A 140,819-nucleotide genomic window follows, 5' to 3' on the forward strand; every position below is an offset into this window, starting at 1 on the left:
GGGGTGTATATTGCACGGAGGGCGGGTGCATTGCTGGAGGGGTGGGTGCCTTGCACCGGCAGGGGGTGCCCGGTGGGGGGCTGCCTTGCACTGGCCCGGGCAGTGCGATGCGGAGCAGCCGCTCGGTGCGGCGCTGGCGGGGGAAGCGCTGCGCTCAGCCCCTCGCAGCTCGCCCGGGAGGAGGGAGGAGACAGGCAGGCGCTGCGCTCCGCTCAGCCCCGCTCCCAGCGCCGGCGGGCTCGGCTGCCTCTCGCCTGCCGCTGCCGGGCGCGGAGCTCCCAGGGGAGCGGAGCCGGGCGCCCCCGCAGCGCACGAGGGAAGGAGCCGGGAGCCCGCAGCTGGAGCGCGGCAGCCGCTGGCCCAGCCGGCAGCAGGTGAGTGCGCGCCGCGGAGGCAGCGTCCGCCGGGCGGGAGCGGGGCTGAGCCGGGCCGGGCGGGAGCAGGCGGGGAAGGGGATGGCGCTCGGCGGCGGTGGGCTCAGTGCTTCCCGCGGGGAGACAGCTCCGCCTGCCTGGACCTCCCAGCCCCGCGGCTCAGCAACTTCGGGGATCCACCCCCGCCTTGGGGCCCGGGCACAGGTGGGGGCCCCTCTGTGCCAGCGCCGCCTGCCACCCCTAGCCCTGCCCACAGCCCCACAACGTTGTTGTTGTTGTTGTTGCTCTCTATCGCAGTAGCAGCCTCAGAGGGCAGGTAGGATCTGGGCCCCAGCTGCACTGGGTGCTCTGCACACTCACTCACACTCACGCCCGCGTGCAGAGTGGTAGGTGCCCTACAGACCGGTTGTGCAAATTTAGGTGCCTCTTCTGAAGGCTCCACAGAGCATTATTTTCACTTCTGATCATGTTAGCGGAAACACCTAATCCAGTTTTCTTAGTGGTCATTGGTAGGTTTCAGAGTCAACCCCCAGTATATGACTATGGGTGGTTCTCACCTCTCGGTGCTCATGGGTCAACTTCAGTCCTGATGCAACTAGGGTGCAACTTCCATTGACTTCAGAGGGTGCTGCACCCCCTTGGGCCAACACTGAATTTGGTCCATATTTGCTGACTGACTGCAGACAGCGGCTGTATCAGGTCACATTGGGAAGGTGCTTTAGAACCCTGAGGGGAGGGAATTTTCTTCTCTCAAATAAAAGCTTAAATTCTGTGGAATTTGTACAGAGCAGTTTACGAAAATGCCAGTATGGCTGAGGCTGGCTAGGACAGACCCCCGAGAGGCAGAGTTCAACATACTAATGATTATAGTAGCTGCAAATGCTAATCAGTTGCCCATGTGCTGGTAAGCAGTTGTCCTGCAGAGGGATCTGTATTTTCAGAGCTGGATGAAGTGGTCCCTGTCTATCTATCATGCACCTCGCAGCGTGCTGTATGGCAAAATTAATTCGTGTTTAAAAAGCACTTTACGATTTTTGACTGGAAGAGGTTATAGAATGGTAAAATAATTATTTGTATTAATTAAATGCTGCAGGCGAGTTAGTTCTTCTGCAAAAGGGCTTTTGGTCCCATGGGCCTACTTTGCGCTTTCTCACAAAGCCTTCTGAATGGAAGAGAAACCCTGCCAGGGCGAGGATCAGGGCTATCGCTGTGCTTTTTGGGGAGTGGAACAGAAGCACGTTTAGAAATTAAGGGGCCTGATCCTGCAGTTCCACCATAGGCAAAATTCTCATTGAATTCAGTGAGAGTTGAGCTTGCACGAGGACTACAGTGGAGGAACATCAGGGATGCTGTCCTGGATCAGCCCAACGGTCCATCTAGTCCAGTATCTCGTCTTCGACAGTGGCCAGTACCAGCTGCTTCAGCGGAAGGACGCTAGGTGTTTTAAAGGCCGCAAAGAAGGAGCAGATACCAGGAGAAAAAATGTGTGTGTGACTCAGTGTGAGGTTTTACATTCATGCTCTCTCTCTTAACGGGATGCCTTTAAAAAAACAAAACAAAACACAATTCCTATAACTCTTAACTAAAATATTTTGCTGTTAATGTTGATACGATCACATGTATCATGTCAATGCACGTTTTAGCACCGAAGGAAAAAGGAGGTTTCAGCCCAGTTTATTTCTTTGCGGAAAGTTTCCTCTTCCCGGCTTGTTTGTGCTGGGCTGCTCACCACAGACATGACTCACAGACATCATTCTACCACAGAGGAAATCAGGGACAAGTGCCCAGTTGATTGTGGTACAAGTGACTGCACAACAACTACCCCAAATTAGTAGGGCAGGAAATTCCAAAATAGGTTTGTGAGTATTCACCCAAGGCTGAAATTTACTTTGTCAAATTCAGCATTTCCGATGTGCAGAAGATACAAGAACAAGAAGTTGGGGAAAGCAGACACTAAGCGTAAGGGATGGAAGGAACGGAGAAGACTTTGCCTCTTTATTGCACTTGTTTAATATCTGTATTATGGTAATGTGCAAAGGCCTCAATCAGGACAGGGCCCCATTGTTCTGGGTACTGAACAGACCCATGGGATGTCATGGCCCCTGCCCAAAGAGCTTGCAATCTAAGTTCAGACTAGATGCAACAAGCCAGCGTAACAAACTGTAGGAGTGAATGGGGGAAGGGGAGTCTGATGGTGCTAATACCAAGTGATTGCATAAGGTCACTGTTGCACAGCTTGATTGTGTTATCCTCCCCTCAGGTATGTAACTTGCTCCTCTCCCCCCCTCCCCCACTGTTACCTCATCTCCACCTGGTGTGTTGCTCTTTTTCCCCACCTCTTTGGTGTGATTCAAGCCTGGTTGTGTCTCCCCCTCATCCCTCCCAGAAGTGTCACCCCTCTCACACCCATGTGGGGTGTGATAACTTGGGTGCGTTATTCCCTCTCCCCCCCACATTCTTCCCCGCTCCCAAGACAGTTATTTTCCAACAGGCTTGTTACCTCATCTCCTCCCTGGGAACCCCCTTTCTGACCTCTCTCCACCTGGAGGTGTTGCCTCCTCTCCTGCTTCCATCTCCCTGTCCCTCCATTACCCCCGGATAATAGAGGTACTCTGGAAATATAGGGCTGGAAAGTTCTGTTAAAGGGACAGTGGCAAGTGGCAACTTCATAGGCATCCAGTTTAAATCAATGAGTTGAAAGTTGTTTTGGTTCCTACACCTGCCCTTAAGTCTGCGGCTCCAGCCTGTTTTTGTGGTTTGACAGCTACGCTTTCAGGTTTGTAAATGCGTTTTTTCTCCCCAGCTACTATATGAAAGACTCCTACCAACACCAGGAGAAAGTGACTGTACAAGAGAAGTGGGGAATGCAAAGTGCTGACCATGGGATGGAGGAAATACACTGAAAAGGGCAAATCTTGAATGAGAAAAGAGACTAGGAATACTGTACCAGCCAATAGCAGGGTGGCCTTAAAAGGGGCTGAACTGAAGCCAGTGTTGACACTCAGCAGCATCAGACACTTTTTAAAGACCGAGTTAAAGATTGGAAATAGAAATCCGTTGGTTTAAGCCAATTTTATCAGAACATTTCCCCCAAATCCTTTAAAGTCAGGAGATTCAGAGCTGAGATTAAAAAGGATCACGTGGCTTAAAAGGCAAAATATTAGATCGTGGTCGTTCAAAAAACCTCAGTGTTAGAAAGATTTGGATGTCGTCAGGTCTGAATCCAACAAGATTCTGAAATACATGACTGTTGTGAAGCACCTAGTTCGCTGACTTCAGTGGGATTGCTGACATGCAGAACATTAGGCACGTGTTTAAGAACCTGGCTGTATTGGGCCTCATTCTATCCCCCATGGAGTCAGGGGGGCTGAGATCAGGGACCTGTCGGCACCACCACCTTCGTCTTTCCATCAAACCTTACACTGACCCACTCAGTTGAGAGCTGGCTCTTGCACATAACATCAGTGCTGTCATCAGTCAGAGCATTGTGTATTGATGGCCAGATGCAGCTGCATGTGCAATATTACCCATGCTGTTGTCACACAACCAACACCCTGCCTGTCTGGATGAATCCCACATTTCAGCACTAAAAAATAAAAATCAGGAGCAATAAACTCTGTAATAATAAGGCTTGATCTTTCTCTAGTTCCTGCCTTTACAGAGGGTCCAAAAGCACCTTACAAATGTATGGACTGAAACCTAATGTCCTAAAGCAGGCAAAACTCCCTTGAAAGCCAATCAGCAAGGCCTTCCAGATTTGGTTCTGTGTTTACGTAGCACTACTTAAATGCACCCATGTCTGGGGTGTAGGGGGACAGTCATATGGAGAGCACACTGAACAACAGGATACGGAAGAGGGGACGTTTTGCCTGCAAAGGAAATTCATGTGTTTGTGCTCTTTTCCCCGCCTTTGTGATATAGATAGAAGGCTGCTTGGTTTTTACCTTCAGAATGTCAGGTGAGGTCTTCCTTGTTTCTTGCCGAAGGTCGTCTTAGAGGACTCCGGGAGGTTTGTCAGCCGTTATTTGAAGGAGCAGAGTTGTTGGATCTTTAAAGAGGTCGTTTCAGGGTCTCTCCTACCTGATGCTAACTAAGACATCAAAGTCAGCATAATCTCTTTTTCCTCTTCCCTTCAATATTCATATTTGCAAGGGAAATGTTATGTAAAGTAGCTTGGCTTGGTTCACGTTAATACAGTCTGGTTTATGTGACTAGAGTCCATGCCTAGGCACTGAATACTGATGGCAAATGCTTTGACTCCTGTTTCTCAAGTCTTGAACGTGAGCTTTTGGGGCTAGAGGCTTAACTCTCTCTCCCGTGAATCCTGAGTGTCACTGCCATACAATGCGTGTTTGAATTTGTCCTTTTCCATTTGATCAGTGTCGGTATCAGTGACACCAATATTTCTAACAGGTCTGGTTGCAATAGGACAGCTGACAGGTGCTGCGTTTAAAAACAAAACAAAACTCTATGGGTCACATTCATCCCTGTGTAACTTCATCAAAACCAGTTATGCCAGGGATGAATAGGGTCCTATATGTTTGTGATATATAGATAATTAATGAGCTCTAACATAATTACACTGAGGCTATGGCTACTGGGGTAAGAATTGTATATCCTTATTCCTAAGTGACTTAGCCATAAGTAAGTAGTGAAAATATCCTTCTCAATAATCCTTCACTATTCCACTCTGAAAAGTGGCTTTATAAACACAGCATTGTGGGGCTCTGAGTTCATTTCCTCTCAGTAACTCCAGATCAAGTCTGCTTGGTTTATAGTTAGGAAGGCTGCTTGCCCGTCAATCACCTCCTGCGATCTGAGAGCCAAGCTGGGTACTTTCTGGCTCATGTGCACTCAGAACTCAGTGTTGATGATGCATAAGCCAGAATTGATCCGGCTCACTCTCCCAGAGCTGCATTGGCTCTCAGGGACTAACTGAAATAGGACATAGTAAAAATGTAGGGCCAGATTCTTGGGTGCACTAAGGTCATTCTGCTGGTGTAAATATGGTTTGTATCTTGACTGAGCCCCTGGTATAACGTGTGCTGGTCTGATTCTGTGCCTACATAGATCACCGGCAGTGCAGCAGGCAGCACAGCTGAGAAAAGGGGTAGGGCCAGATGGAAAGAGGGCATGGTGTAGGCTTTCCTCCACGTGCAGCGTCTGGGTATTTTCCTTGGTGATCCACCCATCAATCATATGGAAAACTCTAATGTAAATTAAAGCATCTGAAAGGTTGCTCCACATGGCTGAGGTTCTGGGGACACCTGTGCTGTATGGAGGGAGCAACTCTGTTCACCACCGCCACTCCCGAGTGCTAATCGTCTCTTACACTGACGCACTATATGTCCTTGGGTTAGTTGCCTAGCCTCTCTTTTGTTCAGCTTTAGTTTTCCAAGCTGTAAAATGAGGATAAAAATACCTGCCTGCTTCACAGGGGGAAATGTGGTTATTGATGACTTATTGTCTGTACAGCACTTTAATTATGTTAAGCGCTAAGTATCCTTATTCTGTATTACCACGAGGTGTCAGCCCATTTCTCTCACATTGCCTAGGGCTGTTACGATCTGCTGTGTGCCTCCTGCCGGTTGTGTGCTGGTTGAGATGGACACTCATTGAAGGCAACATTAGCAAGAGGTGGTTACTGTGACGTTGCATGTAAGGTTCCTGGAAACAACCTAGTTGCCTTGAGAAACTGTATAACACAAGTTCCTGTGCAAATATTGTCTGTTTGTATTGTGCTGCATGTGGAAATGCATTTAATCCAGCAAGGACAGCCTGTCTTTCAGGGAAAGCGTATCGCAGAGATGGATAGGTCACTGACAAGCCATGGGAAAGTTTTAATGCCTCACAGCTGTGTCTACGCTACGGAGCCTATACTGGCATAGCAATGTCATATATACCATAACCCTGTACCGTAGCAACCTGCGCCAATGGACGGGCTTTTTCCATCGATGTAGCTATGTTGACCTACTTTGTAAGTGTAGACCAGGCCTAAGAACTCAGCAGGCAGGTGCGAAAAGGCAGGACGCAGTGAGGAGGAAACTCTCAGCAGTAGAGAAAGAGAGATCAGTAAGATATGAGCTGATCCTTAATCAATGTGCTGTATCAAGTGACTCCCTTACTAAGTCGGTTCTCATTTCTTGGGCTCGGCTCATCCCTGGTGTGACTCCACTGACGTCAGGCACCAAAGAGAGAATGTCTGGATTCAGGCCTGGTAGAAGCAGGTGGTATTCAGGGGAGTTGGACATACTTACATGGGGCCTGGATTTGACCCCGAACATCTGTTCGAGTAGCCTGCTTTGTGGATATCTGCTGATAAAAGCAAGGAACTGGCTTTCCTGACTGATGATGATTTTGTTGTTCACTCAGTAAGGAAGAGCTCAAGATATCGATCTCCGTGTCTGAATGGCTCTGTACAGGGGTACAACTATACCAGGGGTTCTCAAACTGGGGGTCGGGACCCCTCAGGGAGTCGCGAGGTCATTACATGGCAGGGCCGCGCGCGAGCTGTCAACATCCACCCCAAACCCCGCTTGCCTCCAGCATTTATAATGGTGTTAAATATATAAAAAAGTGGGTTTAATTTATTAGGGGAGTCGCACTCAGAGGCTTGCGATGTGAAAGGGGTCGCCAGTAAAAAGGTTTGAGACCCACTGAACTATACCATATTCCCCAGGCACCCTGCTACATGGCTAATTAGAAACATCAAGGATGGCCCTGCTCTGAAAAATAATTACCGGTATGTGAAACTGGCACCTTCTTACTTTGCAGATTGTTCCTTGCATGTGTCCCCTCGCACCTGTTCACCCCCAGCCAAAGGATCAAGGGATACAGTCACTAAATACCTCAGTGATGGCGAGGAGGGGCAGGGATAGCCCGAGACGTGCCTGCATCAGCCAACAGAACTAAGTCAGCAGAGATGGCAGCGAGGGGGAATGCAAGAGTAGGCTGGTGAGTAAGGCACTGGACTAGCCCTTGAGAGATGTAGGTTCAATTCCCGACTCCACCATGCACTCTTGGTGTGAGTTTGGGCAAGTCCCTTGACAGGAGGATTGTAGAAGCACAAGAACCATAGTAAACCTATGGGATTTGTGCTCCAGTTCCTTAATCTCGCCATGCCCCAGTTCCACAGCTGTGGACCAGGGCAAACAATGTTTTCCTTTCTCCAACCTTGTGTATTTATATTGGAAACTCTTCGGGGCAGGGGCTGTCTCCTACTGTGCGTCTGCACAACACCTAGAACAATGGGGCCCTGATCTCAGCAGGGGCCTCTAAAGGTACATTTCCACTGCATTGTAAACTCGAGTTTGTGGGACCCGGGCTTGTGGATTTGTGTTCCTGCTGCATTGTAAATCTGGGCTTACAGTCGCTCGACACGGGTCTCACAGCCATGCTAATGCGTCCACACTGCACTGTGCAGACCACCTGACTCGGGTCTGTGGCTTCCCCTGCAGCCACACTGGAAAATGACAGGGCTTGGACCCGAGTCACAGTGGGATTCAAGATCTGGCACATCCCCCAGCAGAGTTCTAGGGCCCAGATCCTGAGTAGAGTCAGTCTGATTTGTGTGTGTGGACAGGAGTGGGGCTTTGGCTCAAACCTGTGTCACAGCCTGGGCTGAGAGTGTGGTGTAGACATACCCTAAGTGCCCCAGTAATACACACAATACTAGTAACGAGGGAATGCATCCTGCACCCTCTCGATAGCTATCGTATAGCCCCAGTTACCCCAGGGCAGAGATACTCAGCAGACCTCAGTGGTTCAGGAGTCAAGTTAGTGATCAACATTACCCAAAAGAGCCACAGGAGTGCGAATTCAGTGTTGCATTTATTGTAGTTCTCTCTCTCTAAATATACATATAGTATTCGCACAGCAAATAAGTTAATCACTTAATTAGTTAATAACATAGTAAAAGCATCCCCATTGGGTTAATTATTAAACCACCCAGTGCAAAGAGACGCATTAAAGAGCCACTTGTGGCTCGCGAGCCTCAGTCTGAGTATCGCTGCCCTGGTGTCTGATCACCTCAGTCTTTACCGTATTTATCCTCACAACACCCCTGTGAGGCAGGGCTGTGCAGTTATCCCCAGTGTATAGATGGGGAACTGAGGCACAGAGAGACTAAAAGTGACTTGCCCAAGGTCACCCAGGGTGCCTGTGGCAGAGCAGAGAGTTGACTCCACCTCTCCCACGCTAACCACTGCACCCTCTCTCAGCCGTTCATGTGCCTATGGACATTGCTTTTGTGAGCAGCTGCAAAAGGGCAAAGCGTCTCTCACCCAGCGTGGGCTTAAAGCCATCATCATGTGTTAAAGTGCGGTACTAATAACTTCATTTCTCTCTCATTGAGTGGCCCCACCACCACTTAGCTGCTTTTTAGAGTGGCACAAAGTCACATTTTGTTTTTTGAAGGAGAGTAAATCTGTTGCATAAAAAAGCCAAAACACATTCTTAGAGTCCAGAAACTGGACTAAGGCTGAGATCTGGTGTTGGGATTCTCTCCGAGACCTTTTCCACTTGGCTGATCTGGATCCCCTCGTCCGGTTCTGGGAGACACTTTATCCTGTTCTCTGGAATCCAGACTCATCACTGAGGTTTCTTTATTGTCCCTTCATAAAGCGACACCTGAGGTTCTGGTGTAGGAGGTTGGGCTAGGGTGCACCACAACTGCAAAAGCACATAATAATCAATCCGATTACATGCAAAGACTAATGCCCAGTCATTGCGTTTTTACATTGCATCACACTTCATAATTGGTTTACTAATTTTTATAACCAGTCCCTGTATAGATCCTAAACTGTCTACAAATTACAAAATATACTAGTAAGCAAAGCTGTAGCTGCAAACTTATCCCACTTACTCTTCTTACTATTTCTTTATTCACTAACTACATGTTATTTTCAAGGCCACTTGTGAATTCATGCTCTGTCCATTAATTAACCTCTGGTTCCTTACTTCTGTTTTCTTTCATTGTTCATGCAAGGCCTACACCTGGAGTCTTGGACTCTCTCCTTTATTAGAATCCATATATTTGGAGTTGCGTTGCTGACCCAGCTCTGTTGTCAGAGAAACAAGCATAGGATGGATGTGCACTTGGCAATCGTGTCAGAGAATAACTAGGAGTGTTTGTATGATGGATTCCTAAAGATAGGTGCTAGCTGTACTAAACACTCCTTAATCATCTTGAATTCAATAGGATTCATTAAGTTCCAACCCCGTCATTTATATTGCAAGAGCAGGCATTTTGCTTGTGAGGATGAGTTGTATAATTCAATAAAAGGGGCTTTGAAAATGTGTCTTCTAGGATTGAAAAACGTCCAAAACACAACAGCCTCTGGGAGATCTATTAGAACAATTTTGCACTGTAGCTTTTTGCAGGGGAAATGCTAAGTTGCGGCGTGCTTTCCTTCTCTCACCCCTACATAGTAGCAGAGAAATGGGCCTAAAAAACCAAATCCTTTGTCCTTATTGAATTTGTGCCTTTGAGCAGCATCTAAACTGAAATCATTTACTACCCAGGAGCCATAGTTTCAACTTGGGAAGTGAGAATTATTGTGACCATTTTCCAGGTGTCTTTATAAATATTTGAAGTGCTCTAGGTGGCGATTAACTTCCTTTGCTTAGAGTTTATCACCGTTCCACCGGGGTTGCAAAAGGAACCGCACATGCCTTGATAAATGGCCTGGCAAATCGTAGCGTTCCAGCAGGTAAACTTCCTCCCTGGTATAAGCCATCTGAAGCCAACAGGGTTACAGTGAGAATGGCTTACGCCCTTAAACCCCCCTGCGCCCTTAGCAGAATGCTGGTTTGTGGCAGTGATGCTCCTGAACAGAGATCCGTTTACAGCAGGATTTTTTTCTGGGGAACTATTTTTCCTCTTTTCTCAGTGACGGAAGAATACCCTGTCACAAAGGTGTGCTACATATTGCAACATCTCAATCCAAATGGGGGCTCCTGGGAAGCCATTTGATTGGGCCTCTTCATTACAAGGCCCAAGGTTCAGGGTGGAACCTCACCCCTGCACCAAACTGCCATGGGTTGCGTGGGGTGCATTGTTTAATTTGTGCCAGGGCTTGCTAGCGCTGAGCCCCACACCTCTGGGCTTCCCGCGTCAGTTATGAAAGTAAAAAAATTGCTTGAGCCCCAGCACCTAATTGCTTGAGCTCCGGCTTCTCTTTCATTACAGATTAAGTAGTGGTGGGGTGGGGACGCAGAAGAGAGCACCTGTTTGTAGAGAGGCTTACGGGCTCAGGGGTGAAGGTTTCCTTCTAAACAGAGGACGGAGCTGGCAGCGTGTCCCCAGAAACGTGGAAAGGAGATTCCCCAGGTGGTTTCAAGGCATCATCATCACAGGGCTCCGTCAGCACAAAGCCTCATGAACTGGTTCAGAATGATAAGCGGTAAAGATCCCGGTACCATTTCAGCCGTCCCGGGAGGAGGGGCCTCTCTGCAGCTGCAGGTTGGGTAGTGTGGTGTGAACGGTCCATGGCTCTGTTAGGCTAGAAACATGGTCCCTCTCCGCTCTGACTCCTGTCGGCCCAGCGCTTCGTGTCGGAGTCCAGGGATAACCGTACACAGCCCCATGGAGCCGGATGGGATCTGCAAGAAGCAGCAGAGAAAGCGCCCGAGTCAGATTGCGAAACCGCCCCCACAGATGGCACTAACCAGGCCCCTTGTTGGCAGCCTCAGCAGAGAGGCCAAGTGCTGAATGGGCCATTGACCAAACTCCCTTTGTGCCCTCAGAGCCGTCTGTGCAGGCCGGGGTGAGGTACAGCAGCAGGGCGGTGGGAGGGAAGCCAGCTGCCCAGGCTGTGCCAGTTCTGTGAATGCACAGAACTGGTTTCCCTGGGGCTGTTGACCCAGCGCCATTCACCACCACAAAATCCATTTCGGTCTGTTGAGGTTTTTCCTTCTCTCGGGCATGTTTCACTTGCTGTGGCCCTGACCTGCGTCTCTCCTTGCTGTTGGCTGCAGGACTGCGGCTCCGCTGCCAGCGTGCCGTGAGGGGTCTCGCTTAGGGGGAAGCATTCGCTTGTCCAGGAACCAGCCCAGCCTGGTCTGATTCTGACTTGGTCGATTTAGACAGGGCGTGGCTCCGTTCTGGGACTGAGGGCACAGAGCAGCCACCTGTAGCACCCTTCCCTTGGCACGGCTCTGAGCCTGGAGACAGTGAGAGAGATATTGGACTCCTCTCTGCCCACCTTCTGCAGGCTTTTCTCTCCCCTCTTTCTGGCTCTGTGCTTCCTTTGCGGCCGCTGGTGCCTTCCCATGCAGATCTAAAGTTCCCTGTAGTTTGAGAGGGTCCAGTTTGACTTGTCTGCTTATTAATAAATGACTCATCCTCTGCTCTTTCCACTGCCCCTGTTCAGGCCGTACGTAGGCATAACTTCCATTGACTTCAGTGGGGACTGACGCTCAGTATTGGGCTCCTGGAATATAGGGGTCAATGGAGATACCGGTGATGTGATCCACACCCCAGCTTTCCACTGCTGGAGTTAGGGTTCAGATCCTAATTTGTACCACGGGAGAGAATCTGCATTGTGGTCTCACCGTCATCTGCATTTGTGCCTGTCACAGATCCACAGCGTCTCGTGGAGCGTCTGCTCCGCCGAGACCTGGGATTGGAACGGCAGAGGATGTGGGGCACAGCGGAGGTGCATTGGCAGCGTGGCATGGGGGGTGCAGGAAAGGAATATTTGGGTGGGGGGGGCTGTGAGTTGGGATTGAGATGCACCAGCTGAGCTGTCTGGAGAATCCAGGGGTGGAATAGCAGGAGAAGTTGCAGGATTGAGGTGCCCAGGACTGGAATAGCAGTGAGGCGGCAGGACCAGACTGAGGTTCATTGGCACAGATCTATGCGGGAAGTGATCTCGGCTCTTCCCTACGCTGTTCCTTTATCAGAACAGCACAATTAGTGCTTCGTTTTCGTGAGAACTAAATTCACGTCCGGGTCTGAAAATGGCTTTAAGAATAACAGATATTGCCTTGACAGACGCGTTTGCATTTTGATGAGTTGCCGTTTAGTGTGAGCCAGGTTCTCGGGGGTGGGAGGGTGAGGAATGGATCTTAGATACTTGGAGCTGGCAGTGTGACTCAAGCACGGAGAGTGTCACTTTGGCGCTTGCCCGGCACCAGTGGGCAGATTTGCCAGACTGCCATGCAGAGCTCTGTCCTGTGGGCTGTATCTCTGGGCGCGGCGTTGGTGATGAGCCAGGGATGGGGCACGAAAGTCTGAAGTGTCTGTGTTGGCAACTGGGCTTGTTATGGATGAAATGGCAGGAGAGAGGACCCTGCAGTAAACGGGGCGTGAGTGCTGGCAGCTAAGGTGCGGGGGTGGGGTCAGGCTGGCAGCGGCAGGGTCAGCAGGCGGGACACTACCCATGCTTGAAGAGGCGTGAGTGGAGTTGGTGTGTGCAGTGCTAGAGGGCACTGCCGATGAGTGCTGGGGTCGGGCCATTGCTGACGGTGGTGGCGGCAGAGGATGGGGCACTGACTGCTGCTGATGCCAGTGGCAATGGCTGGAGCAAGCTAATGTTAGTAGTGGCAAAGTGTGGGGCACCTGTGGGAGTGGCCTAGCATGGTGGTACTTTGGATGCTGGCTTGTCCTCCCCCAGACTCCCCACATCGCTGCTCTCACCTCTGGGTATTGTTATGACAGCGTTAGGGTGGCGAGGCTGTAGAGAGGGTTGAAATTAGAGCTGGAAAGACGTGCTAGGCTTACTGAGCGTAACGCACCATGTAGACATGGCCCTGGTGGCTTGTCCGAGGTCACAGACGGAGTCTGGGGCAGGACAGGGAATTGAACCCAGTCTCCCATGTTAGTGTCCGAACCACCTGACCGTTTTCCTCTCTCGGTTTGGTTTGAGGGCGGCTTATTTTGAGTTATTGTAAGCTGATTAGAAACAGGTTTAAGCAAACTGAAACAAGCTACTCAGACTGAAATACGAGTGTCCACGCAGGGGCTTGAACTACATTGGCTTAAAAACCTTAAAAAAGTTAAAGTACTGCAACTTTCTTGTGTGGACAAGGCTGTAATGCAGCGGAGAAAGTGTTCGGAAGTTTGGGTAAAATCCATCCAGCCATTGCTGAGTTATGCAGGTTTTAAATTTCATTCAGTCAGCTACCCTGCCGCATGCGAGGGGGACGAGCACTGCGCTGTGCTGCTCCACGCAGTTCTTTATCTTTATGCAGAAGGGAGAGTAGATTTTGTAGGTTCTGTGTGGAGCCCTTCTACATACAAATGTTTCGCTGTTAAAGGAGACATGGGAAGGGGGGAAGAATTTGGGCTTGTGCCATTGTAGCCTGGAGGACAGTATAATGGCCGGAAACTTGTGAAACTACGAAACCATAAGAAACAAACGAATGAAGCCTTAGCAACTGAGTAGAGAACACTCTTTGTAACTCTGTATTAACACCTTTCTAACTCAATGTCTAATCAACAATTGAGAAAAGGGCTTCTTTGTTAAGGAGTCATACCCCCCTCCTCCCCATTAAAGTGTGAGAGGTCACCATAGCAGAACCAGGGAAGGCCAGACTTGATATTCCTAATCTTTTTTTTCCAATTAAAAAACAACCAAATTGTGTTACTCTTTTCAACTCTTCATCATAAAGAAGAGAAAAAGGCCACAAGACCAGTTAGGAACAATCCTTTGAGCCAACTGGGGGAATTATTTCAAAGATGATCTGCAAAGGACACTCGGATGATTGCTACGTCCCTCTTTTCAAAATGGCTGTAGTGGCTAGTGGTTAGTGCAAAAGACTAAGGGTGTGTCTACCCTGCACTCAGGAAGAGTGATTGCAGCATGTGTAGGTGTACCTAAACTAATTTGCCCAAAAATTACAGGGAAGCCATTGGAGCACAGGCTAATTTCCCATTACAAGCCCATCCCAGGCCCAGGGCATGTAGTGGGTGGTTAATCCATGCTGCCTTGCCTTTGCTGCTATCTTTAGAGCTAACTCAGTCAAAGCTAACTTGGGTATGTGTGTACATGTGCTGCAATCACCCCTCATGACTGCAGTGTAGACAGAGCTTCAGGATTCGGTTGACTGTGTGACTCTTAGCAAGACACTTCACCACTGCATACTTCAGTTTCCTTTCTGTCAAAGGGGGATCGTAAAGCACTTTGAGATCATCAGATAGCAAGGTACAAAGTACCGGCGCTGATTTCCATTCCCATGTGACGCTTGCCATTTTGCACTTAGGTATGGACAAACCTTGTGCTTCTGCCTGGATTGCTGATTTTTCTTGTAAGCAGCCCATAACACCTATGCCCTTCAGTACTGGACTAGAATCAATGTTTTGTCTGCCTGGATCCATACTTGTGTGCTGATCCATGCACATTGATCTCCCTCTCCCGTATCAGGCCCATGGTCTCATCACGTCTGTTCTTTGTTGCCCAGGGGGTGGCTGTGTAGGTGACACCATTCTCACTTTCTGGTTAGGCGTGGAACTGTGCTACAGAGAATGTCCGGACACCAGCTAAGGTGTGCAGATAAGAGAGACAGAACAACGAAATTAACACTCCTATCAAGCAGGGTATTTAAAAAAATCCTTTTCCCTTTATGTTTTTTGGTGTGAGTGGGAATGATCAGGGTCTAGTGAATTATTCTAGCGCATTATAGCCCTCTTGTGCTCTCCTTAATCGTTTTAAAGCTCATCGTGGTGTAATGCGCTGGGTCCCAAATGGATTGTAGTTTAATTCTAAACGCAGCACAATTGCTCTCTGCTTTGGAGTAGCTGGTGCAATTGTTCCTTATGTGCTCATTTGGAGAGTGAACCCTGCACTCGGCATTTTAGATGCTCGCAAATTAAATGCTGTGGGAGTGGTTGGAGAGAGCCCATTTGATTCCAATTTATATCCCACTAAAAAGAGAGGGAACAATAGCAGCATGTTAAGCTGTTTCTTGATACATCAGGGAGCTCGAGCAAGAGTAGAAAGTGCCTGTTCCCTGGTCATCTTGTGAACGCTGGTGGCAGCAGTGGGTGGAGATACCACAGCGGGGCTTGCCCAGATTCCATTGGCTTTTCTCATCCCATCACCCCAAACATGGAGTCACTGCCATTCGAGAAACCCGGATCCAGCACTGCCTGAACTGTTGGGGTGTGTGGATCTGGCGCCTTGTGACGCAACTGGCTTGTGTGTCTGTAATGGGCTGACCCAACCCCTCTGCAGCCTTTGGGGTGGTTTGAACCTAGATCCCAGCCTTGCAGCTCAAATTCAAGCCAAAGTAGCAGAAAGTGCTTGTCACGTCAGCTCAACAGGTGCTTGATTCTCTCTCCCCTAAAGAGGTCAAGCTGCAGAGAAGCCAGTCAGTGTGGTTCATGCTGTGAAGCCATCTCTGATCTGTCCTTGATATGTCCTCTTCCCGCCTGCTCGCTGTGTCCTGGGGTGGATGGAGCAGTTGGGTCAGAAGAGGAGGTGGGGTAAAGGCCTGTGACGTGGAGCCTTGCTTTTCCAGAGCAAAGGAGAAGCCGGCTGCTTGTTTCCCCTCTGAGTACAACTGACCCAGCGATAACTGGGTCTCCGCTCTGCAGCAGCATCTGCTGACACACACACGAGTGCGACATCCCAGGCTCTCGGCACACCGCATCAGCTCCAAGAAATGGAAGAGTGTGGTTTTTTCCCCTTTGTAAGCCAAAGTCAGCAAATACGTCGCTCAGCAAAAACCATCCTGCAAGGCTGCTCTTTCCAATCCCTCCCTCCCTCCCTCCCTCCCAGCAAGCCGCGTGCAGGCCTGTCTTGCTGATGTGTTGGGTTGATCCAACGCCAGCCTCCCTGTCTGCTGCGTAAGGGGCTGTCAGGGTTCCTTCCCCACTCTGAACTCTAGGGTACAGATGTGGGGGCCCACATGAAAGCCCCCTAAGCTTATTTCTACCAGCTTAGGTTCAAACCTGGTATGCTGCCACCACCAAGTGATTTAACAAGAAACAGGGAAAGGACCACTTGGAGTTCCTCTTCCCCCAAAATATTCCCCCAAGCCCCTACACCCCCTTTCCTGGGGAGGCTTGAGAATAATATCCTCACCAATTGGTTACAAAGTGATCAAAGACCCAAACCCCTGGGTCTTTGGACAATGGAAAAATCAGTCAGGTTCTTAAAAGAAGGATTTTATAAAAAAGAAAATGTAAAAATCATCTCTGTAAAATCAGGATGGAAAATAACTTTACAGGGTAATCAGATTCAAAGAGCCCAGAGGAACCCCCTCTAGCCTTAGTTTCAAAGTTACCACAAAACAGGGATAAACTTCCCTCTAGCAAAGGGAACATTCACAAGTTGAGAAAACAAAGATAAACTAATACGCCTTGCCTGGCTGTTACTTACAAGTTTGAAATATGAGAGACTTGTTCAGAAAGATTTGGAGAACATGGATTGATGTCTGGTCCCTCTTAGTCCCAAGAGCGACCACCACCAAAACAAAGAGCACAAACAAAAGCTCCCCTCCCCCAAAAGATTTGAAAATATCTTGTCCCCTTATTGGTCCTTTGGGTCAGGTGTCAGCCAGGTTACCTGAGCTTCTTAACCCTTTACAGGTAAAAGGATTTTGGTGCCTCTGGCCAGGAGGGATTTTATAGTATTGTACACAGGAGGGTTGTTACCCTTCCCTTTATAGTTATGACAGGGGCTCATTTCCTACATTGTGCCATCTCGAGGAAAGAGACTTTTCATCAAGCACTGTGGATGGTTTATTATCTCAAGCTCTGGATGTCTTTCGCTTGCCACTGATCGGGCATGGGGTGAAGCTTGGAAGGGCTCAGACCAATTGAATGTGTGGGATAGAGGCTGCACACCAAAGTTTGCTCAGAGAACATAACGTCCAGAATGGGTCAGACCAAAGGTCCATCTAGCTCAGTATTGAGAGGATAAGGAATGCAGAGGAATTAACCATTAACTTGCTCCAAAGTTAAAGCCCCTTTTAGGTTTTGGACTTACTGATATCTGCGCTAGCACAACGTTGTTATTGTTATCAACTCTTTGGGTGCAGTAGCACCTAGAGGTCCCAGCCAAGATCAAGACCCTATTGTGCTAGACACATGCATAATAAGAATTTATAGTCTAAAGAGTTCAGGCAAAGGAAACAGAGACCCAGCAGGTCAGAATCGAACCCAGGTGTCCTGACTTCCAGGCCAGTGCCTTATCCGCAGGGCCATGCTGCCTCTTCTCTAGTGGTCTCCCATGGCCGGAGAGAGAACACAAGTAATCCCAGGGGTAGACTAATCCCAGCCATACAGTTTGCACTGCTCTGCTGTCTTCCTTCTGAAGATCTCAATGGATTTTATCCACATTAGTTCATGGAGCCTCCCAGCCTCCTGTGAGCAGGTCTGTATCATTTTAGGAGGTGGCAGAGTGGATGAGACCACTGGTGGTCCATCTAGTCCAGTGTCCTGTCTCTGAAGTAGCCAGCTGCATAAAATGATGGGACAAGAGGCTCTGCAGCAAGCAGTGATGGGAAAGTTTTTTTTCCTGTTCTTCGTATCCCCACTTTACAGAGATGAATCAATAGGAGACAGATTCTGTCAACTTTATTCTCCTTCCCCTTCCCCTGCCCACTGCTGTGTGATTGTGGAGAAAGAGCTGGAGTGGGGCCCTGGCGCTCAGGACTCCTGGGGTCTCTCCCTATCTGCCTCTGATGTTTTGAGTGACCTTAGACAAATCACCTACGTTTTCTACTTGTAAAATGAGGTGAATAGCACTTATCTCCCAGAGCAGTTTGTGGAGCTTCGTTAACTATAAAGCAGTTTGAGAGTGTCACAGAAGAGGTGGGCACTTCATGTTGAGAGTGGGGCTTGGGTGAAATCTCATGGAAGCCGGTGGGCATAACTACTGCATGGATAAAGGATAAAGAAACAATCAAGCTCCTTTATGGACCAGGCAGCTGAAACAATAGAAACCACCACCCAAAACACAGGCACGTGGCGAAGATTGAATAGAAGCTGAACCATGTGTCCCAAGGGGCTTTCGTGGGACTGACTGCAAACACAGGGGCTGGGGCATTGGTTGGTGGATGCACAAAGTCCTGTTTCCCTGAACACAGAAGGAATCAATCAGCTAGATGAGTGGTTTTCAAACGGGGGTACGCGAGCTCTCTTCAGGGGGTACATGAGAAAAATCCTGTCATGGCGGACAAAGCACTGTATTAAGACTTGGCAATCTAATTAGGGTTGCCACCCATCTGGTTTTTACCCAGACAGTCTGGGTTTTGGCTTCTGTGTCCGGGTGCCATTTACGGTTGCCAGGTGCCTGGTTTTCGGGGACCTGGCAACACTAAATGATACCTCAACCAAAAGTCTGGTTACGGCAGGAGAGGGTGTGGTGTGGCGTCATTAACCCATGCCAGCCCCTGCTCAGCCGGGGCCACATCCTACCTGCAGGCAGACTCCTTGAGACAATCCAGTGAGCAATGGAGGGAGGGGGTGAGTGGAGCAAGTGATGGGTCTGGGCCCTGGGGGAAGAGGCGGAGCAGGGGGTGGGGCCTGGTGGAAGAGGCGGAGCAGGGGGTGGGGCCTTGGGGGTCTGGTTACCAGCAATTAGAAAGGTGGCAACCCTAAGTCTAATCATAGGTATATTATGACCCTATCTCAGAGGGGGGTATCTGGTAGACTAAATTATTTGGAAGTGATACACAGCCTAAAGTTTGAAAACCACTGTGTTAGACCCCTGAAAATTGGCTAACTACTTGGATCAAAAAGGGGCAACATTATTATTTCCATCCCATGTCTCATCACTTGGTGTTTAACATTCTAGTTACTCATTAACAGAAGCTGGCAGAAGCCCACTGGTTCCAGATGGTTTGGAGATGAAATAAACCCAGTTTGAGATGGAAATTAATGTTTAAGAAAAGTTACAGTGCGTGTCTATAGAATTCAAAGGGATCTCATCCCGTTCTTTCATAAACAGCCAGTAAGTGAAACGCGTTACTTTCGTATGGCTCATTGAAACGGTAAAGCACTCGATTAGTGCTGCTTCCTGTTGAGCCACCCACTTACCCTGCAGCGCAACCACACGTGGCTGTTTCTAATCAGATCAGTTCTCAAGGACAACTAGTAAAATGCCTGAAGAAATCAATGACACATGCTGGAGTTAACCAGCAAATAGAATTCAAATTAGGAAACAACAATGCCAGTCCTGACAAGAAATAGAAACAATGGCATCAATATTTAGCACTTTTCATGCATGGATTTCAGAGCCCTTTAGTAAAGGGCGTTGTTATACCCATTTGATGGGTGGGGGAACAGAGGACGGAGAAGGGAAGCAACTCATCCCGCAGCAGAGCTGGGATTGGGACCTAGGTCTCTTGATTTTGAGTCTAGTGCTGTAGCCCCTGGACCAGGCTATTTCGCAAGCTGGGCTGACAACACTGACCATAGGCGCCGACTTCTAGTTTTTCCTGGGGGTGCTCTGCCCCCAAGGTTCCCCCCCACTCTGCCCCTTCCTTCAAGGCTCTGCCCGCATTCTGTCTCTTCCCGCTCCCTCTCTGCACCCTCCCCCGAGGCCCCGCCCTTGCTCCACCCCCTCCTGGCCCCGCTCCACCCCCTCCTGGCCCCACTCCACCCCCTTCTTGAGGCCTCCGCCCTCCCACCGCTTGCTGCTCTCCGCCCTCCTCCAAACCTCTCCCCGAGCCACCAAACAGCTGTGGCTGGTGGGCTGAGCACCCAGCGCCTATGACACGGACTGTGTTAAAATGGCATCTGTTGGCTTCTAGGAAACTTATTGAGTGAGTGTTGTCTACACAATGTCCAGAGATGTGGGGCCAGGTTTTCAAATGCTCAGCCCCTGGAATCGGGGTTGGAATTTCAGAAGAGCTCAGCACCCAATGCCCTCACAAAGCACTGAGGTCATTTGACAATCTGGCCCCAATTGTGGGTGCTGAGGCCTTTTGAAAATTCTGGGCCTAATCCCTGCCCATAATGATAGGCAAGTTACTGTAACCACACCCTGTGCTGCATTCTCCACAGTGGTTGGAAACACATGCCACTCCAACATTTTAGTATTAAGGTGACAATGCATTTTTCATAATAGTTGATGTTTCTGGATTGAGGGGGTGGGGTACAGATATTCTTGCTATCTCCAATCCTTGATAATTCCCACCCTTTTAGCCTCTTACTCCTTGCTAACACCCACTTGGCTTTGCTTCTGCATTTGTGTAGCATATTTAATATAGGAGCAAAACAGTTTTATATATACTAGTGAAATAACTGCCTTATGACATCAATTAAAAGCCTTGTACAGAGAGAGTCTAATAGTTCCAAAAGCTCCTGTGAGGGGAACAAAGAGTACTGGACAGAGAGAGTGAAGATAGACAAGTAATTGTGTGACAAGGAGTGTGGAAGCGGCTTGTTGGGGGGTTCTGGGTGCAATTGTAATGAGACTCAGCAGAGGGGTCCAGGTGAAGGTGGTTGGGGCTCAGCGGGGGGGGGGGGTGTCTGTGTTTGGGGGGATAGAGCTTGGCAGGGGGATCTGGGTGTGGTGGACTCAATATGGGGTCCTGATGCTGGGGAGTGGGGCTCAGTGGGGTGGGGATACAGGTGCAACTGATTGGGGCTTGGTGGGATGGGGATCTGGGTACGGGTGGCTCATCAGGGTGGTCCAGGTGCAGGGGGAGTGGGGGGTTCTGAGTGCGAGGCGGTGAGGCTTGGCGGGCGGGTGTGGGTATGAGGGGGTCTGGATGCATGGGGGCTGGGTGGATGGGGGATCAGCTCCCTGTACCGGGATCCTTCCCCCTGCAGCTGAGGAGCGATGGGTGCGGAGAGGGAAGGGGGAGTTTGCAGAGCTTCCTGCAGCCGGGGGAGAAATCTGGGGGTGGGTCTGACCTGGCCTCAGATGCCATGCAGGGGAAAAGGAAGTCCCGTCCTCCCCATCCCAGCCAGGACTAGCAGCTGAGCCCGGCACCGGGTAGAAGCCACCAGCCAGGTCTTCCCCATTTCTGCCTCCTGCCTCACAGTGATTTACCTCTGTTGGTTGCCCTGGGCACCCGAAACATATTGTTGAGGAGGATCTCATGACTGCTCATAGACTCATAGACTTTAAGGTCAGAAGGGACCATTATGATCTTCTAGTCTGACCTCCTGCACAACGCAGGCCACAGAATCTCACCCACTCACTCCTGTAACAAACCCCTTACCTATGTCTGAGCTATTGAAGTCCTCAGCTTGTGGTTTAAAGACTTCAAGGTGCAGAGAATCCTCCAGCAAGAGAATGGGGTTTCCAGACTGCACCCGGGCCATTGAAGGGACTTCTGTGCCCATACTTTGTCTTCCTCAAGGATGACATAAGTACATAAACAGCAGGTCGCTAGTCCATTGCTCTTGTGGCTTCCCTTTGCTTCCCCATCAGAAAGTCATTTTTCTGCAGGGAAGCAAAGAAATCTGTGTGGGACATAAATTCTGTGCATACGCAGTGGCGCAGAATTCCCCCAGGAGTAATCAGATTTATTGACTACAGAAAGATAGATTTTAAGTGATTATAAATGGTAGGCATCAAGGTCAGAAATAGTTACCTTAAGAAATAAAAATAGAAAAATGCATTTTAAATCCTAAACTTTTAGTCTAAGCAAGAGTTGAATCATACAGCTTTTCTCACCCTGACAGATGATACATGCAGGTTATAGTTCCTCGATATATAGGCTGGAGCTACCTTCCAGCCTGGGTCCAGTCTTTCCCAGTTCAAAGTCTTTGCCTTCCAGATGTTCTTCCAGGTGTTGAGTTGGGGGGAATGAAGGAGAGAGAGAGGCCAAGAAATGATGTTACTGTCCCTCTTTTATATTTTTTCGCAGCTTGCTGAAAAGATCTTTGCTGTGAGATGGGTTAGTCCAACTCCTTTTTGTACGTGCCTCCTCCGAGAAGTGTCTATGATAGTGGAGTGTGAGTTGATGAATGTTGATGGGTCATTAACGCTGTCCTGCTATGGATGGTTGCTCCTTTGTTGTAACTGGAAAGGTTGGTTGTGGGTGTTCCCAATCTCACAACATATATCAGTAACAAATATAATACTTCATAACTTCACATAGAGTACAACATGATAGTAATATTCAACAGATCAAGACTTTAACATGATATCTCACGAAGTATACTTTGTACAAAACATATCATAATCATATCACCATGGTGAATATGGGGGTTCCAGGGTGCTGCTTTGAGGTGCAGAGTGCCACACCTTCCCAGCAAGCATTCACGTGTCTGTTTTCCCCCAAAAATACTTTTATTACATTTCCCCAAAATATAGTTGCCACCCATGACCCACAAATTGTAGCAACATCCAGGCACACATTCCAAAACTTCTTTTGTCTTAAGTGGGGGCTTGTGATTAACTCATCCTTAGTTATATTAATTGAAGGGTGAGTTTACACCCATCATTCTCAATAAGGCCTGTGATTCAACCAGTCACTAGCCCCTCTCAGCATAACAGTACAAAGCAGCAGAAGGAAACTGGGGGGGAGCTGTAACTTGGGAACCCCTTGATCAAATCACCCCAAATTTGGATCACTAACCTTTACCTGTGCCCTCGTGAGTCTAACTTTAAAGCATGTACAATGGCAGGAATGGAAACTTTCCAGCTGATTTTCTGGGTTGGCTTGTGCACACTAAAAACTGTCCATGCCATGCACTACCTTGGGTAAAACTCGACAGATTGAGTTTATTTTGAGCCGTATCACATCAATAGTTTGATCTCTAGCTCTGCGCGCGCGCACACACACACACACATGCAAATAAAACTCCACTAGAAACGTTTTTTTTGGGGGGGGATGGCGTATCTCTCCAGAACCCCTAGCAGAAATGTCCCCAAATTTATGTCCCCAACCCTATCCTGCACCCTCCCGAGGCACAGCAACTGTCAGAGGAATCTGACTGAGCGTGTCGATTTTAGAGGGCTTAGAAAGGTCAACCTTTAAACAGAAGTCATGACACAACCCTCGCTGTAGTGGCTCTGCCGCACCACTATAATGTGGCCCTAAGTGTCTTAATCGCTTTTGAAAATGGAGCTTACAATGCCAAGTCATTGAGACGCTGGGAAATTTTACCCTTTAACACCAGAAGGGACCGTTATTTAGGTTCTTGTCTGAATTTCTGCCGAGCACAGGCCATGGAATGTCACCCAGTGATTCCTGTATGAAGCCGATAACCTCTGGTTGAACTAGAGCCTCTCTCTCAGAAAGGCATCTCCTCTTGACTTCAAATGATGGCGAATGCACCATATTCCCTGGGAAATTGATCTAGTGGTTAATTACCCTGATTTAAAAATTACCCCAATTAAAATTAGTTAATTACCCTGACTGTTAAAAATGTTCAGCTGATTTTATTTAAATTTATCTAGTTTCAATTTCCAGCCTTTGGTTCTTTGTTATACCTTTATCTGTTAGATTGAAGGACCTGTACTGTAAGAAACGTACTCCCTGTGAGCAGATTATCTTGTAACCTTCCTTCGATAAGGTAAATAAATTGAGCATCTTAAGTCTCTCGTCGTAAGGCAAATTTTCCAGACCTCAAATCATTCTTCGGGCTCTTTTCTGATTGTGTCTAAAGATGGTCCTAAATCAGAACCCGTAGATCTTAACCTTCGCAGACACTGGAAGGGTTTGGATCTGGATCACAGTCCAAGGTGAAATTTGGGCTCCATTGAAGTCAACAGTTTTGCAATTGACTTCACGGGAGCCAAGATTTCACCCCTGGCTCTATGGGTACGTCTTCACTACCCGCCGTATTGATTTATCCGGGATCGATATATCGTCTTGTTAAGACGCGATATATCGATCCCCGAACACGCTCACCGTCGACTCCGGAACTCCACCAGAGCGAGCGGCGGTAGTGGTCGACGGGGGAGCCGCGGCCGTCGATCCCGCGCCGTGTGGACCCCAGGTAATTCGATCCAAGATACTGTTTGCGTAGCTGAAGTTGCGTATCTTAGATCGATTTCTCCTCCCCCTCTTCCCCCCCAGTGTAGACCAGGCTCAGAGTTAAGTCTGTTTAGGACATGGTGGTAAACACATGAGCAGAGTGGGTTGATCAGGTGGTTCAGCCTTATTTAACATTTTTCCTGTTTGTGTTTTATACATTTGAAGACTATTTGCTTCACTTTAACAATGAAAAATATATTTGTATTAAAATCAGATGCAAAATAGCTCTGTGTGCTCTAGCATAACCTGATTTTAATTTATCTTTCTGTGTGCATAAGGCCTGATGTTGGTTGTTAGAGGTTGGGAACTTTTTTTTTAAAGTGACTGAAGAAATCGATCCTGCATAACAAAGTTAGCTTGGAAAAAATACAGGCTCAGAATAAAAATGTTAGTGTGATTTCAAGACGTTTAAGAAAAGCGAATTGTCCACTGGTGTAATTGCAAGATCTGTGGAAACTCAGCCAATCATCATGTGTATATTTGCATACTGTAATCCTATTGGTTCAAGTGCTGTAGGGATTGTTTGGGGATTTTCTCACACTTGGTTAAAAGCCTGGTTTCATGAAGTATAACTTTATCCAAGGGAGAGTGTTATTTTCACTGCACTGTACATGGAGTTCTGGTATACCTGTATCCTTTTTTAGAGCCTTTTGCTTACCTGTTTGGGGCCGATATATACATATTTTGACAGGAGAGCAAAATAAGATATGTATTTTTAATAGTCAGCAATATAGTATGGGTGAGCAAGTACAATTTGTGCCTGGTCTGGTAAATTTCTATTATGATTTTACAAGGCTCACTGGCATCTTTGTATCCAAAAGCCAGCATGGGCCAAAATCTGCTCCCCTTTACAAATGGAGTGTAATTCAAGAGTAACTGCTGAAGCCTCTGTATCCATCCATACCACACTCATCACCATGGTATCTGAGCATCCTCTGCATTTACACAGGTGGAACTCAGCAACACCTTTGTCCCAACATCTGTCAGTCTATTTTTCTGTGTCCTTCCCCCCCCAACTGACTAATCATTTTAACCAATACGATTGCAGTATGCAAATTAATTCTTGATGATCTCAAGGGAGGAAGTGGAGGAGTAGAAAAGTGGTGGAAGGTTGGAGTGATTTACTACTCACGTCACAATTAGCCACTGGAGAATATATTGTTCATAGGGTAGCAGTAGATTGAGACAGGGAAGAAGAGAGGCATAGGATTGCAGGGGCTTGGGGACAGGCAGTCTGGTTAGCGATTAGAGCATGGAACTGGGATTAGGAATCCAGGGTTCTGCATCTAATCCCAACTCTGCTACTGGCCTTGGGTGAGATCTGTAGCCTGTATTATGCAGGAGGTCAGACTATATCAGTGGCTCTCAACCAGGGGTCCGAGGCCTCCTGGGGGGCCAGGAGCAGGTTTCAGGAGGGCCACCAAGCAGGGCCAGCATTACACTTGCTGGGGATGAGGGCAGAAAGCTGAAACTCTGCTGCATGGATTTGAAACCCAGGCCTAGAGTCCCGCCCGCCGGGACTGAAGCCGAAGTCTGAGCAATGTAGTTTCGTGGGGGCCCCTGGGGCCCCAGGCAATTGCCCTGCTGGCTACCCCCTAACACTGGCCCTGGCTTTTATATGCAGAAAACCAGTTTTTGTAGCACAGGGGGGCCATGGGCAGGACCGTCTCTAGGCACCAGCAAACCAAGCACGTGCTTGGGGCAGCACAATTCCCGGGGCGGTATTCTGGGAGGTTTTTTTTTTTTTTTTGCTTCGGCAGTTGTGCTCTTGGAGGAGGTTGCTTGGAGCGGCAAAAAACTTAGAGCTGGTTTTTATAGCATGTTGTGGGGGCCTCAGAAAGAAAAAGGTTGAGCACCCCTGGACTAGATGATCATAGTGGTCTCTTCCCACTTTAAAATCTGTGACTCTATGAGAGGAGGAAAAAGAAGAGGCAGGAGAGATGAGGAAGGGAGATCAGATGAATATCAGAGTGAATCCATCGATCAAACCCTGCTTATACATGAGTACTCCCTTGTTTTCCTTGCTGCTATATACTGCTTCAACTTGGCACTGTTGCAAATGCGAAATGCCTAGAAACACACAATTGGTTTCCAAAGGCTAATGGGTCTGTGGCTTCTGGCCTCGCCCCGGATTTCTGCTTCCATTGCCAGGGTTGGGCGGCTGATTATAGGTTACGAAAACAACCACACGTGCTAAGAGCTGTGGCCTCGCAGCTGGGCTGGGTTTAATTAAATAGGGCCAGGGCTGATGGAATCTGTTCCCTGCAGATGGGGCACTGTGTGAAAGGTGGGATCCCGTGCTCCATCCATCTAGGAACGTGGCTAGGTGAGGAGAAGGAAGTGTTTATACCTTGTGGCTGGCACATGCAATTAAAACCTTCCTCTCCTGGGGCTCTTTAGGAGAGGCCTGGAGGGGATGCAGAGTGAAGCTGGAGACGCAGATGGTGACTGGGTTAGGCTGAGGCATGACCTGCTGGAGTCGTCCCCTCCTCCCCCCGCTGGGAGGCTGTGTAGAGCAATGAGGAGGAGCGTTGACTGCACTGACTGTACTTGCCTCCCCCTCTCCTGCCAGAGCACTGCTCCTAGGATCCCCAAATGCCGCCCGGGTCATCAGTAAGCACTGCCTCCAGACAGGCGTCGGGATTGTGGTAAAGGGAGAAGCAGATGGGCTGCCGGGGGGGGGAGTAGGACAGGCTGAGGGAGGTGTCTCTCCTCTCCCTGGCGCTGATGTAAAAGTAGTGCCATTGAACTCAGTGGGTCCACCCTGCTGTCAGAGAGCAGAGAATCAGGTCTGAAATGATAGGGATGGGGAAGAACTAAATCAAAGTAGTAAGAGATGGGAAAGACCATGTGGTCCATCTCCCAAGAGGGAGGTGTAAGGACAACAGACCTAGAAAGCATCCTGTTTACAAACATGACTTTTAGCCCCCAGAAGTAGTGAAGGAAGAGTTCTATGTCTGGCAGGAAAGGTGCCACCCTGAAGTCCTCTCTCTAGCTGCAGAACCAGCACATGTTGTCCTGCCATGGTCCCTCGGCATGTCAGCTAGTACTAATCACCTTGGTGGATTTTGCAATGGGGACACGTGATCACTAGGAAATGCACTGGCACCAACAGCTCCTGTCTGTAAATAGGATTCAGATGGTGATGATCTTTGCTCACTACTGACCTGAGCTAGGCTTGAACCATCAACTGGAGGCTTTATAGCCCATGAGCAAATCCCTGAGCCATCCATTCCCCCCCACCTATGGCCTCTTTTCATAACTACTCAAATATCCTATTAATCCACCTCCCCGTAAGTGGCAAAAGAGCCTTGGCTGTGAAGAAGCTCACAACTAGTTAAGTCCTGTCCGAATGCAGTGAAAATCCTGGTAGCAGTGATATGGGGGGTGGGCAGCAGCTTTTCCCATTCCAATCTGCTGATAGCTTTGACAGCTTTGAGTTTTTAATGTGCTAAGGATGTTCACTTCTAGTGTCAGAAGAGGAGGGTCACAGATCAGTGGTGCTTGATTCTCCCTTGAGGCCAAGAGCATATGCACTGTGAAGAGCAGGATGAACCAGTGGAGAGGAGACGGAGGGATGCAGGTGAGAGATGATTGCTCTGGAGACATGAAAACCTGGTTACTACATTTAGGGAATAAACCACAGCTGGTACCTCTTGGGAAACGGAAGTAATTGAATAGGTGGCAATAACAGAGAGAGCAAAAAGCAGGGAGCAAGATGTGGCTTGTCATATCCATCTAGTTTTTTGTAGATGGATATGACATTGTCAGGCCTGGTTTTGATTCCCAGAGCTGACGAGTGTCTGGATTGTGGCTGTTTCAGGGGCTGGGTGGGTGATGGCTGCACAGGTCCGTATTACGCAAAGGGGCTTCCTGAGCACCTCCGCTCTCACTCCAGAGGTGAGCTCCCCGTTCCTGTCGTCTCTCTTTTGACCAGGAAACTGCTTCCCCAACTCTTCTCACAGCCTTCTGTAAGAGCTTAAGCTATGTGAAAAGGCATTTGGAGTCTCTCTCCCTTGACATCAGTGCTGGGGTGATCTTTTCCCTCTGGTTTACTACCCTACTTCCCTTTCTTTACTGACACCTTTGGCGGTAAGATTTCCTGTCAGAACTGCTAATAAACATGAGAGTCTTTCTTTCACAAGACTGTGTGGGAGCTGCTGGCCAGGCCTGGCTCTTGGCTGGGCCGCCACAGAGCTTGTACTTCCTCTGGAAAGCTCCCCGTAGTGGGAGCTGTTAGAAACTCCAGATTCGTAGGGCTTGTCTACATGGGGAAGTAGCCGGGAATCGCTGTCTCAATTGCTACCTTTCTGTGGGAAGTAGATTAAGCTAAACCACCCAAAGACACTCTCTAGTGCAGAATAAGAGTGTCCACATGGGGAATTAGTGTGGAATAGTTATTGTGCTTTAAAGTCACACCCTCGCCTGTTTTGCAATCGCCTCCCCACATAGACAAGCCCACAGAGAGTGAACACTGAAAACGGGAACAATTTGGAAGTAGGAGGAAGCGGTCTGAATGTTGCATTCTGGGATATGTCTGGGGGAGGAGGGGGTAGTGCTTGGCTGTGAGGGGGTTTGCTGAGAAATGTATGGGGTGGGGGGGAACATATTTTAACATGCTGTAACAAATACAAAATATCCAGCTTTGCAGACAAGGCTGTTGTTCTCTGCCTGGCAGGGCGGGTTCTGCCAACGTGGGCCTCGTTTTGTTAAGTCACTTGCAATGTTTGATATAATTGCTGGGAATTATTGTGCATATGCATTTGGGTGCAAGAGGAATATACGTGACCCCTGTTTGGGTAGCAAGAGGTTTTCTGTGGGAAGTCTGAGTGCCTGACAGGCCCGGGCACTTCCGGAGAAGACATTTGCGGTGATCTCGGAGCATCTCAGACATTTACATATTACATGCATTGCTGCTGTAAAACAGAAGTTGACCGTTCAGAGCAAAGGGTATTGTTCATCTCAGCCACACCCCAGGAGCAGATGCAGTGCCAGGCCCTTGTTTCAGAAGCTGGCCCGTTACAGGAAAAGCCTTTCAGTCAAGTGTCTCGGATTAGGAGCATTCTGCTTATTATGGCTGAAAATGCATCACAGTGTCAGAGAGGGCTAACCGTGTCATGGGATGTTCAGAAAGAATATGGGGAAGAAAGAGATTGAATACCAGTTGCTGGTCTAACGTATGGTTGTTTGTGTTGTGGTAGTGCCTACAGACCCGCCATGATCAAGAACCCATTGTGCTGCGTGATGCACTGACACATAAATGGGAGACTAGGAGTTTACAATCTCAGTAGACTTGGTCATGCAAAGGGGAGGGAATAGGGATAGAATAGACAAGCAGAGTGAGGGTCAGCAAATGGCAAGGTAGTGCCACCATTTAAAAAAATTCTTTGCATGATCCTTGATGAGAAGGGTTGGTGTGGTGGACAAATGTGGAATTTCCCTGGGGAAGTTGCTTCAAAGAGAAACAGCAGAACTAAAATTCATTAGCAAATTTAACACCATTAATCTGGGCTTGAATAGGGACTGGGAGTGGCTGGCTCATTACAGAAACAGCTTTTCCTCTCCTGGAATTGACACCTCCTCATCTATTATTGGGAGTGGACTACATCCACCCTGATTGAATTGGCCCTGTCAACACTGGTTCTCCACTTGCGAAGTAACTCCCTGCTCTCCATGTGTCAGTATATAACGCCTGCATCTGTAACTTTCACTCTATGCATCCGAAGAAGTGAGGTTTTTACCCACGAAAGCTTATGCCCAAATAAATCTGTTAGTCTTTAACGTGCCACCAGACTCCTTGTTGTTTCTGTAGATACAGACTAACACGGCTACCCCCTGATACTATTCCTAACCTCTGTCACTTAGTGGCTGCTTTATGTCCTGAAGCATGAGTGTTTTTGTAGTCCTTCTTTAAAAAAAAAAAATGGTGTGACCCCACTAATGCAACTGTGGGTGTCCCTTATCCATTTTGTAATCCTGCTAAGGTCTTGGCTCCAGTGATCTCTTGTGGCAATGAGTGCCATGTGTGAATAACGCACTGTGTTAAAAACAGAATTTCCTTCTATCAGCTTTAAATGCTCTGCCTTTCTGTTTCCCTGAATGTCACCTTGTTCTTGTAGTATGAGAGAGTAAAGAGTGGCCATCTACTGTGTCTGTCCCATTCCTTTTTTCTCATGCCTCTGTCATGCCCAGCTCAGCTCCAACTGCCAGTGATGGTGTCAAGGTCAGAAGGGACCCAACTGGTGGAGCAAGTGTGACACGACAACGACGTCTTCTAAGTTATTATTTTAAGTTCCTAAAGGGGGCGAGATCCTCAGCTGGTGCAAATCGGCATGACTCCCTGGAGCTCACTGGCATGGTGGTGAATTACGCCCACTGAGAATCTGGCCCCAAATCAACTTGTTTTCCTGCTCATGTGTCTGGCCCTGTTGCTCCTGGGACAGAAATGAATTCCAGATGGAATGAATTGTACGTGCTGGGAGCACCAAGGGTACAGCGGAAGGCACAGAGCCCTTGAATCTACTCACACAATAGCACAACTTTGTTTGCTACAAACTTTTATCGGGATGCAATGATGTGTTCTCCCCCTTCCCCTCGGCCTCGGGCTTTGCTCCATCGCCCGATCTTCCTGCAAGCACTCCCAGGTTCCTAGGAGGCCTTCAAATCAATCTTGGCATTTTAAAAGGCCATTTCCCTCCACCCTACATGTCGGCAGTAATCCGAGGACAAACGGCCCCATTTATATCAAAAGGAAAAAAATCCGCTCCAGTCTGCAGAATAATGCGAAGGGCCCTTTCCAGCCCCCTGAGGATGCGGCTGGAATCCTCCTGCATACAAAGGGGTGATTGATGAACTAAGCCCAGGGGGGAGATGTTACGTGGGAAAAAGCTGAGCGGAGAGGCTCTGAAAGGGAAGTCTTTTCCCGTAAAAGAGCCACCTCCCGGGAGGTCGGTTGTCCCTTAAGCTATTGTGCCCAGTGCACCCAAAGAGCTGACTAGGCCGGGAGGGGAAAAGGGGAATCCCCTGCTGGATTGTTTGCATAGCAACACGTGACCCCAAAGGTCACAGTAGCACCGAGAAGGCATTGAAAGCCCACCGGGTGCGAGAGTTTTTGGGTGGCCGGCTGGCTAGAGCAGCAGTTTGGGAGTCGGAACTCCTGGGTTACATACCCAGCTCTACCGCTCACTTACTGTGTGATTCTGGGTCAGTCAGTTCATTGCTCGGGGGCCATTTCCCCGAGGCTGCCGTGCTTTGCACAGAGCTGGACAGTCCTGGAGAGTGTGGTTCATGCAGGGCAGGACACATGAGCCTGATCCACCAGCAGTTAGTCCACTGGGCTTACCCCTCCTGCATCGCCTGGAGGTTTTGGTTGTACAGACCCTTCTGTCCAGGGCACTCCCCGCTCCCAGGCACTAATCATCTTTTGGAGAGTGCTTGGAGATGCCCAGCTCCAAGGTGCTACAGTAGAGCAGATGGTTACTATTCCGTCAGGCAGGCTGTTCCCCTTCCCCCTCGCCTGAGCCGGCTCGGCTCCTGCCTGCTGCTTGGATCTGTATATTGCAGGAGAGGGAAGAGCCTTGTAATTTCCCAGGCTGGGTGGGGAATGGTCATGGAGTCCCAGTGTGGGGAGACTTCAGGCTTTGCACTTTGTGTGTCGGCATGATGCCGACTTGCTGAGCTCTCCCCAGGCTGCTCCCAGCGGCAATCCTCCTGCCACCTGCCGTCCAAGTGCCGGAGCAATTAGCCTTCCTCCAGGAAAAGCCAGCGCCAGGAACTGATGAGACTTTAATAACAACAACAGGAAGTCCCCTCCCCCCCCCCCACCTCAAGTGCAAAGACTTGAGAGGAGAAAAGCCATTTCAGGAGAGAGCCTAAAAGGATGTGATGCTTGAATCCATCGCAGCTTCTCGTCTTACCTGTACTAGCCACAGCTGTTGTCCCCTTAGCTCGAGGCCAGAAGGGACCATTGTGACCATCTTAGTCTGGCCACCTGCATGACGCAGGCCACAGAACATCCCTAAAATCATGCCCAGGGCAGATCTTTTAGAAAACCATCCAATCTTGATTTAAAAATTGTCAGCGATTAAAGAATCCACCAGGCCCCATGGTAAATTGTTCCGGTGGTCCATTACTCTCACTGTTAGAAATTGACACTTTATTTGCAGTCTGAATTTGTCTCGCTCCAGCTTCCATGGTGCAATGTGATTTGTTTTAGCAGCTGTCCCCATGATGTGCGACACGGGACTGATCTCCCCGGAGCCCTCCAGCCCGATGCAGTACTACGGAGAGTCTTCCGACACCTACTACCATGTTGACCGCTGGCAGAAACTCCGGACGGCCGTCAGGAAGCTGGAGTTCTGGGAAAACTTCAATGCTGAGCTGATAGGCAGCGGCTTCTTCTCCAAGGTGTACAAGGTAAAGCAACAGGGGTGGCCTGACATAACATGAGAGGAGCTGCCCTGGGACGTGGAGCAGCTCTCAGCATGCAGGGTGTGAGATGAATGTGTCCATGCGGAGAACTCCTCCTCCTAGCGTCTTTCTTGGCAGGCCTCTGCTCCGCCATCTTACTTGCCAGACTTTCTTCCTCCGACCTCACCCTGTGAGATTGCTTGAAGTTGGGGAGGAGAGGAACCTTCCCCCACATTGACCCCATTTTCCCCCTTCATAGAAGCTCTGAGGGGGTCGCTTTGGTTTATGATGAGGGGGAAGACGGTCTTGTGCCTGAAGCATGGAACTGGAGGCCAGGAGTTCTGTCCCTGACTGTACCCCAGACTGTCTCTCTCCAACTGGCCCCAACTCAGGCCCTGAGTTTTCTTTTTTCCCCAGGAGTGCTCCGCCCCCTCCCTTGCCCTGCCCAATCTGCCCCTCCCTGGGGTCTCGCCCCACCTCTTCCCAGCCTGTTCGAATCCCTCCCGCGAGGCCCCGCCTGCTGCTCTCCACCCTCCCCCACGCCGAACAGCTGGGCTGGTGGGTGCTGAGCACCTACTGTTTTTTTTCCATGGGTGCTCCAGCCCCAGAGCACCCACAGAGTCAGCGCCCGTGTCACTGAGTGACCGTGGGCGACTTGTTGCCTCTTTCTCAGATTCCCCTTGGAGGAGCCTAGTTTGTCAGTGGTTGCCAGGTGCTCTGAGATCCTCCGATAAAAGGGGAGCCATAGAGGAGATAAGGATTGTGACCCTGTCCTGGCCGGTACAAGGCTTGAAGATATTTTCACGGTGAACAGCTTTGGTGTTGAAAAACAAAACCGAAGTGCACAGGGAAAAAGAATCTAAAATTAAATCCCACACACTTCCCAAAGTAGCAGCCTCCCACTTCCTCTGGAAGCTCCAGCCCACGCGCTTGTCTCCTGAGGCATCGTCACAGTGCGTTAGACTAGCTGGCCTGGTGTTATGGGCCGGTGGGTCGTACGGAGCAGTCAGATTGGGATGGGCAGGAATCCCATAGATCACGGCAGGCTGGTCTTTGATGCCTCGTGAGGTACAAGCGGGTGACACCTGGCAACGTACCAGCGGATGACGCGTAGCATCGTACCAGCGGGTTACCGCTGTGTTCTGCATGTAGGAGCTTCTGATTCACTTGCTGCATCAGGCACAGCTGAAGTGGGAGGCTGTTGAAACCCCTCTCTGTGCAAATTCCTGGGTGCTGCTCTCCATATATCACCTGTCCACCTTCTCCCATGACAAAGTGCTTGGAGCATCTCGTGCAGGGGGTGTGGCATGCACGTGACAGTGGATCATATGTAAATAATGCTTAGTTTGGGGGTGGAAGACCCACGCCCCCTTGCCTACTTGGGCTCCATATCCACTGCCTTGTGGCACCCGTGCGAACAGCCCGGGGGGGGGGGTAGTTTCTTTAGGGGAATGGGGCTCAGACCTTCAACTCCAGGAGAGGGTGGCGTTTCCTTTCCTCTGCTTCTTTCGCAGTGCCACCTTCCAGCCAAATTTGCTCTCTACTACTTTATTTTGCAGTAGCCTTCCAGAACGCTGCAGCTCACAGTAGTCTTGTTAATGGGGATGTGACATGTACATTGGATGGAAACAAATCGCTCATGGGTCCAGCAGTTTGGTCAGAGCCATTTTGGTGGGACTCTGTTCCTTGGGATGCTATAGAATGGCTAGCCCTGGGAACAAGACCGTAACCTCTGGTCTTCTCCATGCAAGCGCAAGATGCTACCACCAGATCAGTGGGTTGACCTATATAGACACTTTGGACCAGATCCTCAGCTGGTGTACGTCCGTGTTGCTTTGGTGAAGCGAACGGTGGCATGCTGGTCTACACCAGCGGGGGATCTGCCCCTCAAAGTGTAGAAAATTTAGCAGTTAATTGGAAGTATAACTGTGTGTTGACTTTTCAAGGTACTAACGTATCTTACATCCATCACTGTGGTATCTGGGCACCGTGTCTGTATAAAGTTTTGGTGGATTTCTGGTTGAGAGAGAGAGGGAGGGAGGAGAGAGAGACTTGTTCTAAAGGGTATCTCCAGCCCGAATGGTAGAGTAGCTCTTTTCAAGCCTGTGCAATGCCCCTCCCCACTTCTCACAAGAGCCTTGGTTGAGTAATCACTCATCCCCACCTCCACTGAGTGCCTACTGCCTCTTCTCTTCTGCCTTTCTTTAGCAAATTGCCGTAGTAACAGTTGCTGTTTCTATTGTGCGTGACATTTCCAGTCTGCCCCGCTGCTGAATGGGATTCCAGCAGTAGGCAGGTTGGAGAGACACAGTTTGAATGAAGATAAAATAACTTTTGTTAAGCAAATATATAAGAAAATAAAGGTTGAATGAGATGCTTGGTTCAGAGAAGTGGAATGCAGAGAAGGATGGGGCTTGGCTATTGTCCTACACTGGGACTTGACATTTGATTGGAGACTCGAGCGTTACGGTTACTAAGCATGCAGATCGTTTGCATTCCCAATTCCCCATCTTCCTTGTAGGTCTGGTAGTCTCCTTTGGACCCTGTATCCTGTAACTGTGGCGTGTTTGCTGCTCCTGGTTTTAAGTACCGTTGAAGATGACGCTTTGAAGTTCTTTACCGGTAGTTGCTCTCCTCCAGAGAGCTTTACACACATTAATGCAACCTCTCAACAGAAAATCCCCCACATTTCTGATCTGGGCACTGAAATGTTGCCTGTAGTGTCTGTGCTGCTGTCATTTATCTCTCATCTCACACAAGCAGGCAACTGTGTAAGTCCTCATGTACAGACAGCCCCCCAACCTGAAGCAAATACTCACCAGCAACTATACACCACACAACACAAACACTAACCCAGGAACCAAACCGTGCTGCAAAGCCCGTTGCCAACTCTGTCCACATATCTAGTTAGGGGACACCAAGATAGAACCTAACCACATCAGCCACACCATCAGGGGCTCTTTCACATGCACATCTACCAATGTGATATATGTCATCATGTGCTAGCAATGCCCCTCTGCCATGTACATTGGCCAAACCGGACAGTCTCTACACAAAAGAATAAATGGACACAAATCAGAGGTCAAGAATTATAACATTCAAAAACCAGTTGGAGAACACTTCAATCTCCCTGGACACTCACTAACAGACTTAAAAGTGGCAGTTCTTCAACAAAAAAAACTTCAAAAACAAACTCCAAGGAGAAACTGCAGAACTGGAATTAATTTGCAAACTGGACACCATCAAATTAGGCCTGAATAAAGACTGGGAGTGGATGGGTCGTTACAAAAACTAATTTCCCCCTACTGTTACTCACACCTTCTTGTCAACTGTTTGAAAGGGGCCACCCTGTTTACATTGGCCTCATTACCAGTACAAAAGTGATTTTTCCTCCCTTGGTATTCTACTGTTGAGAATAGCCCACTTCAACCTTAATTGAATTGGCTCGTTAGCACTGACCCCCCACTTGGTAAGGCAACTCCCATCTTTTCATATACTGTGTATATATACCTGCCTACTGTTTTTTTCCACTCTATGCATCCGATGAAGTGGGTTTTAGCCCACAAAAGTTTATGCCCAAATAAATGTGTTAGTCTCTAAGGTGCCACAAGGACTCCTCGTTGTTTTTGCTGATACACAGTAACACGGCTACCATGCAAGGTGGCTAGAGAGGAAGACTCTACTTGGATTTCAGCACTCGAGAGATCTGGGTTCAGTGCCTGGCTCTGCCCTTGACTTGCTCTGTGACCATGGAACAGATCCCTTTCCCTCTGAGTGCCTCAGTTTCACCATTTGTAACATGGTATTCAGGCTCAGGGTGTTCATGAGCCTTGATTCTTGAATAGTTATCTGGTATTTTAAAATTCCATGATGATGACGCTAGTTAAAGGCAAAGCCATGGATGGATTTTTGCTGGTCCAGGTTTTAGATACAATTGGAGATAAGACTTTGAACTTCTACAGCTCCTTTTGTTGACGGACTTTAATTTAAGTAAGTCTCACAACTCCCTGTCATGCCCCTCCCTTTTGATGAGCAGCGTTTAAACTTCATCTCTGTCCCCTGATTTAGGCCCAGCACAAGCCCCTTTATCGTTTTTCAGCTCGTGTTCAGTGGTGGGAAAGCCCTGGAGATACCTTTCCGTCCCTCTGATCCTCAGGCTGTCCCAGGGCAGAACTGGACCCCAGCTTAAATTAACAGCCAAAGGGCTGCTCTAAGATATGCTGGCTAGGGACTGCTCTGCTGGCAGGGATTGGGGCGCGCCGTGTGCTCCAGCCACGCCCTCAAGCCACCTAGGAATGTCCCCTCCGCCAGGTGGTGGAGAGCAGATGGCACAGATCTGCCTGTGCTGACTGTACACCACTTGGGGATCCCCCTTATATCAGGGGAATCCCTGGAAGCTGGTTAGGGCAACTCCCCATGTCCTTTGGGATCTGGCCCATAGAAAGGCAAAGGATTATTGATGTCCCAGTCTTCTCAGTCATCTGGGTTCAAATTCAGGGCTAGGCCTCCATCTAAAGCAGGTCTGGTGGTCTCATGCTAGTCGTTATCTCCTGTATTTCCACCTCAATAGCTCCTACTCTTCAGCATAAATAGGGTTACCATACGTCCGGATTTTCCCGGACATGTCCGGCTTTTTGGGCCTCAAATCCCCGTCCGGGGGGAAATCCCAAAAAGCCAAACATGTCCGGGAAAATAGGGACATGCGGGGCCGGGGGTGCTGGGCCGGGCTGGGCCTGGCTGTGTGGGGCCGGCGGTACTGGGCTGGGGCCGGGGCCGGCGGTGCTGGGCCGGGGCCGGGGCCGGGGCTGGCGGTGCTGGGCCGGGCCGCGGGTGCTCAGCCGGGGGCTGGCCCGGGGCCTGCACCCCAGGGCCCGAGCTGAGCCAGTCTGGAGACACCGGGGCCAGGGCCGGAGGGAGCCGCTTGGTTGGGGGGGCCAGACTGGGCCCCCTTCTCCCCTCTCTCCCCCCCTACCCCCCCGCTTACCTGCTGCCTGCTTCAGGCTTCCCGCGAATCAAATGTTTGCGGGAAGCAGGGGAGGGGGCGGAGTTGGGGCGGGGACTTTGGGGAAGGGGTGGAGTTGGGGCGTGGGCGGGGCTGGGGCCGGGGCCCCGTGGAGTGTCCTCTTTTTGGACACTCAAAATATGGTAACCCTAGCATAAACTAATAACGTGTGTAACAGGCTAAGCAGACAGAAGGAAAGGGGACGAGGGGTCATGTTATTGAGCAATAAAGCAGCCTGGTAAAGAGCCAGCTGTGACCGAAGTGAGGTGGGCAGTGCCAAGCTCTCCTTTACCTTCGTTATGTTGCCAGCACCGACCCAGCTTTGGAGAAGGAGAGAGGGGGAGGGGGAAAGGAATTAAATGAATGACAGTGGAAATGGTACCAGCTTATTAAGCACTACGTTGCAGCCCTGACAGCAAAACCTTTCTAGATAATAAAGGATGTTAGCGAGAAACCCAATCCCCGGTGACTCACTCTGTGCCAGCACTTTTGAAAGGCTGCTCTGCAATTCTGCATCCGATTGAAGTGGTGTAATGCGTGTCCAGGGGACTTCAACAGCTTGGCCACCACAACGTGTCTATTTAGGACAGAGGTGGGTCGGGAGGAGGATGGGGCTGCTCAGAAGCCCGGGTGAGGTGTTCCCGTGGCATGTCTCCAGAAGTGCTGCACAGGCATGGAAGATAATTGGCACCGTTGTCGGTTTTGCACAGAAAATAAGAGTGGAATTTGCATAATGGGTCCGCACGTTTCTGTTCAGCTGCCGTTTCTCTGCACTCTAATGAGCTAATAAACCTCCCCAGAACGATATGGTAGCTCTTCTTAAAGCTTTTTAGAACTTGCAGCTTGTGAGTCTAAGACCCCTCAGTGCCAGCTGGCAACGGGTTCGCTGTGCTGTCAGCAACTCCAGTCAGACCTGACAAACTAATTACACCCAACACTCCCCTTTCATAGTGTTTATCCAGAAAGTGTCTTGTGAGGTATCAAGTGAAAGCCAGTAATGCCCTGGTCCTTAATATCATCATAAAATACATGTGTTAACCCTATATGAGGAATTATCTATATCTACTGATATTCTGTTTTGAAGTCAACAAGACCGAGTGGACAAACAGGTCTTCTGCCAGACAGAAGCATGTCTGTGCGGCTATACCCGTCTCCATGTAAATGAAGCCTTGTGTACCAAATACAATGGGAGTTACATTTGGAAACAAAACGGGAAAAACAAACTAACATGGTGATGTGAAGGCAGCCTGGTGCCAGCACACCAGAGAGCCAGCAACCCGGAGAGAAGAGTCCTGCCTGGGGGGTAGGGTGACCAGATGTCCCAATTTTCTAGGGACAGTCCCAATTTTTGGGTCTTTTTCTTATATAGGCTCCTATTACCCCCCACCCTCTGTCCCGATTTTTCACATTTGCTGTCTGGTCACCCTACTGGGGGTACACTTCAAAAGGATTCATTTCAAAGGTTTACTGGACTATAAGAAGAAGGAAAAAGAACCCCCTTTGTTATCGATTTAGCGACCTTGAAGGGCGTAGGGGACTCATGAAAATCTGGATCCCGGTGTGACTGTAACCCAGCAAGCTCTGCAGAAAAGGTTTTAGTTGAGAAATGGCTTTAGCTTGCTAGAATGACGTTCTAGGCTTGGGGAAGTGGGTTATCTTTGTGTTTTACGTGTAACCGTTGCCTTTTCCGTTATTCTTATTCCACACTCACTGGAATCAGTGGATCTCTGTTCTTTGTTAACAAACTTATATTTGTTTTCACGGTAAATAGCTCACAGCCCTGCATTGTTATAAAGGATCTGATCCTGACTTGCAGCCTTCCTCCTGTTGTACAATGTCTCTTTGGGGATAGCTTATCCTGTGGGTGTCCCGTGACAGGGGCTGGACACTGCAGGGGGATGTGACTGGGATGCACCTGCAAAGCAAACGAGGGCTGGCAGAGTCCTGAGGAGAGGGCTGGACTCCTGAAAGGCGGAGGTTGTCCAGGAGCCGACGCCCAGCTGCCACAAGATGGACTCTCTCACTTGGGTGGCAAGGGCGTAACAAGGTCACCCGCACTCCTGGGTGCCCCGAGAAGGTGGCACACAGCTGTGGACATCTTAAATGCTCTCTCTGCCTTTTGCACAGCCACAGATTTCAGGAAGCCCACAGCCTGTGGAGTAAAATGTCATTCACTCGGAGTACGTCAGGGCGGTCTGTGTGCACTGGTCAGTTACCAAGTGCAGTAAGGAGATGAGTAGCGGGGTCGGGGCCAAGCTGGGTTAGGATACCAGGAAGTCAGGGTCAGGTACCAGGTAAGGTTACAGACAATTAGCAGAGACGGGGTCAAGCTGGGGTCAGGAGCCAGAGTTTAGGGTCTGCGGCAAAGTATGATCAGGAGTGGAAGCAAGCAGATGGTCTGCGTCATTGCTCAGACAGCTCCCCAAGATGGCTCCTGGTTTCTATACCAGCATGAGCCACTCAGTGGGCTGTGAGGGCCCTGCTGTGCGGTATTTCCTGCAGTGCTTAGTTTCACGGTGTCCTCTAGCAGAAATCCAGCCTAAACTTCCAGTGGTGATGTGGAAGTGTTGGCTGCCCAGAACCCTCATGGTCCTAGGTTCTTACACCGCATCTCTATCCATCTCCGGTAATGACGGTGCATGTAATAATAATGCACATTGTAAAGTTTGGTTATAGATTAGTAAATCCCATGGTTGGATAATGCTCGATCCAAAACGTCTTTGCAATCCGTTTAAACACAGGCCGGGTTATTCCTGTCATGGGTATTTGATTGCTTTATTCCCGGCAGGGAGCAGGACCTGAGTTAACATTGCCCCAAGGCTTATTGTATCTTGCAGCCCTAGTTATAATTAGCATTTCTCTCGCTCGCTCTCAATCTAAACTGGAGTGACGTGAGTCTCTTTGTTCAGCCCACCTGCTGTGTGGGGTGGTAACCTTATCTGTAAGGTAGCTCGTGCAGGTAACCGCATCACACATGACGTTTTGGGGCATTGAGTGGTGTCATGGTGCCAGCTCATTCTGTGTTTAAACGGTTTTGTCCTTTGAACAAATGACAAAAAGGGCAGAAAGTTAAACAGCGTGCCTGGGTTCACCCTGATAGCCCCAGCCGTAATGTCAAGAGACTGATCAAGGCTGTACCAGCTGTTTTCCTCCACCTAACAATTACTTTGGTTAAAAATAAAACATTAAAGGGACAGTTGGCCAGAGGTGGAGTTGGACAAGAAATAGTTTTCCCATCCTGCAAATATTTGAGAGTTCTAAATTGTTCTTGTCTTGAATCCTGATGAAAGGTTCCAAGCTTGAAAATATTTGCAAACTGAAACACTGGTTTATTTGGGGTTTTTTTGTTTGTTTGTTTTCGTTCACCTGAAACATTTTGTTTCAACACTTTTTAGAAATATTTTGTTTCAATTTTGACCTTTTTTCTTTTTTAAACCTTTTAAAAAAATATCAAAACGAGCTTAGATGTTGAAATGAAAAGTCATTTTGAACTGGAAAATCAGGGTCTTGTGTTTAAAAAATGTCAAAACTAAACATTTGGACGATTTTGAAACTTTTTTCCTGCACATTTTTTCCAGTTGGGAAATGTGTGGAATCCGGCCCCATTGACTGAACGGTTTCAGTTTTGACAGATCAGCATTTAATCAGTTTGTCAGCAGTTCGTTCTGTGACTTGTGGGGCCGGCCCAGGATTCAGGCAGACCCCTTGTAGTGACACTAGGCAGCACAGTCTCTGTTATCAACCTGGGACCTACAGAGCCGCAGAGAACCACAGGTCTGTCAGTGTCCAGCCCCCTCAATGAACTCTGTGTTCATCGCAGTCAATCCCTGTTTCTACCACCGGGGGAAGTAGAGGTCCCTGCTAAAAATGCCTTCTTTAGTCTGTTACGTTTTTAAGGGGAAGTTAATGTTCTATTTTTGTGTCTGAATTTGAGAAATGGCTGCTGGCGGGAAGCCCGGGAAACCAATTTCTCTAGCTATTTACTGAGGAGGTGCATGGGAGAGTAGCCATGCCTTGAACCACCTGCTAACGTGTATCTGAGAGTGGCGAGGAGAGGGAAGCCCAGATTCCATGGTTCGTTCAGTGACTCGGTGGTGCATTGTGACGTAGGCCCTGACCAAGCAAAGCTCGTGAGCACACGCTTAACTTCACGTGCAGGAGTAGTCCTGTTTGGGTCTGCTGGGCCTGGGTGGTCTGGAGCTTGGGCCTGATACTTGACGGCCCTGCGCCTTGTGTGGTAATTTACACCTGTGCAAAGCAGATATGAATCTGTGTGGTAGCATTTTAGCCTTCATGTTGCACAAGGTATAAGGCAAGCGGGGCACCAGGCCTTGTGTGATCTTGGGAAGGATTTCCTTTCCTTCTGGGGGCTGGCGTACGTTACTGGGATAAAACGCATCTCACTATCGTTTTTCACGTTGCTCCAGGTGACTCAGAGCGCGACCTGCAAAGTGATGGTGGTGAAAATCTACAAGAACGACGTGGACCAGGAGGTGATAGTGCGCGAGATTAGCTTGCTGCAGAAGCTCTCCCACCCGAACATTGTCAGGTGGGTGGCGCCACAGGAGAGGCAGTGGCTAGGGAAGAGGGCGCTGGTAGATGTGCCAGGCCTGGGTTTTTAAGTCAAGAGTCAGAGTTTGAATCTTTGGTTGCATCTTTCCAGTAGTTTTTGTGCTATGGGAAGAAACCTAAACCGGAGTTTTTGTCCTGCCTTGTAGGTACCTGGGGATCTGTGTGAAGGATGAGAAGCTGTACCCGATTCTGGAGGTAAAGGCTTGTTGCTGGGACACTTATTGCTTTAAATTGTGAGGGCAGTGAGGGTCATAGGGGATGAACTCTTGCAGTCTCGCTTTCCAGAGGAGACGTGTAAAGCACAGGTAACCCACACTATCGCTCTTCCTCTCTCTAGTGGCTGGATCACAGGTAGATGTTCACGAGTCTCCTATTGCCACTGGGCTAACAGAGCTGGTCTTTAGTTCTGGCAGGTGGAACTCACGCTATCAGATCCACAGACCCTGGGTTCTGCCCTGGCACATGGGTGGTGTTGCTCACAGATTGCGTAAGGCACTTCCACTGCAGGGAAGGAGACAGAGCGGAATTGCACTATAAATGCAGACAGTACGTTTTCCATAACACAGTTATAGGGCCCAATCCTGCCCGGCGTTCTCGGGCAGACTTCACATTTACAGCAATGGGTGTCTTGTCTGACTAAAGAGGGCAGGATCAGGCCTCTACTCTGAACAGTGTCTTCCAGAGAAAACAGCGTCTCAGACTAGACTCTCACAAATGACACTGAAAGGGGGTAGGCTGGGGAAACCAGAGCTGTTTGGAGTGGGCTGAAGAGTGAGTTGCGAGTGAGCAGAGAGATTCAGGGAGGAGCTGCAGAGAAAAAGCCTCTTGTACCAACACTGTCAAGATAATATTGAGGGGCAGAGAGGAGGCCGTTGCTAGATGAGCAAGTACCTGAAAGCGGTAGAAACGCTACAGCCTTTGACAGCACTGACCTCCGACGCTATGGACAGGCTATTTGGGAAAGGCCCACGGGTGCTGTAGCACGTGATCCAGCTGCATCAGCAGAGGTTGGAGGGGGAATATTGCATGGCCGCACCCACGCACCAGCTGGACTTTCGTCAGAGTGCCGAGCCCCACGCTGAAACTCACTCACTCAGGTTTAAATTACAAAGGCAAAAGGGCTCCTGCCCAGCACGTGTGTACCCATGTGTATCCTTGCTGTTCCCCATGGCACTGCAAACCGAGAGGCCCTTGAGTGGGTGTGGAGTGCTGGGGCTCCCGGGGTTAATCCGGTGCTGCACGCTAGTACTACGGTGTGCTGTTGCAATCTTGTGCTGCACAGTAATGATTTGCTTAAACTGCAATAGTCCTGGTGGTGGAAAACTCTCGGATACCGCCGCAATCAATTATTCTCTTTTAATGGGAGTGTTTGTACAGTACCTAGCACATTGCTGCCCTGATCTTGCTTCGGGCCATTGGGCGCTGCTGCAGTACTCACCAGCATCACGAGAGAGGGGCTGATGAGATCAAGCAATTCCCAAACAGAGATGAACCGGAGCGGTTGCAGAGGCGTATTTGCAGAACCTCCATTCCAGCAGAGCGTGGCCTCCATTGGCTCCCTGTTTTGTCTCGTTTTTGCAGTATGTTAATGGTGGGTGCCTGGAAGAGCTCCTGGCCAGCAAGGAGATCACCCTCAGCTGGAAGGAGAAAGTGGACTTGGCTTCAGACATCACAAGGGGGATGATCTACTTGCACTCCAAGAACATCTACCACCGGGATCTCAACTCCAAGGTAGGCTGTGCTCAGAGGTTGACATTCACCATCCCCGGGCAAAGGGCTAGGCCTGTGTACCACTTACACGGCCAAGGCACCACATAAGTCCCACTTGAGCCCACAGGGACTTATATGCTGTCTTGGCCAGGTGCTGATCCTCTCCACCAAGGGTGAGTTGTGAAAGCTTCCTTGACATAGCCTGTCATTATGGCACATTAGTTATGTACCAGGCAGGAGACACTGGAAGAGCTAAAAATAGACTCCTCAAAGCACGGTTACGGTCAGAAAAGCAACTCGGGTAAAAATGGACGTGCTGGGATTCCACATTTCTTCTCCCGCCGTGGCTGCGAGATGTCCCCTGTCCAACTTGCGAATCAAACCCAGGGTTCTGTCTCTAACCATGAGCTCCGTAAGGGAAAAGAGCAGCGAGCCATCGATAACAGGAAGGGACAAGGTGCATTGAGTTATTTTGCCCTGCCACCTGAACTCTTTCTGCTTTATATGTGTAGCTGTAACGGTTCCCACGTGGGGAGCATGGCCTAGTGGTCACGGCTGTAACTCCTGGCTGCCAAGGGGGTTGTGGGGATGGGAGCCTAGTGCCTCCCACTCCACCGGACTCCGACCCAGGGCCCTTTGGGCTACCAGTAGTCTGGCAACCAGGGCTGCTTAAGACTGTCGTCCCTGGGCCTCTTCTTCCTGTCCACCCCCCACCCCTTGGGGTCAGCTTAGTCCAAGGTTTTCCCCTAGTGGGGAAACCCAAACCACACTAGGTTAAGAGGGGGTTACCACTGTCCAAGGTCCACAGGGTACTTCCCTCTCTAGTTGTCTCTGGGGTGGGTCCCCCCTTCCCTCTGAGAGGTCCCCTTTAGGCAGCTGTATCCGAGTCTTACGCTTCCCTCTGCTCTACTGGAGCTATGGGCTGCCCGTCTGCTCACCTCTGGCTCTGCCACCCAAATGAGCTAATTCCCCGCCTTTTAATTCCTCCAGCAGATGGAGCATTTGCTGCAGGTGTGGCGGGGTGGGGCTGAGACCAATATAATCCCTCACTCCCTTGTTGCCTAGTGTGGGGTTTGTACATCCCATCCCAGTGACCCACCTGTACACGGCCTGATGATCTCCCCCCCTCTAGTGACTGACAACATAGAGGTTGAGGAGCCTGCTACAGCCTTGGCTAATGGAGCGAGCTCATAGCTCAGGCAGTACAGCAGAGGTCCCCAAACTGTGGGGCTCACCCCCTGGGGGGGTGCAGAGGAGCATTCCAGGGGGCGCCGTGGGGCGCGGGACACCACCCACAGGGGGTGGGGGGCAGTGCCACCCACCCTCCGCTCCCGGCCTGTCCCTGTCCCTAGCTTCGGCCATGGCTCCGTACCGGCCAGCCTCCACCGCGGCCTGCTTCCGGCACCACTCCTGATCCCAGCCTTGGCCAGAGGCAGAAACTCCATTCCCGGCCTGGGGCCGAGGCCAGATCCAGGAGTGGAGTCGCACCCAGCCATGGGTCTGGCTGCTGGCCCCCATCGCGGCCCGGCTGCAGCTCCACTCCTACCCCCAGCCTTGGCCCCTGGCCATGGCTCCGCTCCCGGCTCTGGCCTTGGTCCCAGCCCCACACCCAGCTGCAACCTCCTTACCTCTGTCTGCATCCCTGCCCCGGGTGCCATGTCCCCAGCTGGGGAAGGGTGCGGACGGGGGTAAAGGGGGGCACAACCCTGGAAAGTTTGGGGACCACTGCAGTAGACGCTCATGCTTTCAGTTCCAGCGGTCCCAGGTTTGATTTTCGCCCTATGCTGATGACCTCCACAGGGGCATCGCATTACAGCCGTCACCACACTAAATAACCGAGACTCTGGTGTCGGGAACTGGTGGAACAGAATATCTCAGCGTTGTGCTGGCCCTGCGGTACTGAGAGTGGAGAGCAGTTCTGGGCTGTGCCGTCCTTCGTTGTTTTTCTGCTCATCACCCACACTTCTCATTAGAAATGCTTTCTGCCTGTGGATCCGTGAGGTGATTGTGATGCTCGAGGAGCCTGTTTCTCCATTGCATTATATGGGCTCTAACCCTGGCAGATTGATCTGTGGGAAGATTCCCTCAGCTAGGGCCAAATCCACCCTGGGATAAATCCATTGACATCAGTGGAGCTTTGCTTAGGATGACTTTGGCTCTAATGGTCCCCTCGTTGGGAGGCTGAGCAGAGACTGAGAGACCTAGAGGCTGAATTCCCTGCTGGGTCCTAGAGATGGCCCTTGTGGGTCAGGGTTAAGCACAGCAGTGGGATTCAGCAGACCTGGGGTCTGTTCCCCACTCCGCAGCTCTGGATGAGTCACTTCTCCTCGGTTCCTTTCCTCGTCTCTAGAATGGGAATCGTGATGCTCAGTGGATTCAGGGGCAGGAGGGTCTCTGGCTGCATTGGCTAATGGGTGCAAAGTGCTTTGAGATCCCCCGGCAGAAGGCTTGAGAGAAGGCGTCAGCTCCCAGCGTTCTCAGACGCTTTGGCAAGTGCTGGGTGCTGCCTGTGCGTCAGTAATAATAATATCTAGTGCTTTTCACCCACAGATCTCCAAGTGCTTTACAAAAGAGGGTCAGTGTCATCCCCATTTTACAGGTGGGGAAACTGAGGCATGGGGCGATGACATGATTGGCCCAAGGACGACACCCAGCTGGCCAATGGCAGAGCCAGGAATAGAATCCAGGTGTACCGAGTTCCAGTCCAGGGCTGTAGTCACTGGATCGCAATGTCTCTCATAGAGGGCTCCATTCTCCAGGGCTGTCAAGCCGACCTCTCTCACCTCTGCAGGTGCACTTACAAAATTGTGAGCCTGGGGATGAGCCGTCTCTGGTATCAAACTCGTCCGCTCTGCCTGTCAGCCCAAGTTCCCTTAGAGCAGCAGTTCTCAACCAGGGGTCCAAGGCCCCCTGGGGGTGGTGAGCAGGTTTCAGGGGTCCGTCAAACAGGGCTGGCGTTAGACTCACAGGGGCTCAGGGCAAAAAGCCAAAGCCCAGCCGCCCCGAGCCCTGTCTCACAGGCCTGAAGGTGAAGCCTGAGCAGCGTAGCTTTGTGGGGTCCTCTGTGGCGTGGGGGCCCGGGCAGTTGCCCTGCTGGCTACCCCCTAACACCGGCCCTGGCTTTTATATGCAGAAAAACAGCTGTTGTGGCACAGGTGGGCCGTGGAGTTTTTATAGCATATTGGGGGGGGGCTCAGAAAGAAGAAGGTTGCGGACCCCTGCCTTAGAGGAGGGGAGGGAGGATGGCAGCTTTATAGAAACACACAGGGCCGGTGCTACCATTTAGGCAAACTAGGCGGTTGCCTAGGGCGCCAAGATTTGGGGGCACCAAAAAGCGGTGCCCCCAATTTTCTTTTATAGCATTCCTGGGCTGGGCTGCTGCGCGGTCACCACTCCACTTCTCCCGCCTCCCAGGCTTGCAGCGCCAATCAGCTGTTTGGCGCTGCAAGCCAGGGAGGGGAGGAGAATTAGAGCGGGGGCGGCGTGCTCGGGGAGGAGGCGGAGCAGAGATGAGCTGGGGTGGGGAGCTGCCGCATGGCTCCCGGGGGGGGAGGGGAGTTGCCGAGGGGGGGAAACTGCCGTGGAGGGGGGGACGCCTCAGGGCAGGGGGGGAGCTGCCGCGGGGGGGGGTGCATTGGAGGGGGGGCGGGGAGCGAAGTTTCACCTAGGGCGCGAAACTTCCTTGCACTGGCCCTGGAAACACAGCAGTGCCACCAAGGCCGTGATCAGATCTCCCATTGATTTACAGTAGGGGGAAACACAGATTTACTCCAGCTTTGTGTCTGACCTCAAACCCAGATCTGACCAGAGTCCACTGAGCTTTTACTGCAGCAATTCCCATGATCCTTTGCAATTGAAGCTAGGCACGTAGTGATCTGTTTGCTGCTACTGTGTCGTGACTCCTCCATTGATGTTCCCTGAGCGTCTCGGCGGAGCCTTGAAATATTGATGGAGTTTGGCTGTGATGAAGCCAGGCACGCATTACAAGCCCGAGGAATATCAATACAGGATGCTAGCTTGGCTTCATTGTCCCCACAGCTGTTTGCCCAGCTTAATCACCAGCCATCAGAACACAAACTCCAGTGGGGAGCAGCGTGGCAAACAGGTTCAATCTGCCTGTGGCTTTTCCTTGCTGATGTCCTGTAAAATTCATTGAAATGTATTTTCCCATAAATGTATCTGCATGTTGCATTAACTCACTACAAAATCAGAGCCACTCTGGTCCTGCTCAGAAAGTCAATGCACATTTCAGAATGTCACTGCACATCATCTGGGTCTCCCTGCAGTTGTTTGGCTCTGATATGAATTTATCTATTCCCTGCAATGCTGACAGCCTAGATATGGGAGGGTGGGGAGGAGAGGCAGGCATGAAATCCACTTGTTAGTGACATCCAGCCATCTGAAGCAGCTGTTTGCTTTTTCCAAACCTGCCTTACTCTGACCAGACCCGTAGGGCAAAGTCCTATGGAATTTGACAGAGATGAAGCCAATAGGTTTCCATTGAAATTGAATAGGATTCTGTAGGAATTACTCTCCAAAGTCTACTGGCGTAGGGTTTAGTAGAAAATGATCTGCTTTTTAGAGGTTGCATGAACCATTCTGTAGGAGGGGTTTATTTCTCTGTTCAATTGTGCAGCATGGTCCCAAAAATCCTATAGAAATGTTCTTGTTTTCTGTCCAATTCTATAGGACTTTGCCATCAGACGAGGGGTGTGTGTGTGTACGTATGTGTACATGCACTGTGCAGTTTGAAAAACCCAAACTAGGTCCTATTATATCAAACCCCTCACAAAGTTTAGTTGTGGGGGGAGCTGATTTTGGACCATCTCCTCTATTTACGAATACTGAACCAGGCTTCGATTTTAGATGCCTAATTCTCATAAAAATTTAAGGGATTTGTGCCTGCATCTCCCTTAGGTGGCCTTGAAAATCTCAGCCCAAACCTCTCACGTTTCCAGGGTCACTGCTAAAAATGAGCCCTTCCGCTTCTTGTAGAAGCAGCAAATTCTAGGCACCGGTTTCCTGAGAGATTGATGTGCGCCCCTCGGACTGGTGAGCTATAATTAAGGCGCTTCGTTTCCAAGTTTTATTTTGTTTAAAATTTCCCAGGAATTTGCCGATGTTTGTTACAAACATTAAAAAATGGGGGCATATTGGTGGAAAAAATTAACTTCACAGTTTTCTGGGTAACTATCAGGATTAACACTGGGGGCTGGAAGGACAGGAAAAAAAGCCACAAGTCGAGAAAAGTCAGAGTGCTGAAATGAACGAGGTTTAATGCGGTGGTTTCCTTCTGTTTATTTTCTTTTAAAACCAGAGGTGGGACCCGGGGGCTGGGATCCAGGAGATGGCAGGTGAAAGGGCTTGTGGTAATTGCATGAGAACCTGCTGGAGAGGAATAAAGGCGATGCCTTTCAATCACTCGCCTATTGGAAACAGACAAATGTAAATACCTTTTCCACTCCTCCCGAAACAGATGGAGGAAAGAATGTTTTGTAAACTTGGAAACATCCTCTGTGTCCTAAGACGGCGCTGAAGGGTGGGGGCCCAGAGGGGAGTGAAAGGCTGCACCCCTTGAATTCTGGCCTCCCTGCTGGACAGAGCCCCCTGCTGACCCCAGCCTTTCAGCACTGCCTCTGCACAGGGGACAGTGCTGCAGCTGGGCCACGCTGAAGGGCTGGGATCAGCAGGGGGCTCAGACAGGATCTAGCAGCTCTGTCACTACAGTATCTGCCCATCCTCTCTTGAAACGCCACTGTCCGGTCTGCCTGTCTATCTGAAGGCATTGCTACCCACACACTGAACTTCGTCAGTGAACCCGAGCCTCTTCTGGCTAGTCCCTGTGGTGCACACGGGGGGCAGGAGCACACAAGGGTTCTTCAGTGGGGCCAGAATGGTGCGTAGAGACTTTGCCCTCAGCACATAGTTCACTGCAGGAACGGGGCCTTCCCTCTGATGGGACTGGATTCGGGCGTCTGGATGGAGCAGGGAAAGGTGGCCCACATCACTGCCGTTGTTTGCGGGTTTGCAGAGGATTTGCACTTGCAGTATCGGGGTCATGACCCATGGGCTGACAGGGTCCTGTGGCTTCCACAGGCGCTTCCTGCAGGAGGTTCTTTCCCTGTGTGGGGTGGGAGGAGAGATTTGGAGAAAGTGCTTCTTTCCACTGAATAAATTCTCCTCCGTCCCTTTCATCTACCTCCTCCTCTACTCGTCTTTTCCATCCCACAGCATCATCTGTGCTTTGAAAAGGCTCCATGTTAGGGGGGTGGGGAAGGATGGAAGTGCAAGGAAGGTTCTTACAACTTTGGAAACCATGCCGGTTTCCCCTCACCCCTGGGCGGACAGACAGTGTCAGTCAGTCAGTCAGTCTCTTTCTCTCACTCATACACACACACACACCCACCCCTCTACCTCTTTGAAGTAGACCGGCCAAGCAGCTCTGGATGGCGCTCGGCTCATGGGTGTGAGACAAATGGGCCTTGAGAACATGCCCCCATGTGTGTTGTTCTCTTGCAGCAGGAAACGTTCTGCAGAAGGCTCCTTTCCTGCTGGGTTAAGCTAAAGAGAAACATGAAAGCCGTGTGCAAAGAGGGGTGGCAGAGCAGGACCTGAGCCTGGCCTACTGGCCATGGTATTGCTGTCTCTGCAGCCCCTTGCCAAGGAACTCAGAACTGGTTTTAGGAAGGTACCCTGCTGTGAGGGATCCGAGCCTCTTTGGGAGGGGTAAGCACTGAACAAAGAGCATTCTGACATGAGAGGCAGCCTGGGCTAGTGGTTTGAACAGGAAGCGGGAGGCAGGAGCTCCTGCGATCTATTCCTCGCTCTGCCCTCGACGCGCTGTCACTTCAACGCTCTTGCTGCAGTTTTTCATTGGGCGAGCACGGCCCCCCTGGGGGTGGTGAGGGTCAGTTCAGGTCTGTCCAGGGCGGTGTACGTGCTCTGCAAGCTGTGGCTGGGACTGGTCATTCGAAAGTCTCCATCCCGCATGAGCATCCCGAAAACATTCTGTCCCCTCCGCTCCTGTTGATGGCATCTGTACCTCCCCAGCTCAGCTGGAAGCCGGTCAAGTGCGTGAGGTGGATGCGTTGCAAGAGGGGTGGGGTGGGGGTGGGGGGCTGGAAGGGGAGAAAAGGGCTCAGCTGCTCTATGCGTGGGACTCTCAGACTAGCAGCCCTGGGGACTCGTTTCAGAACTGCCTCATTCGCGTGACCCAGCGGGGCCGGGAAGCCTTGGTGACGGATTTCGGTCTGGCCAGAGAGGTGGTGGAGCTGCCCGTGAAGAACCCGGAGAGGAAGCTGTCCCTGGTGGGCTCCGCCTTCTGGATGGCCCCTGAGATGCTGCGGGGGGAGCCGTACGACAGGAAGGTACAGTTCTGCCTCCCTGCCCCTCGTGTGTCCACAAGGCCCAGGTCAGGTCCCCCTTTCGCTCTCCAGAGCCTCCTGCACGATCGGTAGTGTTAGCTTCTCTTCCAGATGGGGTCCGAGGCCTGGCTGAGTGTCACCCGGCATGGTGAGGTTTCTGGCCAGACCCTTCAGCGGTAGGGCACGGGAGCTGTGCTGGAGAATCTGTCTCCCGGGATAGGGGGGAGAGGAAAGGAAAGTTCCACTTCCCATAATGGGCATTGCTCTCCCTTCTTTCATCCCAACTCTGCTCTCTCCAGCTCTCCAATGAGTTAGGGAGCCGTGCATGCTTGCCTAGTAAAGTTCCTTTGGAGACCAGAGGTTCTGATGCTTGACTGGCCCGGTCATGTTATGGCTGCTTGCGGGACGTGTTCTCCCTGCTTTGGAGAAAGAGATGGTGAAGCCTCTGTTAAAGAAAACACTTGAGCAGGTTGTTTGGTAACTAGACGTCTATGTAACTATTGTGATCACTCTGCCCTCCACTGAAATACAGCCAGCTCTGGGGTGGTAATGCAGCAGCCGCTATAAAGGTGCCAGCAACATGGAACGAAGCTTTAGGGACAGGAAGGGAAGAAGAATATCATATGCAGTTATCCACTTTTGAATTAGCTGAGGACACTGGGGTTAACACCCCTCCCTCTTGCAGTGTTTTGGGTGTTTTTCTTAAAGATCTGCTCTAGGAATTATTTTGGGGCAGTTCTATGGCCTGGCTATGCAGGGGGTCAGACTAGATGATCACAAGAATCCCTTAGGCCTTGGAATCTATGGAAGAGGTGTCACTGGGTGTCTGGCCATTTGCGTGAGTCCCTCTGTTTAATGTCTCAGCCGAAAGACAGCACCTCCTGCAGTTCCCTGCACTATATGTTGAAAGGAAGAGAGCAGCTTGGTGAATGCAGGCAGAGAATGAAAGGCAAGGGATTGTTCTCTTGTTACACGTTTCCCTGCCCATACGTCTGACACGCCCTTGCTTTTGGGTGACCTCAAAGCAGGGTCGCTCTGTCTGCCCTCCTCTTTCTGACCCTTCGCTTCTGTACGCACCAGAGCCCCCCCCTCACTCTGTGTTTCTGCCCCTCTTGCAGGTGGATGTGTTCTCATTTGGCATAGTCCTGTGTGAAATACTGGGCAGAATCCCCGCTGACCCGGAAGTGCTTCCCAGGACGCAGGTAGTTATTACTCCAGCTCAGGTCTGACCGGTGGGTTCTGCATGCTCTGAAGTTAACAGATCGGATGCCTGTGGATTCTTGGCTCTACAGAGCCTTGGCTTGCATCCCAAAACACACAGACACACACACACCGACCTGGTTAAAAGTTTGCAAATAAGCAGTTTGTTGTGGTGGGTTTTTTTTTTACATGTCGTTGAGTTGCCACCTACATTTTCGGTGGGAAAATCATCAGCTTTGATCAAATGTAATCAGTTTTTCTGAAGCGCCATTTTGGTCCCCTATGTTTTCACCTCAAACCTCTCTTCCAGACATTCCGTTTTGAACTGACGTTTGAGCTCTTAAGTCGAACGGTCAATTCAAAGCACAAATAGTGATTCCATATCGATGTTCTGAACTGGAACGTTGTGACGTTTTGTGTGGAAAGGGCGAAATATTGTTTTGATTTTAAAACAGCAGCGTCTTTGGTTCGTTTCAACGTTGCTGAGTCAAAAATGCTCACCCGTTCCACAAAGTTCTTTTCTGTTTCAATGGCTTTGTCCAAACCAATGCGGCGATGCTGGAACTTCCCCTGGAGTGGAAATGCCCTTTCCCAAGCCGGTCTGCTTAGAAATGAAAGAAGGAAGGAAAGAATTCAAAATAACCTGAGACTGGGGAGAGACTAACTCTCCATCTGTGTGCACAAGAGGAAGGGAGTTCTATGTCAGAGGCTCCAGAAAGTGGGGCTTCAAAGGATGAAGCTACAGACACAGAAACATTGAGATGCTGCGAAGCGCTGAGCTCCTGCTGAAAGCCTGAATCTCACGTTGACCGCGAATGCTCATCACCTCCCAGAATGGAGCCCACTGACTGGCTGCTACTTACTCATCTCCAGCTCAGGTGCTGATATGGTGGTCCCCATCACCATGGTACCTAAGCATCTCATAATCTTGAATGTATTTGTGCTCACCCCTGTACCCTGTGCCATAGGGCAGTGCTGTCATCCCCATTTACAGGTAGGGAGCTAAGGCACCCAGAGATTAAGGGCCAGATTTTAAAGGTATGTAGGCGTCTAAAGATGCAGATAGGCCCCTAGTGGAATTTTCAAAGTGCCTGCTTAGGAATTAGGCACCTAAAAGAGCATTTAAAACCCCCACTAGGAGCCTATCCAGCTAGGGAAGTGAAAATCTGGCTCCAAGTGATACAGGAAGTTTGGAGCAGAGCAGGGGTTTGAACCTGGGTCACCAGAGTCTTCATCTAGTGTCCTAACCACTGGACCATGTTTCCTTGTAATTGCTGAAATCATTTCAAATCATTTATGCTAGAGGAACAGCGTTGCCTAAGGGTGAGCGCACACGGCTAGCAACTGGGAGTCTGAGTCTTTTCCTGGCTCCGCTGCTTATCAATCAATCGATCGTTTTTCTAAAGTGCCTGTTACTTTGGTATGTCTGTGTGCTTAACTTAGTGTAATGGCTATGATTGAGGGGTTGTGAATCGTAATCCATGGATCAGTGCTTTGAGATCCCCTCCTGAGAGGCGTGAAGGAAGGGCCTAGGGGTTGGTTTGTGACCCGACTCTTCCATACCATGTCTCCTGCTTCTCATTGAGGTCCACATGTCCACTGATGGGGTCGAGCTTCAGGGACTGGGAAGTGCCTTTAGAGGGAGGGTGAAACATCCGTCAGGTTCCGTCTCCCTGGCCAGCCACCTGGAAAGCGCCATATCCTGAGCCCTGCAATTGTTCTGAGGTGTCACAATCCCGTTCCTCGGTGCAAAGCGCTTTCCCACAGCCCACGCCCCACCCAGTCAGACCATCCCCTCTCCCTCGCCTGCCATTGACCCAGAATCTCATTGTCTGTCTGCTCCACCAGGATTACGGCCTGGACGTTGCAGCTTTCCAAGGAATGATCAGCGAATGTCCCAAGCAGGTTTTGGACCTCGCCGCTAGTTGCTGTCGGGTAGGTTTCTCTCTCGGTTTCCTTTCTCTCACTCCCACTTTTCCCATTTCACTGCTGAGTGTGAGAACTCGAACTGCACTTCAACCCCAGTGGGAACAGCCCTACACTTTCCTCACAGCCCTCTGCCACTTGCGTGACTCAGGGACCTGGCAGCAGGGGGAGAACACTTTGCCTGTGTGTGACAACGGCAGAGTAATGAGAAAACTGGAGGGAAGCTGGCAACACAGGGGCCGATTTTGTATCATTGCCAATCTAACCCGCTGCACCACAAAGGGTTCCAGGAGTTGCACTGGCAGTAATGGAGGAAAGGGGGCGGATTTTCCCATGAGTCTCTCCAAAAATCCCCTCCCCTTCTCTGTGCCGTGAATTGATCCCACAGCAAAAAAGGTTAGATGGCCGCTGGCATACACAGATGTCTGATATACGAATGGCAGGGATGCAGATGGAGAGACAGGACCTAGAGCATGCAGGACAGGACCTAGAGCAGGGGCAGGCAACCTATGGCACACATGCCGAAGGCGGCATGCGAGCTGATTTTCAGTGGCACTCACGCTGCCCGGGTCCTGGTCACCGGTCCGGGGGGGGGGGGTCTGCATTTTAATTTAATTTTAAATGAAGCTTTTTCAACATTTTAAAAACCTTATTTACTTTACATACAACAATGGTTTAGTTCTATATTATAGACTTAGACAAAGAGACCTTCTAAAAACGTTAAAATGTATGACTGGCACGCAAAACCTTAAATCAGAGTGAATAAATGACGACTCGGCACACCACTTCTGAAAGGTTGCCGACCCCTGGCCTAGAGCCTGCCCTCTGCCTGCGTTGCTGCCTTTAAAGGTTTGTTCTCCGGGACCCACCGGTCACACCACAGCATCTTTTGCTTTTTCATTTGCTTTTAACTTCCGTTTTTTAAAATAAAATGTCACAGACATAGCAAAAATGCCTCTCTATGCTGGCTGGAGCAGCTCTGTTGCAAGGCCTTACTGGGCAGGCGGGAAATGAGGCAAAAACTCACCACGTTACTCACAAAAAGGAAGAAACAAAGGCACTTTCTCACCCAGGCAGACAGCAGAGAGGTTCTGTGACTATATTCCAGCGAATTACTTTGGAACTCAAAGGCAGCAAATTAAAAGAAGCTGCAGCAACTCGTGATCAAGTATCAGGGGGTAGCCGTGTTAGTCTGTATCTGATGTGTCATTAGTTTATTCCAGAATCAAAATGGTGAATCAGAGTGGGTAGCTGGCTTCAATTCACGTGTCTGCAGCTCCTGCGGCTCTAAGGCTGACACGAGGAGACGTGGATGGTGATGATTCAGGTGGCTTGCAGAGAGCTAGGCTGTGTCATACAAGGTGGAGGACCTTCCCGCAGGCCTCGCGCTGCACAGCACTTCAAAGGGACCGTCTCCTTGACGATGCAAAACGCCTGCCGTGGCCAGGCCTGCTCAGGATAAGATGTGGCAGGAGGGATTCAGGGGGAGCTTATCAAAGGCACAAAGGGTGGCTAGACGCTCGACTCCCACTGGAAGGCAGTGGGAACGGGGCACTTGCCTGCTTTGTGGCTTTGAAAACCTCCTCCCAAAATCCCCTGGCCCTGCATATTTTGGGCTGGATTCTGATCCAGATCCTCAAAGGTACTAGGCACCTAACTCCCATCCTTTTCAATGAGAATTAGGTGCCTAAATATCTGTGAGGATCTGGGCTTCTGTGCACGAATAGTTTCATGGCCCAGTCCTAGAAACACGACTGGCTGATTCTTCTTCATGCAGAGGAGAGGCAGCTTGCATGGCCCCTGCTCAGGTGCCTCTAGGGCCCGGTTCAGCCGCTCAGCCCCAGTGAGTGCAGTGCCGTGGGCAGCTTCTGCTGCCATGGCAGGGGCACGGCATTACCAGCATGCAGGATCTCTCCTGACCTCGGACTGGGAACATCCCCCGTCCCAGGGCTCTGCCAGCTCTGTAGCTCCGATGCCTGATGGTCCCTTTGCAGCTCCTTTGCACTGGGTTAGTGGTGCAAAGGGCTGCACTGTGGGGTTGAGTTTCCCTGAGAGAGCCAGTCTCCCCTCACGCTGGAGTAACACTAGGTGCAGGAGAGAGGAGAACCAGGAGAGTCTTAAGCCTCAATGTCCTTGACGTTGTTAGACCCCTGTGCAAATGCCGTGCCAAGGTCAGCTGTAACCAGGGGCTTGATCCTCCATAGAGCAGGTGCGACACATCGTGCAAACAAGTTCAAGGCAAAATGGATGAGCAGGTGGGCTTGGTCCTGTGTTAACATGATACAGCTGCTAAGAAGTTACTCCTGACTAGGGGCAAAGAGGGGACAGCACAGCTGGGAGGGAGGGTCGTGGTGATGTCCACATCTCAGACACCCTCATGCCTTACTCCTTTTGGACCCTGCTGCCTTGCGAATAAGGGAGCAGAGGGTCTCGGGACTTCCCAGCACTCAGCGTCCAGGGCTGGGCCTAGCGCCTAGCCTTACTTGTGCCCACAAGTTGCTTCCACACAACCTCGCCCTGGAGCACAGCACCACTGTGCTCTGCTGCGTGCACCATGGGAGGACTTGCAGGGTCGAGACCCCAGTCAGGTCTGCAGCTTTGATGTCCCACTAGCCTAGCTTGCAGCCCCTGCGGGAGTCGCAGCCCCTGGGGGAGAGTCAGCTCTATTTTCCCCATGACCCCTCCCAGCAGGAAATTCCCTTCAGCCTCTCGTTCTTCCTCCCCCCTTCAGGTGGAAGCATTCAAGAGGCCCTCTTTCTCCGAGCTGCTGGATGAACTGGAAGACGTAGCAGAGAGTTTGGAGGCTCCAAAGGACAATCAGCTGTCCGGATGATTGCCCAGGCTCTTCTGAGCCCTGATGGAGTCCGACTCAAACTGTAAATTACTCGTACATCAGAAAAGGCGAGAGGAGAAAGAGAGCGAGGGTGAAAGAGCAAAGTAATGCCCTGGTATTTATTTAATCGTATTCGCATTCTCACAGAGAAAGTGTGGCTTGAAAAATACAAAGGGGGAATTTTCAAGGGATTTTTTCTAGCTGAGGTTTTTAACAGAAATAATTCCGACACTGAGCAGTCTTTGCTTGGTTGGTTTTTTGTTTGTTTGTTTTTTTAAAAGAGGAAGATACTAATTTCTGATGTAAATACAGACGGTGAGAGATTCTGGAGGGGACGCTGGATAATTGACTCTCAGATGGGGATGCTCTCTGAAGCCCAGGATAGAAGTGTGGCTTTCCCCCTCCACTTCCCCATAGTCCTACCTGTGTCTCAGCCCTCCAGCCTTCATCGGAGCCATCTCTGGAGGCGGTGGATTTGGCGTTGTGTAAAGGGGAAGGGGCGGCATGGCAGATTGTGAGCCAGTAAAGTCGCCTTAGAATACATAGCCTTAAAACCGTCCTCCAGTAGCCTTGGGAGGAGACTGCGTTCTGTAATGTCTCTGGTCATGTGACCTTCCTAGAAACCGGCCAGCGTCCAAGCACCCACTTTGTGCTCAGAGCATTTGGGGGTTTCGTGTAGACAGAGGGTGATGGTTTGGGAAGCCTGATTGGCTGCTGAGGAAGTTAAACATGCCTGTTTGTGGAACATTCCACTGAGACGGGGGTATTTACTTTAACAAATAGAAACTAATGAACCAATATAGACCTTTGGAAAAGCTGCATCAGGGATGCTTGCTGTGTCACAGGCGTGTCCATGCCAACCGAGGGGCTTGCTGTGTCACAGGCGTGTCCGTGCCAACCGAGGGGCTTGCTGTGTCACAGGCGTGTCCATGCCAACAGAGGGGCTTGCTGTGTCACAGGCGTGCCCGTGCCAACAGAGGGGTGCTCACCATGTTATAGGCGTGTCCGTACCATCAGAGGGTCTTTGTCTGGTACAGGAGTGTCCTAGCTTTCTTACAGCAGGTGCTAGACTGTCGGGGTTTGTTCCCATGGCTCTCACACATCCAAGACTCCTGTGATAGGGTCGCCCACTGAACAAATACATCCCAACAAGCTCTGAGGCAGGTCTGTCGGGAGGCTTCTAGTCACTGGTGAGGGGATCATGAGGTGGCCGAGTCACAGGCGGCAGCCCCGGATTGACAAGCAGGCAGGATAACACCGACCACCTCCCCCCAGGGGAGATCCCTGTGAGTTCCTGGCTGTGTTCATGTCTTGATGCCCCTTGTCGTGGTGTTGTGATGCACACACGGGGCACTGGGGCGTGCGCTCCGTGATGCAGGCAGTCGGGACAGGGTTTCAGCTGGGTGTTTTGGGGTTCGCAGCCCTGGCCTTCGCTGATTTGGGATCCGCCTCAGGTCCCCTTCTGCTGCATCACTGTTCTGGGTCCATCCCCAGCTGCCCTCTCCAGGGGCGGATGCAGACACACAGCGCTCCCTGACAGGCAGGTTCAGACCCTGGTACCGTAATACTCACCTTATGATTCTACCTTACCACTCCCTGAAAGGAAACCCTCGCTTATCCGTGCACCTAAGCAAGTGTCCTGAACCTTGCGAATGGGATCCCATCGTCGGGTTCATGCAGGCCCAGCATTCTGGGGTCTCTTTCACCTCTGCAAAGCACCCTCCTGTAGCAGTTTCTGAACGAACGTTCCAGGCAGATATGTTGTATGGGGACTGGTCGTGCCAGCGTGATGCTGGAGACAGAGGCGTGCTTTGCAGACTTGCAGGACAAGAGCCGTCTTTGTTGGACCCCATTGATTTGTTAGTCGGGGATGGGGAGGCTTTGGTTAGAGAAGTCTGGCCACAGCAAAACAGCTTATTCCCACCCGAAGCGAAGGAGGAATTTGCGCAGGCTCAAGTCCTGAGGCATTGTGGGGATTCCTGAGCATCTGATTTATGGGCTCAGGAGGAGAAATGAAGAATGTGCCAATCATCTACCCCCCGTGCAAAGCCATCTCCTCGTGTGTGGGTGTTTGTGTGCGACGACACTGACCCACCTCACAGGGTGTTGTGTACGTGAATCAAAGGGCTAACGTGCTTTGCGGATGCTAAGCTCTAAGTGTTCTATTTTCTTCTGGGATCGGATCCAGCAGGAGGAGGTTAAATGCAGTTAGGGAAATAGTTGGAGGAGTTGGGGTGGGCTGAGCTAGGAGGGATTCCAAATTAGGGGCAGGAGGCGGAGGAGGGGTTAATTAGCAGAAACCCTTTTCTAGAGTAAACTTAAAAAAAACCCAAAAAGGCAAGTGATAAATCCAGCATCTGACTGGAGCTGGGCTTCTCCTAACACATGGTTGGGTCTTGTATACCAGTGATTTCTCAGCAGCAGGGCCAGCTCCACCACGGGTTTAAAGTGGTGTACTTCCATTGAATTGCATGGAGCTGCACCACAATACTCTGGGTGAAGCGCCTGCCCCTAGATTGTAAGCTCTTTGGGGCAGGGCCTTTCTCTACAGTAAGGCTGAACTCGGGGGCCTCAGTCCCGCATGGCGCCCTTAGGCGCTGCCGTCATACAAACGATGAAGCACAAGCGGGGAAATGCACACACTGCGGTGATGCGCTGTAACCTGACGCACAGCCATTTCTTATTGTCTATTTCACACTGTAAATGTCCTGGTGAGTGTTTTCAGCGGTTCCTTGGTTCTGGCAGCTCCCTGCAGGCTGTAACAAGGCGGCACCTAGAATGCAGAGACTTCAAATGCTGGCGGATTCTGTGTCCTGTGAAATACAAACAACTGGGTGGGGAAAGGGCACTGACACCTGTGCAAGTGAACGTCTGCGGTAACAAGGGGCAGCGTTGTAATGGTTTTGCATTCTCTCAAGGGACTGCAAGGATTTGGAAGTCTGCAAGAAATATACTCAATGCAGCAAAGATGCACCATACAGCAAGAGATTTACTAGTTCGTACATGTATCTGGACGATTATTTGTTGCTCCATTTTCCTCTGTATCGCGGCTGTCGAGTTTATACACAAGGGACTTCTTGCTTAAGAGTTACAATATGCTCAGCAAATATGGATTTCTGTGCAGCGGGCTCCGAGGAGCAGCGGGGTGAGATTCCCTAATTCTTCTGCCTGGGAGGGAGACCGTGGCTCTTTGACTTGCTTCCCAATTTGGAGTCTCTGTACCAGCTGAGTGGAAGTTACAGGAGCTTGTGTTTTACTGCCTGGCAGTACAAACAGCATTGATATGCACTGTGTATCTTCGGTGTGAGCCAAGCATCGTCTGTGTCACAGCAAAGTGCAAGGTAGTAGAAGGCAAATAGCTAGGTTTGCATTGAACTATTCAAAGGTGATGCATGGTGGGAAAGGAGGAGACCTGCTAAGGAATCCCCCTGCCCTCTTCAAAGCAGCCAGGCTGTACAATCAGCTGTTGGCGGGGCAGGGGATGCGCCTTTTGATCTCTTGGCCAAGTATGGTGACATTGTGGAGCAAGCCCCACCCCCAATCCAACGTCCATGTGTAACTCCCAGTGGCTTCAGCGGGAGCTGGACTGGACCCTACAGGAGGGACATCAGGATATGTCAGAATGTAGAGAGCTCTGAATGATGTAGGGCCTGATCCAAAGTCCACTGAAGTCATTGGATCAGAGTCCCATGGAACATAGGACTGGAAGGGACCTCTTGGGTCATTGCGTCCTGTCCCCTGCTTTGCAGGCCACCCCCACCGTATCCTCCCCTGCGTGAACGTATCCAGCTCCAGCTCCAACCAGTTCGGTTGTTTGCCCCACGCCGCTTCTGTTGGGAGGCGGTGCCACAGCCTCGCTCCTCTGATGGGCAGAAGCCGTCTTCTGATCTCCAGCCTAAATATTCACCCCCATTTGTTCTTGTGCCGAAATTGTCCTCTAGCTTCGGTAGCTCTTCTCCCTCCCTGGGATTTCCCCCCACTTCCCTCCCCATGTATTTATTGGCTTCAGTGGGCTTTGGTTCAGGCCCTCGATTGCTTTAATAACAGTAGCAGAGACCTTCCCCTTTGCCTCCTCTCCACAGCATCTGGAATCCCAGCTGCGTGAGCTCTTGCAAATGCTGAACAACAATAACAATAAGAGGAATCCGATTTGGCATGGAAGGAAGGCACATGTGGGTCTAAAACGAGGTCGGTCCCTGCTATTTGGGAGTGCTGCAGGGCATGGGCACAGGCCTGCTTCTGAAGGTACAGGTTGCAATTTTCAAAGGCCCTTGTGGGATTCAGTGCCCAAGTTCCATTGAATTCCGGACTGGGTGGAGTTTGGAGGCCCAGCTCCATAGATTGGACAGATCTGGAGCAGAGGGGGATGTGGGTTGCTTTGTATTATTTGCCTTGGCTTGGCTGCATGGGCAGTGCTAGTGCTGGGTGGTCTCTGCAGGATTCTCACACCTGTAACCTCGTCTCCCAGAACAACCTCCTTGGTGCATGAAGAATGATCCTCTAGCAGTAGGTGTGCCCCACCCAAGGCAGTCTGCTCCTTCAGTCCTTCCAAGTGCCCACTTTCCATGTGACTGGTGCCTTGGTGGGGGGCTGGAACAGAGGTGAGCCCGCTCTCCACTTATTCACGGCAACCCAACCCATCCCAGCAACCCCTCACCCAATGAAACAAAGACCAGAGAAGGGAATAGAAGTGAAAGGGGCGGATCTGTTCCTGCAGAGTCAGGAGCACACGGTCTGACCACAGTGAAAGTTACAAAGTGAATGGAAACTTTGTTGAAGGTCTAATAAAGTATTGTCGACTACTTTTAATTGTGTTCTGAACAGTAGCATCTTTCCATGGATGCCTGGAAAGGAAGTACATTGGTTAAAGGGATATGTTTTGTACACACTGAGGCTGTACAAAGCAGAGGTGTCCAGCTGGTGTCATTGGGAGGGATAACCAGACGGATGCGTAGCTGAGTGCAAGTCTAGCCCTGGCTGTGGCTGGGAGCTGATCATGGTACTCAGCCAGTTCTGGAGAGCTGAATGAGGGAGAAGTTGATGCCAACCAGGTCCTTTCTAGACATCGGGGGTGAAATTGTGGCTCCACTGAAGTCAGTGGGAGTTTTGCCATTGCCTTCAACAGAGCCAGGATTTCTCTCCAGATGTTTAAAGAGTTAAAGCTAGAGATGAGCCAAAGCAAACACCCTGTTTCTGAACACCCTGGGGAATGTCCACCCCAGATGTGAAGAGCGTTGCTGGGATCTCTCTTTAGGAAGCTGGCTTTGATCCCCTCTCCTGCTCTTTGGGAACGTCCAGCTCGGAGCCCTGCCTCTGAAATCAGGGAGTCATGATGCTGGGGGATCTGGGTAGCTCTGCTGTTGTCCTCCAGGTTGCATTACTCACCTCCCAGTCACAGTTAATCACAGGCTCGGCACCTGTGTTCCCTAGCAGGAGCCCACTCCTGCAGCTCCCGTTCTCTCTGCTTGGACAGACTCTCCACTCCACAGAAGCGGGCGAGGGCACAGACCATGGGGTATGTACGGTATCCAACAGGACTGTGTTTCTATCACATGATGTCTTTTTAAAAAAATGCCGCTTTGGAATAAAGTCCAGTGCTTCTTTCCCACACAATCCTAGGCTCTTGTGTGTTTTGTTCTCCTGGGTTGATGGAGTAGTGTCACAGAAAGTCTGTGTGTTTCAACTCTCAGTCAGTTATGGCATCTAAACAGATGGTTCCTACTCTATTTATGTGTGTAATTGACGCTATAAAGCTTTAGTTAAATTGCACTTGCAAAACAGCTTTAACTGTGAGATGGCCAGATCTTCCGCTGTTCATCCTTCTGTAATGGGGCCAGCCGATCTGCACTAAATCAGACCCTTCGCTTTAGTTGAGGAGATAGAAGATCAAGAAAACAACACATGCGACGTGCCAAGAAAATCAAATCGACACTTCCATCCTGGCAACCCGGGCTGATCCAAACGGACCCAGCGACAGTAAAATGATTTTCCTTCCCAATCACATTTATATTTTATGCTTTCTGACTCATACATGGCAAACAGCAGCATTAATTGCTTTCTCAGATGCAGCCCACTCTGTAAAGTCAGAGGGAGGATGTGTTTTGTTTTTCAACAAGGTTATGGACTAACAGGCTTCTCCTGGCTCCAGCCAAAACTGAAGTGGAGTGGAGGTATAGCAGCCCTCTGGACCAACTTCTCCAGTCCCCCCTCACCGCGCCCCGCCCGCCAGTGAGAACTATCATTTGTGCTAAGTGGAGAAGACCACGATTTCAAAGCACCTGATTCTCATTTACCACTCGTGCAGTACGGTGAAGTAGTAGTGAAAGGAGTTTACACCCTGCCAGTTGCCAGAGCTGTGTAAAGGAACCCTAGTGCAGGAAAGGAGGAACCAAGAACCAAGGGAAGAAAAACCCTTTGATGTTTCTGCAGCCATTTTCTAAATGCAAATGATCACATGACGATCACACATCTGGGTCTATCTCACTCGATTGTTTCCTTGCCATTGCAGTGGATTCGGGTGTTGGTGCATCTTGGTCCTTCCTGTTCTCTGCCTGTGGCACATATTGGTCTGTTTAGTTTACGTATCTAGTCATATTTCTGGTGGGCTGTGATCAGGACTTAAATTCTCATAGAGTATTTCCTGGGGCTTCAGCCCCGTGGGAGGCCCTGGTGCTTCTGCCCTGCAGGTTTGGAAATATTTACCAGAGCTCTGCTCCAGACAGCTCCAGCCTGGCTGTAATATTTTGGTCTAATTTCAGTGGTTAGCTTTGATGTGCGAGTACTGGTGTGGTTGGTGGCCTGCAATAGACAGGAGGTCAGACTAGATGGTGGGGTCCCTTTGTGACCCTATTCAAAACCACAAGGGCGGGCTCCAGGCACCAGCCCTCAAAACATGTGCTTGGGGCAGCGCTCACCCGGGGAGAGCGGGGCCGCGGCTGGGCTCGCCGCCCTCCTCCCGGCGTTCCGGCCGGTTGGGGAGAGCAGGGCCACAGCCGGGCTCGCCGCCCTCCTCCCTGTGCTCCGGCCGGTTGGGGAGAGCAGGGCCACAGCCGGGCTCGCCGCCCTCCTCCCTGTGCTCCGGCCGGTCGGGGAGAGCAGGGCCACGGCCGGGCTCGCTGCCCTCCTCCCGGCGCTCCGGCTGGTCGGGGAGAGCGGGCCCGCAGCTGGGCTCCCCGCCGGGGCTGGGGCAGGGCGGCGGGAGGCTTTTTTGCCTGGGGCGGCAAAAGAGCCACAGCCGGCCCTGAAAACCACCAAGAACCTGGTAGCTCCCATCAGGCTCTTGTTTTGGAAAAATCTTGGCCTAAACCTTTAGCTCTGAATGCTGGTCCCGATGAAGTCATTGACTTCCAGAGAGGCCCAGCATCTGGCCTGGCAATAGAGAGTCCTGCAGACCAGGAATGCTCAGTGTTCGAATGAGTGAAACCCTCTTGAGTTAACACTGGACCGGGATTTGCTACATCACTAGAGTAACCCACTCACCGTCCTGCAGCTGGAAAGCCGTGGAGATGTTACCCACTGGTCCGGGTGTGCTACTGCCCGATGCACCCAGGATGTGGGTCTGACAGCCCTCAGCTGGAGAGCCTTGTCGCTTTAGATCGAGCTGTAACAGACTCACCCTCTCTGGTTGGGACATGTAACATACACTGAACAGGGGGTTACACACTTCTGGACTTAGGAAGCTTATTCCAAGGATCTGAGTCTCATGGGAGTCTGAATCCCAGCCCAGCCCCTGGTTATGTGATGGCTGCTGTCTTGGGCAGAGCCAAGGACCTCTGGAGTTACAGGGATAGATCTCGACAGCTTGATCTAAAGAGCCAGGCTCTGTCACGGGGGCTGCAGCAGACCCATGTCCTTCCTTGATCAGGCACAGAGGCGACGCAAACACACGCTGACCAGTGGGTCACACCAGCCAGCGTTTTCCTGTGGCCTGTTTTGGGGGCCGGGAGAAGATTGTGATCAGCTCACAGCTTCCCCGTGATGGAAGCAGCAATTGTCAAAGCACAGCGGGAATGCCCGTGCGAGCCTGCTGCAACCCTTGGACTCCGCTTCAGGGAGCCGTCAGAGGCGTTCTTCCCCCCTGGTGTCTCCCACAGCCTAATTGCCCATCATTTGCATTCAGAGCGTGGCTGCAGATGCTTCAAGGGGTTTTTCTCCTCTGGCTTGCGTCTCTCCAGCACCTTAACAAGGAAGAGGGGGTTTCAACACACTGCGGCGCTGGAGAGGAGCGGGTGGCAGGACCTGCAGTGCTAATTGAGGAAGTGGTTGGGATTATTTATTTCTTGTTCTCTGCCGGGGCCGGTGCTTTTCCCAGGCGAGCTAAGCAGGATGGAAATGGTTGCTTGGGGGTGAAATTGATCCAAGGTGGGGACAAAGCCACGTGCTGGGCCCCGGAGAGCTAGAATTACAAACTAATGGGTGATTCTGGGGCACGCTTCTTTTAAAGGGGATGTGGTGCAGGTGAAAGAGACCGTGGGGGCAACCTTGGGTTTCGATGCTCCCTGTCTGGACCGGAGGATTCCATGCCCAGTGTTAAGCACTGCTTAGTGGTTATGGGTGTGCTGCAGGCAGGCTGACACTTGAAGGGGAGTCAGGCTCAGACCTGCCTGTGCTCTAGCAATTAACCCCCAGCTGATCCTAATTGGGTGGCTTAATTACCATGAGTGACCCCAGCTGTGAAAGGGGCAGTGTGGCCTACATAGAGAGGAGAACTGGGGGAGAGGCTCCCTTCTCTCGGGGAAGGGTCTAGCGAATGCAGGCTGAAGAGGGCCCAAGGATGTAGTTAATCTCTGTCATGGGCCCTGGAAAAGGGTCAAGGCGCAGCGGGGGCCTCCAGGCCCTGCAGAATCAGGTTCCCAAGTACTGGTGGGTGATTACTTGTAGTGCATAGGAGTCCTAGACATGACAAACACAGAACAAAGCATTTCCCATCTGAGTTTAAGACCAGTGGAGACAAACGGAACGGGGAGCACAAAGAAATAATAAGACCATAGTGGTCAGCGATATGACCAGCCATCTCAGCCCTAGGCCATGAAACTGGTCCACATAATTCTCATTGGGGAATAATAATAAATAATTGCGTAGGTTCTATACACGTATATAATGAAATTACGGTCCCTGCGATCTAAGTGTATGCCAAGGGATGGATCCAACCGACAGACTGGGGAGCACGAGGTAGCAATAGGACAGTTATGATTAGCTTAGTAAGCAGCAGCCAGACACCTGAAAAATCGCTGCTCTCCTTCCAGGGTCCCAGTGTGTGTGAATCAAGTCCTGTTATCTTATTAGAGACATCTAATATTAATCAGATGCGCGTCAATGGAGCATCACCCAGTTTACACCAGTGTCACATCTGGCCCCATAGCTTTGCTACTTTCCAGTGAATTCAGAAAGGCCCCACCCCTGTGTTCAGTATGATTTACCCAAGGCCTGATCCTGCCCTGCTGGAGAAAAGGGGAATTTTGCTAATGCATTGAATGAGATTGGGATTGGAAGCCAACAGCAGAACGTCCAAATGTCACTGAAGGAGAAGCAGTGACATCTGGTGGCCACGTGTGGTAATTACAGTTCTGAGGTCCCATATAGTGGGAGAAGGGGTAGCTCAGGGCAGATGTGGGTTTTCCAGCACCGTTACCTTTTAAGAATTTTGCACAGACCTTTTGTGAAAAGTTTTGCAATGGCAAAACTCCCATTGACTTCAATGGGGCTAGGATTTCACCCTCCGTTCCTGGGGATGCTCCATTTCTCCAAATTTACTAGGATATTTATATGCACAAAGAACTCAAGAACAGGAGTACTTGTGGCACCTTAGAGACTAACAAATTTATTAGAGCATAAGCTTTCGTGGACTACAGCCCACTTCTTCGTCCACGAAAGCTTATGCTCTAATAAATTTGTTAGTCTCTAAGGTGCCACAAGTACTCCTGTTCTTCTTTTTGCGGATACAGACTAACACGGCTGCTACTCTGAAAGAACTCAAGCTCCACTTTAAAACTTGTCATCTCCTGGGATGATTTAGTTGGGGATTGGTCCTGCTTTGAGCAGGGGGTTGGACTAGATGACCTCCTGAGGGCCCTTCCAACCCTGAGATTCTATGATTCTATTTGACTAATCCTCTGGTCCTCCCTGAGCACCAGCTACTTGATAAGCTTGAAACATTTTAAAGAACGTAATGGACCAAATAATGTTGCTCTTAACTACATGGGTGCAGCCTCTTTGGCACTGCGTAGCTGCTGCTGCGACACTCCAGAGTGCTACATCTAGCTATTCCTGCGACTGGCGGAGTGGGGTAACTTAAACCCCACGTCATGGAGAAACAATTGTGTAACTCCGCTGATCCAAGGGTGGGGGTTGTGTATCACCTCCGGCTCAGCAACATTTGTATTCCGGTGGTTTAAAAGTACCGTGGAAATGAACCGGCAAAAACGACAAGGCTGCCACCCTAAAGCTGCAAATTAAAAAATTTAAAAAAGGAGAAAACGCAGAAGTGACCGTTCTCAGGCTAATGTTATTTCTCTTTGCATTTTACTCTGGATTTGCAGGGGGAAATGAGAGCAAAAACCTAACCCAGGTACTCAGTATACTGGATGATGAGTCAGGCTGTAGAGCAGTGGCCCTCACACTTTTGAGGGTTATGCTCCCCCTTACCCTTGTCTGTGCCCCTCCTGCCCCCCTGGGACTGGGGCTGGGTGGTGCTCTCTGCGCCCCCCCCCCCCCCGTGGGGGCTGGCTGGGCTTGAGAGAACAAGCGGCACATGAGTGTGCTAAGAAGCCTGACTGCACATCTGCTGGTTACTACAGTGATGAGCACGGTTTAAGAATCTACATAGAATAAAAATTTTTTGAACATTTTGCCCAGAATCCGTATCATGCCTGCGAATGAACACGAAAGCATCTTAATCTTTGCATTTCCTGCTGCCTCTTTGCATGAACGGAGGTCCCTGAATTTAAATGCATTTTGCGTGTGGAAGAGTATGTTGTGAATACTGAACATCACTGAACTTCTCTTTGGTAAACACTCCTCTGTGATCCGGTAACTCACTGGTATTACCATGAAGAAAATCTCCCAGAATCACCTTGTGTTTTCTCAGACACTCCTGAAATGTTGGCAAAGTAGTCGATGTTTTCAAAGTCGCTGTGAAGTTCGTGGTGTCCTACGAGAAAAATATAAGCAGAGTTACTGCATAGGCTTATGGTAATCTGCAAACCACTCTCCTGAAGGGCGTTTTAGCTGGGATTTCTGCATCATGTCATGGAACTGGAACACGGCGGTTCTTCTAGGAGGCTTCATAATGGAGAGCACTGAGCCAGTGCAGAGATTGTGTGTGAGATTCCTCTATCCCAGCAACAAGGGATTGTTTCAGATTTCCAGGAGCCCTGCAGAATCTCAAACCCTGTTTAGGAGTCTGAGAATTCAACCATGCCTTTAATGTTGAATGTGGACCTACCAATCCAGTTGTATCAGAAACAGTGTTGCGGCGGAGATGTGCTAACCCAGTGGTTTTCAAACTGCGGGTCGCGACCTAGTACTACGCCGCTGTCGGAGAATAACAGAGTTCTCACTTTTTGTTTGGGTACAGCAAGTCAGATACTTTATTTTCTCTAACAATTGCATGGAGGGAGAGAGCTAAACAGGTCTCTCTACAGGTAAACAATTACAGCAAACCTTTATACCTTTCATTACAGACAATAATAAGCAACAGCTGCATTTTGTTTATACATAGGCCATCTTGATATCTTATTTTTCTCATTTGTTTTGACGCTAGTCTACATACAATATTTTCTACACATTATCTACACAAGGTCGCAACAACTTCTCCCACAGTTCTTTCCCACTCGCCTCACACAATCCTCGCTTCTACAAATCTCGCGTTATTAGGGTGACAGTTAGCCTGACTCTTGCTAATGAACTGTCATGCATTGCATCCCCTTCCTGTCAGTTCTTTCTCTGCGTCCACACCGCGGAATGGAAGGCACTGGGTCGCGGCGGCTCTGCTCAGCACGGCCGAGCAGGCCGTTAAAAAGTCCCGTCAGTGGTGCTGCCCGGCTAAGGCAGGCTAGTCCCTACCTGTTTTGACACTGCGCTGCACCCCGGAAGCGGCCAGCAGCAGGTCTGGCTCCTAGACGGGGGGGACCCACCTGGCTCCGCGCGCTGCCCCCGCCCCGAGCACCGGGTTTAATCCCCACCCTTCTGGCCATGGAGGACTTGATGGAACTGTAAGTGGAGCCCAGCAGCACGGCTCAGTAGGCTGGAAGGGTCACTGTTGTGGCCAACGGGTTGTGGACACGCTAGGCATGTGCATCCACACGGGCTGTATTCGTTTGTCTGGGAGCTAGATGGACTGAGAGAATCCCAGAACTAGTGTGTGTCCAGCAGCTGGAATAAAGAATCCCCTTTATATTCATTATGGCCTGTCTTCTCTCTACCCCCGGCGACCCCGCTAAGGACCATGGGAGATGATGGTTGCAAACGCTGTCTGAACTCAAGATTCGAAGGCATTCACCAACCCAAACTGACAAGTCTGTGTTTTACCTTTGGCACCTGGTGGTTCTGCCTTTCTGGGAATGCCCTGCATGCCTATTTTGCCCTAAAAATGAGCAAAACTGAGCTATGTAAGAAATCATCAGGGCTGCTTTCCAGCAAAATTGTGAGCTGCACCGCCAGAGAGCCTGGAAGAGCTGCCCCCGAGGGTACAGAGCTGGTGTGGAAGCCCTGACCTCCCACTTATCTCCTGGGATCCACTGGCTCCTAGGGGGTCCGTGGGGCTCAATGATTGGAGAGAAATCTGCAGGATTAAAACCCTCTGGAGTTTTTGTCCCCTTTGGCCCCCTCCCATGGGTCCTCTCACAGGAGGAGGGGATTGGGAGCTACGTACAGGCTTTAAAATTTGGCCCAGTGTTTATTTGTACATGCACAGAGGTATTCTAGGTATTGGATGTCTATAGCAGAATACATCAATAGTTCCAACGCGCGCCCCCCCCCCACACACACACATTAGTGCAGATTCAGTCCCCCAATCTCACATTCCCCTTCAGTGAAAAAAATCTTTGTTCCCCCACTAAAGAGATCTGAATCTGTAGCATCCGTTCCGCTTTGGCCTCCTCCAGCACCTCCGTCTGGTAAACCAGCAAGAGGCAAGGGCAGCTCCTGGCCAGGCTCTCCTGGGACTTCCTGTCACAGTGATTAGGATTCAGAGGGGCAGCCATGTTAGTCTGTATCAGCAAAAAGAACAGGAGTACGTGTGGCACCTTAGAGACTAACACATTTATTTGGGCATAAGCTTTCATTGGCTAAAACCCACTTCATGAGATGCATGCAGTGGAAAATACAGTAGGAAGATATATATATATATATATACACAGAGAGAGAGAGAGAGAGCATGAAAAAATGTGGGTTGCTATACCAACTCTAACGAGACTAATCAATTAGAAACTCCCTGAAAAAGCACAGGAACCAATCTGCACATTCACACCCCTAGAACCCCATCCAGGGGTATTCTATCTGCTACTCTAGATCCATAAACCCGGTAATCCTTGATGCCCCAGCATCTCAGGCATTGGCACCCTGACAGCAGGATTGTCTGGCTATGTAGACTCTCTCCTCAGGCCCTACGCTACCAGCAGTCCTAGCTATCTTCAAGACACCACTGACTTCCTGAGGAAACTACAACCCATTGGTGATCTTCCAGAAAACACCAATCTTGCCACTATGGATGTAGAAACCCTCTACACCAACATTCAACACAAAGATGGACTACAAGCTGTCAGGTACAGTATCCCCGATTAATATCACGGCAAACCTGGTGGCTGAACTTTGTGACTTTGTCCTTACCCACAACTATTTCACATTTGGGGACAATGTGTACCTTCAAGTCAGCGGCACTGCTATGGGTATCCGCATGGCCCCACAGTATGCCAACATTTTTATGGCTGACTTAGAACAACGCTTCCTCAGCTCTCGTCCCTTAACGCTCCTACTCTGCTTGCGCTACATTGATGACATCTTCATCATCTGGACCCATGGGAAGGAGGCCCTTGAGGAATTCCACCAGGATTTCAACAATTTCCATCCCACCATCAACCTCAGCCTGGACCAGTCCACACAAGAAAACCACTTACTGGACACTACTGTGCTAATAAGTGATGGTCACATAAACACCACCCTATACCAGAAACCTACTGACCGCTATACTTACCTACATGCCTCCAGCTTCCATCCAGGACACATCACATGATCCATAGTCTACAGCAGGGGTCAGCAACCTACAGCATGCATGCCAAACACGGCACGCGAGCCAATTTTGAGTGGCACGCAGCTCCCTGCTGCGGTCCCGGCCCCCAGCCCCCTTGACCACCGCTCTCCCCTGCGGGGGCAGGAGGCAGAAGCTTGGTTCTGCAGCAGCCAAGCTTCCTCCCTCCCCCACTTCTTCCCCCAGTGGTGCTTTCCTGCCCCTCCCCCTCTCCGTCCCTGTGCCGATCAGCTGATGGCCCTAGCGAGGGGGCGGGGGAAGAGCGGCAGCGTGCACACAGCTCCGTAGAGCAGGCAGAGAGAGGTAGGGAAGGAGTCTGGGGGAAGGGGGTGGAACAGGGCATATCCCTTCCAGCCCCCTGCCATGAGCTGCTCAGGGCAGGGGGCTGGGAGCACTCCCATGAGCCGGGCACCCCAGCCTTCTGCCCTGCACCCCCCACCCTTCTGCCCTGAACCCCCAACCCCAACACACACCCAGCCTTCTGCCCTGAACCCCCCCACACCCAGCCTTCTGCCCTGCACCCCCACAGCCCCATCCCTCTGCCCTGAACCCCCCCCACACCCAGCCTTCTGCCCTGCACCCCCCAGCCCTCTGCCCTGATCTCTGAACCCCCCACACACACCCCAGCCTTCTGCCCTGAACCCCCAGCCCTGACTCCTGAAACACCCCCCCCCCCAGGTCTGGGGTCCTGGCCGCAAGCCCTGATCAGCCCGCTGCCGGCCTAGGTGAACAGAACCCCAGGCTGGCAGCGAGCTGAACAGGCTGGCGGCGTAAGATCAGCATTTTCATTTAATTTTAAATGACACTTCTTAAACATTTTGAAAACCTTGTTTACTTTACATACAATAGTTTAGTTCTATAATATAGACTTATAGAAAGAGATCTTCTAAAAACGTTAAAATGTATTACCGGCACCCAAAACCTTAAATTAGAGTGAATAAATGAAGACTCGGCACACCACTTCTGAAAGGTTGCCGACCCCTGATCTACAGCTAAGATACAACCGCATTTGCTCCAATCCCTCAGACAGAGACAAACACCTACAAGATCTCTATCAAGCATTCTTAAAACTACACTACCCACCTGCTGAAGTGAAGAAACACATTGACCGAGCCAGAAGACTACCCAGAAGTCACCTGCTACAGAACAGGCCCAACAAAGAAAGTAACAGAACGCCACTGGCCATCACCTTCTGCCCCCAACTAAAACCTCTCCAGCGCATCATCAAGGATCTACAACCTATCCTGAAGGACAGTCCCTCACTCTCACAGATCTTGAGAGACAGGCCAGTCCTCACTTACAGACAGCCCCCCAACCTGAAGCAAATACTCACCAGCAACCACACAACAAAAACACTAACCCAGGAACCTATCCTTGCAACAAAGCCCGTTGCCAACTCTGTCCACATATCTATTCAAGGGATACCATCATAGGACCTAATCACATCAGCCACGCCATCAGGGGCTCCTTCACCTGCACATCTACCAACGTGATATATGCCATCATGTGCCAGCAATGCCCCTCTGCCATGTACATTGGCGAAACCGGACAGTCTCTATGCAAAAGAATAAAAGGACACAAATCAGAGGTCAAGAATTATAACATTCAAAAATCAGTCGGAGAACACTTCAACCTCCCTGGACACTCAATTACAGACCTAAAAGTCACAATTCTTCAACAAAAAGACTTCAAAAACAGACTCCAACGAGAAACTGCAGAACTGGAATTAATTTGCAAACCGGACACCATTAAATTAGGCTTGAATAAAGACTGGGAGTGGATGGGTCATTACACAAACTAAAAACTATTTTCACATGCTAATTTTTCCCCTACTGTTACTCACACCTTCTTGTCAACTGTTTGAAATGGGCCATCCTGATTATCAATGCAAAAGTTTTCTTTCTCCTGCTGATAATAGCCCACCTTAGCCCACGAAAGCTTATGTCCAAATAAATGTGTTAGTCTCTAAGGTGCCGCAAGGACTCCTCGTTATTTTAGGGATTAGGATGGAGTTCTGGATCTGAAGTCTAAGGGAGGCAGGAAGGAGCCATCAGGAACAAAGGGAAGGGCAGGGGGAAGGAATGGAGACAGAGCTGAGCTGTCCAGTAACACTGGGTGCCCAGACGTATGTGGAATCTCACAGCTGGGTTAGGGATTTCGCTACCAGCTGATTCTCTTACCCAGCGAGGGTCTGATGAGCTGTTAACACATGAATATTGTTGTTCCCTCGCCAGAACTCAGAGAGCCAGCTGCCAAAACCTTTCTAGGAATTCCAGTCATGCAAAAAACCCACCCACTCATCCGCCTCTCTGGAATTGGAAACCTGCAGTGCAGAGACAGGTCACATTTTTGTTTTAGCTTTGTAGCAAGGCAGTTAACTGAATATTATGGGATGGAGCCATGCTCTACTCCTGCCCCTTTAGTCAGTGGGAGTTTCCCCGTATTGTTACTTAGCTGAACAAAGCACCACATTCCCAGCGTGCTGTGCTGTAAGTAGTGTTGTGTTCTTGTGCATGGAGCGGTCCCTTTCCACAATGGTTTAGATGGAAAAACTCCTCCCGGGGTAAGTTTTCAGTGTGAGACCTCTGAGGAGGGGAGAAGAAAATCCCTGAGGTTTTTATCCCTGCACTTTCAGGGGGCGGGGGGGGGGGGGGGGGGGGGGGGGGAGGGGGAGAAATCAGGCAACATCCACAAGCCACCAGCAAGGGAAAGATCTGTCAGCGGTGCCTCGGCCTCCTGGGAAGAACAAGATTGGGGAAGAACCTACAACAGGGGTAGGCAACCTATGGCACGCGTGCCAAAGGCGGCACACGAGCTGATTTTCAGTGGCACTCACACTGCCCGGGTCCTGGCCACCGGTCCGAGGGCTCTGTGTTTTAATTTAATTTTAAATGAAGCTTCTTAAGCATTTTATAAACCTTATTTACTTTACATACAACAATAGTTTCATTACATATTATAGACATATAGAAAGAGACCTTCTAAAACGTTAAAATGTATGACTGGCACGCGAAACCTTATGTTAGAGTGAATAAATGAAGACTTGGCACAGCACTTCTGAAAGGTTGCCGACCCCTGACCTACAACATGTCACTAGAAGCAGGCAGGCCTGCAGAATGCCAAATACCCTGAGTCGATACTGAATGTCACAGATACCCACCCACGTTCCTAATGTCCGCAGCAGTGAACTCCATCTCAGTTCCATTTAGTCTCGTCTATAAACTGGCTGTAAAAGTAGCAATGTGGCGTTCCCACAACCATTGTCTCAGGGACTCCAGATTACAGCGGGGCAGGAAATGATTTTCTGATCCCATGAATATTTGAGAGTTTTGGACATTTTTCCCTTTTTGCATCAGGATGAAACTGAAGCCACGAATGCTTTTTGCAGCTGGCTGGGGAGGGATAGCTCAGTGGTTTGAGCATTGGCCTTCTAAATCCAGGGTTGTGAGTTCAATCCTTGAGGGGCCCATTTAGAGATCTGGAGCAAAATTATCTGTCAGGGACAATGCTTGGTCCTGCTGTGAAGGCAGGTGACTGGACTCAATGACCCCAGGTCCCTTCCAGTTCTATGAAGCGGAAGCCACAAACGCTTTCAGTTTTGACAAATTGGCGTTTTCTGATGAAAACCTGCTTGTCGAAAAATTCCCAACCAGCTCTGCTCCAGCTCAGACTGCAAGTAAAATCAGGATCTACCAGCCCAGCCCCCTCAGTCTGGGATGTGAGGGGTTCTTTGCTGCTCACCCATCATCAGCAATAATAAAGATTTTGAAGGCTCAATTCTCCCTTCGTTTGGAGAGGAGCAACAGGGCAGAATGTGGCACTGGAGTTGGACCTTGCTTAGAAGTTTTGCTGATGATGCATGAGAAAAGAGCAGTTTGCATTTCCCTCTCCCATAGCCACCTTGACTCTGAACGGCTCACAGTGCTTGCAATGGGTAATGATGATTATTTTGGTCAATAAACCCATCAGATCTGACTGCGAATGCACAAAGGGAGGACGTGGGCTGGAAAAGAAGAGCAGATTTTGAGAGTCACTCTTCAGAGCGCAACCTACGTAAGCACTAGCTTCAAGCTATGGAGTTGCTTGTATTTTGCTTTCCTGCCGGAGCTGTAAGTTCTGTATATAAATGTTTTATCTCAGTGCCTGGCTGGAAAGCATTCAAGCCCGACGCTCATTTAGCACTGGCGCGGCTCATATCGAGACTGCAGAAACGGCACTAATGTGGGCCCATATTTGGAGTCTGTGGCTCCATGAAGAGCTCCCATGCAAATTATTGCTGCCAAGGGCAAGAGTCATATGAGTGAGCCATGGGCTGGAGGGGAGTGTGTGTGTATGCTAAACGGGGCAGAGCATGCCCTGCCACCCCACGCCCTGTCCCAGAAGGCCCTTCCTGTAGGGTTTGTGCCAACTTTCTATTGGCACAAACCCAAACAGCCGCTGTCTAGCCCCGTCCCCCACTCACTACATTACCCCTCCTTTGGTGGCTCGCTCTCCCTCACCCTCACTCACTTCACTGGGCTGGGGTTTGGGGTGCAGGAGAGGGTGAGGGCTCTAAATGGGGGTGTGGGCTCCAGGGTGGGGCCAGAAATGAGGGGTTCAGGGTGTGGGAGGGGGCTCTGGGCTGGGGTAGGGAGTTGGGGTGTGGGAGGGGGTGAGGGCTCCAGCTGGGGGTGCAGGCTCTGGGGCGGGGCTGGGGATGAGGGGTTTGGGGTGCAGGAGGGGGTTCCGGGTTTGGGGGGGCTCAGGGCTGGGGCAGGGAGTTGGAACTCAGGGTTGGGGTATGGGCTTACCTCAGGCGGGTTATGGTGCAGCGGGGCTAAGGCGGCTACTTTCTACCTGTCCTGGGGCACCGCGCTGCGCCCCGGAAGCAGCCAGCAGGTCCGGCTCCTACGTGGCAGGCCGGGGGGGCAGTTGGCTCCACAGCGCGTGCTGCTCTCGCCCGCAAGCCAATGGGAGTGCAGAGCTGGTGCTCAGGGCGGGGGCAGCGCATGGAGTCTCGTGTAGGGTTACCATATGTCCTCTTTTTCCTGGACATGTCCGGCTTTTCGGCACTCAAACCCCCGTCCGGGCGGAATTGCCAAAAAGCCGAACATGTCTGGGAAAATGCCGGCCGGGCACTTCCCCTCCCACAGCGGCTCTGCTCCTTCCCTGACTCTTCGGCTCTGTTTAAGAGCTGAGCTGCCCGAGCACTACCGGCTTCGGGCAGCCCCCTTGCCTCCGGACCCTGCGCCACCGGAGCCCGGGAGGGGAAGTGCCCGGCTGGGGGCGCAGGGTCCGGAGGCATGGGGGCTGCCCAAAGCCCAAGCGGTATCGGCTTCACGGTTTGCCAGGCAGCCTCCAGACCCTGTGCCCCCGGCCGGCGCTTCCCCTCCCGGGCTCCAGCTGCGCTGGGGAAGCGCCGGCCGGGGGCACAGGGTGTGGGGGCTGCCTGGCAAACCGTGAAGCCGGTAGTGCTCGGGCAGCCCTTTCCGCGTGGCTGGGAGTGGGAGGGAGGAGGGGGCAGAGTTAGGGCGGGGAAGGGGCGGAGTTGGGTGGGGCTGGGGTGGGGAAATGGGCGGGGGCAGGGCCCGTGGAGGGTCCTCTTTTTTTATTTGTTAGATATGGTAACCCTAGTCTTGTGGGGCCCCCACCTAGGAGCCGGACCTGCTTCCGGGGCACAGCGCGGTGCCCCAGGACAGGTAGGGACTCGCCTGCCTCATCTCCACAGCACCGCCGACCGGACTTTTTACAGCCCAGTCGGCGGTGCTGACCAGAGCCGCCAGGGCCCCTTTCTGACTGGTCACCCTGCCTCCCTGCCCCACTGAACACAAGCCAAATGAGAATTGACCTGTGTATTTTCTGTAGCGTATGTTGTATCAGTAAAAGCCCTAGCAGTGTGAGAACTCGATACCACCATCAGAAGCTAAGGGTCAAATGCTGCTCATAGTCACACTGCTGTAAACGTGGGCTAATTCCACTGACTTCCGCAGAGTAATTCCAGCTTTACACCGGTGTAAATGCCAGCAGAGATTGCCTCTGTACCTCCTCTGAGCAACAGGGAGAGACTGCGTGCGATGGCGTGAATTTAATTTGGACAAATTAGAAGGGCTCTATGGTCTAGATTTGTGTCTTGAAGGAACTCTAAGGGCATGTTTGTCGGGCTGTGTTTGCCTGAAGAATTGTTACTTTGCATTTCTTTCATTGTAATTGGAGCTGATACATTCACACCACTTAAGTCATTTTGTTAAACAAAAGAAACTAGATTAAACAAGACAAGACACTGCCCCTTTGCCAGCGGCCTGGGGCCCATCCGCTCTGTGCATGTACCAGCTGCGGCTGATGAGGGTGCAGACACTCTGTATCTAGCTGGGCTGTCATTAAGGATTAGTGGGCTCAGAAGGAGCAGGTGTAACAAGGAGACCTGGGGAAACCTGCAAAGCCAGAGAGGCCGAGGAGAGAGGCTGAAAAGGTATCCAGTCTACAAGAGATGGGGAGCTCTTTTTCTGGTTCAGGAAGACTAACCTGGCCAGATTCAGAGACTTTGATTGGGAGACCTGAACTAGGATTCTCATGAACAGTTTGTAGTAATTGCTCCTTCCCCGAAATCTTATTAAAGGAGCCATACTTACTTTGTTTCAGAGTAGCAGCCGTGTTAGTCTGTATCCGCAAAAAGAAGAACAGGAGTACTTGTGGCACCTTAGAGACTAACAAATTTATTAGAGCATAAGCTTTCGTGGACTACAGCCCACTTCTTCGGATGCATACTTTGATTGGTTTGTTTTGGCTTCTACTGACTTAGATCCTTTATAGGGAATATTTTAATGCCCCAATTGGGGCAAAGTAAGGTGGGGCTGACCTGCAGAGCTGGTGTGCACATACCCTTTTATAACATGCTAGGAGAGAGATATTTAGGCCACCCCCCCTACTTGAATGTATAAAGCCAGGCGCCCTAAAGTGTATTTGTACTGCAAAAGAGAAATGGACAGGATTTCGCAAGTGCTCAGTGCACACAATGCCCTTTCATTGCAGTAGGAGTTGTAGGCGCTCAGGACCTCTGAAAATCAGGTTGCACGGCCTTAACATGTGCAGCTAGAAAAAGAACCAAGTCAGGAAAAAACTTCCCCTAGGATTCCTAGCTCCCCACATGGGAACTGTAGAGCAGAGGAGTTAAATTGACCTTAAATGGGTTAGAAATAGAGTTCTCTGTTTACTTTTTACACTATAATTAGGCTGGGCAGAATTCAATTTTTATTTTCTTATAATTTTGACATATATTTATTTGGTGTTTGTTTTAAGCATTGTTTTTATCAATTTAAATTGTAGGAGATTTTGGGGAGGGTTAGACAATAATTATTTAATGACCATGGATGTTGAGATTCAAAAAGTTAAAGCTTTATAAAGGCTAAAACACAAACTGTCAAAACATACACAATAAATATCATTAAAGCAAACTGGTAAGTTCTCAAGCAGCACTTTTCCTGTCTGTACATTTTGATGCTGATTGACCGGAATATTGGTCAGTTTGTGTGTGTACTTTGAAATTGATATTTGCTGATATTTACTGATAAAAATCTAATCCGGTTCCAACCCTAATTATAACTGTTAGATCAGATTCATTCCCAAATAATGAAATGTCTGTTGTCAAAATGTTACATCTGCTATTATTCCAGATGTTGCAACATTTGTTACTCCATACCAGTCCTGTACTGAATTCGTAGTGGCATATGTACACGTCACAGTCATCTGCTGAAGCACAAGCTGGAGGCACCAGACACAGAACACAAGACTGCTGTCTGCACAAGTACTTGAGATAAGGGAAAATCGGCTTACTCGTTAGCAGTGGAAAAGCTTTTATCTTCTGTAGGCCTTGAGCCACTAGGGGGCAGAGGTACACGTGCACATTAGCCAGTTTCTTGCAGCACAGTTAGATTAATTCTGTCTCTTAAAACTGAAATTATTACAGAAATAGAGCACTCAATATTGCGGGCAAGCAAATTCCGCGCAGGTTTATGGTGTATACTACGTAGTAATGATTCAAAAAGGAAACAAATTCCAGCTTATGCAAAATGGGCTGTTGGGTCTCCGTGCAGTTCCTAGTGGACAGGTATATTACAAAACAACCACCAGAATTGGCACTCTTCAGGCCAGTCTTAACAGCCAGGGAAAGGACTGATGCATGTAGCAGGGGCAGCTGCCATTTTGTGAGGCGGACATGATGCAGCATGTTACAGAGGAGATGCATACACTGTGCTCTCTGAGGGAGACTTAACTTTTGTTCTTTCTTGTTTGGTTGTCCCCTACCCCCCAATCTTTAAAATCAAAAACACTTGGATGGACAGTGTATGGTTACTCTTTGTACGTGTGAAAAATGTAACAAGACTCCTCTCATCCCTCCAGGGAGCTCTTTCCAGCACTGGTCTGGGACATATTGGCTAAGCAATGTATGGAAGCTTGCATTGCTGCTGCCTGTGCTGGACCTATGCTGTGGATAGGTACTTGGCTTCAGTTCCCCATGTTTCCTTTATTCCCTAAAGAAAGAACACAGGTTCATATCCTTGTTTCACTAGATGATCACACCCTGATCAGATTGCCCAGTTCAGTTATTGGTTTTAATTATGCACTGTTAGATGAAAATACTCCAATTCCTCATCAAAACTCCATTATAAATATACTGTCAGTCACGCCAAAGCATGAACCTGGCACAGATGATAGAGTATGTAATTGATCTGGGTGATGTATTTGTTATGAATTTAATAAATTATTTGGTGTCTAAATCTGTTGCCTAGCAATCCTAATTTCTACACATGGATTTGTTCTTTGTAAGGGATTCAGTGAGTAGTTTGAAACAATTGTCAGGTGACAGATCATTCAATTTTAATATTTGTTATTTATGCTGTGACGGCTGGTCACGTCAAGTCACATGATATTGTTTCTGATCTTTAATTGGATGAATGAAATGTGAAGAACAGTCGAATGATGATCTGGGGTTTTAAAATATTTTACCAGCTGTAGTATGTAATATGGATCTGCCCTTTAACTTGTATAATAATAGTGTATTGAAGTAGTGCCTAGGAGACGGACATGGACAGGGCCCCAATGTGCTAGGTGCTGTACAAACACAGAACAAGAAGATGATCCCTGCCCCAAATTGCTTATAGAGATCTACAGGAGCTATACAAAGCAACAGAGGGTCTTGTGGCACCTTAGAGACTAACAGAAGTACTGGGAGCATAAGCTTTCGTGGGTAAGAACCTCACTTCTTCAGATGCAAGTAATGGAAAACTCCAGAGGCAGGTATATATCAGTGTGGAGATAACGAGGTTAGTTCAATCAGGGAGGGTGAGGTGCTCTGCTAGCAGTTGAGGTGTGAACACCAAGGGAGGAGAAACTGTTTCTGTAGTTGGATAGCCATTCACAGTCTTTGTTTAATCCTGATCTGATGGTGTCAAATTTGCAAATGAACTGGAGCTCAGCAGTTTCTCTTTGGAGTCTGGTCCTGAAGTTTTTTTGCTGTAAGATGGCTACCTTTACATCTGCTATTGTGTGGCCAGGGAGGTTGAAGTGTTCTCCTACAGGTTTTTGTATATTGCCATTCCTGATATCTGACTTGTGTCCATTTATCCTCTTGCGTAGTGATTCAGACTAACACGGCTACCCCTCTGATACTAGGAGCTATACAGTCTAACCTATGGAATAACTGAAGATCCCTGTTCTGTACATTGGAAATATGCATCAAGAAGTCAGAATGTACAGAAATTTCATCTAGCTGTTAGGGAATCTTTAATAACCACTCGCTGTATCATGATTGTTCTCAGCTAATGCTCTCATCGTCTCTCCATTGCAGTGAATGGCACCACAAAAGCAGGCGCAGATTCTGCAGTGAGAAGTATTAGCAGAGGTCTCTCACCTTTTGGTGCAGGGGCCCATTATCACCTTTTTCTCCCGATTGGAAGAAAATGGGAAAGATGCAGCTGGACTGGAGTAACCTACTGGCTCGTTAGGAGAATGGAGGCTCTTCTGAGCTACACATTGGATATAGGTGCTGTGCAGAAGTATCACGGCGGCAATGTACAAGCAAATGGATAATGGGAAGAAGAGATAGCAAAGACGCCTGTTTATAACGAACCCTCTTATATAAAAAAATCCCCATTCATCTAAATTGAGCTGGATCCACCAATGTACATCACCTGCAGTGGTGCAAGTAGATTTTAACTCTTACTGGTGCGGTACTGACCCCGCCAGCCCTGCCCTGCCCCCTCACAAAAAATGTTCCATGACTAGAATCCTGCGGGGATGCAAATTTATATTCGAGGATAGAAACCGCAGGGCTCTCCCAGGAACCGCAGCGGCGAAAGGAGCAAGTTGGGGGGGGGCTGCTGCTCCCAGGAGCCAGCGCCCTGTGCTGCCAGCTCCTCCGTACCACGCCCAGCCCGTCCACACGGCTGCATCTCCTGTCTGGGGTCTGGACAGCCCTACTGGAGGACAGGGCTGGGGGCAGGGCAGCTGCGCCGGAGGAGCTGCTGGTGCAGGGTGCTGGCTCCTGGGGGTTGCAGCAGTTCGCCGCTGCGGTTCCTGGGAGAGCCCTGCAGTTCAGCAGATACCGATTTCCATCCGCATCCCCCCGTCTGTCGGAAGAAAGGAATGAATAATGAAAGTATTTTGTAAAGAGCTTTGGATCAGGAATGTTTCCAAGAAACATGTAAACTTGTGCATCTGTCTCTTTGGAACTTATTTTCCAGTTAAACGAGTCTCTTCCATTTAAGCATCAGGTGGATATTTAAAATGATCGTCAATGTTCCATGTAGCCTCCAGATGGGCCCAGTTCAGCAGGGATGGGGGGGAATGTTTTAGAAATGGAGAGGAGACCAATGTGCAGAGAAATCCATGCTCACCGCAGGGTAATACTGAGCTTTAAAGGACCAAGATACATGGAAACCGTGTGCCACAAAATGTGAAGAGTCTCTTTTGAAAGAGGAAAGGGAGGCCACGAGATTGAAGGAGCGAGACAATTCTCAAAAGCAGGTAGGAGAATAGAGCCTGCTCCGTAGCCTGTTGAAGACAATGGGAGCCTTGCTATTGACTTCAGCGTGCTCTGGGACAGGCCGGTAATTCTAGATACCATCCATGGCTCTGGGGAGTGCAGGCCGCAGACGAGGCTCCACCACCCTTTCAAGGAAAGCGGGATGCCTTTCTTCTGCAGCAGCTCAGCTCTGCAGTCCCTTTAAGATCAGTGAGCCGGTCTGACAGAGCCACCAGCCTGGAACAGTGAGGATGGTACTCCATAGGGCTGTGCTAATGGGTGGCTCCTGGCCCCTGACCCTCTTGACTTCAATGGGACTTAGGCACATGTTTAAACACAAGCACTTGATTAAGTGCTTTGCTGAATCAGGGGCTAAGCAGGGGTTTGTTACACAGTGGGTCTGAGAGTCCTGCTCCAAAATGTATTTAAAACATGAGGAACTAACCTCTCAACTTCATTTTTGGACACACAGAATCTCATAAATTGTGCATTTGATATTTCCAATGTGGGGATTAGTCAGATCCAGCTAGCAAGTTTGTCTCTCGCTCACCTGGGCAGGTGTCCTCAGCCTCTCAAACTGCTGCTGCTAGACAGAGGGTTTGCTGGGCAGCTCTCCCCAGGGCTGGGGCTGGTCTCCACAATGGCAGCTCTGCTGGTCTTCTACTCCTTGTTGCTGTGTTAGCATCTCAGCCCTGTGAATGGGTTTTTTTTTAAACTATATTTCAAAAATGAAATACACTTTGCTTCTGGACTGCCATCAGGCTCCATTCACTGGCTCCTACTACCCAGCTGTTTCTCCTTCGCACTGTTGGATGGAAAGTTTCCCATCTTTAAAAGTGTGTAAACATCAGATTGTGTCACCTCTAAGATTCTTGCATAACTGTCAATGGATTAGGAGCCCGTATCTTCCTGAGTTCTCTTTAAGGGTTGGCTTCAGGGACTTTTTTCATTTAGATCCTGATCAAACTCTGACTGAGGTAAATGGAAAGACTCCCATTAACACTGATGGGAGTTGGATGAGGCTCCAAACTCCCTTATGCTGCGGAGTTAAGGTTTCATTCAGATGTGTCTGTGTGAAGGATCATTAACAGAACTGCAGTAATAAGGCATGGAAAGCAGGACACCAAATTACTGACCCCTGAAGAGAGATACTGAGGGATTCTGGGGCACATAAAGGGAGCTCTATACATGAGGTAACTAAACCAGGAAGGCCTTGTCCTTCAGCCAAATGAGGTGACACCTCAGACTTTAAGATTTCAGACCATGAACCTCGCCTACACCACACCATTGTAAGTCCCACTTGCCATAGGGACAACATAGATGAACTAATCTCCTTCAGAAGCCCCAGCATTTTTGCAGTAAATTTCCCCCCTTCCACAGGTATTTTTGTGGAAGTGCAAGTATATGAGGGGAAGAAGGAAAAATAGCTTCTCTTGGAACTCTGCGGGGTGGGACTCAGACTGCAGAATGGAGTTGGCCAAGTATGAATTTGGCCAGGGTGCCAGGGATAAATATTCTGTGCTTTAGGAAGGCGCCAGGGAGTCATTTACTCAACATGAGCTACCAGGGCCTCTGGTTTTTGTCTTATCCAAAAGATGGGCCCTTTGGAAGTACAGTGATTCTTCAAACAATACTCAAGCTTTGGTTCATTTCTAGACATGTGGTCAGTACAGATGCAGAAAAATAGTTCTCTCATGCTTGTGCTGTGGGGAAAAAACCTCTAACGTGTAGACAAACTCACCCATGTTTATTGTACCTGGAGTATGATGAGGGCATCAAAAACACAGGACAAAAATACAGTCTTGAGTATATTGTATTTACTGGTTCTTCCCTCCCACCAGTGTAATGTCTAGAGCTGGTTGAGAAATTATTTTGTCCACTCAAAAATGTTGAATTTTCCTTGAAAATTGTCATATTTTCATCCAAAACGCAAAAACTGAAATTGAACAAAGGAAAAACTTTGGTTTTGGGATTTGACAAAAAAAGACAATTCTGAAGAAACGGAAATATTTCCACCAAAATTTCCATTTAACCGAAAAGTCAGATTCTGTTAAAAAAAAATAAAAATAAAACTAACATTTCCAACCAGCACTAGTAATTGCTTTGATATTGACAGTTACTCCTGACTTACACCAGTGTGAGGTGAAAATCCAGACCTATAGCTCGGGCAGGCCCTCACTCAAACACACCTGCTGCAGAGGTGTCAGGGGTTGGCTGTGTGCTCTGTGCTGGCAGCGGCAGTACCACGTAATGGCGATACTCCGGAGAGTCATGCCTCATAGCGAGAGTCCAAGGGTCAATTTACCTTGTAGTTACAGGGGTTCAGGGGAGTGTCACCCACTGGTGAGAGTCCAGAGGCCGCCTCGCATAGCAGCTATGATTTAAGATGCTGCTGCCCACCGGCGAGAGTCCAAGGGCCACTTTGCCTAACAGCTATAGTTCGAGATAGTGTTGCCCACTGGCAAGAGTGCAGGGGTTGGTCGGGGAAACCTGGCCCAACTTATCCACCAGGCTCTGATCAACCCTCACACAGGGCTCAGCCCCTAAGTGTGCTCCCTGGGTCACTTCTTACCCTTGTTCCAGTCCCTCTGCCATTGTCATGAATCAGACTTGGGGTCCTCACCTTGTTCCCCTCTGATCCGTCTCTGAAGTCTCTTCCACTAGCCACAGCGAGTTATCACCTTCTGCTCCCGCAGTCATCAGGCTTCCAGCGACTTGTCTGTGAGGCTTGGTCCTGGCAGAGTGGAGCCCTGGTGGCTTCCCAGAAGGAGTCTGCTGTACTGTACTGCTCTCCTCCACCGTCAGCCCAGACTGAGTTGAATTGCTCTCTTTTAAATGCTCTCTCCACGGGGAGCATGCCCAGCAGTGGTGAGGGGGCGTGGCCTCTTGGGCCCAGATCAGTTCTTTAACCCTCGCTTCACCAGTGCAGGATTGGTACATCTCATCACAAAAGTTAAAAGCATGAGGGAAAATAGGATGTTTTACACTTAACACCTTTATCAGCTCATCCAGTCTGACAAGGGAACCTCTTCTCACATTTTCCTCAAGAGTCCTGGACAATGAGGACATTTTCCAGTTATTATCCCTTTGCTTTCCCCCGCCTCTCTAGCTTTACTGATGAATTGGTGATTGGTTGATTAATATTGATCTCTTAGACCCCAGTGGTCTGTAAGGGTTTGGTGTCCTGATGGCTACAGCATCAGGAAAATTATTCTCAATGTCATTAGAATGAAACCCTAGAAGCACACAAGAAACAATTGCAATTTAATCACGTCCCTTTATTAACAAATCCACTTAGCAGGTAAATAATCCCACAAACACTGAAATACAATAGCAGAGAAAGAGAGGGCTAAACACTTCGAACTATGGCTGGCATCACTTGCATCTCCTGCTGGGGGACCATGGAGTTTGTTATTATCTTTCTCATCATCATCACTTGTGGGTGTCATCCTGGCATCTTTCCGGGCATGTTTCCTCCACAGCACACAGGCCAGGCAACACTTTCTTATCCTGAGTTATGCTCAAGCCTACTAAGGCTCATACATATACATAAGAATGGCCATACTGGGTCAGAGCAAAGGTCCATCTAGCTCAGTATCCTGTCTACCGACAGTGGCCAATGCCAGGTGCCCCAGAGGGAATGAACAGAACAGGAAATCATCAAGTGATCCATCCCCTGTCTGGCAAACAGAGGCTAGGGACACCATTCCTGCCCATCCTGGCTAACAGCCTCAATGAACTTATCTAGTTCTTTTTTGAACCCTGTTATAGTCTTGGCCTTCACAACATCCTCTGGCAAGGAGTTCTACAGGTTGACCGTGCGTTGTGTGAAGAAATACTTCCTTTTGTTTTTTTTTAAACCTGCTGCCTATTAATTTCATTTGGTGACCCCTAGTTTTTGTATTATGGGAAGGAGTAAATAACACTTCCTTATTTATTTTCTCCACACCAGTCATGATTTTATAGACCTCAATCATATGCCCCCTTAGCTGTCTCTTTTCCAAGTTGAAAAGTCCCAGTCTTCTTAACCTCTCCTCATACGGAAGCCGTTCCATATCCCTAATCATATTTATTGCCCTTTTCGGAACCAAGTCCAATGTATCTTTTTTGAGATGGGGTGACCAAATCTGCACGCAGTATTCAAGATGTGGACGCACCATGGATTTATATAGGGGCAATATGATATTTTCTGTCTTATTATCTATCCCTTTCTTAATGATTCCCAGCATTCTGTTCTTTTTTTTTTTGACTGCCGCTGCACATTGAGTGGGTGTTTTCAGAGAACTATCCACAATGACTCCAAGATCTCTTTCTTGAGTGGTAACAGCCAATTTAGACCCCATCATTTTATATGTATAGTTGGGATTATGTTTCCCAATGTGCATTACTTTGCATAAGGGTTCCAATCCCTTTTTCCTTATCCATAGTTTCACACCCCACTAATTTAGGGGTGCCCCATTTTTCATGGGCTATCCCCTTAGTTCCACCTATTCTCATTAACATCTGTGTCAATGAGTTAGCATAGAAACTTGAGGTTATTATAGAATCCCCATAAAATGTTAATACTGGCATATAGTGGTATTAATTAGCACATTGCGGCATATTTTCCAGTCTGTTGCTTCATAGTTTCCAGAACATCAGCACTTAACACATCTTTTACTGTAATCATACCAGGGCCGGCTCCAGGCATCAGCCGACCAACCACGTGCTTGGGGCGGCACCTTAAAAGGGGCGGCCAATGTTGGGGTGGCAGGGGGCACTCGCGGTGTTTTTGTTTGTTTTTATTGTTCGGTGGGGCGGCGCTCAAGGGTGGGTTTTTTTGTTTCGGCCGGGTAGCGCGGGGGTGTGTGTTTTGATGGCGGGGCGCTGGGGGCGGGGGTATGGGTGGCCCAGCCCGGCCCGGCGCTGCGGGGGTTTGGGCGGCCCAGCGCGGCGCTCGAGGGGGAGTGGGGGTTTGGCTTCCCCAGCCTGATGCGGCACTGGGGGGTGGGGAGGTCGACGGTGTGGCACTTGTGGGGGGTGTATTACGGCGGGGCGGCACTCTTCTTCTTTTTTGCCTGGGGTGGCAAAAAAGTTAGAGCCGACCCTGAATCTTACCCTACTGGTACAGGGTTATCTTTTGGTCAGGTAGTCATGCCAACCTGTTTCAGACCTAAGACGTTGTGTGGCTAAGCTGTAGGCCCTGTGTTACCACATTCATTCTTATATTTAGGGTACAGGGATGAAATATATTTCATATCTTTTATTCTTGGCTACACCTCCTTGACTTGTTAACAATGCTCCTGGGCTGACTCAGATTCCTAGAAGCATCATCCTCACTGGCAAAGTGAAAAGTGTAAATTAGGTTTGGCAAAGAAAGTTGAAAATTAGACTTTATTCAGTTTTAAAACCTCCCAGAATCCTTTGGAGTTCTGGTTCCCCTGATTTTGACCAAGCCCTTTTCCAGGTTTATACAGCTCTCCTTGCCTCATGTAAGTAGTGTTTGCCCCTTATCTGCCTCTCCTCCCATTCCTCCTTCACATCACAGGACACCACTGCAGACATGCTACTGTACAGCTTGTGGGCAAGTGTTTCCTTGAACGGATTCCCTGCTCTCGCGCTGATCCCAGGCATGCTCTCTAATTGTACTTGATCCCTGGAAGAGATGGTATTTGAGCAAGGCAGCCCAGTAGCTACCAGAACATCACAAGAGGAAAAGGGAAGCCTTAAACCATGAGGAATCCAAGAGGCATCCAGAAAAAGTGTTGCCTGAGGAGATCCCTGAGGAAGCTTGGTCAACAGCCATTGGGGGTAAGCAGGGGAGAATGACTATTGGTGGGGAATGTTGTGGTCCTCAGAGACAGGGTAACCACCCATGGCTTGTTTTTCCTGTGGGGTGCTTTCCTGTTGACTTCACATCTCTTCGATAACATCTGACTTTGTATGTAAGTAGGCATCCATTGTCTTAGCATACAATGCTCAATTTACATCCCCACAGAAAGACACATTACTGACCTTCTGTCTGGAAAGAAACCTGTTCTCCACTTCTGCTAGAGACTAATGCCTTGATACAGACTTTAAAAACATATTTTCAGTATATATACCTAACTCCTTATATAGTGTCTGCACATACCTTTCACGATGATATGAATGACCAGTGTGATCCTGGTTTTCCTTGAAGACCTCATATGACATTCTCTGGCCTACCAGAATGTACGTACCAGAATCAAGATATTTTTGTAATGCCCTTGCCAGTTGGCATTAGGGAGTTCTTGGGTCATACAAAATTGGGTTTCCCATACAGAATGGATCATTAAAGACTCTCTTGGGCTTGTTACCTGAGCATGCTAACTGCCTGATGAACAACAGTGTGAAGGTAATGCCAAATACATTGGAAGGGCTGGATTTTCCAGGGAAATTAGTGAAAGGGCAAATGGGGATAGTCAAGTCAAACGTCACGATGGCCAAAGAGAAGATGCACTTAAAGAGGCTGAGGGGATTTCTGGTTGAATCAATGTCTCCTCATTTACTGGCCTGAGGCTGTGAGGGGCTAGAATCCGAGAATCTCAGGGGTCGCTGTTGACTGACTGAGGGACGGATTAACCATTTGTGTTACTCACTGTTGGAGTTCATAATGTTGTCCCCTGGCCTGCTCATCCTAAGAGCAGGAAGTAAAAATCTTGTCCCCACCTGTGTCTGGCCGCAATGTTCATAGGAGCAACAGGCCTCCCTGTGTTGGATCTTTTTTGTTGTTGCCACTCAGTCCCTAAGCAAATTACCGCACTGAACTCATCCGGGGGCTGTTGAACTTCTGCACAATGACACTGAGAACAATTCTCTGCTGCTGGAGGATTAGAAAGGTGGATAGTTAAGGAACTTTAACCATAGCGATGTGATATGTAACTGATCAGTGCAGAGAGATGGGAGGTGGGAAATGATCTAAATGGAAATACATATCTCATGAACGTAACTTGGAGAACGAGGCTTCCACTGCAAGTGTGAAGGCTGCAATCCAGGCCAACACACCCGGGACTGAAACAAGGACCTCCAGAGCTAACAGCACGAGCTGCTATAGCTTGAACTAATGAGCCAAGGCTCCCCAGCCGCTGTTGTAACAGACTCCTATCCTCTGTGGGTTGGGCATGGAGTGGGACCTGTATCACACACTCACCAGTAGGTTACACAAGTACACATTGTAAAGTGGTTTTCAGTGAATATTCACTCACAATCCCTTTCTGAATGTTCCTGAGAGTAAACTCATTCATCATGATATTCGGGGAAAGCTAATAAATGAATTCCTTTCTAAATGCAATAAATATCTGTGAACATTTTTTTTTCTCATTTCTTAATTTTCTTATTTTTGAAGAGTTTCCACTTTTTAACAGAAGGTGGCGCTGAGCTCACTTCGCTTACCCAGGCACAGCATGGACTGTGTCAATGATTCTCAAATGTGTCAGAGTTTAACAAAACAAAGAACAAAGCCCATAATACAGACTGGACAAAAGGTACAATCTTGGTTACGTTTCCATATCACCACTTCCTCCTGTATGTTGACGTCTACTCAGAACCTTACATAATCTTCCATAAACAATGCCTGTCAGCATAATATCTGTAGTTCCCCCCCCCCATTGTTAAAGTAGGGCTGTTAAGCGTTTAAAAAATTAATCGCACAATTTAAAAAAATCACGATTAATCGCGTGATTAATTGCACTGTTGATAATAGAATACCATTTATTTAAATATTTTTGGATGTTTCTACATTTTCAAATATATTGATTTCAGTTACAACACAGAACACTTTGTACAGTGCTCACTTTAGTTTTGATTACAAATATTTGTGCTGTAAAAAAAACAAAAAAGAGTATTTTTCAGTTCACCTCATACAAGTACTGTAGTGCAATCTCTTAATCATGAAAGTTGATCTTACAAATATAGAATTATGTACAAAAAATAACTGTATTCAAAAATAAAACAAAGTAAAATTTTAGAGCCTACAAGTCCACTCAGTCCTACTTCTTGGTCAGCCAATCACTCAGACAAACAAGTTTGTTTATATTTGGAGGAGATAATGCTGCCCACTTCTTGTTTACACTGTCACCTGAAAGCGAGAACAGGCATTTGCATGGCATTGTTGTAGCCGGCGTCACAAGATATTTACGTGCCAGATGCGCTAAAGATTCATATGTCCCTTCATGCTTCAAGCATCATTCCAGAGGACTTGCGTCCATGCTGATGAGGGGTTCTGCTCAATAACAATCCCAAGCAGTAGACTGATGCATGTTCACTTTCATCATCTGAGTCAGATGTCACCAGCAGAAGGGTTTTTTTCTTTTTTGATGGTTCAAGTTCTGTAGTTTCCGCATCAGAATGTTGCTCTTTTAAGACTTCTGAAAAAATGCTCCACGCCTCGTCCCTTTCAGATTTTGGAACGCACTTCAGATTCTTAAACCTTGGGTTGAGTGTTGCAGCTATCTTTAGAAATCTCACATTGGTACCTTCTTTGCGTTCTTAAAAGTGTTCTTAAAATGAACATGTGCTGGGTCTTCATGCAAGACTGCTGTAACATGAAATATATGCAGAATGCGGGTAAAACAGAGCAGGAGAAATACAATTCTCCCCCAAGGAGCTCAGTCAACATTTAATTAATGCATTCTTTTTTTAATCAGCGTCATCAGCATGGAAGTATGTCCTCTGGAATTTTGGCCGAAGCATAAAGGGGCATATGAATGTTTAGCAGATCTGGCACGTAAATACCTTGCAATGCCAGCTACAAAAGTACCATGCAAATGCCTGTTCTCAGTTTCTAGTGACATTGTAAATAAGAAGCGGGCAGCATTATCTCCCATAAATGTAAACAAACTTATTTGTCTTAGCAGTTGACTGAACAAGAAGTAGGACTGAGTGGACTTGTAGGCTCTAAAGTTTTACATTGTTTTGTTTTTGAGTGCAGTTATGTAACAAACAAAATCTACATTTTGCAAGTTGCACTGTCACGATAAAGAGATTGCACCACAGTACTTGTACGAGGTGAATTGAAAAATACAATTTCTTTTGTTTATCCTTTTTACAGTGCAAATATTTGTAAGAAAAATTATAATATAAAGTGAGCACTGTACACTTTGTATTCTGTGTTGTAACTGGAATCGATATATTTGAAAATGTAGAAAAGCATCCAAAATATTTAATACATTTCAATTGGTATTCTATTGTTTAACAGTGCGATTAAGACTGCGATTAATTTTTTAAATCACAATTAATGTTTTTGAGTTAATTGTGTGAGTTAACTGCGATTAAGCAACAGCCCTATATTAAAGTCGATAAAGTGCAGCTACTTTCCTGAGAGTTTCTTCTGCTCTCCAGATCTTCAGCACAGCGTGCAACCGTTCCGAGGCAGACAGTTGTGGCTAGTGGCTGGATCACAGAGCTACAAACCAACGTCTATCCCTGACTCTTTTTGATTCAATACATATAAATTTGGACAAATCATCTAAACTATCAATACATCAATTCCCCCTTCTGTAAAACAGGAATAATGATACTTGCCTGCTTTTGTCAAGCCCTTTGAGATCTTCTGATGAAAAGAACCCAGTATTTATTTTCATTTGTTTTATGTTATTAATATAATAATCCCCGCAAATGACTGGGAGGGCCATGGTGAATAAGCCAGTAAGAAAACTAGTGCAATGCAAAAGATGTAATCGTGCCACACAAAATGCACTTCACATGGCTGGTTAAACCTACTTTATTAATTTATTGTGACATATGGAGTTTTCTTTTAACCAGTGAGGATTATGCTTCATAGTATAGCATAGCACTACTGCAGAGATAAAGGGATTTTAGTAATCTAATACTTCACTATAGCGCTCTGGGTGCCATCCTGGCCCCACTGAAATCAATGGCAAAACCTCCATTGACTTCATTGGTGCCCGGATTTCACTCCTGGTATTCAATCTTTGCTGGGAAGTGGGGAGAGCTTAATATCCTTGATGTAAATGCAAATTAGCAAGGGGCAAATATATTGCTTTCTCCAGGCTCATGATCTTAAAAAAAAAAAAACAGGTTAACATTTTTTGATCTTCTGCAATTAACTGCAAACGCATCATCATGCTATGACCTCTGACGCAATAACGTATTGAGTCACCAAGTGCCAAATCTTAAAACCTTTACTCAGCTCTGACTATGGCAAAACTTTCACTGAAGTCAGAGGGATTTTCCTTTAATTTAGCAGGAATGAAAAAAGGGACGTCAGGATGTGGCGCAATAATTGTGACAAATGATCAGCGGCCGCTCGCAGCTGGGCCGCTGCGCTGCCTTTTGGCCACGCTCTCGCTCATCTGTGCCGGCAGTGCTGGCTCTGCGTTGGTTCTAACAGAAGTAGAATGGAATGGGCTGGGCTGGGCGGTACCAGCAGTCACATTTGAACAGAGAGCTCCTGACAACTCAACATGACCAGGAAAAGGAAAGGGTTGGTATTAAACGTCAGTGTGTTTGCTTGGGTGCTTCCAGCTATGGGCCTCATCTGATGTCAATGGAAAGACTCCCATTGACTTCACTGGGCTTCAGATCAGGCTCTAAGGCCCAGATCCTTTAGGCACATCCATGGAACTTCCATAGAAATTAATGGGCTTTCGGCATCTAACTACCTGTGAGGGTCCATTCCCATACGTTGCTGGAGAGCGACCTTGCGCTGCACTTTCCTGGTGCTAAACCGGCCTGAACTTCATCTCTGAGACTTTGTAGGAGTAGTAAGCCCCTTTGCCTGTTGCCCAGATGACACTATCTGCGTAGCTCTCATGGGGCCCCAGCAGGTACAGCCCGTTCAGATTGGAACCGTGACACTTGTTGTACCACCAGCCTCCCTTGTACAGCAGAGCACAGTTCCCCGAATGCATATCATTGTCATTGTCTTTGGTTGTAAACGTCATATTTCTATGGCCCGACAAGGAATCACCTGTTAAAACACCGGAAGCAAGAACATGATTGTGTGTACAAAGCACTGTCAGGTTCCGATAGATGTCCTGCTCGCCTGAATGTGACTATTAAGTAACAGGGATTCTCTATTCCACACTTTGACTCGACAACTATGGTTCCTTTTGTTTAATACATAATGTGCCTCTAATAGCTCCTTTTCCCTTCCCAAACAATATTTAAAAATAGGAGGCTAGCTGTGGGAAAAGACCTCCGACCCAGCAGGGCCTCACTTTATTAAGTTCCCCCAAACCAAACATCCTCTTTCTAGACTCTGGAGGACCAAGAATTCTGAGTTCAACTCCAGTTAACATTCTGATTTCACAAGTGTGGTGAAAACATCATGCCGATGGCCTGCGTTGAAATGTCACATGGACTTTCTTCCCGCCTCCCCTTTCAGGTACTCTCTGAGTTCATAGAATCATAGAATCATAGAATATCAGAGTTGGAAGGGACCTCAAGAGGTCATCTAGTCCAACCCCCTGCTCAAAGCAGGACCAATTCCCAGCTAAATCATCCCAGCCAGGGCTTTGTCAAGCCGGGCCTTAAAAACCTCCAAGGAAGGAGACTCCACCACCTCCCTAGGAAACGCATTCCAGTGTTTCACCACCCTCCTAGTGAAATAGTGTTTCCTAATATCCAACTTAGACCTCCCCCACTACAACTTGAGACCATTGCTCCTTGTTCTGTCATCTGCTACCACCGAGAACAGCCGAGCTCCATCCTCTTTGGAACCCCCCTTCAGGTAGTTGAAGACTGCTATCAAATCCCCCATCATTCTTCTCTTCTGGAGACTAAACAATCCCAGTTCCCTCAGCCTCTCCTCATAAGTCATGTGCTCCAGACCCCTAATCATTTTTGTTGCCCTCCGCTGGACTCTTTCCAATTTTTCCACATCCTTCTTGTAGTGTGGGGCCCAAAACTGGACACAGTATTCCAGATGAGGCCTCACCAATGTCGAATAAAGGGGAACGATCACGTTCCTCGATCTGCTGGCAATGCCCCTACTTATACAGCCCAAAATGCCGTTAGCCTTCTTGGCAACAAGAGCACACTGTTGACTCATATTCAGCTTCTCGTCCACTGTGACCCCTAGGTCCTTTTCTGCAGAACTGCTACCTAGCCATTCGGTCCCTAGTCTGTAGCAGTGCATGGGATTCTTCCGTCCTAAGTGCAGGACTCTGCACTTGTCCTTGTTGAACCTCATCAGGTTTTTTTCGGCCCAATCCTCTAATTTGTCTAGGTCCCTCTGTATCCGATCCCTACCCTCTAGTGTATCTACCACGCCTCCTAGTTTAGTGTCATCTGCAAACTTGCTGAGAGTGCAGTCCACACCATCCTCCAGATCATTAATAAAGATATTAAACAAAACCGGCCCCAGGACCGACCCTTGGGGCACTCCGCTTGAAACCGGCTGCCAACTAGACATGGAGCCATTGATCACTACCCGTTGAGCCCGACGATCTAGCCAGCTTTCTATCCACCTTACAGTCCATTCATCCAGCCCATACTTCTTTAACTTGGCGGCAAGAGTTGGTAGAACTGCCAGAGATACTCTGCTTTTGATGGTTGTTCATGATACCTCCTTTGTACACAAGGTGCAGGATGGGCCCCAAACTTACCTGCAGTGCCTGTAAGAAATTTTCCTAGGTTCAGTCTGTATTTGTCAGATTGTCCTGAAATGCTGAAGGTCTCATAGTGGGCAAAGGATTTATTGTTTTCCACATCACTCAGATCGACACGAAGTTCACAAGTTTCTAGAGGCAAAACGGAAACAAAAATGTCAATCACTTTCCATTAACGTTCTGCCTGATCTTTGTAAGGAGGGGTTGAGACATGGAATACAAGCAGATGAATCACTTTATGTATCCTGTCTCCAAGGAGATGGTTTGGCAAAGAACAAAAACCAGAAAAAAATCCATCGTGATTTTGTTACCAAAGGATGTTAACAGGTGGATATTGTCATTCCCCAGCCAGAATTCCGTCAGCTGGTTCCCAAAACCCTTCTTGTATGAATCCCAGTCACGGAAAAAATCCACCGAACCATCTGCGCGTCTCTGGAAAACCTGCAAGGAAATGAGAGGGTGCGAGGTGGAAGATTGCACCACGATTTCTATCCATCATAAAACAGCTGCCTGACATACCATTACTTCATACCTGCTCATGCAGCCACTACACTTCGCATTCACGTAATGCTTTCCAATGTATCTCCCTGCAATAGATCCTGCTCTACAAACATGGGCACCACTACCTTCATCTGTAGAGAAGGAGGAGGAGGAGGCTCAGAGTTGCAATGTGACCTGGCCAAGTTCAAAGAGTGACTCTGGCTCCCATCAGCTCATTTAACTGGGCAAATCCATTTCTATCTACTTCTTTTAACTGCACGTTAGATGGATGGAGCTAACTCTTCAGGCTAGGAAGTGTTGCAAACCCCCTCTTAGCTGGTAACCTCTCTGCTCCATGGCCCATCTCTCTTTCACTCCGTGGCCTGAAGAACATAAAAACCCTTCAGTAGTTGGGATATGACAGAGTTACGGCCTTGCAGTCTTTTGCCATCACATAAGGGTCAATCACACCTCGGCCAGGCTGTCCGGTGTTGACAATGCTGTGTAGGCAATGTGCTTAACCTCTGGGGATGTCTGCACGGTTCCAGGCAAGACTCGAGCTAGCCATCCGAGCTCAGACCTTGGGGGTCCAAGCTGCCACCAGAGCCGCTATGTCTCACTGCTAGTTGTAGTGTGGTGGGAGGCTCGTTCCCAGCTACTGTGTAGACATACCCTGGGAGTGCCCACACCTCCTGGGCTGATGTAAGGAGTGACCAGCTCCAAAGGGAGCCAGGTCAGCAGATAAAGGAAGCCCATTGTAGCCCTCCCAGCCACTAGAGGGAGACATGGTCACATGTACTAGGCAGGTTATTACACCTAAAGTCACCTGTAGAGTCTTCCAGGCTAGACAAGACCTAAATAGCAAATGTGAGTAAACCAAAACCTAACAAATAAGGAAACTTCCAGGTTTCTACAAACCCAGTTTCTCCTCTTTGAACTGATGGGCTGGCCTGGATATGAAATCTGTGATGACATATTTGGGGCATAATTGGATGAATTATTTCAGCTCTGTCTCAACATTTCCTCAATTTAGGATGGATTTACACCTGCCAGCAAGTGGCAATCCTCGCACCTCTGATTAAAATCAAACTTGTTCTCTATACCACCCTCCTCCCCGCCACACTCCCTCTTACTTACAATCCAGCCTCCACCATCTGTATCCATGTCACAGAAGACAGTGATGGAATCAGCAGCAACTCCTGGGTAGATGGCGTACCAGCCGCTCAGCGTTCTCCCTTTGGCTAACAGCTCCTTGCAGTTTCTGGGTCCTAGACAAAATGGAAAATTAAACATGCATTGATTGAAAGCGCGGGACTGGATCTGATCGGGCAAGGGATGGGTGAAGAGTCAATGCGATCTTGGGGCCTTCAGAACTAAAAGCAGGCCCTGCTACGCTTTGAGCTAAATGGTCAAGGCCCCTGACACCAGACCCCTACTCCTATCCTGTGTGGCTCGGGCACAGAAGGGGACCTGTGACACGCACTCGCCAGGGGGTTAACTCAGCAGAGTTTGCGCTTTTTTAGACAGCTGATTTGTTTCATCTCTTTTCACTAGGGAGAGGCTGTGCCTGGCCCTGGCAGGTGAGTAAGGGCAGGGGAAGCACCTGGACCGTCATGCCCTACTCCTAAGCGCCGTCCCTGCCCCCCTGCTCCCAGAGCAAAAGGGCTGCTCAAAGCTAATGCCAACAGTGTCCACAAAGGGCATGGAGAAGAGTGGGGTTACTCTGCCACCCATCAGTGGGAACAGGCTGGCACTCCCACCCAGGCTGGAGGAGCGTCCAGGAGGCACCTTTCACAAGGGCATCAGGGACTGCTCCGGCCACCTTAAATAATATCATGACTTAGTGGGTCTTTCCGAACTATGACTCAGTCTGTGCCTTGAGTCACTGTCGTACTGGGGCAGGGGAGGCGGCGTGGGAGCAGTAGTTCCTACACTGAAGAGGGAGAAGGAAATGTTTTGGTAATAGGTTGTTTTGTTTTGAAATGGCGGCTATTTGAGAGGTTAACCATCCTCCTGAAGGAGATGGATCGGAGACAGACTGCAGCTCACAGGTGCCTGATAACAGAATGTATCCCGTGGCTAACACAGCTGCTACGGTCAGTTAAATCATTCTTCTGCCATATGGAAGAGTGGTTCTTACCTGTTGTTTCTGGTTCTCCGGGCTCTCCTTTCTCTCCTAAAATGGAGCACAGGGTCAAACCCTTGCATTAGTTGGAGATCACACACACTCTAATCTCAGCACTCATGGGGTGTCAGCCTGTCTTGTTGCAGGAAAATACCCTAATGCCCTTCCAACATCTCCAGAGCTGCATGAATTTGGCATTGATGGTACCATACAGAATATGAGGGCAGAAGAGGGGGATTACATTTAGAAGTGTGTGAAGTACATAGACATTTTTTTAAAAAAAGTTAATATTTGGGGGTTTATTCTCCGTTTGTACAAATTAATTCACTTGGGAAAACAAGATGAAAGTAGCTTGGTGCAGAATTGCTCCCGGCTGACTGTCCAGGGACTTCAGGCAGTCAGATGCAATGGGTAACATTTTCAAAAGCACATAAGTAACTTAGGAGCCTACGGCCCATTAAAAAGCAGAGCTGTCCGGAGCATGAGAATTCCATTTCGCGGCAACTTTGGAGGTTTTGAATTTTGGTTTCGTTCCACGTTAGCATGAAAAAAAAAACCTTTTGAAGTTTTTTTGTGAAAATGAAATTGTGTTGAGATGTCCATGTTCCGATCAAAACCTGAGCTTTTCTATTCGAGAAGGTTTTGGGGTACAAGGCTCTCTAGTTACTTCTGACAAGAGAGACTCTCTCACACTTTACAGCCTGGTGGTTAAGACACTGGGATGTTGGAGAAGGGAGTTCAAGTCTCTTTTCTTCTTGAGTCAGGATGATCTGGGATGAAAAACTCTGCTCTTAATCAGCCAGAGAAGAGACTTGATCCTGGCTCCCCTACATCAGGGCTTAAATTCAGCTGGAGCTGTCCAGAGCTCTGCTCTGGTAAAAATGTCTGAGCCCCTGTGCCCCTTGCAGGGCTTCAGCCCCGAGCCCCAGTGCCCCCACCCCCGTGGGGCTAAGCCCCGAGACCCCCCTCTCCTCAGCTGAAGCCCGCAGCCCTGCCACTGCTCAGGGCAGAAGCCAAGACCATAACAGGGTTCAACAAAGAGCTAGATAAGTTCATGGAGGATAGGTCCATCAATGGCTATTAGCCAGGATGGGCAGGAATGGTGTCCCTAGCCTCTGTTTGCCAGAAGCTGGGAATGAGCGACAGAGGATGGATCACTTGAGGATTACCTGTTCTGTTCATTCCCTCTGGGGCACCTGGCATTGGCCACTGTCAGTAAGCAGGATACTGGGCTAGATGGACCTTTGGTCTGACCCAGTAGGGCCATCCTTATGTTCTTATGTAGAAGCCCTGAGTTCCCCCCACCAGCCCAGTGGCTGAACCCCCCTCTCTCCCGGGGCCTGGAGTTTTTATAGCATGTTGGGAGAGGGTGCATGGGGGACTCCGGGAAATAATCTATGAGAATATGAGCTCTGTCCCACATCACAGGCCAGTGCGATGATCACCAGCCTATGAGAGTCTTGCTCTCTAGAGAGCCCTGGCCCGTTTCTAAAACGTCATTTTGGGGAAAATATTCCAACCAGTTCTATTCCTTAGGCACTTCTGAAAATTGTACCTGATGTTCCTTCAAAACCCAGAGCAAGTTCTAGATGCAGACCGGAATAAGGGCAGCTACCTGAACCAAAGCAGTGGGTGGCTGCGAAGAAAGAGGAGGGTAAAACGGTATTTGTACCAAGCCTCAATCACAGTCCCCCTCATGTACAGGATTGGATTAGCTGAGCATGAATTCCTGTAAGTGCTAAGAAATATTTGTAAGTACACACAGGCCTCTGTGAACCAGCAGGCACTACAGAACTCTTGCACCTTACGTGCCTGGCACTGTGGGTATGTCTACACTGCTGTGATTTGCAGCTCGTGTAGACGTACTTGTGCTAGATTTTAGCTTGCTGACAATAGCCGTGAGGATGCAGTAGTACAAGATTCAGGATAGGCTGCACGAGTTTGCACGACCCCTCTGGCTACATACTCACATCTGTAGCTTAGCCCCCATAGACATAGAATATCAGGGTTGGAAGGGAACCTCAGGAGATCATCTAGTCCAACCCCCTGCTCAAAGCAAGACCAATCCCCAGACAGATTTTTGCCCCAGATCCCTAAGTAGCCCCCTCAAGGATTGAACTCACATCCCTGGGTTTAGCAGGCCAATGCTCAAACCACTGAGCTCTCCCTCCTCCCATGTGTTCACTTTGGTTGTTAGCAAGCTAGCTAGATTAAAGCTAATGTGGGTACAGCTACATGAACTGCAAATCACACCTCCGGCTGCAGTGTAGCCATCCCCTGTATGTCATTAAAGTACAGAAGGGCCACAGCTTTGCAGTGAGAAGAATTATTTGAGATGATCAATCACCTTTCAGTCCAAGGAGGCCAAGCATCATCTTTTTTCTCTTGGTTAAACAGCGGAAAGATTTATCTGAAGTGCAACAATTTCAGTGGGGGGCTCAGAACTGAGCTTCTACTGGGGTAAAAGTTTTCACAGATGTAACCTGAAGATAAGCATGTTCAGAAGCTGTTACTGTGATGTAATCAAAGTGACTCGCTCTTTCTTGCTTTACCTTTCTCCCCTGCTGGTCCCATCTTTCCAGGGATCCCTGGAGCTCCCCGTTCTCCTACAAACACAAGAGAGTAAATATTCGACAGCGCCAGCCCTGAATAATTCAAACATACCAACTAGAAGTGAACTGAATCCCCACATCTGCCATTTCTGATTTGACTCATGAGGCTGCAACTTAGAGTCCAGAGAGAGGATCCTGCCATTATCAGTGGCCAGTTGGGGTATCCATCCCAGAGAATGTCTCAGACCCTGCTTCCACTAAGCCTTGTCATAGCTGCTATCTGAGTTGCACCCAGCTCTTAGTTTTAACAAATCTCTCTATATCAGCGTTTCTCAAACTGGGGTCCGTGAGGGTACTCCAGGGGGTCCGTGGGCCCTGCTGATCAACTCCTCCCCCTCCCTCAACTTCTCCCCCTCCCTCCCAGTGCCTTCTGCACGCCGGGGAACAGCTCTTCAGTGCTGTGCAGGAGGTGCTGGGAGGAAGGGGGAGGAGCGGGGATGGGATGCGCTCGGGGCAGGAGGCAGAAAGAGGCATGGAAGAGGAGGGGCCGGGCTGGAGTGGGGGCGGGAAGAGATGGAGCGGGCGTGGGGCCTTGGGGGAAGGGGTGGAGTGGGGGGCTAGGGGATCCGTGAAAATTTTAAAATCAAAATGGGGGTCCTCGGGTTGCTCAAGTTTGAGAACCGCTGCTCTATAGGGTCAAATAGTTTATTGGCATCTGTGAGTCCTGGCAGATCGATCTGTAACCACAGGTGAGGGAGGAGGTCAGTGTGTTACAGCAGCAGATAGCGGCACTGGGCCCTTTGGCTCCTGCTCTATCAGCTCACACTCTTAACTCTGGAGATCCCTGGTGTGCTGGCCAAGGTGGTGGCCATCAAAGATACACAGCTGGCCTCCCTTCCACAGCAGCCCACAGGCTACCATTGTTCTGGCCAGAGGAAAAAGAAATTGACAATGTTTCAGAGCCAACTTCTTAGCTCTGGCCCCTCAATGTGGAGTTAGAGACTTGCATAGTGACCAGCCTGCTTGAGGCACCTTTTCCTGTTGGGGACTCATAAGGATCTCCAAGGGCTGAACTATTATCACATCAGTCATTCATTTTTCTGCCATCCAAAGCAGAGTCTCCCTCCGCCCCTGGGCACATACCTCTCATTCCTGCAGGTCCAGGGTCACCTTTGGGCCCCATGGCACCAGGAATCCCAGGGCAGCCTTGGAGAACAGCGAGCTTCTCTGAACCACTGAGACCCACTATTTTCACGTCTGGAGAAATAAATGACATGTGAGAAGGTCCATAGGATTGAACCATTCTGCAGATCCCTGAGAGAAATAAATCCTGCAAATGAGAATCTCCACAAGCTAGCTTCCTTTTCCTTTTCCTTTTCTAATACAAAAACCACAGCCTCAATTTGAGGAATTAAGAGGCTATTTAAAATGTTCATGGATTTGCATGTATTAAATTAACCACCAGAAGAGACCAGACAGCAGACACTGGAGAACCTCAACAAAGATTTTCAAGTGACACTAAAACTGGTGGAAAGAGAACAGAAGGACTTGTGGCACCTTAGAGACTAACGAATTTATTAGAGCATAAGCTTTCATGGACTACAGCCCACTTCTTCGGATGCATAAAACTGGTGGATTAGCAAGAATCTGGGTGAAAACTAATCACGCTGCCATGTGACCTGGATAGATGACAGCAGTGGGGCTGCAAGCAACAAGAGAAGACTCAAGGCTTGTAAATGTGAAGTCAGTGGGAGTTTTCTCATTGGCATCATTAGGAACAGGATTGTACCCCTACAGTTGGGGAGAGGAAATCAAGAAAGCTACACAGGATGTAACCAAGCAGCCTCACCTACTGCCGCAGCCATTGCTTTCACCTTGTCTTATTAATACGATCCCAGGGACTTTTTCCTACAACCATGTACTGCTGCAAGAAAGGGAGGTAACCAGGGTTCAGGAGGCTGGGAAGAAAGTATCTTTGAGCACTCTTAAGAAGTGTGAAATAAGGGAACATTTGAGAAATGCCAAAGTATTGTGTGAATTTCCATAAACTTTAGAGACTTTCTGACTTTCACATTAATTCCAAAGATCTGAATAATATCTCCCTAGGAGCAAACCAAAAGTAGCTATGGGTAGAGGTATCTATTCTATTCTAGTTTACTTCTTATATCAGACTTATTCTGTTCTCTTCCTTACATCAGATCTGTTCTATTCTCACTTGATATCATGTGCATCATATTCTGTTCCTTTTATTAGGCCTATTCTATTCTATCCATCATATTCTATTCCTTGTATCATCTCCATCTCTGTAGTATCTGAGCTCACTGGACAGAATCAGTAGAGAATGGAATACGGCAAGATTTTCATTTCATCAGATTATTCTTTAACTGGAGAATGTTGCTGTTCGAGGACTGCCGAAGAATAAAATCAGGGCTGATGTAATAAAAAGCATCTCATCTCGTGAATGCCATTCTTCTCCAGTCTAGTAGCTGGGGGTTTCACAGCCCCTCTGCTCTGTCTCATACTATGCCATGGAACAGCCCAACAGCAATGGAAAGGCATTAGTTATACAGTGCAAATGTGAGCCGTCTTGTTTCTTGATTAAAAGTGATTTAATTAAGGAAGAAAATTAGAAGGGCTAATCTTAAACTTCATATTCTGACTGATGAGGAATTCTGTGCTTTCTAAATTCTGCATCTTAAAATGGGAACCAGTCAGATCCATGTTGTTAAAAGGTAACAGGTTTGTCTGTGACTCACCTGGGCAGGTGTCTTGAACCTCAGAAACCACAGCTGCTAGACAGAGTAAGGCGAGGAGGGTTTGCTGGACAGCTCTCCCCATGGCTGGTGCTGGTCTCTGCAACGGCAGCTCCACTCGTCTCCTCATCTTCATGCTGTGTTAGCATCTCAGCCCTGGGAGCCTTTCATATCATATGAAAATACAAGAAATAAACTCCACCTTGGAACTCTAATCTCCCTTACACCCCAGTTCCCACGTTCCAGCTGGAAAATGGCTTCCCCTTGGCTTGTTGTGCAGACACTTTCCCAACTTCAAGAATCTGCTAAGAAAGTTTCCTGTCACATTGTACCTCCTGTGTGACTCAGTCAATAGTTTGGTGCCAGTGGTCTGCTTCCCATTAATTTTACTTGCTTTCCTGTAAGTGTCGGTGTCAGCAATTCTTCATGTAACTCCTTTATACCAAAGAGTTGAGATTATTTTCCAGCTAGAGCTTCATTCCACGGATGTCAGGGCGGAAGATCAATCTGGCCAAGAAAGATATGTAATTATTTTTCTTGACAGCCTAAGCATTGCAAAATCTCTGAGAGGATGTTTACACCTGCTCCAAGACAGTGGCGCTGTTAGATCATTAGATCCCGAGAAAGGATTTCACAGGGTTGAACACATCTGTTCATATCCTGGTTTTTACTTGCTACCTAGTGCTTTACACAGTGAAGAATTGCAGGTTTGATATTGTTGTAGTCTTCAGAGAGATCTCAGTTCTAACTACTTGTTTGTTGTTAAATTGTTCATAGAATCATAGAATATCAGGGTTGGAAGGGACATCAGGAGGTCATCTAGTCCAACCCCCTGCTCAAAGCAGGACCAATTCCCAACTAAATCATCCCAGCCAGGGCTTTGTCAAGCCTGACCTTAAAAACCTCTAAGGAAGGAGATTCCACCACCTCCCTAAGTAACCCATTCCATTGCTTCACCACCCTCCTAGTGAAAAAGTTTTTCCTAATATCCAACCTAAACCTCCCCCCACTGCAACTTGAGACCATTACTCCTTGTTCTGTCATCAGGTACCACTGACCAGGGGATCCTGCCCATCAGTTCCCTGAGGGAGTGAAAGTCTGCTTTTCTGAAGTCCAGGGTCTGTATTCTGCTGCTCTCCTTTCCTCCTTGTGTCAGGATCCTGAACTCGACCATCTCATGGTCACTGCCTCCCAGGTTCCCATCCACTTTTGCTTCCCCTACTAATTCTTCCTGGTTTGTGAGCAGCAGGTCTAGAAGAGCTCTGCCCCTAGTTGGTTCCTCCAGCACTTGCACCAGGAAATTGTCCCCTACACTTTCCAAAAACTTCCTGGATTGTTTGTGCACTGCTGTATTGCTCTCCCAGCAGATATCAGGGTGATTAAAGTCTCCCATGAGAACCAGGGCCTGCGATCTAGTAACTTCTGCTAGTTGCCGGAAGAAAGCCTTGTCCACCTCATCCCCCTGGTCTGGTGGTCTATAGCAGACTCCCACCACAACATCACCCTTGTTGCTCACACTTCTAAACTTTATCCAGAGACTCTCAGGTTTTTCTGCAGTTTCATACTGGAGCTCTGAGCAGTCATACTCCTCTCTTACATACAATGCAACTCCCCCACCTTTTCTGCCCTGCCTGTCCTTCCTGAACAGTTTATATCCATCCATGACAGTGCTCCAGTCATGTGAGTTATCCCACCAAGTCTCTGTTATTCCAATGACATCATAGTTCATTGACTGTGCCAGGACTTCCAGTTCTCCCTGCTTGTTTCCCAGGCTTCTTGCATTTGTGCATAGGCACTTAAGATAACTCGCTGATTGTCCCGCTTTCTCAGTCTGAGACAGGAGTCCTCCCCTCTTGCCCTCTCCTGCTCGTGCTTCCTCCCGGTATCCCATTTCCCCACTTACCTCAGGGCTTTGGTCTCCTTCCCTGGGTGAACCTAGTTTAAATGATACTGCCTCTAGAGCTGAGGAGGCTTTTGATTCCATGACATCAGAAATCTATTCTATTCTATTTTAATACCCAGTAGTGCATTATGTGACATGACTGACATCTGTCACCTGTGGTTTGTTCTCTTGTATCCCTTTCCCGGGGGAGACTGCGTGCAGTGGAGTGTTTTGGCAGTGTGTGGGGTGTTGTGGGGTGTTTATTAATGTACATGTTATTTCATATTTATATTAGAACAGGCAGGTTGAAGAAATGTACCTTGTATTTGAAGTGGAGGCTGATGACATTCATGACGATTTTTAGTCGTGGGGGCGGGGGGAGGGAATTGACACAGTCTCGGACTGCCCCCAGAGAAGGTTTTGTCTTCCACACAGAGGAGCTTTGCTGCTATCAGTCTGAGAGGCATGTAATGTATACACCTCAGTGTGTGTGTGTGTGTGTGTGTGTGTGTGAACTCTGCATGTTTAAACTCAAATAGCTTCCTCTTAATTGGTGTATGGGGGGGACAAAGTTGAACTGAATCTCAAATAATGATCACCTGTTGTTGCTGGTGACCCAGCATTTCCTTTATCTCCTAAAGAAAGAAGTTTCAGATCTTGTGTTACCTGGATGTCGCATCCTGATCTGAGTGTGCAACCCAGCATTGGTACTAATCCTAGGCTAGGGCCCATGAATACTGATGTTCCCTTTCACTGCTCTATTAAAAACATCTAAGCAACATTTCCAGGGTGGTGAATTTGCCTCGGAGGCACAGGCTGTAAGGCCAGCTTGCCTTTTAACCCAAGAGCTGTATTAAAATGCCTGTTACGTGCAGCATGTTGGGAATACATGTCAGAAAAGCAAGATTTCAGAAGTTCCTTCCTCGGACCATGTGAAATGACAGGTACTATTATTACAGCCCAAACCCCGAAGAATCTCTTGGTGCATCGCAGCGAAACGGAGCTGATGCCTCCAACTCCAGGATACAGCCCTGGGATGCTGCGTGACCCATTGGATGGATCCAAATGAGATGATAAGAAGAGATGGGGAAGAGAGAATAACTAAAGCAGCAGATGACTCACACAGGACACACAGCAGTTCCCCCACACCACTGCATCATCATCAGGAAGCGATTGCAGGGGAACAGACAGCACACAAGCCGCCGGGTATGGAGGTATTTGGAAAGCAGCCACCAATCCCATGATACTGAGTTCAGAGGCTCCTGCACGTTGCAAGTGAGGTATCAATGAATAGAAATTTGGTGCAATCTTTTGAAAATTCTAATGAGCCATTCTCAGCCTCACGGATGCGACTTGGGGTTTGTGACCGCTTGTCTTCTCTCTGTCCCTCTAGCCTGGAGCAGATGGCAAGGGCAGGTCACTTCTCCTAGGACGTGCATTTGCATGTGGGGGCCAGCACGTGGAGCATCTCTTCCACTCCTTGCTGATCTGCCTGGTCCCGCCTTTGTTGCTCTGCTTGGGCCTCCCTTGTGGCACCAGTCCTCTGGGAACAATCCTCAGGTAATACAACCACGATGTAATCATTGCCTTGCCACACCTATCCTGTGCCATGCTCCCTGTCTCCCTGGCCTCAGCTCAGCAAAGCACCGGAGAACAGGCTTAGCTTGAACCAGATGCTTACTGACGTCAGTGGAACATAAACATGCTTAAAGTTAAACAAGTGCTTAACTGTTTTGCTGAATCAAGGCCTCTCTCAATGTGAGTAACATCAGAAAAGCAGGTGCACCCTCCCCCGAAAGCACTAACCCGTACGTCCAGGGAGGCCAGTAGCACCTTTCTCCTGGTGAAAAAGGGAACTATTGCGCTGAGATGCAGTGGCAGAGCTCTGAACCCGCTCACCTGTGCAGGAACAGGAGGGGCCTGTATAAAGTCCAGTAGCTGGCTACGGATGCAGGACTGTTGCTGGGAAAGGCTGCAGTCACTCCCTGAGTGGAAGGAGTTGTGAGGCTGGCAAACCCGCCTGGGGGAAAGCCAGATATGGAGGAAGAAGCCCAGGGAAACAGCAGCAAGGGGTAGGATTGTATTGGACTGTGGCTGCTTGTTATAGGGTCTCTGGGCTGGAACCCAGGTGTAGAGGGCAGGCTGGGTTCTCCTACCAGCTGCTGGGAAGCGGTACAGGGTGTTGGAGGTGCCAGGCAGCCAGTGGGTCTGGAAAGATGGTGAATTCCCCAGAAGGGGAGGACATCAGTGACCTGGCCGGAGGGCCAAGTCACAAAGAGGAGACTGCAGTCCCTGGAGCAAGAGGGGCCGCAGGGCAAGACAGCACAGGAGCAGAAGCACGAGGTCTGGTATAACTAATACTCAGAGGACAGCCAGCAGGAGGTGCCTTGAGCAGTGAGTGGCCCCTGTACCATAAGGGTAAAAAAAAACAAACAAACCACAAGAATGTTGTGATTATTCCAAACCCAAGTCTGACAAGTCCAAAAAATTCAGAGTTAAGGTTTCATAGATTCCAAGCCAGAAAGGCCCATTGTTATTGTCGATTCTGACTTCCTGTATAGCACAGGCCAGAGAACCGCCCCAAACTAATTCCTAGAGCAGAGCTTTCAGAAAACCATCCAGTGTTGGCTTAAAAATGGTCAGTGATGGAGAATCCACCACAACCCTTGGGAAATTGCCCCAATGCTCATTGTCAAATATGTAGGCTTAACTTCCAGTCTGAATTTGTCCAGCTTCAACCTCCAGTCATTGGATCGTGTTACACCTTTCTCTGGTAGATTGAAGAGCCCCTTATTAAATATTTGTTCCCCATGTAGGTACTTAGACTGTGACCAAGTCAACCCACAACCTTCTCTTTAAGCTAACTAGATCGAAATCTTTGAGTCTATCACTATAAGGCAGGTTTTCTACTCCTTTTATCGTTCCCATAGCTCTTCTCTGAACCCTCTCCAACTTATTAACGTCCTTCATGAATTGAGGGCACCAGAACTGGACACAGGATTCCAGCAGCAGTCACACCAGTGCCAAATACAGAGGTATAATAACCTCTCTACTGCGACTCAAGATTCCCGTATTTAGACATCCCAGGATTGCATTAGCTTTTTTGGCCACGGCTTCACACTGAGAACTCATGTTTAGCTGATTATCAGCCATGAGCCCCAAATCTTTTTCAGAGTCACTGCTTCCCAGGATAGTCCTCCATCCTATAAGTACGGCCTACATTGTTTGTCAAACTAACTGAGTGCAAAGCTGAGATTATCCCAAGGGCATCACTTAGAGGTGGTTAAGAATTTTCAATCAAAGCCATTTTTCAGAAGAAAACTGAGTTTTCAACAAAATAATATTTTTTTTGCAAAAAAAGTGTCTGCTTTCTATGGAAAATCTTGAATTTTCATTAAAAAAAAAAAAAGGAGCATCCCCAGTGGTGCCCCTGTCATGAGGCGCTGCCTCCCCTCACCAAGACAGGAGATTGTGGTGCCTCATGAGAAATGTAGTCTGATCAGTGAGTCCAGCCAATAGAGGACAGTGGGAGTATGAAACAGCTGAACCACAACTCCCAGGAGGCACCATGGTGGCATTTCAGAATTGAACTATATCATTTTTTGGGCAGAAATATTTCAGTTTTTGAGTTTTTTTGGTGAATACTCAAAATTTTCTGTGGAAGAAACGCCATGTTCCAACCAGCTTTTGTGTCCATAGCAAACAGCACTGTGTAGATATTTGCATATGCTAATGACATAATTGTCCTTGCCTTTGAAACCCAGTCTTCACTGCATCTTTTCCATCACTAACTCGTATGAGTGCACATTTTAGGTCCAGCGTCCCATATAGTGTCCGGACCCTGGGTGTGGCTAACAGCAGCAGATAAGAGGAGACAGTTGTCAAGAGAATCTGAGACACTGTGTATTTGTTATTTAATACAGAAACAAACTTTAAAGAACCACCCCATTGGCTCTTCATCATCCAACTGGTCTTGACCTGATAAACTCTCAATTCTGTGTTTGCTCGGTAGGGTCTAGCCAGAAGGGCCATACTGTTAAAGTGACTCATCTGTCACTCACCTGGGCAGGTGTCCTCACAGAGCCCTGCCGCCAAGCAGAGTAAACCTATGAGGCTTTGCTGTGCTGCTCTCCCCATGGCTGGTGCTGGTCTCCGCAGTGTCAGCTCAATCCGTCTCTGCTTTAGCAGTTCAACCCTCTCTTAGCCTTTTATATGCAATAAGAATAGCTGCCACCTTCGAACCCTCAACTCCCATCATCTGTAATTCCCACTTTCCAGGCATTTCCCCTTGGAAGATTGTGTGGAAACCTTTTATTTATTAACGAGGCGGAGGCTGTTTGTTTCCCAGGCCTGCTTTGTCGTCTGTTACCTAGTTGATTGCAAAACTGCTGGGGATGTTTGGTCTTATTTCCAACTGGAGAGCTTACCTGCATGCTCACAGGGCTTCAATGCACATTGTACGGGTGCAAGTGGGGAGGAGGGTGTGTGTTGGCTCTCTACACAGGATGAATTTCCCCCTAAATCCTGTCTAGATAGGGGAAAAGGTTGTTTGTTTTCCGACCTCTCCATCAATTATCAGAATTAGATGGCTCCATGAACAGTCTGACAACGCCCAGAAGCCTCAGTCCTGGCTGACAATAGAGCTGGAAGGGCAAGAAAAGGAGGAGATGGGATCATCTCATTCCAAACTCAGACTGTCTCTAGCCCATCACCAAACAGTTTAGTGACACCCTGCGAAGGAAACGATACTGGACTGGAAACGGGGTGGTTCTGTTTGAGTGACAGCTGCAGCCTGGCATGAGAAATGCATGTGTCTGCACATTCTGATGAGACACTAAGTGCTAAATATTCCTCGTTTGCCCAGGCTTTGGGGAGAATACACGCTTGGGCCTGCTGCTTGGGCTCTGGGTGGGCTGGGGATAGGGTGTGTGGTGGGAGGGTCTTCATTCTCTGGACACCTTGAATACGCAGGCATGGAGAATGACAGATGATACCAGGCCATTTAGAATCCACGCTGCTGGCTCATCCATAGTTTGGAACCTGTGGGTAATGGCCTAAGCCCCACACCTAGGGCCAGATTTTAAAAGGTATTCAGGTGCCTAAGGATGTAGACAGGCATCGAGTGGGATTTTCTAAAGAACCTAATGAGGTTAAGCACCTGGTGGGATTTTCAAAAGTTTCTGCAGCTTCAGACACCTGAATATCTTTAAAAATCTGGCCCTTAGGTGTTTTTCAACCTTTAGGTGTTGTATTATTTGTATGGTAGTAGCACCAAGGAACTTCAGTCATGGACAGGGCCCGTTGTGCTAGGCACTGGACAGACCCAGACCAAAAAGATGGCCCCGGTCCCTACAATCTACATATTTTAAAGTCTGCTTCCCCTTTCTAATGTGTCTTTTCATCCCCTTCTGTTTCCTTGCTTATTTTACCTTCTCGCTAATTGGTTCCAAACAGGGTCAGTGTGGAGATTAAATCAGCTTTAGGATCCCAGCCCTGGCAGGCTCAGGAAACCCCTGCTAACGCCTTTGGCAGGGTGCGGCAGAGCCTGGGGGAGAGAGCGTGCTGTTTCCTTTAGCGAGCAAAGCGAAGGCCCAGACACCAGCAGCATCACAGAGCTGTGGGCTTCTTTTTCTTTAGCAAAAAGAACAGGAGTACTTGTGGCACCTTAGAGACTAACAAATTTACTAGAGCATAAGCTTTCGTGGACTACAGCCCACTTCTTCGGATGCATACAGAGTGGAATAAATACTGAGGAGATATATATACACACATACAGAGAGCATGAACAGGTGGGAGTTGTCTTACCAACTCTGAGAGGCCAATTAAGTAAGAGAAAAAAACTTTTGAAGTGATAATCAAGATAGCCCAGTACAGACAGTTTGATAAGAAGTGTGAGAATACTTACAAGGGGAGATAGATTCAATGTTTGTAATGGCTCAGCCATTCCCAGTCCTTATTCAATCCTGAGTTGATGGTGTCAATTTTTCTTTAGCGTGTTGCAAACAGTCGATTCAGTTCCTGATTGGTAAAAGGTGCACAATTCACAGATGTCCTTATTCATGTTATGGGAATGTCCCAATTTCATCAATTTTCGGAGCAGCATCTATAATCACAGGATATGAACCACCCAACCTTTCACTCCCACTTCGATACGTATCACCACTACTATACGGTACAATTGATTTATGTTGTGTTTTCGATGGTCAAACATATTATTAACTTTTGGAAACACTGTTACATGAAACCGGATGGAGAACATGCATTCTGTACAAGCACAAGGGAAACTCATACTAAATAAGGGCCCAGTCATGCCAACGCTTATCAAGCATAGTACCTACTAGTGGGTGCAGTCACACTGAAGTCAGCGGGACTATATATGTTCGTATGCAGTCTGCATGGTACTAACTGTGTGCAGCAGTGATCCCAAGAGAGAAATGGGAGGGTTTTTATTTAATTTGGCCATTTTAATTTGACATCGCTATCTAGCCAAACTCCGGTTGAAAACACCTATATGGATAGTTCATCTATTCAAGTCCCTGCAGCAGCTGAACCTAAATCTTGCAGCAAAGTCTCTGGATCCTGCAGTGCTCTGTTGCAGCAGACTAGAAATTTGGTGGCAGTTTCATTTAAATGAAGAATGGAGGCTTTTATGATTTTGGCATGAAAATGAACACCATTATCAATACAGCTGCCCTGGTGTCAGTTTTGACTTTCCCCCCCGCCTGCAAAATCAGTTTGTTGGTTTTCAACCAGCTCTGCCATTTAGATTACCCGGTTTCACATGCATTTAGCCTCTGATGTGTTTACTTGTCCACTCCTTTTAACACTCCAAACTTTCCTTAATTGGAGGGCATCTCAGAACACCCCTTCTTTGATCAGCTCACTCCCTGCCCCAGGCAACCCCAATGTGCACGGCTCAGGATTCCCCAGGCAACCCAAATGAAAAAAAGATTTTCCCGCTAATAAAAAGGAAAAAAGAGAATGTAAATATGGAAATTCACTGACACTCAAACAGGCCCAGAGTTACCTGGGAACCCCGCTCCGTTCACTCATCCAACTCAAACCATCATGACTCACCAACAACACCCACTTCTGCCTCCTTTCCTGGTTCCCATTACCTTGCATCCCAAACGATCCCTTCCCACAGCATCTCCTCATTGTCTCATCTCCCCACCGCATCCCAAGAGCAGCACATGAGTGGGAAAGAGCTCCACATGCCCAAAAAGGAGGAGATACCCGTGTCTTGGATGGGATGTGGCCTGTAGCTGTCGGCCCATGGTTTTCACATGGGCCGGGCTCTTAGCCTGTGTGGATTCTCTGGTGTGTAATAAGGTTTGAGCTCCGGCTGAAGCTCCGCCCACAGTGGGCACAGGTGTAGGGCCTCTCGCCCGCGTGGGTCCGCTGATGCTGGAGGAGATTGGACCTTGCGCCGAAGCTCCTCCCGCACTGGGCGCACTCGTGCTGCCGCTCCCCCGTGTGGATCTTCTGGTGCTCGCTCAGCTCCGAGCCGCGGCTGAAGCTTTTCCCGCACTGGGCGCACTGGCGGGGCGCGTCCGCCGCGTGGAGTCTCTGGTGCCTGATGAGGGCGGAGCTCATGGAGAAGCTCCTCCCACACTGGGCGCACTGGTAGGGCCGCTCGCCCGTGTGGATGGTCCAGTGCTGCATGAGGTGGGAACTCAGGCTGAAGCTCTTCCCGCATGCGCAGCGGTAGGGCCGCTCGCCCGTGTGCGTCCGCTGGTGCTGCACCAGGTGGGAGCTGACGCTGAAGCTCCGCCCGCATTCAGCGCACACGTAAGGCCGCTCACCCGTGTGGATCCGCTGGTGCCGGACCAGGTGGGAGCTGACCCGGAAGCTCTTTCCGCACTCGGCGCAATCGTAGGGCCGCTCGCCAGTGTGGATCCGCTGGTGCCGCAGAAAGGTGGAGCTCTGGGTGAAGCATTTCCCGCACTCGGGGCAGGCATAGGGCCGCTCCCCCGTGTGGGTTCTCTGATGGATGATCAGAGACGAGCTCTTGTTGAAGCTCTTCCCACAGTCCGTGCACGTATTTGGTCTCTCCTGGTGGGTGAGGCCATCGCCCACCTGAGCAGATTTACCCCGGCTCTGTGCCGGCGGGTTCCTCCGCCGCTTTTCTGATCCGCACCGAGTCTCCCGGGCTCCTCCCCACTCAGGGCTCTGGGATCTTGTGGGTAAAGTCACGGGAGGCTCCACCACCTCAGGCGCTTCATGCAGGGGCTTCTGCTCCTCATTCTTTCTCGGCATCCCATCACCTGCTGGAATGAAAAGGGAATCCAGCCATGATTTGCTCCCTGCGCTGGGGAGAAAGAGACTCTCAGGAGTAGGAAGGGCAGTGGGGCTTGTCATGAATATTAAAAGTCACCAGAACTAAACTCCACAAGAACCCTTCGCCGGGAGGGGGACTTATGCTGCCTCAAAGTCCCACCTGAGCCAGAGATAAAGGATGGGCGAGGGGAAGGACCCCTGTTTCATATCAGTTTGGATGGGTGGGAAGCCCTGAATGTCTAGGATCTGGTTACTGCAGTGAAGGAGGCGGGATGACAGAATGGCGAGGTCTTGCAACAGCTTGGGTGGAATTCCACAATTCTTCTCCGTTCACTGAGCTTTGGGCTTGGTGCAAGCTGCTTACTCCTCACCTGTGTGGGCACCGTTCACCATCGCCTCACGGCCTTGCATATCGGGGACCCGCAGCTCTTCTCCTTGTTCTGTCTGGGATCACAGCGGGTCTCGGAACGGGCAGTCCTGCTCAGGGGAAAGGAAGTGGGTGAGGTCAGGGTTTGTCACACGTTTGCAGAGAGTTTGTTACAAAAATGGTGCATGGTTTTTAAATGATCCTTCCTTTCTGACGGCGAGTATATCTCATCTTAACAGAGGGGAAAATGTTCTTGGAGGCCGGTGGTGTAGCTAGGAGTGGAAAGGTGAGTGGCCAGGCAATGACCGACTCGCGCTAGCTCAGCTCGAGGAGACGTTGTGGCATGGGCTAGCTGCCCGAGTCTAAGCCCACCCGACCTCTTGGGGCTGAGTTAGGGAAGAAGCAAGAGAAACTAAACTGGCTGAAGGAAGCGTCTACCCCGGATGCACGCACCACTCCGGGAGTGAAATGTGGGTGAGATGCAGCTTGTCTCCCTTGAGGCCGAGGAACTGCCCTGACACCTGCACAGGGAGCAGGAGTCAGCGCTGGGAGGGCTCTGCTTCCTGGGGGCGGCTCTCTATCAGTGGCGGGGGGGGGGGGGGGGGGGGGGAGGGAGCGACCAAGCTCCCAGCTCTGTGGGGAAGGGTTCTGGGGCATGGGTAGGGCAAGTCCCTGTGGGGGAGTGGAAGGAAGCCATTCCCATTGGGGTGTCAGGCCCCACTCTCCAGTGTGTATGTCACTGTCCAGTCTCTGTCCTGGCCCGGTGTGGAGGGGCTTCGCCTGCCGAGCTGGGCAGGAGTGTGGGGTTCCTCAGAAAATGACAAGCCAGAGGTGCTAGAGTGCAGTTCAGGTCCCGGAGCGATGCTCCAGCGGTGCTCCAGCCCTGCTCAGATTTGGGTAGGCCTGGGTGCTTAGTGGGTGGGCCATAGACTGTAAGGGGGTGGTGGGAGCTCAGAGCCAGCCAACCATATTCCAAGGTACAGCTCTTTTAGGGAGATCCTGTGGTACACTCAGGGCAAGGGGTGGGTGAGGATTCAAGCACACCCCTAGACGGAGGTTTGTGGAGACCCTGCACTCAGGCTGGAAGGAATGGCTTGAGGCTGGAAGGGTCAGAAGAACTGTAAGTTCCTAAGAGCGGCAATATTATTTCAGAACTCCTGGCTACACCTCCGTTAACTGGCGAACCAAGTGGGGGACACTGAGCGAGCTGACTGCAGTGCTACACAGTGAGGTGGTATGCTCTGCAACCAGACCGTTTGGGAACCTCGCCTCTCTGCTGGCAGATGCATTGTGCTCCCTGTAGGAAATTTGGAGACCTCCCACTGAAGGGGACCTGATGACTTAGGCAAAAATCAGGTACGAAGCCTGTTGCTTGTTCATGAGTGCTGGAACTGGGGGGTGCTGCAGCACCTCCTGGCTTGGAGTGGTTTCCATTATACACCGTATTTACAGTTTGGTTCAATGGCTCTCAGCGCCCCCACTAGACAAATTGTTCCAGCACCGCGGTGCTCATCTCCACCACCTGCAGAGAGACCATGGACAGGCCCGGTGTGGAGAGGAGACAGGAATTCTATACACCTGAGTGACTGCACACACACTACAGTTCTGTCCTCATGGAAAGCTCTGAGAACTGGGAAATTACCCTCCTATTTTATTTATCAAGTTCTGGCAATGTCCTCAGCCTGATGCAAAACACAGAGGTGAAGCTAAAGAGCTTACTAAGAGGCAGACACAAAGAACGCGAAACTGGGACTTGCCAGACCGAGTCAGACCAAAGGTGCAAGCCGGTCAGACATCCTCCCCGGACAGTGGCTAATCCAGATGATTCAGGAAAAAAAAAAATTCAGGGGGGAAATTCTTGAAGTCACGGGGCAGGATTTCATCCTGTCTGTAGAAATATTAAATACCGGCCTTTCATGAACAAAGCGCCGTACAACAACAGAATAAAACGAGCCATTCTGGTGACATTGTTCCCTCGGGCAGCACATTCCCTCAGCATTGCGTTTACTCTGAAGAGGAAGGGAACTGGCTTTGATTTTTGTTTCCCCCTCTGGATAAAAGGAAAGCAAACTGGCCCAATGCTGATGCAGTTGCTAAATCCTGGGAGCTCATATCTTGGCCCTTATTTCTCCTTCTGCCCCTTTCAATCTCTTCTCTCCTTTCCCAGTGCCACTCGCCCTCCAGCTGGGAGGTTGATCGCTGTTACATTTCCAGTGTGATGTGATCACTCTGCCCAGACAATAACAGCCGGTGTGGGTCTGTGCAGTGAGCGGATCTGGGGCTCAGGCACACAGGGAGCAGCAGTGGGGTAGGGGGAAGGAAAAGCATTTACAGATCCTTTCCTGCCTTCTCTCTCAATTACCTGCAGTTCCTGGCTCAGAAGGTGACTGTAGAATGAGTTTGCTTCCCAAAGACATAGTTACAACCTGGGACAGGGCCCATGGTTGGTTTGCAGTGGCACTTTAGAGCATGTCTCTCAGCAGCCCAAGGCCCCTTGGAGATGGGAGATTAGCAGCTCCTTGCTCTGGGCTCTTGGACAGAAGGGAGCTGGGTAGGGACCTTCTCACCCGGGAAGCTCATCCTTAAAATCCCGAGGACAGGCAATCCAGAGGCAGAAAGAGAAGCAGCCTTCTGTCTTTTCCCAACAGCCATCACCCTCTAGTGGCAACAGCTAGGGGAACACTTGTGAATTTTGCACGGTTCACAGGTGGCGAGGAGGCTCTGTGAGCACACACTGAGCGTATGCCAGGGCTCATCAGTTAATTTGTGGGCAAGGTCCAAATTGCTTGGTCAAGGTATAGTCAAGAGGCCAGACTCCAGAGAAAATAATACAAAAATAATAACTAATGATAATAAGTAAATTAAAAGATTTCGAAAGCGGCTGGCAGGTAGGGTTGCCAACTTTGTAATGCACAAAACTAAACACCCTTGCCCTGCCCCGCCCCTTCCCCAAGGCCCCGCCCCCACTCGCTTCACCCCCCCTCCACTCATTGCTCATTCTTCCCCACCCTCACTCACTTGCACCGGGCTGGGGCAGAGATTGGGGTACAGGAGAGGGGTGAGAGCTCTGGTGGGGGGTGCAGGCCCTGGATGGGGCCGGGGATGAGGGTTTGGGGTGCAGGAGGGGGGCTCCGGGCTGGGGCAGAGGATTGGGACGCGGGAGTGGGTGCAGGCTCCGGTAGGGAGTTAGGGTACGGGAGGTGGCTCAGGGCTGGGGCAGAGATGAGGGGTTGGGGTGCGGGAGGGGGTGCAGGCTCTGGCTGGGGATATGGGCTCTAGGGTAGGGCCAAGGATGAGGAGTTTGGGGTGCAGGAGGGTCTCAGAGCTGGGGCAGAGGGTTGGAGTGCAGAAGGGGGTGCAGGCTCCAGGAGGGAGTTTGTGTGCGGGAGGGAGCTCAGGACTGGGGCAGGGGGTTGGGGTGTAGGAGGGGGTTCGGGATGCGGGCTGGCTCCTAGGCGGCGCTGACCTCAGGCAGCTCCCGGGAAGCAGCAGCATGTCTGGCTCCTAGGTGGGTGATGTTACCTCAGGCGGCTCCCAGTCGGCGGCACAGCAGGGCTAAGGCAGGCTCCTTGCCTGCCCTGGCTCTGCGCAGCTCCCAGAAGTGGCCGGCATGTCTGGCTTCTAGGCAGAGGAGCCAGGGGGTTCTGTGTGATGCCCACGCCCACAGGTGCCGTCCCCGCAGCTCCCATTGGCTGGGGTTCCTGGCCAATGGGAGCTGCGAAGCCAGCCCTTGGGGCGGGGGCAGCATGCGGAGGCCCCTGGCCACCCCTCCGCCTAGGAGCCACAGGATATGCTGCCGCTTCCAGGAACCGTGCGGAGCCAGGGAGGCAGAGAGCCTGCCTTAGCCGCGCTGTGCCACCAACCAGACTTTTAACAGCCCGGTCAGCAGCATGACCGGAGCCGCCGGGACCCTTTTTGACCGGGTGTTCTGGTGGAAAATTGGACACCGGGCAGCCCTACTGGCAGTCCGGATTTGGCCCACAGTCCGCCTATTGATTCCCCCAGCCTATGCCATGCTCATAGCGACTGAAGCATGCGTCTCTGTCCGGAGGGCAGAGCGGACAATCCAGGGGAAATTCCTCCTAACTCCCAATAGTTAGAGGTTGGCTTATGTCAGGGGTGGCCAAACTTACTGACCCTCTGCGCTGCATACGATAATCGTCAGACGTTCGAGAGGCAGGTGTGTCTGCCAGGGCTCAGGGCTTCTCCCTGCTGCAGGGTGGTGGGGCTAGGGACTTCTGCCCTGCGGGGCGGGGGGTCTCAGGGCTCCTGCTGAAGGAGAAGCCCTGAGCTCCCTCCCCACTCCAGTCTGGTAAGCGGAGAATGGGGGAGAGGGGTGTGGAGGGCTCCGGGAGCCACACTTTAACTGTAAAAAAACCTGAGATTTTGCCACCTCTTGTACCCTGAAGCATGAGGGTTTGTATCATTTCCAAGACTCCTGGCTTTAGGGGTGATTATTTTGTTATTACATCACACAATATTCTTGTTACACATAGAACAATCCTTCTTTAAATTCCGCGGAGCTATCTATTTAACACCCCTGCTAACATAGTATCTGAGTACCTCACAACCTTTAAAGTGTTTATACTCTTTGAGGTAGGGGAGTGCTACTATTCCCATTTTACATGTGGGGAGCTGAGGCACAGGGAGGTTATGACCTTCCCCAGGTCACACAAGACGTTTATGGCAGAGCAGGGAACTAGGAATTGAATCCAGCTCTTCCAAGTCCTAGGCTAGTGCCTTAGCCATTGGCCATCCTTCCTTCTCTGGTTTTTTTAAAGCTTCTGTAACATGTTGTGGCAATGAGTTCCACAGGTTAATTGTTCATTCTCTATAAAAGTATTTCCTTTTGTCAGTTTTGAACTGACCACCTGTCAATTTCCTTGAATGTCCCCATGTTCTTGTATTATGAGAAAGGATGAATAGAAGCTCCCAGTGTACCATCTCTAGAACATTCACTAATTTTTATATAGTGTTTTCTCTTAGTTTCTCATGTCCTTGTTTAGAAGATGGGGCTCAGCTCCCATTGTTGGGCACTAGCCGTTGCTTGTTTCTCTTCTGGGGGGGACTCTTCCTCTTGCTGCTGGGTCAGGGTGTTGTTGCTCTTGAAATTCGGGATAGGGAGATGTTTGGGGACTTTACAATCTAGTTTAAATTTAAAAAATCGCATTACAAACTTTTTAAATCCAGCTTGTTACCCTGTTTCCTTCTCCCCCACTCCAGGAGAGAGACTGGCTTATTTGCCCCTTATTCAGTCCCACTCAGTAGAAATCATTTGCTTCTCCAGTGGAAATTTGTGGCCGGCTACAAGAAAACAATTCCTAATGATGAGGAGACTTTGGCCATGTGAAATAGTCTCCTCCTCAAGAGAAAGGGCATCACTAGCGCTTCCATCACTAGAGACATTGAAAATCTACGTAAAATTAGATAAAGTCCTGGAAAATCGGCTACAGACTAGGGGTAGGCAACCTATGGCATGCGTGCCGCCTTCGGCACGCGAGCTGATTTTCAGTGGCACTCACACTGCCCGGGTCCTGGCCACCTGTCCGGGGGGCTCTGCATTTTAATTTAATTTTAAATGAAGCTTCTTAAACATTTTAAAAACCTTATTTACTTTACATACAACCATAGTTTAGTTATATATTATAGACTTATAGAAAGAGACCTGCTAAAAACGTTAAAATGTATTACTGTCACGCAAAACCTTAAATTAGTGTGAATAAATGAAGACTCGGCACAGCACCTCTGAAAGGTTGCCAACCCCTGCCATAGACAATTCTACACAGACCCCCAGGAGATGGGAGTGAGGGCCTGAGAGATTCAGAGAGGGGAACTGCTGCGGGATATACTGGGATCGGGGGAGGCTGAGAGAAGCTTGGCAGAATTCAATTTTTTTTACAATTTTAATGGATAATATTGATTTTTATTTTTAAGCACTGTCTTTGATTTTTATCTAGCTACACTTTCGCCATTGTAAGGAAATTAGACATGGCGGGGACCAGACAAGAATCGTTTAATGACAGCAGACACTGACATTCATAAAGTTACAGCTTTGTAACCACTGGGAAACACAAACTGTCAACATCACGTGTCAAGATACACGAAGTAAATATCTTGAAACCAAACTCAAATAAGTCCTCAAGCGGCATTTTTCTTACTTTGCCTATCTCTACATTTTGATTATGGATGGAAATACTTTTGCGTCCGTTCGCGCGTGTCCAGTGAAATCGACGTTTATTGATGCTTGCGGTGTTGTAGCAAAAACTGAATCCTTCTAAGCCTAGTTATAGAGAACAGAGACTTTGTGGGAGACAGAGAGAGGGTCAGGTCAGAACAAAGCGACCCCTTTTAAAACCATCAGGAAGAGCTCAACCGGAGACACACCCACACCCACACATCCTCTGACAGAAGTGAGGGCATTTGGGCGGGAGATCCACCCTGTTCCAGGGGGATCCTAAACTAAAAGGAGAACAGGAGGACTTGTGGCACCTTAGAGACTAACAAATTTATTAGAGCATAAGCTTTCGTGGACTACAGCCCACTTCTTCGGATGTGGGCTGTAGTCCACGAAAGCTTATGCTCTAATAAATTTGTTAGTCTCTAAGGTGCCACAAGTCCTCCTGTTCTTCTTTTTGCGGATACAGACTAACACGGCTGCTACTCTGAAACTAAACTAAAAGGGACGCTGGGCTGATGGGAACCTGGTCCGGGTGCGCCTGCCCAGCCCTGGAGAACAGAGCTATGCCTGTCACATGCTGTTCTTTCCCCTCTGATTTTCTATTAGTTAAACAATGAGGAAGGATCCTGGACTGCTCTGTGGGGGAGGCTGTGTCCAGGTTTCTGTGGGGATGACCGCTAGAGGGTGACGGTTATTGTGGCAGGAGAAGCTGTGCCTCTCTCTCCTCTTGCTAGTTCCTGTGCTTTGGATACCAGGGGTTGAGCTTCCTGAGATGTAGCTGCTGCTGCCTGTAATTTGCAATCGCAACAGCCTCTGCTGTGCCCAGAGGCCTGCCTGAGCTGTTCTGCTGCCTGACCCCAGGGAGAGATCTCACAGCAAGGCCCTGTTCCTAGCCAAGGTGGGGCCTGTCTCTGGCTCTGACTAGCCCTAGGGAGACACAGGTAATTGAGAGAGAGAACTCAAGCACTGACTATGCAAGGGGACTATGTAAAAATGGCTGTACCTTCTCCCCATCTCAGCTCCTTGTGTGCCCCTGACACACACAGGATCTCAGTTCTGTTAGCACTCGCCGGAGCCGGTGCAGGTCCGAGAGACCAGCGCTTCCAGGAATGGAACAATAACCCAGGCTCCCAGCCAGAGGAGAAATGAGAAATGCTCCCTCCCCTTTCCCTAAGTCAGTTTTCTGCTTCTGTCTAGTAAACATGCTGATGGAACTGGTTTCTCCAAAACAGCTTCTTTTCAGTCTGCCTTTGCAGGGCTGGTAAAGGGAGGGTTTAAAATATTTTGGTGTTCTTAGCCCGGTGCCAGGTGCCAGATCTGCACTATCAAGCATTTTACCAGCACCACACAGCCTGCAAATTTTGCATGCAGACAGAGACTGGAGAGAGGATCAGGCTTTAAAATGGTCGGGAGCCCGGCCTCATCTCTCCCCATTTGCCCTCAGTGCCCTGACAAGTTGAGGAATAAATAAGACCCACCTTTTGATTGTTTCAGGGGGACAGAAAAGAGAAATGGCTGCACCGGAGCCAGCTAAGGTAAGGCATTTTCATGGGGCTGGGGGGGCTTGTTATGCAGGGAGAGGACTAAATACACAGGAAGGTGGAGGAGGGGAGAGAGTGCAGCCTGCCAGGATGTGTTCGAAACAGGGGCTGACTTGTAGGATCAAGGAGATGATTGGGGAAGGGAGAAATCCCCGAGCTACAGCATATGGATCAAATCCCAGCACTTTCCTCTCTGTGCTGGGCAAGGGCTGCTGGGAATTGTTTCTGGCAGGATGGGTGAATAATAGAGCATCATTGAGAAGTTTCTGATTGAATCTCCCAGTCTTGCCAAGACCCAGACGTGAAGCCACAGATCCCAAGATGGGGGCAAATTAATGGAAAAGTGCCCGGAGCTCAGGACCCAGCCACATTCTGCCTCTGGGCTTCCCAGCATTGGCATTTCGGAGTTCAGTGATGTCTGAGGCGGGTATGGAGTGCGGGGTGGGCTTACACCTGGGGGAAAGCAGGCCTGCATTGAGGGGTCCCGTGAGAACGTGGTGCCAGTTGAGTCTAACCGGAGCTCTAGGTGAGCTATTGCCTTGCCGTGCCACAGACTATAAGGTACGGGAGACTGGGGCACATGGCTTGGGCAGTGGGATTGTTCATGAACCAGCAGGTACTGAGTGGGCAACGCTTGTGATTTCAGGTCCCGGTGACATTTGAGGATGTGGCTGTGTATTTCTCTCGGGAGCAATGGGGCCTTTTGGACGATATGCAGAGGGCCCTCTACAGGGACGTCATGCAGGAGAATTACCAGACTCTGGTCTCACTGCGTAAGGATTAAGCTCTTCTCGTTTATTTGAAGCTCTGTGGAGGAACTTGTGTTTGTGGCCTTGGTGTTTCGAAGCCCATGCTTGAGCGTCCACACTGCATTGTAACCTAGACTTACAATTGCGAAACCCAGATCTCACAGCCATACCAACGCATTCATACTGCACCACACAGACCTTCTGACTCGGGTCTGTGGCTTGGCCTGCGTTCAAAATAACAAGGCTTGGACCTGAGCCACAGCAGGACTTGAGCTCTGACCCGCCCCACGAGCAGGGTCTAGGACTCAAGTACTTGCTGATGTGAGTCAGACTGATCTGTGTGTGGATGGAAGTGGGGCTTGGGCTGAAACCTGAGTCAGAGCTTGGGTTTAGTGTGCAATGTGGACATACCTTAGAAGTCTGGGGATCCAGCCAGGCCTGGAGTGGCAGGGGGAGACCCCAGACAATACCTTTCAAGTAGCCCATAAATGAGTGAGCACTTTGCGGGGGTGGGGAGGGATTGAACCCTTGTGGGTATTCCTCCCCACCCCCTTATATGCAAATGTTATCCACCTGGATTTAATTGTTACATTCTCACTGGCCTTTCTGTTACATAACTTGTTTAAAACATGACCCACTCTCTCCCCTTTGGGGTTTTCTAACAAAATGAAAAAGGTGTGATATTCAAAATGATGCATAATTAGGCAGGGAAATCATTAAGGCCAAGAATTAGGATGGGACATTTATATGCATAATAAGATAAAAACATAAAACTATTACTGATAAAATTTTCAGGGGCCACAAAGATTGGAGAAGTTGTAAATAATGAAGAGGACAGGTCATTGATATAGAGCAATCTGGATCCCTTGATAAACTGGGTGCAAACAAAATATTTATTTTAATGAGGCCAAATGTAAAATTATACATCTAGGGACAAAGCATTTAGGTCCCACTTACAGGATGAGGAGACTCTGTACTGGGTAGGAGTGATGCTGAGAAAGACTTGGGGATCGTGGTGGATAACCAGCAGAACGAGAGTTCTTGGTGCAATCCTAATGCAGTCCTAGGGTGTATAAATGGGAATATCAAGTAAGCACAGGGAGGTTATATTACTTCCCTGTTTGGTACTGGTGTGATCATTACTGGAATACTGTGTCTAGTTGTGGCACCCATAATTCAAGAAGGATGTTGATAAATTGGAGAAGAGCCAGGAGAATGATTCAATGATTGTAAAACTTGCCTTATGATTAAGGAAGTCGCATGGCCTGTGTTATCCAGGAGGTCAGATGAGATGATCACAGTGGTCTTGTCTGGCCTTATACAACCCTCATGCTTCAGGGTTTAAGCTAATCTGTAGAGATGAGGGTGAGACCTAACATGGGGAGCAGATTATTCCACATTTGCTTAATGCAAAATTGCTTGTTCCGTCCTCTGGACTGGCCTGGGCACTGGACTACATGGACCTTGAGTCTGATCAGTCTGGCAATTCCTATGTTCTGCTCTTCTTTGTATTTCACTACATCGCGTCTCCCTATTTCTTTTTCTCTCTGGATCCCCCTTTCCCGCCCTTTGCGGTGCTCTTTGCCTTCTCTTCCACTGTTCTCCCCTTGCGTCTCCTCCTTCCTCCCACAATCCTTCTTTTCAATCATCTCCACACCTTCCCTCTGCCTCCCCTCGGTCCAGTGTCTCCCACAGCTCTCCAGTCACAGTCACACACCCATAATCTAACCCTCACACGCCACAGTCACTCTCTGTCCCCCGACAAGCATATACAGCACCAGTCGCACGCAGGCAGAGAGACACGCCCACCAGTCACTGGCTTCTCTGTCCAACTCACCTTCACCAGACACCCCCAGCCCCAGTAACACAGTTGCAAAAGCCTCTTGAGACGACGCTGGGTTTGCTCCGGGTCACAACCCTCCCCGCCCTGCAGAGCAGCTGGAGTACGCAGCGCAGGGAAGTCAGAGTCACTTCTTGAAGACGGGGGTGGCTGGGCAGGATGGATGAACAGCAGCAGATGTGATGGCTGCCACCTTGGCCAACACGCCAAGCTGCGGGAGAGTCTGCCACCTCCCCGTCTCCTCCCATAGGGAAGGCTGTTCAGAGGCAGAACACGGTCCGGGGCTTTCAGTGGGGAGAGCACGGTGCGATTCCCCTGTACAGAGGCTCACCGTGTCCCCTCGCCTCCTGGGGCTGGTTCCAGGCGCTGAGAGGCCCCGGTCTCACTGCAGTAGAGATAGCAGCAAGTACCAGGCTTATTAATTTCTCTTTGCCTAAGTTATGTGCAGGTCCCTGAATCAGCGATAAGGGGCACAACACATCTCCCAGACACTGTGTGGCTTTCCCAAGGGCCTCGGGGAACATCCCCCATCTATTCAGGTGAAACGGCTCCTCCCAGCAGAAAGAGTTTAAATCAGGGTTTAAATCAGGGGCCATTCTTCGTAACACACAGTCGAGGAATATTTGACAAATGTTGATTTCCTTTCTCCCTGAGCAGGATCTTCCATTCCCAAACCCGACGTGATTTCCCAGCTGGAACGAGGGGAAGAGCCCTGGGTCCCAGACCTCCAGAGCTCCCAGGAAAGGGAGGTCCCAAGAGGTGCCCGAACAGGTGAGAAATAGGCTAAACCACCTCAGGAGCTGTCAGTGGAATGAAGATCTGGGAATCCAGCAGCACTTTCATATCTTCTCATCTCCCTCTTATCTCTTCCACTATCGTATCTGCTGTGGGTGATGCCCACATGGCTGATGTCAGTCAGGGCTGTCTACCCATCCTAACTCACATGTGGCAGGGGTCTGTCCCCTCACCCATCCTTTCAGTGTAAATTCAGGGGGTGTGGCATCAGAATTGTTCCCTTTCCCTCTGTCTTCGGGGGACAGTTCAGGGATTCGATTCCTGATTTTCAGTCTCATTGCAACAAACCCTGCTTGTCACTAGACATTGCCAATTGGAGTTGCTTTTTAATAGATGAATTTAAAAAAACCAACAACCCTTTTTCTGATCTAGCCTTCTAGCAGTATGTCCTAAAATTGGAATATAGGGTTTCTTGCTCCCCTGGTTATATCTTGAAGGATTTTTGGATGGGCCTGCGAGCAAAACAGCCAAAGATTCCCAGGCCCCCTCGCTCCTCTCTGTGCACACCCCTGCCTGCTGCTGGCGGCCTGTTCGGTGTCATGTCTGCTACTGCTGTTACCGGTAAACAATCTCTGGCAGAGATGTCAGACTCTCCCCTTCTCATCTCTTTCTGTTCTGATTGACAACTGGGATTGCAGTAGCACCCAAGAGCCCCGGGCATGGGCCAAGACCCCCTGGTGCTCGGTGCTCTGCAAACACAACAAAAAGAGCTGACAACAGACAAGAGGCAACAGATGGATACAGACAGATGAGGGGAGCCCAAGGAAACAGTCAGACGATGGGGTTACTTGTAGGAACAAAAGAGACCCCTGGCTTTTGCAAGTTCAGTTCCCTTTTCACAGGTTTCCTTCCTACCCCCCCACACCTTGCAGGAAATCACAGACGCTAGTTTCCTCCTTTCCCCAGGGCTGCTCAACCCCCATTCAGCCCCGGGTCCAGTTCCCACCCCACCCCCTCCCCGAAGGCCCCACCCCGACCCAGGGCCGGCTCTGGCTTTTTTGCCGCCCCAGGCAAAAAAGCCTCCGGCTGCCCCCGCCCCCCAGCGCAGCAGGGGAGGGCAGCCGGAGCGGGGGGGGGGGGGGGAGGGCAGCCGGAGCCCCGGGGGGAGGGCGGTGAGCCCCGGCCGGGGCTCCACTCTCCCCGGCGGCCGGAGCTGGAGCACCGCACCGTGCCGCCCCCCTCCAGGTGCCGCCCCAAGCACAAGCTTGGTGGGCTGGTGCCTGGAGCCGGCCCTGCCCCGACCCCACCTCTTCCTGCCCCCGCCTGGCTTCTTCCCGCCTGGTTCTGCCCCCCTCCCCCGAGCGTGCCCCACTCCTTCCCCTCTCCCCCCAGCGCCACCTGCACGCCGTGGAACAGCTGACTGCGGCAGGCAGGAGCCGCTGGGGGGAGGGGGAGTAGATGATCAGCGTGTGGGGCTGTTGGTGGGTGGGAGGCGCTGGGAGGGAGGGGGAGTAGATGATCAGCGTGTGGGGCTGTTGGTGGGTGGGAGGCGCTGGGAGGGAGGGGGAGTAGATGATCAGCGTGTGGGGCTGTTGGTGGGTGGGAGGTGCTGGGAGGGAGGGGGAGTAGATGATCAGCGTGTGGGGCTGTTGGTGGGTGGGAGGCGCTGGGAGGGAGGGGGAGTAGATGATCAGCGTGTGGGACTGTTGGTGGGTGGGAGGCGCTGGGGGGAGGGGGAGTAGATGATCAGCGTGTGGGGCTGTTGGTGGGTGGGAGGCGCTGGGAGGGAGGGGGAGTAGATGATCAGCGTGTGGGACTGTTGGTGGGTGGGAGGCGCTGGGGGGAGGGGGAGTAGATGATCAGCGTGTGGGGTGTTGGTGGGTGGGAGGCGCTGGGGGGAGGGGGAGTAGATGATCAGCGTGTGGGGCTGTTGGTGGGTGGGAGGCGCTGGGAGGGAGGGGGAGTAGATGATCAGCGTGTGGGGCTGTTGGTGGGTGGGAGGCGCTGGGAGGGAGGGGGAGTAGATGATCAGCGTGTGGGGCTGTTGGTGGGTGGGAGGCGCTGGGAGGGAGGGGGAGTAGATGATCAGCGTGTGGGGCTGTTGGTGGGTGGGAGGCGCTGGGAGGGAGGGGGAGTAGATGATCAGCGTGTGGGACTGTTGGTGGGTGGGAGGCACTGGGGGGGAGGGGGAGTAGATGATCAGCGTATGGGGTGTTGGTGGGTGGGAGGCGCTGGGGGGAGGGGGAGTAGATGATCAGCGTGTGGGGCTGTTGGTGGGTGGGAGCCGCTGGGAGGGAGGGGGAGTAGATGATCAGCGTGTGGGGCTGTTGGTGGGTGGGAGGCGCTGGGAGGGAGGGGGAGTAGATGATCAGCGTGTGGGGCTGTTAGTGGGTGGGAGGCGCTGGGGGGAGCGGAACTGGCTGCCGGTGGGTGCTAAGCACCTATGAATTTTTTTCCGTGGGTGCTCCAGGACTGGAGCACCCATGGAGTCGGCATCTATCAGGAAATGACTCATGTCTGGATTCTCTTCTTATTCCAGCAGGGGACGACGTCATCGCCCAGAGGAATCCCGCAGGCGATAGGCCGACCATATGCAATGAGTGCGGGAAGAGCTTCAGAGGGAGCTCAAACCTCGTTCAGCATCAGAGGATCCATACGGGGGAGAGACCTTACAAATGCGCAGCCTGTGCGAAGAGCTTCCGCCAGCGCTCGCACCTCCTCCAGCACTGGAAGATCCACACCGGGGAGAGACCCTTTGAATGCCCCGACTGCGGGAAGAGCTTCAGTGTGAGCTCCGCCCTCATTAGGCACCAGAAAACTCACACGGGCGAGAGACCCTACGCATGCACCGAGTGCGGGAAGAGCTTCAGCGTGAGCTCGGCCCTTACTAGGCACCAGCGCATCCACACAGGCGAGCGGCCCTACGTGTGCGCTGAGTGCGGGAAGAACTTCAGTGTGAGCTCCCACCTCGTGCAGCACCAGCGCATCCACACGGGGGAGCGGCCCTACGTGTGCGCTGAGTGTGGCCGGAGCTTCAGCCAGAGCTCCCACCTCCTCCAGCATCAGAGGGTCCACACAGGCAAGCGGCCCTACGAATGCACCGAGTGCGGGAAGAACTTCAGCCAGAGCTCGGACCTCATCAAACACCAGAGAACCCACTCGGGAGAGCGACCCTACGAATGCCCTTGCTGCTTTAAAAGCTTCACCTGGAACTCAGTGCTCATTAAACACCAGAGAGTGCACATGGGACTGAGACCCTATGAGTGTGGCCAGTGCGTGGAAAGCGTCAGCCCTCATCATCCCTCAGAGAAACCACACACGGCACAAACCCCACTGATGGAGCATCGGGACACCAGCCAGTGTAATGCATTTGCTCCTATGAGCAAGTCACTTCAACTCTCTGTGCTGCGTCTTCCACCTCTGCCTAAAGGAAAATGGGAATAATGGGATCCTCTGGTCTTTGTTTATAGGAGAGGGCTCTGCTCACCCATCACCAGCTGGGACTTTTCCTGGAATTATAGGGTTTGGGAGGTTTCTTTTCCTTTTACTATAGAGTGGGTTGAGTGCCGTTTCTGGAAATCCAGGTTTAGGAGATTTTCCAGTGAGTTTGGTTCCAGTTTCAGTGAAGTCTTTATTTGTTGCTGCAGGTCCTTGGAATTTGGGTTTGAAATGTTAAAAATTCTCAATAAAAGTTTGCATTAAGATACCATTGTCTTGCAATTTGTATTAGTACTCAAAGTGCAAGAGGCTAATTTTTCCAGATGGAATTATTCCCACTTTTCGGTATGCAGCCCATTTACTAATAGTGTCTGTGAATGTCCAGGAGACAGGTACGTGAGATCCCAACGTGGTGACTCAGAGAAATGTAAACTCTTCCAGCAGCAGATCCACTCTTGCTCCCTGGTACTAATTGGAACTTTTGTCTCTCCTCTCCGGATTATATGTAACTTCTTTAGACCCCATTTCAACAAAGCACTTCAAATGCTTATGTCCCCTTGACATCAGTGAGACTTTAGCAAGTGTTTAAAGTTAGTAAGTGGTGTGTTGAGTAGAGATGAACATAAGCATGTGTTTTAGAGTTTTGCTAAATCAGAGTTTAATTCCCTAACTTCCAGGACTGTCAGTTCGACAGTGGGATTGTTTATTCAGGGTGGGTTTTCAAAAGCACCAGAAGGAGTTATTGGATTTCAGTGGGAGCAGGGCACATAAATCACATCTTAATAAGGGTAGTTAGTCGGCGCAAGGTGGCAGCGAGGTTTGGGCTTCCTTCACAGAAGAGAGATGGATCGGAGCTACATTTTTAAACCACTGCATAAAGAATTACATCCTCTTTCTTGTTAATACCGGTTGTTATGCTTGTAAATGTGGAGATCATTGTGATGAGTCACAGAATTCCTATTAATTCATTAAAGAAACAAACACATCAATTAAAAAAACAAAACTAAAACCAAATCAATGGCCCTAGAAAATAACCCTTGTCTATCCCAGTGGGATGCAATCTGGGGGATTGTGCTTGTGTGACTCCTCAGTAGGCAAGGTAACACAGTTAGCCCATGTTTTGATGTCAATAAATAGACTAAGCCTTGGACGCTCTGCACTTCCTGGGACAGTGCGTCTGAGAATTGTTATGTTGTATCAATACAATGTCTGTTGTTATAATGGGTGAACCTGAAGCTCTAGCCCAGAGCAGGTATTAATTTTGTATCCTATCTCACCTTCTCCAGAGCTCATAAAGTAACAATACATCGGTAAACTGGTGGAGATCAATGGATATGTTGATATACACCAGCTAAGAATCTGGCCCCAAACATTTGGTAGCAACAGGGTGGAATTTCAAACTAGGTTCAGAAATCTTGAAAATGCTTTTGAAATGTCCCTAGTGAAAACAATCCAGGGAGATTTGGAGGCAAGCTATCAAAGCAAAAGATATAAGCATTTAACCCCTCAGGGGTTCAGGTGGGATTTTCCAATAGAGTGTACGGGGCTCAGTTTCTAGTTTAACTGCGCATTTTCCCTAACAGATTAAACATAGTTGTTGCAGATGAGGAGAAATATATTTTGCTTCTGCAACAGGACGTTGTACATCTTTCTTTGCTTTGGACTTTTTTCTTCTTTTATGAAAGGGGCAGAATATGATGAGAACCTCCCTGTATCACCACTAAGAAAGCCTCAAAGAATCCGCATGTATTTGAATGACTTGTCATTGACAAAGTATTTGTTGTTTTCCAAATATTTGTGATTGATGTGCAGTTCATTATTTCCTGATGGAAGTGAAAAATTCAGCATGTCCCAGTAACTATTTGCCCAATCTTTGTTTTTCTTTCTGGCGGATTTGAACACCTGAGTATGGGCAATCTTTCAGCTACTCTGTACGGACTCCAATTTCCATCCCTAAAATTTCACCTGCCCATTAGCAAATGCCGCAGAAGCACCGTTCCCCAGCTAGAAAGAGAGAATCTAGGGTCTGATTTTTCAAAGGTTTTGAGTACCTCTAGACACCACTGACTTCAAGGGAAGTTGAGGTGCCTAAGATCTCTGAAAAATCTTTTAACCTCAAGTAGTGTCATTCCTTACAAAGTAAGGTACCATTCAGTGTGAGTATAGGTGGAACAAATGGACATTAAAGGAGTTTGCAGACATTGTCACCTATCATTCCACTTGCTGAGTCCAGAGTCTCCTGTATCTCTTAAAGGAAGAACAAGGGTAAGTATTACTTGGACATCCTACTCTGATCTGAGTGTTTGCCTCAGCAAATCCTGCCCCTTCCTTCAAGGATAGAGAGGGAACCTTTTGCAGTGAAACCTATTCTAAGGCTTATTGTTTGGCAGTGTAGACGTACCCTAACTTCCTTGCTGGTTTAGGTTTTCAAAGCAGAGTAGAGTCCTGATCCAGCCCCCATAGAAGCCATAGGAAATCTAGCCTCACAACTTATATCCAACCCAATAGCTGTTGTGTGGCTAAAGACCCTAGTTGCTTTTGAAAAATCCAACCTTCTACACCTCTTTCCAGAGCTTTCCCCACCCTGCCAAATGAGTTATTTTCCTTCCTTCCTGCAGGTACAAACTGCCACAGGGTGGCTGGCCCTTGTAACTGAAGTAGGTCCAGTGCCCCTGGGCCAAACCAAGTGTTCCCACTTGCCCCAATTAAGGGCTGCACCTGGGGCTATAAAGGGACAAAGAGCGAGCAAATGAATGAGAGCTGCCGGAGAGAGAGGGAGCCAGGAAGCTGCAAGAGGCAGGGCTGCTATAGTCCCCTGGCAGGTGAGGCACTGAGAACGCCTAAAATGCAAAGGGTCAGTTGAAGGCCTGTGTTTTGTTTGTTTAAGCTTGTGGATCTGCTTTAAAGAGACGGTGGGTGTGGCCGTGAGGCCCTAGCGAGCGGGGGAGATGCCCTGCCTTGTTGCAAACACATTAGCTGGGTATGAATGATAAGGACCATCTCGCGGGGTTTTGGAAGGGTTAGCAAGGGCCTGGTTATAGCTGGGAACATTCAGCCTGGTATGAAACTACTCCCACCAAGCCAATGTTGGCTTACTGACTCGGCCTCATTTCACTGGCTGTCACAAGACACTGTCCAATTGTCAGTGGCGCCCCCTACTGTTACCATTGCAACGCGACGCTGGTTGTTTCCCTGCAAAGTTACTGCTGGCTTGCTGGAGGTGGGACTGCCAAAAGGAGATGCTGTAACTGACTGAAATGAAAGCCTGAGCCAGAGCCCACTGAAGTGAATGGAGAGATTCCCACGGACTTCAGCAGGCTCTGGTGAAAGGTGATGGCTGCCATAGAGCTCTTTATGTATAACAACCCCCAGCTCTCATCTAGCGCTCTTCTTCAGTAGATCTCTAAGCACTTTACAAAGGAGAGAAGTATCATTGCCCCCATTTTACAGATGGGGAAACTGAGGCACGGGGAGGGGAGGTCTCAGGTCACCTGAGCTCATCTGCTAGGCTTCACTGCCTCAAATGCCTTAAGCCATTTTATTTAAAGGGGAAATAAACAAAGGCTGTTCTGCACTTTCTACTCGCCTGTAACCCAATATTATAAAGGAACATACCACCAGACTGGATCAAACCAAAGCTCCTTCTGGTACGAGATGCTGTCTCCAGCTGTGTCCAAAATCAACCCCTTCAGAGGAAAGAACCCTGCAATAGGCACTTACCTTAGCCCCCCAGACAAAGTCCTGCTGGGAGCTGCGTTCTGATACTGTTCTTTAATAACAACAATTTTCTGGGTAGTCATTATTTTATTGTACAACAAGGGGGTTTGGTTGGCATTGTTTTCTTTCCGATATCTAGGCTCTTGATCGCTCTTTGTATGTTTTGTATTTTGCAATACAAGAGTCTTTGCATTAATACCCAGTTTGGTTGAATGTATTCTGAAATGATTAGCAATTTATTTTGAAAGATTCAAGCAATCAAGCCTTATTATCCTGGCAGCTCATAGAAAGTCAATTTCAAGCCTGCATACTCTGGTATTTTCACGAGAGTGGAATAATCTGGGCCAGTTGTTCTCAAACTGTGGTCGGGAGGACCCCAAAGTGAGTTGCAAGCCCATTGTAATGGTGTCGCCAGGGCCAGCATTAGACTCGCCGGGACCCAGGACTGAAGCCGAAGCCTGAGTGCTCTGCCCCCCGCCCAGGGTCATGTAGTAATTTTTGTTGTCAGAAGGGGGTCATGGTGCAATGAAGTTTGAGAACCGCTGATGGGCTGTTGTCTCTCTTGCACTAAAGTCTGCTTGGTCCAAACTAGGAGAATGCTGGGGCCCAGACACAGCTGTCTGATTTTGTGGATCAATCTATGCAAGCTCCGGTTCTGGTCAAGCTGTAATTTAGGCCTTGCCTATACTTAGTTACACTGGTTTAACAAGACGCTGATCCTGAGCCTCCCATAAGGCTTTATGGAAATATGACATAACTGGAATAGGGTTTGTGCAGCCTGTGCCATGTAACATATCTCTATAAAGGTTATGGTCTACTAGATCTATTCATCCTATTTGTACACATATATCAGTTTGTACTTGAGGTTAAGAATATTGGCCGTATACTTGCTTGATTTCTAAGTAAGCTTTGTGAAGCATTTGGTCAGCTTCTTTAGGAAGGAATTCGCAAGGTTAAGGACCCGATCAGGAAGCACTTGGGGAACAATGCATCTTGGAATGCTCCAATCCACATAAGAAGTCTTCCTGGAGACATACAAGATATCATGTGGACAATGGCTTCAGCCTGTAAAGACTGTGAGTCATGCATGGACATGTGACTTGCCCAGGTGACTTCTAACTCCATCTTGGAGCTGGACTTTGCATAGGAGTGAGGAGGGGGGTCTCCACCCACAAGAGCAAGTCTATTTAAACCCGTGGGAGACCCCTCCATTTTGTCTTCAGCTGGATAAAGAGGGAGCCTCCCCACCTCCCAGGATACTTGGAAGAAACTGGAACAAAGTGGTGTGAGTGATTGCTGGACCCAGGCTAAAAGGAAATTAGTCTGTAAAAGGGAGCATTCTAGAACTGGTGAGGATCTTATCTGTATTGAGTGTTTGATTAGACATAGATTTGTGCATTTTATTTTATTTTGCTTGGTGACTTACTGTTACTACTTGGAACCACTTAAATCCTACTTTCTGTATTTAATAAAATCACTTTTTACTTATTAATTAACTCAGAGTATGTATTAATACCTGGGGGAGCAAACAACTGTGCATATCTCTCTATCAGTGTTATAGAGGGTGAACAATTGATGAGTTTACCCTGCATATGCTTTATACAGGGTAAAACGGATTTATTTGGGTTTAGACCCCATTGGGAGTTGGGCATCTGAGTGCTAAAGACAAGCACACTTCTGTGAGCTGCTTTCAGGTAAACCTGCAGCTTTGGGGCAAGTAATTCAGACCCTGGGTCTTTGTTGGAGCAGACGGGAGTGTCTGGCTCAGCAACACAGGGTGCTGGAGTCCTGAACTGGCAGGGAAAACAGGAGCAGAGGTAGTCTTGGCACATCAGGTGGCAGCTCCCAGAGGGTTTCTGTGATCCATCCCGTCACAGATCCCTCCCATGACCCCGCTGGGGAAGGACAGGCTCTAAAGCCCCGGCCAGGCCAGACCTAGTCTGGGCTGGGGCATCCCAGGGCTGGGCAGTCACACATTGGCTGGCTTGTGACTCGCCTGCCCATTGTGACATGCCCCCTGCTGGCTGGCACAGCCTCATCCCCTCACTGCCAGGCTTGGCTCTGGCAGAGCGAGAGCTGGCACGTGCCGCTGGGAAAGCTGATCCGGCCGTTTCAGCTCCGCCACTGGCAGCAGAAAGTGGGTGGCCCATATACACGCTGGCTTCTGCCCACTCCTGACTCCAGGTAGGAGAATCTTCTATTGCCCGCCTCTGCTTTTCCATTGCATCGCCAGCCACACCGAGCCTTCCCTGGGCTCCTGGCTGGGTGGCGCATGTCTACCAAGTGCCCCGGTGCCAGCTGTCTAGCCTGGTGCCAGTGAGGAAGTGGGCAGCGGCATGCGCACAGGAGGGAGTCTGGGGTGGCCAGACAGAAGGGGTCGCACCAGTCCAGCCCGGAGGGGACGGAGACAGGGAGGAGGGTTTGGCGGGGCAGGGCACGGGAAGGCACCACAGGCTGGTCGATGAGGCATTGGGCTGGGATTCAGAAGAGCTGTGTTCAGTTCCCAGCTCTGCTGTAAGTCTTCTGTGTGAGATCAGGTGAGTCCCTGTCGCTCTGGGCCTCAGCAAACTAGGGAGAGCAGGTCCCTGCTCCATGCGGGGAGGGGGGTTTGAGAGGCTAAATACAACAACCCCCGCATGCTCAGCCACTGCCATGATGGGGCCAGGTAAGGGTCCAGACAGGGAGGTAGCTGGTGGCCAACATGGGCCACGTGGGGGTGATTAAAGGCAAATGGGAAGAAGCATGAGAGGTGTGTGTCATGGAGTCCCCGGACAATGCTCTGGAGCTGCTCCCTATGAAGCCAGTCAGGACTCTGGTGAAGTCTCCTCTCTGGGAGCAGACTGTCTTCTGGGTCAGAAGCTCAAAGGGCTTCCACCTTCCTGGGTCTGACCTTGGAGCATTCAGCATCCTCTGCCCCTCCTTGCACTTCCCAGAGCGAGTCCGCCCAGGCTGGGTCCTGGGGAACCCAGAGGGTCCTGCACCCTCACTTCGCAGTCAGATGTGACTCTTAGCCAGCCAGTACAACAGAGGTTTATTAGATGATAGGAACACGGTCTAAAACAGCTTGTAGGTACAGAGAAAAGGACCCCTCAGATGGGTCCATTTTGGGGGCAGTGAGCCAGACACCCACATCTGCACTTCACTCCTCCTCCCCAGCCAGCTCCCAACTGAAACCCCCCTCCAGCCCCTCCTTTCTGGCCTTTGTCTCTTTCCTGGGCCAGGAGGTCACCTGATCTTTGTTCTCCAACACCTTTAGCTATCCCCTCGGAGGGGGGGAAGGGCCCCGGCCATTAGTTGCCAGGAATCAGAGTGTCGGCCATTTATGCACACTGGCCTTTATCCCTCCACCTAGAGACTTAAGAAATGCATAGGGGAAACTGAGGCACCCCTCCAGTATTCAGAGGAAACATTAAGAACAGTCCCACTTTGTCACAGTGAGGGAGTTGGAGAGTCTGTGGGAAGCCCCCTCTCTTGTGAAATCAACCACCCCCACACGATGCGGGCTGCTCCAGATCGGGGGAAGGGGCCAGCTGTAAATTTGGAGCCAGATCCTGGTTTGGATCTGAATCCACCGGCGCTGCGGAGCGTTCAGCTGTGGGGAGCTGGCTCCCGCCCGTGCCAGATCACAAAGTGCCACTTCAGCCAGCCGCCTGCCAGGCTCTGACAGCGCCCTGTGTGGAGCTGCAGCTGGGCCCTCCAGAGCCGAGCTGCTGCTCCTCCTCTCTGCTGGCCAGCCGGCCGCAGCTCCTCAGCACCTGCCCGCTCAGCCCCACCTTAGTGCTCCTGCCTCCCCAATCTCCTCCCTGGCGCTGCACCTCGACCCCTGCACCTGACATGTCAATACCCAGCGGGGCCGGGAGCCAAGCGTCTCGGGAGTCATCTGTAAGGTGCTGATTCCCTCCTGTGCTGGGCTCCAGCCAATCCACAAGCCAGGAACTGGCCTTGTGTCTCCCAGAGCAGGTAGATCAGTCTCACAGCAGCAGCTCAGTCTGCTCCACATCACTCCAGGGCCAGGAACTCGCTCCTGCCTGACACAGGCAACAGGCTGAGCTACTCCAGCCCTGTTCCTAGTCCTCCTCCAGCCCTGGTCTCGCTCCAGCCTTGCTCCACCCATGCCCTGCCCCGCCCCCTGAGTCCAGCTCCAACCACTAGGCCTGACCACCTCCATCACCTTTGCTGACACCATCACTTGCATAGGGAATGGCACTGAGGTTGCCGTGGGAACAGGCATTCTCAGGTTGCCAGGAGCCATTGTTCTATTTACCAGGACAGTCCGATGCCAGGACAGTGCCCCTGAGCGCTGGAGAGGACTAGGGCTGCATTAGGACACCTGAAGTGCAGCTGCTGGAGAGTCAGCAGAACCGCCCGGGAAGCCCAGAGACCCAGAGCGTAGACATCTCTCAGAGCATCTCTGCCAGCAGGAGACATTGGGTGAGGAATAGAGCCGTCCCGCCTTCGGGCAGGAGCCATTCAGGAGACCCAGCGTGGGGGGAATGGGGCTGTGTGTGTACAATGTCTAGCACCGAGGGGCCCTGATCCGGGACTGAGCCCTCTGGGCACTGGCGAAATACAAAGGAGAACAGCAGGGCTGGAGGATTTACAGGCTCCGTGTGAGGAGGGCTGGTTGGGTTGAGCCAGCAGTGAGTCCCCAGTAACACAGAGCTGCGCTAGTGATGGAAGATCTATTTTGTCTTCCCTACTTAGCACAGTTCAAAACTGAGCACTGACCAGCTGCAAGGATCCTGGCTGGCCCTGGGATGGTTGTAGCAGCAGACTCAATGTTTGGGAAAAGCGAGATATGTGCAATAGGCAATGTAGTTCCATCTGGGCACCAGCCAGCTCCTGTACCCCAGAGAGCTCTCACAGCTCCCACTGAACCAGGGACAAAGGGGGCAGGAGGTTGGAAGAGAAGGTGCCAGCCTGGGACCCAGGAGACCCATGGTCATTTCCCAGCTCTGCCACAGATGCTCTGCGTGGCCTCGGGCAAATCCCTTATTCCCTCTGTGCTGCAGTTCCCTGTCTGTTGAGTGGAGGTAGCAGCCAGGCCGTGCCCTGCAGGGGGCGGTTAGAATAAATGCAATCGAGGTTGGACAGTGCTCTGATGCCACGGGGATGAGGGCCAGGATGGTGCCTAAGACAGACCAAAAGCAAGGGGGAGCTACACAGCTGGTGGTGAGAGGGGTTTGGCCTTTGACAGTCTGCTCTGGGTGGGGAAGGACAGGCTCTAAAGCCCCGGCCAGGCCAAAACTAATCTGGGCTGGGGCATCCCAGGGCTGGGCAGTCACACATTGGCTGGCTTGTGACTCGCCTGCCTATTGTGACATGCCCCCTGCTGGCTGCCAAAGCCTCATCCCCTCACTGCCAGGCTTGGCTCTGGCAGAGCGAGAGCTGGCACGTGCCGCTGGGAAAGCTGATCCGGCCGTTTCAGCTCCGCCACTGGTAGCAGAAAGTGGGTGGCCCATATACACGCTGGCTTCTGCCCACTCCTGACTCCAGGTAGGAGAATCTTCTATTGCCCGCCTCTGCTTTTCCATTGCATCGCCAGCCACACCGAGCCTTCCCCGGGCTCCTGGCTGGGCGGCGCATGTCTACCAAGTGCCCCTTTATCCCCCCACCTAGAGACTTAAGAAATGCATAGGAGAAACTGAGGCACCCCTACGTATTCAGAGGAAACATTAAGAACAGTCCCACTTGGTCACAGTGAGGGAGTTGGGGGGCAGTAAGCCAGACATCCACATCTGCCCTTCACTCCTCGTCCCCAGCCAGCTCCAAACTGAAACTCTCCAGCCCCTTCTCTCTGGCCTTTGTCTCTTTCCTGGGCCAGGGGGTCACCTGATCTCTTTGTTTTCCAACACCTTTAGCTATCCCCTTGCAGGGGGGAAGGGCCCCGGCCATTAGTTGCCAGGAGACAGAGTGTCGGCCATTTATGCACACTGGCCTTTATCCCCCCACCTAGAGACTTAAGAAATGTATAGGGGAAACTGAGGCACCCCTCCAGTATTCAGAGGAAACATTAAGAACAGTCCCACTTTGTCACAGTGAGGGAGTTGGAGAGTCTGTGGGAAGCCCCCTCTCTTCTGAAATCAACCACCCCCACACGATGCGGGCTGCTCCAGATTGGGGGAAGGGGCAGCTGTGAATTTGGAGCCAGATCCTGGTTTGGATCTGAATCCACCGGCGATGCGGAGCGTTCAGCTGTGGGGAGCTAGCTCCCGCCCGTGCCAGATCACAAAGTGCCACTTCAGCCAGCCGCCTGCCAGGCTCCGGCAGTGCCCTGTGTGGAGCTGCAGCTGGGCCCTCCAGAGCCGAGCTGCTGCTCCTCCTCTCTGCTGGCCAGCCGGCCGCAGCTCCTCAGCACCTGCCCCCTCAGCCCCACCTGAGTGATCCTGCCTCCCCAATCTCCTACCTGGCGCTGCACCTCGGCCCTGCACCTGACATGTCAATACCCAGCGGGGCCGGGAGCCAAGCGTCCCGGGAGCCATCTGTAAGGTGCTGATTCCCTCCTGTGCTGGGCTCCAGCCAATCCACAAGCCAGGAATTGGCCTTGTGTCTCCCAGATCAGGTAGATCAGTCTCACAGCAGCCGCTCAGTCTGCTCCACATCACTCCAGGGCCAGGAACTCGCTCCTGCCTGACATAGGCAACAGGCTGAGCCTGCTCCAGCCCTGTTCCTAGTCCTACTCCAGCCCTGGTCTCGCTCCAGCCTTGCTCCACCCATGCCCTGCCCCGCCCCCTGAGTCCAGCTCCAACCACTAGGCCTGACCACCTCCATCACCTTTGCTGACACCATCACTTCCATAGGAACTGGCACTGAGGTTGCCGGGGGAACAGGGATTCTCAGGTTGCCAGGAGCCATTGTTCTATTTACCAGGACATTCCGATGCCAGGACAGTGCCCCTGAGCGCTGGAGAGGACTAGGGCTGCATTAGGACACCTGAAGTGCAGCTGCTGGAGAGTCAGCAGAACCGCCCGGAGACAGCCACGCTTGCCTCCCAGCCCGGGAAGCCCAGAGACCCAGAGCGTAGACGTCTCTCAGAGCATCTCTGCCAGCAGGAGACATTGGGTGAGGAATAGAGCCGTCCCGCCTTCGGGCAGGAGCCATTCAGGAGACCCAGCGTGGGGGGAATGGGGCTGTGTGTGTACAATGTCTAGCACCGCGGGGCCCTGATCCGGGACTGAGCCCTCTGGGCACTGCCGAAATACAAAGGAGAACAGCAGGGCTGGAGGATTTACAGGCTCCGTGTGAGGAGGGCTGGTTGGGTTGAGCCAGCAGTGAGTCCCCAATAACACAGAGCTGCGCTAGTGATGGAAGATCTATTTTGTCTTCCCTACTTAGCACAGTTCAAAACTGAGCACTGACCAGTTGCAAGGATCCTGGTTGGCCCTGGGATGGTTGTAGCAGCAGACTCAATGTTTGGGAAAAGCGAGATATGTGCAATAGGCAATGTAGTTCCCATCTGGGCACCAGCCAGCTCCTGTGCCCCAGAGAGCTCTCACAGCTCCCACTGAACCAGGGACAAAGCGGGCAGGAGGTTGGAAGAGAAGGTGCCAGCCTGGGACCCAGGAGACCCATGGTCATTTCCCAGCTCTGCCACAGATACTCTGCATGGCCTCGGGCAAATCCCTTATCCCCTCTGTGCTGCAGTTCCCTGTCTGTTGAGTGGAGGTAGCAGCCAGGCCGTGCCCTGCAGGGGGCGGTTAGAATAAATGCAATCGAGGTTGGGCAGTGCTCTGATGCCACGGGGATGAGGGCCAGGATGGTGCCTAAGACAGACCAAAAGCAAGAGGGAGCTACAGAACTGGTGGTGAGAGGGGTTTGGCCTTTGACAGTCTGATCTGGGTGCCTGGGCTGTCAGACCCCAGCCAGCCACTGGCATTGCCAGACCTCCCTGATCTCTGGTGCTGCTGCTCTCCCTGCTTCTAGGAGTCACTGCCTCCCCCTGGGCCGAGACTCCAGCAGAATTGTCTCCTGGGGCTGCGATGGCATTGAGTGGCTAGCAAGGCCTGAGACTCAGTTGGGCGGGGGTAGGGTGGTGCTATGAAAGCAGTTTCTGTGTTGTTGCCGCGGTGGGAGGGGAAGCAGAGAAGGGGCCATTTTACATCCTACGGCCAAGGCACTCAGCAGAGCAGCTTGGGCAGGCGCAAAGAGTCGCCCGCGTGGGCTGGGAGCTGGGGGAGGGGAGTGTTCGGGAACCCCCGTTCTGCGCTGTCACAAGGAGGAGGAACCGGGATGGAACTGATTCTCCCACTCGGGGATCCGGAAACCCCCCCCCCGGCTCCAGCTGTATGGACGCGGGGAGGGGCTCTGGCCTTGGGGTCTGCAGGAGCTGGGACTAGATGAGCCCAGCGGTCCCTTCCGGCCTAAAGTCTGTGACTGTGGGGAGCGGAAGGTCCCTCCCATGACCCCGTGGGGAAGGAGAGGCTCTAAAGCCCCGGCCAGGCCAGAACTAGTCTGGGCTGGGGCATCCCATGGCTGGGCAGTCACACATTGGCTGGCTTGTGACTCGCCTGCCCATTGTGACATGCCCCCTGCTGGCTGGCACAGCCTCATCCCCTCGCTGCCAGGCTTGGCTCTAGCAGAGCGAGAGCTGGCACGTGCCGCTGGGAAAGCTGAGCCACCCCGCTGGCCTCGCCCCCCTGCGAACTGCCAAGGCCCCAATATTCCTGGGGGAAGGGATCAGGGTCATTTCATTGGGCAGGAAGAATCCTGAGTGGTTGGATCCAGCCTGTCTGCTGTGCAGCTTGTGAACCAGGAGAAGGAGAGGTGGGAGTGACCCAGAGGAGGCCGTTTGGCCTGTGGGATGGGCGGCTGGCCTGGGAGTTCAGAGACCTGGGTTCTAATCCTGGGTGACTTTGAGCACATCCCTTCCCTTGTTTCCCTGCTGGCTGCCTTGGCTAGTTAGAGTCTGAGCCCTGCAGCCCAGCGATTGTCTGCAGCACCTGGTGCAACAGGGCCCTGAGCTCAGCTGGCATCTGTAGGTGCTGGTGGGACAGAAATCACTGGGCTGGCCCTGATGCTGAACGGGGCAATCGCCTCTCGTCACTCACAAGCAATGCCTTGTCCTGGCTTCTTGTAGGATGGCTG

At 50.0% G+C, this 140,819-nt stretch overlaps 4 protein-coding genes and 1 long non-coding RNA gene across 16 annotated transcripts; 2 read left to right on the forward strand and 3 right to left on the reverse strand.

Annotated features, from left to right (window-relative positions):
• Positions 1 to 234: 234 nt before the first annotated feature.
• On the forward strand, positions 235 to 62,892 carry LOC101945368 (dual specificity testis-specific protein kinase 1-like). 9 transcript variants are annotated; one of them, XM_065572211.1, is made up of 11 exons: positions 235 to 374; positions 7,149 to 7,328; positions 27,738 to 27,849; positions 32,482 to 32,681; positions 42,105 to 42,226; positions 42,396 to 42,444; positions 43,831 to 43,980; positions 51,153 to 51,326; positions 52,442 to 52,525; positions 54,372 to 54,458; positions 57,181 to 62,892. In XM_065572211.1, the coding sequence occupies exons 3-11, from the start codon at positions 27,798 to 27,800 to the stop codon at positions 57,280 to 57,282; spliced, it is 1,020 nt and encodes a 339-aa protein (XP_065428283.1). In that variant the 5' UTR covers positions 235 to 374; positions 7,149 to 7,328; positions 27,738 to 27,797; the 3' UTR covers positions 57,283 to 62,892. The 9 variants fall into 9 exon arrangements, with proteins under 9 accessions (XP_065428283.1, XP_065428284.1, XP_042715608.1 ...); XM_065572212.1 differs by having other exon boundaries at positions 32,485 to 32,681; XM_042859674.2 differs by lacking the exon at positions 27,738 to 27,849.
• On the reverse strand, positions 8,186 to 16,991 carry LOC135976474 (uncharacterized). The gene is made up of 2 exons (XR_010593597.1): positions 16,700 to 16,991; positions 8,186 to 9,044 (listed from the first exon to the last, which is right to left on the reverse strand). It is a non-coding gene; the product is annotated as an uncharacterized LOC135976474 (long non-coding RNA).
• A 29,339-nt stretch (positions 62,893 to 92,231) lies between the features above and the next one.
• On the reverse strand, positions 92,232 to 103,284 carry LOC101945092 (ficolin-1-like). The gene is made up of 8 exons (XM_024111586.3): positions 103,012 to 103,284; positions 101,399 to 101,512; positions 100,256 to 100,309; positions 97,719 to 97,754; positions 96,716 to 96,846; positions 95,410 to 95,539; positions 95,096 to 95,230; positions 92,232 to 93,456 (listed from the first exon to the last, which is right to left on the reverse strand). The coding sequence occupies exons 1-8, from the start codon at positions 103,142 to 103,144 to the stop codon at positions 93,209 to 93,211; spliced, it is 981 nt and encodes a 326-aa protein (XP_023967354.2). The 5' UTR covers positions 103,145 to 103,284; the 3' UTR covers positions 92,232 to 93,208.
• A 7,267-nt stretch (positions 103,285 to 110,551) lies between these two features.
• On the reverse strand, positions 110,552 to 116,203 carry LOC135976475 (zinc finger protein 436-like). 2 transcript variants are annotated; one of them, XM_065572215.1, is made up of 3 exons: positions 115,900 to 116,203; positions 113,542 to 113,647; positions 110,552 to 113,157 (listed from the first exon to the last, which is right to left on the reverse strand). In XM_065572215.1, the coding sequence occupies exons 2-3, from the start codon at positions 113,579 to 113,581 to the stop codon at positions 112,190 to 112,192; spliced, it is 1,008 nt and encodes a 335-aa protein (XP_065428287.1). In that variant the 5' UTR covers positions 113,582 to 113,647; positions 115,900 to 116,203; the 3' UTR covers positions 110,552 to 112,189. The 2 variants fall into 2 exon arrangements, with proteins under 2 accessions (XP_065428287.1, XP_065428286.1); XM_065572214.1 differs by having other exon boundaries at positions 110,552 to 113,160.
• Positions 116,204 to 120,381: 4,178 nt separating this feature from the next.
• On the forward strand, positions 120,382 to 128,286 carry LOC135972056 (zinc finger protein 501-like). Of its 3 annotated transcripts, none has more exons than XM_065572219.1 (5): positions 120,382 to 120,656; positions 121,210 to 121,250; positions 121,903 to 122,029; positions 124,503 to 124,616; positions 127,123 to 128,286. In XM_065572219.1, the coding sequence occupies exons 2-5, from the start codon at positions 121,227 to 121,229 to the stop codon at positions 128,022 to 128,024; spliced, it is 1,167 nt and encodes a 388-aa protein (XP_065428291.1). In that variant the 5' UTR covers positions 120,382 to 120,656; positions 121,210 to 121,226; the 3' UTR covers positions 128,025 to 128,286. The 3 variants fall into 3 exon arrangements, with proteins under 3 accessions (XP_065428291.1, XP_065428290.1, XP_065428289.1); XM_065572218.1 differs by having other exon boundaries at positions 120,386 to 120,613; positions 127,120 to 128,286; XM_065572217.1 differs by having other exon boundaries at positions 120,387 to 120,656; positions 127,120 to 128,286.
• Positions 128,287 to 140,819: the final 12,533 nt, after the last annotated feature.

This window comes from Chrysemys picta, chromosome 18 (genome assembly GCF_011386835.1).
Source record: "Chrysemys picta bellii isolate R12L10 chromosome 18, ASM1138683v2, whole genome shotgun sequence".
Lineage (NCBI taxonomy): Eukaryota > Metazoa > Chordata > Testudines > Emydidae > Chrysemys > Chrysemys picta.

Bases quoted from the DNA above. Each gene is read 5' to 3' on its own strand.
- LOC135976475 (XM_065572214.1), bottom strand. From the start codon at position 113,581: ATGCAAGGCCGTGAGGCGATGGTGAACGGTGCCCACACAG. The intron at 113,161-113,541 runs GTGAGGAGTAAG...TTTTCATTCCAG, and splicing joins GGTGAACGGTGCCCACACAG to CAGGTGATGGGATGCCGAGA.
- LOC101945368 (XM_065572211.1), top strand. From the start codon at position 27,798: ATGCACTGTGAAGAGCAGGATGAACCAGTGGAGAGGAGACGGAGGGAT. The intron at 27,850-32,481 runs GTGAGAGATGAT...GATTTGTTTTAG, and splicing joins GAGGAGACGGAGGGATGCAG to CAGCTGTCCCCATGATGTGC. The intron at 32,682-42,104 runs GTAAAGCAACAG...ACGTTGCTCCAG, and splicing joins TCTTCTCCAAGGTGTACAAG to GTGACTCAGAGCGCGACCTG.
- LOC135972056 (XM_065572218.1), top strand. From the start codon at position 121,227: ATGGCTGCACCGGAGCCAGCTAAG. The intron at 121,251-121,902 runs GTAAGGCATTTT...TTGTGATTTCAG, and splicing joins CTGCACCGGAGCCAGCTAAG to GTCCCGGTGACATTTGAGGA. The intron at 124,617-127,119 runs GTGAGAAATAGG...TTCTTATTCCAG, and splicing joins CCCAAGAGGTGCCCGAACAG to CAGGGGACGACGTCATCGCC.
- LOC101945092 (XM_024111586.3), bottom strand. From the start codon at position 103,144: ATGAAGATGAGGAGACGAGTGGAGCTGCCGTTGCAGAGACCAGCACCA. The intron at 95,231-95,409 runs GTAACAAAATCA...TTTTGCCTCTAG, and splicing joins CCACCTGTTAACATCCTTTG to AAACTTGTGAACTTCGTGTC. The intron at 93,457-95,095 runs GTAAGTTTGGGG...GTGTTTTAACAG, and splicing joins ATTTCTTACAGGCACTGCAG to GTGATTCCTTGTCGGGCCAT.